At 44.3% G+C, this 121896-nt stretch overlaps 1 protein-coding gene across 1 annotated transcript; it reads right to left on the bottom strand.

Annotated features, from left to right (window-relative positions):
- Positions 1-377: 377 nt before the first annotated feature.
- PTCH1 (patched 1) lies at positions 378-66596 on the bottom strand. Its single transcript, XM_064290828.1, has 24 exons — positions 66393-66596; positions 64552-64744; positions 42656-42845; positions 38630-38699; positions 38429-38520; positions 36837-37035; positions 36408-36529; positions 35408-35555; positions 34399-34530; positions 33820-33975; positions 33042-33201; positions 32249-32403; positions 27195-27313; positions 25966-26368; positions 25034-25343; positions 20167-20309; positions 17544-17727; positions 15658-15938; positions 13672-13809; positions 10551-10693; positions 7134-7233; positions 6397-6651; positions 4223-4778; positions 378-3383 (listed from the first exon to the last, which is right to left on the bottom strand). Exons 1-23 carry the CDS (start codon positions 66594-66596, stop codon positions 4224-4226), a joined length of 4452 nt encoding a protein of 1483 aa, XP_064146898.1. The 3' UTR covers positions 378-3383; position 4223.
- Between the last annotated feature and the right edge of the window lie 55300 nt (positions 66597-121896).

Raw genomic sequence — 121896 nt, 5'->3', positions numbered from 1 at the left:
TCACCACCGCTCCTTGCTTACAGCTGTAAAATGAGGAGGAGGATCTTGGTTTTATCTTCACAGCCATGATGAAGATAAAACTACAGTATCTATAAACACTCATAAAAACAGTCTGTATTAGCTTCAATCAGACCCATACTATCAGCTCTGCTGTTTGGAAGTATGACAACTTCAATTATTATAATAATCATTGAATTTAACTTTATGTTTCTCCTCGTTATGAGGTATCACCTGAGAACGTTAAGAGGTGACAGAATGGGTAATTTAGGAACATTTTTGGTGTCAAAAAACATTAAACTCTTCTTATATCAACAATACCTCTATAAAGTGGACTAAAAAGCAAGTATTTAATAAGGTTAGCAAGATGAAGCAACAGAGTTTAGGATGGCCTGAAACATGAACGGCCTTCGTCAAGTATTTCCATTAAAAAACATTCTATAAACAAAGACATAACCAACAAGTTATATTATTTTTTATTCATGTTAGAATTTCTATCAGTGTTTGAACATCAATATTTAGAGAGTTTGTACATTTTTGCCTTCCCAGGGTTAAAAAGAACCACGCTAGGTCACAAATGGTAACTAACACACATTTCACAATTGCCCAGATAGTCACTTGTTCACTCTCTTAACACTGTTTAACGTTTTCTTTTTCTCACTGTAATTGACAATGAAAAGTGTGCCCCACTTATGTCTCAGCAAAGTTCCAGACATTATGGATTCATCACATATAAATTCTTTAAAAATATACTTCTGTCCAAAGACTTGATGACTACTATGTACACTACAAAAATAAATTTTCATATAAATAAATTATATGGCATACTTTTTATCTTTGTAACTGAAATGACACAAACCCATTTCCGCCCACCTTGGCAGACAATGAGACACAGTTTGAATATTTATTTCCTTTAAACTCCTTACACGAAAACCTACCGTGAGTTCCTTAACGTCAATGTTATATACTCTGAACTATTTAACATTAGTAAGCACTCTATACAAATAAAAATTCTGTTCAAAAGTAAAACACAGCTGTAATAGTGTTTCCAATAGAAATAAAATCCCTGCATTTTTTTTTGTTATAAACTGGCATGACAAATACTGTAGGAAAACATTCTTATGATACAAAATTATAAATATCAGCAAAGATTAAAAAAAAAATTAAAACATCCAAATGAACAAACAAGACAGACAAAATTAAAAAAAAAAAAAAAACAGAAATTCTAGTTGCCCGCCAGCCCAAGTTCTCCCTTTGCCAATGTGACTACAGGAGAAGAGTTCTACGCTGTGTAGAAAGCAAGGGCTGGGAGGGTCGCACGCACCACACAAGCTGTGCTCAGGAAAGGAGCGAGGACACACCAAGAACTAAGGAGAAGCCAATCTCAGAATTTTGCATCATCTCCCTCCTCAATGCAGAGGCAGGTGTTAGGTAGACCGACAGTGTGGCTGGTGGAGAGGTACCAAAAACAGTAACAACGGGGATGGCCAGGGCCCCTCACTCTCACTCTCACACTCGCACGTACACACACACTCCTGATAGCTGCAGGTGGCTTCCAATGAGTAGCTTGCAGTTTTGTTGGCGAGTTTCAGGGTCTGAGGTCACTATACTGCCAGTACTACTGGGCGCCTGTTGTCTTTCTATTAGGATTTTCCATGTAAAACAGGAGGAAATAACGGAGTTGCCATTAGTGCACTCCGAACAGTAGCTTAAGGTTCTTTCATGTGGGGAACTGGCCCTTCCCTTTGACTTCCCTCATGTCTGTAAACACGTGGCCAGCATGGATTTGCAAGGGGGCTGGTCTCTGGCCACGAGGTGAGAAGATCAAACCTCAGAGCAAGGGAACAGCACCCACACAGAAGCCAATCTTTAAAAATAAGTGATGCCTGGTTGAGAGACAGGCCTCCATATATGGTGCTTGAGTAGGGTTTATGCAATTAGCATCTTGCTGCTCTTCAATAAGTGTCACATGGAACCAGCGGTAATAACGGCAAGTGGAGTGAGCCCATGTTTCCCATTTCTTTAGGAAGTGTGCATTCCATAATTAACCAGCTGAGAAGGATCCTTCTGAAACTCACATCCTATACAATTTCTGACTCTGTATCAGTGTGTTGTTTATTTTCCAAGGAAGTTCCAACCAACTGCTTGATTTAGGAAGAGAGGAAGGTTCAATCTGAAGGACTCAAAATGCCATCTCTGGTTGAATTGTAGGCCCAGAATCAACAGATTTTCTACCTGTAGCAGGACCATGGGTTGCAAAGGATGTTCAGTCTACTGGTAACTTTGGGGGGTACGGGTGTGTGTTGGTCCTGATAAAGAGTATAACGAGGCTGCACAATTTGTTACAGCATGCACTCAGGACCTAGTCAGACACATCATTAGGCATGCTATCCAATTCTTTAATACCAACGAAGACGGACAGATGGTAGCTCTATGCATGGAGGTTCCAATGTCAATCACAACGACCCATGCGGAAAAAAAAAACAAAACTCATCTCCTTTGCAGCACCAGGTGGGGTATCTGGGTGACAACAATGACCTTATGAGATGCCACAGACTAGCAGCGAGTCCAGCTTTTCCTCTGCCATTTCCAAAGGATAAAGCCTGATGTTTAGGGCTGGCCCTCCACAAGCACTGAGCAATAAAGAGATCCTGACTCTTCCAGCCTGATTAGTTCAGAGACCACTAATGGTTACAGATGGTGAAAAAAACAAAAAAAGAAACAAACAAAAAATCACAGTACAGTACAAAAAAAAACCCAAAAACCACACGTGTTCACACTCACAGCCAAACAAAAGAACCGCATAGAACTACACCTAGAAAAGCCACCGAGATTAACGTGCTTTCTTCATATCTGCTCATTAAACAACAAAAAAAATTATCACGCATAGCGTGTTTGAAAGTTAACAGTAACGTTTCATACTACCACAGGGTTGTGATATGCAAACTTCAAATATTTTAAACAGAAACCTTTACAAAATAATCCTATTACACAAGCAATATTTGCATAGAATTATACAGGTAAATTATACAATATTTGAGCAGCAGCAACATATGCTGAAATTTAAGACTAAGTTAAGCTTGGTTGTGGCACAGAGATCAATGTACAAACGAGAGGGACCCACTATAGCCTCCCCACTCTGGGACAGGAGTGAAGAAACCCTCTACTTTACACGGTTCGTATATTACATGTGTACACCTCTTAAATATTTATAGGAATATTTAACAAAATAATACAATTGGTTACAGTAACAACGAACTGCTCTCCTGGGCAGTACACCTTTCCCATGTCTCCACGTTCTCTTCAAGCAGTTCTGGAAAGAGGTGGGGTGGGGTGGGGATGGGGGTTTCCAATCTTTGGCCTCTTTGCTTCAGATTTTACTCACCCTTTAAAAGAAGAAGAAGAAAAAAAAAAACAACAAAGTCATAATAGGTACAAGGTGCAGGAATCCATATTTATAAAGTACAAAAACCTAATCTATGGTGCTAGAAATCTGGATAGTGACTGCCCTTTGGAGGGAGCTGGGTGAAGGTACTGGAGGGGGCTTTTGGCGGCTGCTCATGTTCTGTTTCTTCCTCTGGGGTTTGGCTACCTGGATGTGTTCACTTTGTGACCATTTTTTGAGCTCTACATTTACGATACTTACATGAATGTTACACTTTACAATTTTTTTCTTTTTTGTTTCTTCTCACGTCTATAACCCTTTAATAAAGAATACATTGACAGGCAAATGGTTTCCCTCAACAGCTTAATAATGGTGAGAAAGAGACGCTATTTAGAACCCAACTGGTTTCCCAAGGATGACAATACTGGAACAGGTTAGATTAGCCTTGGCCTTGGGGTCCTTGGGTGTTGCATAAAGTTAACATGTTTGGCTTCTAATTGAAAGGCTGGAGGTTTGAGTCCACCCAAAAGTACCTCAGAAGAAAGGCCTGGCAATCTACTTCTGAAAAAATCAGCCACTGAAAACTCTGTGGAGCACACTTCTACCCTCACCTATGGGGTTGTCATGAGTCAGAGTTGGCTCGACGGGAAGTGGTTTGGGGATATGGCTTATTCTTCTAAAGGTTCACTCGGGTTTCATTTGGGCTATACCCTTGCCCAGGGCCCTCTAGAAAGTGCAGCCTAAGAAACCCCAAGGAGTTTTTCTGTCTCTGGTCCCTCAGTGGCTACTAAAGAGCAGAGACTCCCAAACCCTGCTCACCCGCCTGCCCAAGCCACACACCTCAGTTGGAGCTGGTTCCCCGGGGCCTCTCCTCACATTCCACATCTTGCAGCTCTATGACTTCCACTTTCGAATCCCTTCTCTCACACCGGACATTAAAAGGCACATGGGGGTCCTCAAACAGCCCGTGGTCAGTTTCGGGGTAGTCCTCATAGCCCGGGCAGAGCCCCCCCCGGGGGTTCCGGCTGTGCCCAGGCCCTGGTCCAGGTTGGGGGTGCACAGCAACTGTCACGGAGGCAGAAGCAGTCACAGTGGTGATGGGTTGGCAGTATCCGGGCACGGAGCTGCCCATGGCAGTGAATGCTGGGTTCCGAGGCTTGTGAGAACGGGCTCCTCGGGCGCCCATGCGGTCCCTATTGCTAGGACCAGAATGCCCTTCAGTAGGAATTTCAAAAGCGTCCCTGCGCGGTCTGTAGGGGGGCGGCCGCAGCCCTTCTCTGGGGGCGTCCCTGCGGGACTGCTGGCCTGGCCGTCCTGGTGGCAGGGTCCCCGAGTCCAGGTGGGACTGCTGGCGAGGGTTGGAGGGTGGGTGGTGTCTGGAATCGGGATGGACCACCTGTGGAGAGTGCGGGCAGGTTAAAACAGGCAAGGTGCTCACCCAGGCTGGGCACGGGCACCCCCAATCCTGCCTCTCCCACCTTGGCTCCCGCTCACACGTTGCCACCCACATGCAGCACTTTCTTAATCAAGATCTCAGTCGACCCAGCCAAAGCAAGAGTAGAAGGGAGGGGCTGGGGAGCCCAGGGGGACCTTCAACCCACGAAAGAAAAACCGGTTCTTTTAAGAACCTGCAGGATGTGGCAGAAAAGCCCTTCTTTCAGGTCCTATCTGTAGGCTTTCTCAAACACAGCCAGTTGGACACGTGTGGCAGCTGCCCATAAATACAGGGCAGCTTCCAAGCCGCCGCCCTGCCACAGTCCACCTCCCTGCCCTGTCCGGGCTAGCCAGAGCCCAAGCTCCTCTTCTCCTAGAACTGTGAAGTGTCTGGCCCTGGCTTGCCCAAACGCAGGACGCAAGCAGGACTGACAATACCTAAGCCGTCTAATAACGGAAGCCGTGAGGTACATGTGGCTATTTAAGTTTAGGTGAACTAAAATATAAAATTCTGTCCCTTGGTTGCACTAACCACATTTCACGCGCTCAGTAGCCACGTGTGGCCAGTGGCTACTGTACTGGAGAGCGTAGTCAGAGAACATTTCCATCCTCACAGAAAGTTCTATCGGGCAGCATGGCTCTATCTGATTGTTAGGAATCTGGTTTCTGGGTCTCTATACAAAGCGCAGAGCAGCACAGTGGCCACATCAATCAAAAGGACCGTGACCAACTTCAAAGTCGTTTAGCTTGTACCTATTTTTAGGCTCCCGCTGAACAAAACCAGATTCACACTGTAGCTCAGCAGGCATCGTCACGGGGGGTAAGAGGAGGAAAATTTAGGTTATTTGGTTGGCCTCTCATGCTTTCATGGACGGGCTGCTTTGGCCTGGGACTGGAATACCCATTTCCTAGAGGGACAGCAGGAGGGCTTCCCTTGGAGCAAAGTGAGCCTTAGAACCCTCCTTGGGGTTTTTTTAGCAGCCCCTGCCAGAGACCGCCGTGTGAGCACACGGCCTCTGTGAAGGGGCTGTTCCCAGCCTGCCTCTTAACACTTTCCTGAATTACTGGAGGCTAAGAACTCAGGGGTGCTTCTCAGCTTCTCTGCTCCCCTCAGCCACCTGGAATACGAGCTTAAAGCCATAAAAGCTTAGTCAAGTCTTCAACAATAATAATTAAGTTCTAAAGGCACTTCGAAATTGGTTATTTTTATAATTTAAGAAGCATCAAATATTGGCAATTTCATATGATCTGACCCAAGATATGCTTAGGAGTCCCTGAGTGGGACAAACTGTTAACGTGCTTGCTGCTAACCAAAAGGTTGGAGGTTCAAGTTTATCCAGAGGCTCTCCTGGGAAGAAAGCCACTAAAAAATCTGTGGTGCACCGTCTGCTCTGACACACATGGGGTTGCCATGAGTTGGAGCTGACTTGACGGCAACTGGTATACAGGGTATGGTATGTATCCTGCCTCTGGGACTGGCGGCTTGGAGCAGTAAGGGGCTGCCCTGGATACCCTGTGAGCACTGTGCCCATCGCCATGGGTGGTAATGACCCTTTCCCCCAGCCCTGAGGGGGACTCACAGTGGAGCGGGCGAAGACGGGGTTTTCTGTGGCTTCCACAATCACCTGGTGGGCAGGGCTGCCGCAGCCCTGCTGGGCCTCGTAGTGCCGCAGCTCCTCGCTGATGCCGGACACCGTCGTCTGAGAACTGTACTCCGAGTCAGAGGAATCGGACCCGTTGTTCGTGTGACTGGGGGGCACAGCAAACCTGACAACGCTGGGGGGCGGCTCAGGGGACGGAGTAGGTAGCCGGTTCAGTCCGCTGGCTGGAGACACCTATTAAGGGGATTGCGTATTAACAGAGTTCCTGGCCATTGTTGGCCACACTCAGAGTTCAAAGCACAGTATTTATCCACAGGCTCTGACGATACACTGTATCCACCTCCCCCTTTCTGCCACGTTGAGGACCATCAGGTGAAAAAATTACCCTTTGCTTTCAGACGCTGAAAAGGCAGGGTTTGCGCTTTTTACTTCCGCAAGCCCAACATCCTTCTGCAATAAAGTGTTTCATGTGTACTCGCCTACAAGATTCAGTCTGCCTATCGGTTGGTTTTAAAAAACAATGAAACAAAACCAGTGCTACATCCCTTGAAACTATTAAGTTGAAGATAAAAAGCCATACTTATTGAGACATTTACTGGAAACGTAAACGATCAGCAAATATGCATATACCCAAGTATCTACATGAAGAGTGACACCAGGAAAAATAACATTCAGGTGGCCCGTGGGTTTTACCTTACACGAGTGTAACCACTGACCTCAGGATATGGCCCAAAGAAGGACAAAAGGACTGGGAGCAAAACCAATCCGTTCAGAACACCCAGGATTGTTAAGATGGCCAGAACCGCAAAGAAATACCTGGAAGATAAAAGGGGCATGGGAATGTTGACTGAGATGAACGGGAATTATGCTACCCTTCATGCGACCAAATACATCTGCACGTCAAAACCAAAACTGAACAAAAACCACACCACTGAAAAGGCTGTTGCAAAAACTACAGTTCTAATTCAGCACAAGATTCTTTTTTTTTTTTTTTACCTTATGACTTTGAGGACTATATTCCACAACCCAAAGTGTGAGTTCAGGGAGGGAAGGAAAAAAAAACAAAAAACAATGAGTTTGTTAATTTGCTGAAATCTCCTGGCATGTAACGTTACTTATGAATGTGTAACACAAACACAAAAATATGGAATGCAGGCTGAATGCCGCACAGACCGAGAGCACAAACACAAAGCAGGGGGAGCCCCTCACACGAAAACCCAGCAGAAGCAAACAAATGAAGCAAAGCGCGTAGAATTTAAACAATTTAGCCCAGGAGGAAAAGAAGCCCACTTTTGCAGGCAGCTAATCCACTGTGAAATGCGTCTGCATCTCAGAGCAGAATCTCTAATTAAAGTCTCCGGCGTCTCAGGTAAGGCTTTCCCTGGGCTTTCATTAATCACAACGTGCTGCCTAGAATTCTGGGAGTTCCAGTTTTACCAAATAGCTCCAATTGCAACCTTTTTAGGACACAGGAACCAGCTTTCTGCAAAGAAAATGCTGCCCATTCTGTGGGAGCGCGGGCATTGTGCTGGGTGAGGGCGCTCCACAATGGCTGGGCTGCTCGGCGGGCTAATCTTTTGTTGAACAATTTAGCATCTCTGAATACGCTTGTTTTGCGTCAGCCAATTCAAACATAAAGGCCACAGCACCATGGAAGAAGAGGAAAGTGCACAAGTGGCCCCGCTTTCCCACCATTGAGGGCTAAGGTCTGGGATCCTTCATGAATACCAAGGTAAACCTGGCAGCCGGGCGAGCCTCTCGGGCAGACACTCTGCACAGCTGGAGTGAGCGGACTTCGAGCAAGAAGGCATTTCTGTAACTAATGATTTCTAGGGCCATTTGGATGGAAGTGGGCTGGGGTGGGGGAGAGGCTTCTGATGTTCTAGGAAGAAGAAGGGCATGATATCTATCTGCTAATAGTCCCACTGATGATAAAACGGAGCAGGCACCCAGCTTTGCCATGTCTATGTATGTTTCGCTGTTGGATTAAAGGGGAGAGGACCCCTATAAAAACACAAGTACTTTGCAGCTCTTGTAAACACCAGAGACTTCTGAGCTGCATTAGCAAAGACCAAGCAGCCAATGGCTTGCTCTAATGTAAACTGCTGAAACTTTCGGCTGAGACATATATCAGCAGCAGGCATTAAGACATTTTCATTCCATCCATCTCGCGGTAGGATAAACAGGGCAATTAGATTTCTGACGGCTTAGTGTATACAATGTCTGCTCATGGATTCGACCTCAGTGAGGACTTTATCAGGTTAATCTATCCAGTTCTAGAAAATGGGAAGTCCTTTTAAGTGCTTGAAACAGGAACCCTGATACCTCTGGGAGGAGAGGACAGTCACGGGTAAATGAGAAAACTGGAGTTCTGGCCTCCAGGTTCCTGGCCTGGTTGCTCTAATTCCACTGAAGTGTTCCTCTCTATGGCTCATGGAGCATCCTCCACAAGGCCAAGTGAGAACCTCCAAGATCCCATCAGCCCCTGTGTTTCCCACAGTTCTGGATTGCCTGTAAACTTGTCTCTCCCCTCACAGACCATAAGCTACATGAGTGGAATGCTGCGTCCCTGGTACTTGGTTGCACGAAATGGCACTTAAGAGGTGCTTAGTACATTTGTCTTGAATGAGAATGGAACTACACGAAAGAAATTCTATCTGACACACGGTTTTTATACCGTGAAGAAATAATACTAATGTCTGAAAAAAATGCAGACTTAGGAAATAAAGGAAAAGTCAAATTCAGAACTTAACAAAACCAAAACCTTTATCTAAATAGGCAAATACCTATTTGGCACTAGCAGCCAAGAATTACAAATTGGCTTGTTAATTTATCAGTGTAAGGGCACCATGCTGATTAAAATGTGGGTAGAAATGCAGACACTCTGCCCTACACCAGACCTACGGAATCCGGTCTGTATTGAGAGAGTGGGCCTCAGGTGGTATACTGAGAGCTTCATATTAAAGTTTGAGAAGCGATGGTCTACACTCAAAGCCATTTCACCTCTTCATTCCACCCTACACCAAACCACAGCGAGCAAACCCAGGTGCTTATTTTAGGAAGGCTGAGTCTCCATGATGCTGAATGGCCCAACTGGGTTTGCCATAAACCAATGAGTTGATCCTTGAAGCTTTGGCTAAACTTTGTAGCTCAAAGACACACACACACACAAATATATACCCTACCCAGGAAAATCTGTTTAGATGATCTCTCCAGATTCAAGTGTCCCAAACAATCCAGTCATTTCTCACATTTGGTTCTGCCCTACCATGGAGCTCTAATTCTGGGCAATCTTGTTAGCTACTCAGAGATTTTGGCCTTGCCCCTCCACAAAGTAGCAGTGTTTGTCCAAGATTAGCAACTTCAAAAACCACAAAGGCTATTTAGGAGTAGAAATGGTCTCTTTCCCTGCAGTTCTTAAATTCTTTTCAAAAGGAAAACTTGCTCTCCTTTTATACTTCACGAAGTTACTTTCTTAATTAAATTCACTAGCAACCCCTTGCCTTTAGATCCAAGAAGACTCTAAGACAGGCTTGGATTTCTAAAATCTATCACCAAAGTTGTGCATTCAGTGCTTCCTAAGTCTTAAAAAAAAAAAAAAAAAAGTCTTAGGGAGGATGTAATAGGTAAGCTGGGCATATTACTCTTCACTCCTTAAGAGAATAAGTAGGTATTCCTGAGTTTTTCTTTCTACAGTTTTGAAGGAGATGAAGCGAAGATCAAACTGAGTTAATTAATGGAACCATGGGCTACCTCTTCCTGTAGCTATTTCAAACCTGGCATATTAGGAACTGCAATACTGGGTGATTCTTTGGCCTCACCACGTGGCTTTGCTGCTAGCCGCAAGCCCTCCACCTTCTAAGACACTGTACACAACATCTCTAGAATAGAGCTCATCTTTATCTACCTCTCAGTGTATCTCTGAGTTAGTAAGTTCAAAAGAAAGTATAGTCATAAATGAAGACCTGACTCTACTTACCTACCAGATACCGAATGACATAAGCAATGTGGGATTTTCATACCATAAATAAATAACACTAATGTCTACCAAAGAGAGAAGCAAATACACAACAAAGGTTGCACGAGCAAATAATAGTAGTTTAAAAGAACAGTTCTCTCTCACATACACTTACCTGACAATGAAATCAAATTCAGACCCTGCAAGCATCAGGACCCCAAGGAGAGTGGACACAGCACCATCCAGAACGGGTGCAAACATGTGCTCCAGGGCGAGCACTGCCCTGCGGTTCTTATCACCAATGGCTGTGAGAAAGGCCTGTGGAAGGAGCAGAGTCATAGGATCAGAATCCTTCGCTTTGGTCAAATGTTCGGCTTCGTCTTAAGTGTGAAAATTGGGTGCCAAATACATACTTTCTGATGATTATGCTCAGGTGAGATTTTTTGTCACTGTGTTCAAACTAATGTGTTGGCATTACATCTAAACATCATAAAACTTTAACATCAAAAAATGCAGGACTGTATATTCGAAGTAAGCCTATTCTATGTATGGACATATCCCTGCCCCCTTCACATTTCTAGAGCTCTTCTAGGTCAAGAATGGTGTTGATACCAAATGGGAACTCTACTGAGTAAGTTCAGGTAGATCAGACAGTTGGTTTGAGAGTCTGACCCCCGACCATTTTAATGTGAGTCAGTTATTGCTATACCCTGTCTGGTCCTACAGTGGGACCCCAACAGGGAGAGTTGAGCCTGACAGGACTTCTTCCTTTACATGAAAGTTCACGCTGCTCTGGAATATGCTGGGAGGAGAGAGCCCAGAGCTTCTGCAGGTTGCAACTCCTGCTGTCTAGTATTTTACCCTTAAAAAAAAAAAGGTCTAAAATACATTGCAGGGTACAATCCTATCCCTTATCTACCTGCAGACAAACAGGAATCGTTATTCTAAAAGAAATAAATGAATACATAAATAAAAGATGAATAAATACATGTATACAAATGTGTGCCTCAAGTTTTCATACTTCTCTCTAGCACAGGTACCTCTTCTAAGACGGGTCCTACTTATATATTTACTGTGTCAACTGGGGAAGGACATTAAGGTCAATCTAGTAGTCATTTTCTCTTGAGATGAAAGCACCAAGATGGTTTGGAACCATATTATTCTGTGCCACATTCGGGCCATGAGGTTCAAGCTGTGTTTATCCTACTGCACACAACTTATACGTTGCTGAAACCCATCAAGCTGACAGGAACACACTGACTTCTTAAAACCTTTCAGGGAAGATTTCTTCACCAGCCATTTCCATCATTTGTAAGAGCAACGATTTCCTACTTTAAAGAGAATTTCCCATGTGGGATAGGGTAAGAATACTGTGTCCTGTATGTGGCAGTAGTCTTGATGAATGAAGACTTGGAACAGGGCACTAAGCTAAGGCTTCCACTTGCAAAGTAAAGTTGGTTCATGAGTGGATCATCAAACTCCTTAAATTCAAGGAATTCAATCTTGTATGAGCATAGAGGCAATCCTTAACTGTTCAGTAAACACCACTGTGTATTCACGTTCACACAAACTCAACCTTTGAGTGCACAGACCTGGATACACAGTTAGCATTCCCATTGTGAAAAACCTGTTCTAGGAGGCCCTTGTTTGCAATGCTAGCTACAAAAAAAAAAAAAAAAAAAAAGGTGGTTTTCATTCATATCAGATTGACTTGCACATTCTTAACAGATGTGCAAATTTTGTTCCTATTTGGTGAAAGGGTATGAGAACTATGTTTTTTCTAAGCTCTAGGCCAGGGGTCTCTTCTTTCTAAAAATGCATCTTCCTCCTCCCAGCTCAATGAAGGAAAATAATCTGAACAGGCTTAAACTTGAGAGGATACTTGTTTTTTTTTATGTTAAAAACTTTTCACACGCCTTCGACGTTTGTCAACTGCAGCCCCGACCAAGGTATTTTTGCAAACACGCTATGCTAATTTTTTTTTACAGTAACATGTAAAAAAAAAAAAAAAAATTGGCATGGGGTGCTTATGAAAATACCTCCTGCTGGGAGGGTGCAGCTGGCAGACACACGTAGAAGGTGTGCGTTCTTGGTGAAAAATATGGTATACGCTGGGGAAAATGAGATAACGTCAACAAAACAGATATTCCTTCTATAAACAAAAGTTAATAATCTCAACATTGCAGAATAATAGCCCTGAAAGAGCTCTTCATAAACCTGCTGAAGGATTACAGAGGGAACAGGCAGAAGCAAACACACAGATATGCATCTTCCCTGTGTTGAGTCCAAGGAAAATCAACGCTAGAGACTGAGAAAGCAAGGCTAAAAGTACCTTAGTCCAAGTTCGCTTTAAACCAATGCTAGGTTTCCTAGTGAGGGCATTCCAAGTATCAATATTCATTCAGTCAATAAATATTTATCAAATGCCTACTAACAAGCCCAAGGACTTAGACTATCAACTCAACTGTAGATAGAACATTAATTTATCCACTGCCATGAGGCTTAGAAGGAGGAAACCCCGCAAAGGAACTGATATTATATTCTCAACTATATGGATTTTTTTTTTTTTATGTCTAAATAATTACATCTATATAATAATAACTGCATGTAATGGACCCGTCTCTTGAATTAAAGGACTCGGCCTAAAGCTTAATTTCCTTCAACCATGTATTCATAGGACTGGGCACAGAAACAGAAAGGGAAACATTCTCTTATTGGAAACAACACCAGTTCTCTTACTTTCTGCTGTCCTGAACTCAGAGGCTGGGAGGCTGAAGGAGTCAGGTGAGCTTCCACGGAAACGCCAGTTCCTTGAGGCTGATCACCTGCACCTTCAGTCATGGGCCTGAAGGTACTGCTGTGGCTGCCAGCTAGCCTCATTCGCAAATATGCCATCCTTACCAGGCCTGGAGGTGTGGTCTCACACATGCCCCCACACACAGTCTGTTTTAGGAACAAATCTGACAATTTCAGAGCCTGGTGACACTAATGACACATTCAATACCAAACAAAGTCCTTCCTTCCTGGCTCACTTGCCAACAACACTGCCAACTGCTGACAAGGCCCAGCTACTTTTCCCTTCCATGTCCTTCTGTCTAGATTCCCCAAACAGAAAGGAATCCAGAAAAATTTCAGTGACTCCTAGGAAATTCCTGTGCTCTGAAGCCTTTACACTGTGACGTGTTAGGATTGCTTCTTGAAGTCGAAGAAAATTAAATGGTTCCTACATGGAGACTGAAGGAGCTACAGGAAGCGTTAATTTTCCATCAAGTTTTTGCTTAAAATGTCTTCCATACCAAAGCAACATGGACAGTGAATTCCACTCCTATGCCGACGGACGCAATCAAGATGACCACGGGCACAGCACTCAGCTTGATTCCAATGAGGCCCATCATGCCAAAGAGCTCCACTGTCATCAAAGCCAGGACCATCACCTGTGAGGACACACACAGCAATCAGTGACCAAGTACATCACACCCTAGGTGTTGAAGACAAGGGAAAGTGTCAAAGTACTAATGTGGTCTGCTCTGCAGATTAAGAGCAGAAAAATGCCAGTGACCCAAATAGAATCAAAGTACTGGTTTACCGTGACTTTGGATAACTTTCTTTCCTTCCCAATTCAACCTCTCCCTTTGGAAATGGAGACTTTGGGAAAGGCAAATCGTTTTTCCAATATACCTGCTCTAGAAAGCAAAAATTTTTTAATTACTCCCACCTTAAAAAAACAAAACAAAAAACCCAATAACCAATGAATCAACTCTGATTCACGGAGACCCCTTGTGTGTCAGAACTGTGTTCCAAGGGATTTTCAATGGCTGACTTTTCAGAAATAGATTGCCAGACCTTTCTTCTGAGATGTCTCTGGGTGGACTCAAACCTCCAACCTTTGGTTTAGCAGCCAAGCGCATTAATCATTTGCACCACCCTGGGCCTCCAGAGTAATCTATTAAGAGATTATGCAAACATGGACTCACTGCTAGCTACAACTTTAATATAGTTTAAAACGACATTTCCTTCTTGCTTTGATCTTAATCATGATGGACCATCCTTCAACTCACAACTGAGTTGAAACTTTGAAATTTTTGGTTGTTTCACCCACCATCCTGAAGAAAGCTGATAGAACAGGGTGATAAAAAGTTCTTTTAAGTAAAAGTACTTTTGCTTTTGTTTGGAGAGCCCATCAGCTAAGTGAAGATGACTTGGGAGCCAGTTAAGCGGGGGCGGGCAGGGGATGCTGTCATCAGCTGATACGTGTCAGGTTACAGGGGCCCCTTCACTTTGAAGAAATGTGGGGACCGGGGTGGACAAAGCAAACAGTTCAATCCAAGGAAAAGCTTTTCTTTGCCTTTCATCCTCCTTGTAAAAATTTGCAGGGAGAGGTAGACTTTGGAGTTTCTTGGGCAAAAGGGGGAAGAAAATACAAACAAAACAATAAACTTTGGAGAAACCAAGAGTTCTTTCTTGGGGGTGGGGTGGGGAATAGTGGCAGCGGTTCGGGGAAATGTCACAGAAGTGTCTTTTGCTTTCTTTTAATAAGCTAATGAAAGATGAACAACATCAATTACTTAAGTACCATGAGAACTCATGCAGACTAAACATTTACCTTTTAACATACCTGCTGCACACACTTTCGGTGCAGAAACAAGCCCTGGTCTATGTTTTTATAATTTTGGCATTTTGAAGGCTATACCACAGTACATGGAATTTAAACACTGCCATGAGTTTATGGACTTTCCACGAAACTGAATTCAAATCTGAGAGTATTCTGGAAAAAGGATGCAAGGGGGCGGGGGGGGGGGGAAGCTAGTAATCTTAGTTTATCATTTTCTTCCAGGAGTTAAAACCTTTTTTTTTTTTTCTGTATACTACCGTCCTGACTTCTCTAACTACCCTCCATGTTAAATAAAGAATAACCTTCTATAGGTTAGGTCTGTGATGAAGTCACAAAATGATACTTTTGAATTATAAAAAATAAAAAAAGAACTAGTTATGCTTTGATGGTTTTACTAAATGCTCAGTGCTATTATGGCAAGTGTGTTTAAAAAGCTCTCCTATCTTTACGCAGAAATTTTCAAGCTGTAGGAGAAAGGACCCAAGATTAAGGCCATTAAAGGCTCTACCTTAACCATGAACCTCACCACCTCAAGTAGAATAAATATATTATGAATGATGCAATCTATACCCTCCTCCAGAGGCCCAGACATAAACAAAACGTCCTGGCTGCAGAAAGAGCTATGCTGAAAGGAATTTGACTTCCACAAAGACCCTTATAATAAACTCACAATGATCCCGGCAGTCCAGGGGTTCAGGAGGAAGACGGCGCACACCAGAAATGTGCAGGCCAACACCACGCTGATGGACAGCAGGAGCCAGTGGCGAAGCCCGATGTACTGCTCCCAGAAGAGGAAGGGGTAGCCGTTGGGGTAGCTGGCGACCCCCAGGCTTGTGTAGTTGTTGCAGATTGTTCGTACTTTTTCAATCGCTTCCACAAAGTCCGAGGTGTCACGCAAGCCGTTGAGGTAGAAAGGGAACTGAGCGTATTCAATGGGTTCTGCTGCCGGGACTGCACCAAGGAGACAACAAGGGAGAAGGCCTGGGGTTAAGGCGCTCCTTGCAAAGCTCAGGTATTTAGCTAGGCAATACCAGTACCAGTTGCCATCAAGTTGATTCTGACTCATGGCAGGGTTTTCAGTGGCTGATTTTTCAGAAGTAGATGGCCAGATCTTTCTTCCACCTTTGGGTGGACTCGAATCACCAACCTTTCGATCAGCAGCCAAGCACATTCACCATTTTCATCACCCAGGTGTGAGATAGTTGTGACAAATTCCCATCGGAAGTCATACCAGATTTGTGTCCATTTTTATAAATAGTGTCCCAGATACTCCATAATCACAACAAAAGAGAAAGAACTCAGCAAGGAAGTTAACTTACTGAACTGGCAAAAAATACCAATAATAGTCTTTGGGTCTTTACAATTTTGTATTTGGTTTAAAACATTTTCAACAACAGCCAACCTCCGATTTTTCTTTTTTTTTCGGGGGGGTGGGACGTGGGAGCCTGTGAGTGACCTATTTTTCAATCTTTGACTTTAATCTCCTAGAAACAGTCACTCTTTGTAATGGGTCTAACAACTTAAAAATGAATTTGCAGAAACCTTTTTAATACAGTGGACACAAGTGAAAACACAAAGTCCAAACGGTTTTGCTCAATCACTTTTGGGAACAAAATAACTTAAAAGTCATGCTTTACTGGGGAAAACGCTTAACTTTCTTATCCTTTTAGTGATCTCACACACTTAAACCTTCCATGCTTCTTTATTTAATGCAATGCTAAGTCTTCAGCAACAGGAGAAGAAATCCTTATACAACAAGCGTTTAGTTACTGCCGTTGTGTGTTCCGACCCTTTGGGGTCATTCAGTTGACTTGCTAAACATGATTTGCCCTATTATAATCTCAACTATAAATTTTCATTAAGACAAGCCTTGGCTGCTTGCCACAAGGCTCTGGGGTTTAGATACAGTGGAGCACAACTCACTTGCTCTCCATGTTTATAAAAGGACCCGTCTCCTTTCTCACGTCTTCCCTTGGCCCAATATCCAAACTATAAGCTACAAATATCACTCACATAATTGCAAATGAAATGCACAAAGAATCACCTTTCAAACCCTGGGCTGAGAGGGGGAAGGAAGAGGACATTGCTGTATACAGACTTTTCTGTTCCCCTTTAAACAGTTCTGACAGAGTACAGGTGCTCAATGGCTTACAGGAATGACCCAACTTGCCAAAAATCCCTTCAACGCCAAGAGTTGACAAAGTTAAGATAAACATCTAATCCCCGGCGATAAAATTTTGTGATGGTAAAATAACACTCAACCTGGAGTCTTCCCCAACGTTCACACGGAACAGCTGGCATTCAAGAGCAATGCCTGACGAACGTCTTTGCGTTAAAGCTCCAGGCGGAAATTAGAGACGCTTATTTCTCAAAGTGATAGAGCACGGGGTTGTATTCCATTACACATCCTCATCTGTCTCCCCGAGTTTTAAACTAAAAGAAATATATTGTTCTGTTTATACTTTTGAACCCTGGAGAGCGTCAGTGAACTGTTGCTGGAGGACAGAGCGTGGCCACTCTGTGCGCTCCCAGCCCTGGAGACGGAGGGCTACTCACTTCGCAGCCTGGTTTCTGGCATGTAGTCAGCTTTGTCGTGGACCCATTCAGGCCGATGGGGCCGGATGTTGGCCTGGGAGGCGGCGTAAGCGACGGGGTCGTTGCTGACCCATGCAGTCAGGTAGATGTAGAAAGCACTTGGATTAATGATGCCATCTGCATCCACCAGACGCTGTTTAGTCAACTGCAAAACGAGAAGAACAGAGGCCTTTCAGAATGGGGTCTGGGAAGGGGGGGGGACCACACTCTTGCCCAGAGAAAAAGGCAGCAGAGCTTTGCACTAGCATTTATAACAAAGAAGAGAATACCCACTGTTGGAAAGTGTAGAAAATCCCATCAGAACACCTTCGATTTCTTTCAAAATGCACTTATCAGAGGATGCCATAATGGGTGTGTTTATAACAAACACACAGTTCTGCAGATGGCCCGGGAATTGACTGAACCAATTAAATCTGAATGCTAAAAAACTGTCTGCAGCCAAGGCGGAGAATGAACAATCTGGAGAAACATATTTATAGGAGGGGAAAAAAAAAAAAAAAACCTGGCAAGAATCCCCATACACGTCTGTGTGCAGTTAACCTCTGTTGTTAACACTGAGTGAAATGCCACCCAGTAAATGGAGGAGAGCTATAAAAATAAAACAACATCTGTATAAATTTTGCTAAAACTTGCCTCCTCTGACCTGTGTATTCAAAAAATACCCATTGCCAGAAAGTGGAAGAGACTGATGCCCGACCACGGTCACGCCAGAAACCTTATTTCTAAGAGAGGTGGTCATACCATGCGAACTGAAGGACCTCTAAAGTGGGCCTTGTGGACTGGATCTCTCTCTCTATATACATACACATACATATATATATATATATTTTTTTTTTTCCCTGTTTATTTTAGATTCAGGCCAGGCTCCAAAGCTTTGGGTCTTTTTTTAACAAAATGAAAAACACCAGTGACAGCAGTTAACAGAGAAAGAGTGAAGGAAGAAAGGGCGTGGAAGAGAGGGAGTGAAGTCGATTTCAGAGGTCTGGATTCAATTAATTCACAGGATGCTAAACAACTGTGTGTCTTCAAGCCGTCTCTGGAATTACATAGTACAGCTCACGGCCTCCGAGGATGTGGCGCGCTCTGCTCCTTCCCAGGCAGAGGGAAAGCTATCCGAAGGCCTGGCCCCATCACGTTTGTTCCATAGTGGATCTGGGCCCTAAGGCCTAATCCAGCTTCCTGGGCATCACCCCGCTATCTCTCGGATGGACTCCTCTGTCCTCGGCCTTGTCAAACCTGACAGCCAACTGCATGGTGCTATAAAGCACAGGCTTTCACACTCCATAATAACTCTGAACAATGTACTGTGTAAATCTGTCACCTTTCATGCCAGCAGAAGAGGGGAGACAATAAACAGAGCTGGGGAGAAGATCAGCGTGACGGGTTCTGCCTGAAGGTGATGCAAGGAAGCTACAAAGAGCAGAGGGAACAGGATCTGCGGAAACCAGTAGTAGCATGGGATTCATCTGAAGAGTCCAAACACACCCAGGAATCAAAAGGCATAGCTAGAATCCTTTGTCACAGAGAAGGTGCAATGAGAGTTAGAGAATGATGACCAAAGAGAAACAGCTTTTAGTTCTTAGCGGGCGGGGCAGTTAGATTGGTTAGTCTACTCAGGGTCCAAGGGTTTGCATTTCCTTTGGCTTCATTCATGACAGAGCAATTTGTCTACTCCTTGGGCCAGGGTGATACAAAGCCATCAAATACAAAAAAAAAAAAAAAATGATTAGTCCTTGCACCCTTCCAGTAACTTTTCCATCCAAACAAAAAATAAAAACCAAATCTGTTGCCGTCAAGTTGATTCTGACTCACAGCGACCCTATAGGACAAAGCAGAACTGCCCCATATGGTTTCCAAGGAGTGCCTGGTGGATTCGAACTGCCAACCTTTTGGTTAGCAGCCTTAGCTCTTAAATGCTATGCCACCGGGGTTTTAATTTTCACCCATCCACCCCCAAATGACTGCTATGTAATGAACCCATCTTTCCAAGTTTGAATACAAGCAAGACCAACATGGTACACATACCGGAATTTGAAAGGGAACAACAGAACACCGTGCTTCTAACATCTCAAAGAGCTTTCATTGTCTCCACTACATTTTATTCTGACAATCATTCTGGGAAGTCAGTGACATACTCATCCCTGTGACAGATGAGGAAACTGAGACTTACTCGATTCATCCCTGTGACAGATGAGGAAACTGAGACTTACTCGATTGCCTAAGGTCACACTACTAGCCAGTGGGAGGAGGTGAGGTAAAGCCAACTCAGTATTCTTTCCGGTGTAAGGTGCCATTGAGTCGGTTTCAACTCACAGCGACCTGATGTTCAACAGAATGAAACACTGGCCGGTCCTGTGCCATCCTCACAATCGTTGCTATGTGTGAGCCCATCGTTGCAGCCACTGCGTCAATCCATCACTTTGAGGGTCTTCATCTTTTTCACTTTCCACAAGACCCTAATGCCTCCCAGAACACTGGTAGGGATTGCGTGCCTTCAAAAGGATTCTTCAATATGGTGTCTGCTCCCCACACTCTGCCTGACAGCGCCCTCCGGAGTTCCCATGTGGTGGAGCAGTGAGATTACCTGACTGATGTCGATGGGTTTATCGCGGCTGCCGGTTTGCACCAGGAGTTTGTAGGCAAGGACTCCATCATCTGATCCATTTTTGTAATTGTTGGGCATGATTTTCCCAGTCTCCCAGTCACTGTCAAATGCATCCTGAAGTCCTAGAAAAGGCAAACGTGTGCAATACGTTACAGCCCTTAACTGGTATACTCCTGGTCCTAATGAGGTAGGCTGCGAATAGCCAGCAGGACATCAACCCAAACACTTGGTATTCTACCTCTGCTTTAAGTTCAAGTGATCCTACTACAGTTTTCATGAATGAACTGCAAGTTGCTAAAAATCACTGCTCAAAGAGGAGTGGGGGGCATGTTTATTTCTAGGAAACAAATAGACATACGTTACCTAAAACAAAACCTCTCCTTTTCTCTAATGACTATTCTGAAAGAGAGACAGAGAGAGAGAGCTCCGGAGCTCTGGCAAGAGGAATACCCACGCCGCACTCATTAACTGTTTCATGCCACCGCAGGGTGCTAAGCCACGGGTTCTTCAGTACAACCAGAAATTCCACTCAGATAGGGAAAAACACATTCAAACCTCCAGCTTCAAACAGCAACTCAGCTGCTTCTCGAGCCCAGGGTGAGTGAACAGGATTCTGTCAATTTGTTCCATCTGCTCAACTTGTGGAGCTAATACAAGCTGTGGGATCCGCTGCCAGGTTGTGTAAAGATCACAGCCAGCACCTATTCACTCTCGACTGTTCTCTTCCTCTTTGCCACCCTTCCTTAGGAGAGGGGCCGCGGAGGAGAGGGGAAGGGAAGGATACTTCGTGTGCCTGCGTGCGCACCGGGAAATACCTCACAGGGTAAATTTGGATCCGATTGAGAACAGGAAGCCACAGGCCAATACAAGGAGACTCTGTGAGAACAGATGACAAACCGCAAGCCCAGGGAGGGGAAGGGAAAGAGCCTTCTAGGCTTGGGGGATGGGCGAGCCCACAAGCCCACCACACACAGCTGCGCTTGGCCTCTGTAATCAAAACCATCATTACAGACCTGATGGTTTGGCTACAGCTGTAAAGAGATAAGCGTGTTGGAAGAGAAAACATGGCCTCGGTGACCCGGCCTTAGGGTCTGAGCGGTTGCTGGTTTGCACAGTCTGCTCTGGCACCACACCCCCTGCCCTCCCCCTGCTCCTCCCCAGCCACCTCCCAAGTAGAAATCCCAAGCCCCAGCAGCTCAGGAAACCACATCTTTCGAACAAAGCTGTACATGTATCGGTTAGACGTGTCTACTAAGAAGGGTTGATTTCATTCCAGGACGTGACTTCAAAGACCAAAAGAAAAAGGAAAAGAATAATCTGGTTAGGTTAGTGTGCTCGGAATGGTTAAGCTCTTGGGGTTTGAAGTGGGGGAGGGGAAGCACAGGCCCCTTTCTTTCTCATTCTCACTTTTTTTTTTTTAAACTAAACCCTCCTTCTGACATTGCTGTGGGCATTGTTTTTATATGAACAATTTGAGGATGAGGACCATGGGCTTGTGGTGAAAGAAGGCCCTGTTACAAGGCGAGTGGGGAGGGAGGAGACCACCAAAGGTGGCCAAGCCCCGAACTCTCAGACAGACTGTTTTTCATAGCAAGGCATGCACACAACAAGCTGTACTGAACAGATGTTATTTTATTACCTAAAGCCTTTTTTTTTTTTGCCTTCGTGAAAAAAGTAAATGGGAGTGGAAAAACACCCCCCCCCCCAAAAAAGAGGAGGTAGCCTGGTCTGTTTTCCTCACCATAAAAGAAATTTTCTTCCCTTTGTGACCAGTAAAAAAAAAAAAAAAAAAAACCCTACTGCCATCAAGTTGACTCATAGTGACTCTACAGGACAGAACAAAACTGCCCTGTAGAGTTTCCAAGGCAATCTTTAAGGAAGCAGACTGCCATTTGACTGGTGCAGGTACCTTAACCCTTTCCCTCTTGGCCTGGTAATCATAAAGAACAGCTCACCCTTATTGAGCACCTGGCTGGTTCTAAGCATTTACCTGGATTATCCTTCATTTAATCCTTACCACAACCTTGTTAGATAGGCCTATAAGTATTATTGTTCCCACTTTACAGATGAGGAAACTGAGGCTGGGAAAGGTTAAGAAACTGGAAGGAGGTCACCTACCATGTGTTAGAGCTAAGCTTTGAAGCCAGGCAGTCTGAGAGTCAGCTGAGCCACTCATTGCTCTGCACTGCCCTGAACTCACTGGCATGCCTATGAAGTATGTGTGGAAGGAATTAAAAAGATTAGCAGAGCTAACTTAGGTACCAATCACATCTGGAAGCAAATAGTGGGTCCAAAAATCTTGAGTACAGTTTTAAGATATATATACACTAAGAATTTTGGTGCACCCTAGTGTGAAAGAAAGGGAGAAAGATCAGATTTGGGGAGGTCAATCCTGCTGGAACTCAGTTCAACTCATCATCCACGCTGCCGGCTGCCACATGCCATTCACTCTACTGGGGGTTCAAAGATGAATGAGAAACACTAGCCACCTTTACAGATAAAGTTAAGTCTTTTCATAGTTAGTATAATATTTACTAATTACCAAAAACCTCAAGTAACAATGGTTGGTCTGAGTGGGTGCACAACATATAATCCTGGATGCAAAACAAAGACAAGGGTCTGCTTCCATTGCCCTTTGCCCAACTCTGACATTTTATATCGCAACACATGCATTTTAGATAGGACTTTGCTCACTATGAATAACTTGTACTAATAATTTTCTAGTGAAATGTTCTGAACTAAAGATAATAAACTATTCTCAAAATGTAAATTGTCTTCAGATATGGCACCTTAAAAAGAAAATGTCAGTCTAAATTTTAGTTGCGTGATTTAGTGTGAAATATAAACGAACACCATTTGTACATGATACACAGCATGGTTTTCATCTTCAACTTCATCATATGTGCACATTAATTCTTGTCTCCCACTATATAGTTCCATAAGTTAAAAAAAAAAAAGACAAAAATTATTGGAATGTTGGTATAGACCAAGAGGATGACATGGTTTTAAATGGCGATTCCATTAAAAAATGAATGAGGGTGCGATCACTTAAAAACCACACACACAAAAAAAATGGTTTAGAGGAACGCTGATTCAAGGATTAATTGCCTCTTCGGAGGAAATGTTCAAAGACCAAATCAACCACTCAATAGGCCCGAAAAACGCCTAGGCAGTGAATGGCCCCAGTATTTGGCCATTCTTTGTCAAGTGCTTCCCTGGACATGGTAATAGTTAGACGCAGTGTTCTAGGGCCAGCTGCAACCCTGCCTTGGTAGTGTAAATGGATCTAACTTGGTCTAGGTGGGTACTGTTCATTTAGTGATCAAAACATGATTTGAACATACCTTTTAAATAGAATCTCAAGTCCAGCTGCTTTAGAGATAATTTAGAACACCCTATAACTTCTGCACTGCCTAGAGTCAGACAGTACCTCTTTGCCCCTTCCCAGGCTCTGCCTGACATGCCATACTGAACATCCAAAGGAACGGCCTATGACACTGAAATAAATTCCACAATAAAATAAATTCCACAATAATCGTCCTCTGCTCAGATGCTGGCAGTGCACAGCAGATCTCTTTGTCATTGGTGGTAAGTTATTTGCATGTCTTTGGTCAATGCGGGGGGCGGGGAAAAAATGAAAAGCAGGGTATCTCTCAACTGTCTAGTCATTATCTGACAAGCACTGCTTTCAAAACTACCATATGAAATAAAACCCAAAGCAAAATGAAGTTAATCTCATGAGCATGTTACAAAACTAAAGTAATATTGTTCTCTTCACCTTCCTCCCAAACAAAGATCAAATCTGGTATACACGTATGAACAAAATTCTCGTAACACAAGTCAAGGCCTGCATTGAACGATTTTCAGTCAAACTCAAGTTGTTTACCATTTCATGCAAACTCACAGGGAAATTGGCTGTTTAATCTTTACATACAAATGTACTGACTTATGACCAAAGAAGGCATTTAAATCTGCATTTAAACAAGCCTAATTAAGGGGGAAATTAAGACAATCATTTGGATAACTTAAGCCAAAAACTTTTGGGGGACATAATTATTTGGGTATTTCAGTAAAAGTATCTTTGCTTAAATTGTCTGGGTAATTATCTTGATTCTCCACTTCACTTTGCATGTGTCAACACAGAATAAATGAACAGCTGTTCATGGAATCCCTGAATTCATTTGTATTCAGTCAGCTAACCAGAGCAAACTTAGACGATGTTTTTTCCTCCAGTTGACTGATATTTCCTAGAAATGCTTCTAAGAGCAAGGTAAGAAGCTAAAAAAGACATTTTAAAGCAGAATTGGATTATGTATGAAATAACGTGCAATGGGATTAAGCACTGAAAGGTTTACTTCACATGCCAAATGAAAAGATGGTCAAATATGGAATTTTAAATTATATCCACTGACAATCCAAAATCTACTGGTGTAGTTAGCTGTAATTTGGCAGTGAATCAGCCTAGACATTCCAACAACACTTTGATTTCACTTGGTCACCAAAGTGGCCACTACCCAAACGAGCACACTAGAAGCGTTGGCTCCACATCTCCTGAGATACTTTCCCATTTCCCAGTGTTTACTGGTAAATGCTTACAAAAGTGCCTAAGCTGCTTGCTAGAAGTGTTTGCATTGTTTTACAGGTAAAAGGTAGGTTTCTGAGGCTGCTGCAGAAATAGTCTACATAAAGATCCTGAGCAACCCTTAGAAGTCCATGCAACATGTCAGTGCTATATGATAACCTCACACTTTACCAAGGTGAACAAGGCAACTTGTAGAAGCTGAACACAGAAAAGACCGAAGAGTGGTTGTCTGAAAAGGATGTGAGCCCTCCAGCGGCACCTTACCTTGGAGCCAATCTCTGAAGTAGTGCAGCCACATCTTGGGCAGCTGTTTATTTTCTTCCAACATGACATACTTCACATTACTGAAACTCTTGTGCAAGTCATAAAGTAAGTGCTGGATGTTCGGGTAGTCTGCTTTCTGGGTGACTATATACATGTTGTAGAAAGAGAAGTATTTGAACTGTGCAGCAATAAAGTCATATTCTCTGGTTTCTCGGGGTACAATGTCTGTAAGGTCCAGCCCATCTCTCACTCGGGTGGTCCCATAAAGGCTGACCCCTAGCAAGCCTAAGAAAAGGAAGATCACCACAACCTGAAAGAGAGTAAGGCACAAGATCAGACCCAAAGGACATAATCGACTCTTCCTTGAGAAAGATAAGGTGTTTTGATTATACCTCACTTATTATCACTACACTGGAATCCTGGTGGCGCAGTGGTTAAGAGCTCGGCTGCTAACCAAAAGGTTGGCAGTTCGAATCCACCAGCCACTCCTTGGAAACCCTACGGGGCAGTTCTACTCTGTCCTATACGGTTGCTAGGAGTTGGAGTCAACCCAACAGCAACGGGTGTGGTTTGGTTTGGGCTCTGATTTAGCATATGGGGTGGTTGTCCTAGAGATAAAACAATAAAATCATAGTAATTGCATTTTTAAAGAAGCTCATGGAGAATAAAAATGTTTAAAATGGAAGGAGATGGCCTAAATTCACGGAAAGAATTGCTGCAGAGATTCACACCTGTGGAAGATGAACTCATTCAAACAGCCCCACGCTCTAAATGGATTGACTGTTTTGGAATCCTGAAATACATCATGCCTTAGTGTTTTTTTTTTTTTTAATGGAAAAAGGGAAGAAAAGTAGAAGCAATCCATTCAATTTTATAGAAATCTGCTCTGTTATTCTGTGAAGAAAAGAAGAATCTCTTGCTTTGGTAGTTACCTTGGCTTTGGGTCTCAAGAGGAAAGGAGCATAGTGCTTCTCAGCAAAAGAGGAAAGTGTCCACTTGGTACAGGGAGGCTCGAGGCAGTGGAGGCTGGAGTCAGAGAACTGGGACAGCAGGTCCCTTGTAGAGCTGGTGCTCTCGGGGCTCTGGCAGCTGAGGGTGTCCTGGGTCACGGTGACAGGCTGCACGGAGATCTCGGAGCGTGGCTCTGCAGTGGTATAGTACACGTGCGTGTGGGGGTCGTACTCTGTGCGCAGCTGGACTGTGGACTGCATGGTGATGTGTGTCTCGTGGGCAAAGCTATGGCTGCTGTATGGTGGCGGGGGGCTGTAGCGGGTGTTATCATGGGTCTCTAGGTAAGCCTGAGGCTCCACCTGAATCACTCTGCTGACACAGGGGCTGAAAAAGGAAAAATTCGTTGCCATGTTATACTGAAACAGGGAAACGATACTTTCATTTTTTTCTAATGGCCATTAATACCCGCTTTCCGTATCTCGGACGTAGGAGAAAAACATTACCATTGAACTCCACAGACATAATCTGGTTTATTTGGACATGGACATGAGTAAATCCGTGGAGGCCAAATCCCAAGTTTGGCCACCAAAACAAGTTACATGTTAATGAACCCTTTCAAAGCCTGATTCTTTAAAAAAAAAAAAAAAAGCCAACATTTTTTTTCTAGATGTTCTGGAAGGTATGACACACTCCCAACAATTAGCAATATTGTTTCCCAATAGAAAAAACGTGTCTCAGAACTTCAAGGGCTGTGAGATTATTCAGTTGAGGGAGGGGAGAACCCCAGTGAATCAGTTATTTCCCCCAGGGAAGCAGTGTCCATCTAATATCTCCCCAACCCCCATCAGACTAATGCAAACCCCGCTAACTACTGCATTTTTATGCAAGTAATGTGCACTTTCTACGCTTGTTTGTCAACTGCTGCCCCCCAAGGTATATTTCCTAAGGGTCGCTATGCCAATTTTTTTTTACCTGTTGCTGTTAAAAAAAAAAAAAGCATAGCATGCTTATAGAAATACCTGGGGCGGGGGGGAGCGGGGAGAGGGCAAGGTTGGCAAAAAAAAAAAAAAAAAAAAAAACATAGAAGGCACTTGTTATTTGTGTAAAAAAAAAAAATTTTTTCCGTTCTAAGTTCATAGACAGAAAGAGTTCTCTCAACACTACCACTCTGTACCCAATGAATAAAAGCCAGAGCTGCCTGATAATGTACCTTGTGAAACAGCAAAAAATATCCAGTCTCCTGTCCTCACGCCGATATAGATCCATGCTGAGAATTGCAGGAAAAATAAGCAGAACCATGGCAAAATTGAACACTACAACTACAGCCGCCTAAGAGAAGGAAAGAAAATTCACATCACCAATTCAACTCTTCCCAAACAGAGGACTGCCTTGAAAAGAAACATGTTTTTAAACAACTTTCTTTCACTTTACTATTGAAGTGTTTAAACCTGAAATAGATATTGGAGTTTCCCATCATTTTACCACAATTCCATCATTAAGACACCACTGGACTGGAGTTGTTGTGTGTCACTGAGTCAATTTCAACTCATAGCGCGACCCTACAGGATAGAGTAGAACTGGCCCATAGGGTCCCTCAGCTGTTATCTTTAAGAGTAGGTTGCCAAGCCTTTTCTCTTACAGAGCCACTGGTGGGTTCGAAACACTGACTTTCTAGTCCGTAGCTGAGCGCTTTACCATTACGCCACCAGGGCTCCTTATTGGACTGGAGTAACCTCCATCATTCCGATCCTCCAACCCCAATAATTCCATGAACCCATACGTTAGAATGGAACTAAACCACTAACATCTTGCCAGTAACCTAAGCAAGCCAGACCTACAAAGGCACATCAGAGAATTTACTTGAGATGTTTTAATTTAAAACAAAAAGAAACATTTCCCTTTCAGAATATTTCGACAAGTTTGTGCGGCCCTGACTTACCACTTAGAAAATCTGTATATAGAAATGGACTGAATATATCAAAATGTCACCTTTCAAACATGAAATAAAATTTCAAACATGTCCCCTGAGGCTTTTAATAGGCATACTCCAAATAGCCTCTGGGGTAGCCTGTGGTGTGCGTGAGCGCAGGAACATAAAAGGTCAAGGAGAGTTAAGCAGGAAAGAAATTCCTGAGCATGATTATAGTATGCAGAAAAAATAAGTACAGATTCAAAAGTCACTCCATAACCTAGAATAAACACGGGGCGAGATGCTGTAGTGCTTTGGCAAGACTCCTGCTGACCTAGTAAAAATTACAAAATTGGGCTGTTAATAGCAGAAAGTCAACAGAAGACAGGGAAAGGGCTCTCCCGTTCAGAAAACATAGAAAGAAAAAAAACACAATAGAAAACTAACACCAGATTGCTAAGTAATCAAGAAATATATATTTTATTAAATTAAAAACTCTTTTGACGTTTTCAAAGGATTGATTAGTTCTAAAATTTTCTCAATAGGATAAATGTCTCGGGGTGAGGAAAAAAAAATGTCAATCGGTGGTATGTAAGGAAGTCAAGAGAGAACCTCACAAACGGCTTTTGACGGTAATTGTGAATTTATGTTCAAGATGCAATAATAAACCCAAGTTCTACAGAGATGCCTTCAGTCATTAATTCCCTATGAAGCCTATAAATCCGTAGCAGTCAAGTTGATTCCGACTCATAGCGACCTTACAGCACAGGGCAGAACTGCCCCATATGGTTTCCAAGGAGCAACTGATGGATTTGAACCGCTGACCTTCTGGTTAGCAGCCGAGTTCTTAACCACTGCACCGCCAGGGCTCTGTGACACCTTATAGAACCATAAAATAACCAACAGTCTCCATCTCAAAATGACCTAGCCCCTATTTCTTAATCTGCCTTAAAAATTCCTTATCAATTCAAAATACGTGCAACATGTTCATTTGCTGCTGTAACGGATAAAAACCCTATGGATATCACAACAGAATATTGTACAATGTAGTGCTGGAAAATAAGGCCCCCAGGCTGGAAGGCACTCAGGATAATCGGAGGCTACAACAACAGACTCGAGTATAACAATGATTGTTAATGAATGAATGAATTAATAAATAAATAAATGAAAACCAGGTAAAATTTCTGATGGCTGCTCAAAAGGCCATTGCTTGCTTTTCCGGTTTTATTAAATTTTCTTTCCTTTCTTTTTTGGCCAGAGAATGAGCCTGAGTGTCACAGTCAGTCATTCTTTAATAAATGAGGACTTGTGGCAACTGGAGATAGTTTACAACAGTGACCCTCCAGGGGCCTGGAACAGGAATACAAACCCAACAGTACTCATTGAGCCCAGCCAGGTGCTCACCTTGGGAGAACTTAGTGGGCTGGATTTTCTACACACGTAGCTTTCCAGGCCACAACACCAGAGGATATCATTAAAGGAGAGTTGGTCTTGATGAATCACCAGTAGGTACTGAGGAAGGCAAAGAGAAAACAAGAGAGAGAGAAAGGAAGGAAAAAAGGCATGTGAGGCAGAAAAGATAAAAGACAAGGAGGAAAAAGGCAAGCAGAAAGGAAGGGAAAAAAGAAAAAGAGACAGGGAGGAGAGGGGGCTCCACTATTAAAAGGCTCTAGAATAACTTCTCAGTACCAAGATCTGCTATATATTGAACAAAAATGGGATAAAAAAGGGTGCTGAGAAGATGTGTGCTTGTGCAAAAAGACCACCCAAATTTTAGTCATAGCAATAATTAATCTTTCACTTTCTTTGATGTTACTCCTGGCCTTACATATATTTTTGCCTTCTTTGAGCTTAGATCCCAGTTTCAGCTGAATGAATAAATGAGAACTTTAGCTTTATTCATTTAGTCACTCACAATTCATGTTTCAATGTAAAATCTATAATAAATGAATATATGGAATAAATAAAAGATATAAAATCTAAAATAAGTTTACAATAAAAAGAAACCTTTTTTTAAAAGCATTTTTGGGTCTGGTGGTCACAGTGATTGGTACTGAATTTTTTTTTTTTTCCTGTTATAGGTACCTTACGCTAAATATTCAAGAAGTCTAGTGTCCCAAACACAGACGGATTGTTAATAACTTAGAGGTGTTTAGGCCTTTATCAGTAATTAGTGAAATGAAATACAAATACATCATTGAATTCCTTCTTATATGACAAATAAGGAGACTTTTAAAAAGCTACCATGTTAACAAATGTAAAACCAGCAACCTAATTCATGATTTGTCTGTTTGTCCTCCTGATCACTCTCCTTAGAACCCTTTTGGTGACTAAGAGAGTAAAGCAATATGAATCAGCTCGGTGAATAGAACAGTTTAAAAAGTAACAACAAAAGTAAACCAAAAACCAGCCTGTTGCCATCAAGTGGATTTTGACTCATAGCTACCCTATGGGACAGAGGAGAACTGCCCCATGGGGTTTCCAAGGAGTGGACGGTGGATTTGAACTGCTGACTTTTGGTTAGCAGCTGTTTTCTATAAAAACCAATGCTTTCGTGAATTACACACCATTCTGTAAAAAAAAAAAAAAGAGAAGAAGAAACAAAGCCAATGTTCTTTTCACCTGTCTTTGAAAATGTTGATTTATCGCACAACTTCAGTAATATCCTTGAGATACCAATACCCTGAACCACTTCGGGCTTAGGAAGGCCACGCTACAAATTGGTCAAGTAGCCTTCTCCCTCAGCTGCACTAATAATTTTAGGATTCCTATGAGTTTCAAGTTGGGGTCTCTGGGTGATACAAATGGTTACTGTACTCAGCTACTAACCAAAACGTTGGAGGTTCTAGTTCACCCAGAGGCACCTTGGAAGAAAGGCCTGGTGATCCATTTCCAAAAAATCAGCCGTTGAAAACCCTGTGGAGCACAGTTCTACTCTGACACACATGGGGTCTCCATGAGATGGAGTCGACTCCATCACAAATGGTTTTTGTGAGTTCTGAGTAGCTTAGGAGCAACGTCAGTAACTTACTCTAGGCCTACTGCTGACCGTAGCAGCATGCCCATTCTAGAGAATTCTCCATCCTTGTAAGTCATATAACTCTTTGTTTAGAAAAATATCTTGATGGGTAACTGGGCATGAGAGAGCCTGGTTTGGAAGGGGAGTGCAGAAGAGTGAGGGAACCAAATTGCTCTGCATAAGATAAGTGAGAGGAATTTTGAGCTTGCTGGGCAGCCTGAGAAGGAGGTGGGGGACTAAAAAGAAGCGGGACCAGGAGAGATGTGTGGAGGTTGAAATAAGGAAGGAGAGCTGGCAAGCACAGGCTGCCCACAGAGGAACACCACATGCAGACAATTGTCCCCGGCAGAAAACAGGCAATACACCTTCATACAGTGACATCTACGCTTCAATTTTAAGTCAACTGCCTCACCTGAGTTATACTGCAGTCTGAGCTTTAGACTTCGAAAAGTGTGCTATACACAACTGCCTTGTGTTTGGGATGCTTTGGGGAAATCAACAGGTAGGGTGTTATCTTTGGGTTGAGGTGGCCAGCAAGAGACGGGAGAAGCCAAAGAAAATGAGAGTGTGGTTTAGAAGTAGGTAGCAGCCAGAAAGCTGACTGCATCTCAAAGAATTCAGAGGACTCATGATCAACTGGAGTAGGAGCTTGCTGACTTTCCATACGGGGTGGCCTCTGCTACCATTTTAATTTAACTACAAAGGAACGGTCCACCACCCGTCTGTCAGTTTGTCGTACTGTGCTGGCTTCCATGTTGCTATGATGCTGGAAGCTATCTATGCCACTGGTATTTTACAAACCAGCAGGGTCGCCCATGGTGGACAGGTTTCAGTGGAGCTTCCAAACCAAGACAAAGAAGGAAGGCCTGGTGATCTACTTCAGAAAAGGTAGCCGATCAAAACTATACGGATCACGAAAGAATATTGTCTAATACAGTGCTGGAAGATGAGCCCCCTACGTAGGAAAGCCCAGGAGCCTCAACCAATGATCGCGAAGGCCGTGCAGGATTGTGCAATGTTTTGTTCTTTTTGTTTTAAGTGGGGTCTCTGTGAGTTAGAGCTGACTTGACTGCACCTAACAGCAGCATAAAGGGCAACTTCATATAGGCCCGAAGGGAAGAACCAAACCCTGGAAAAGTTTTTTTTTAGAGTGTGGGATCGGGTTATTGCTTAAAGCAGCCTCCGCCCATTTTAACAGAGCCCCAAACCCTGGGATGCTACGTTACTTCACGGCTGCAATAACTGAAGGACATTAGCAGGGAAAACTAGGCTCAGGCTGCCGAGCGTGTGAGTGCAGCGCTCACAATCAGTACACATTTCGTCCCTAGAAACTCACCTGGAGGGAAAATGCCCGCAGAGCCGGAATTGGGATCAAGGCAGCCATAAAGAAAGCCGTGACGTTGCTGATGGACGTGAGGGCCACACTGGCTCCTGTGCGCTTGAGGCACTCCCCGGTCCTGTCCTGAGGAGGGGAAACCATAGTGCTTAGAGCTGTACAGGGCAGGGTCTTCGCGGAGCACGGATCGTGTGAATAGTCCAAAAATGTGGTGAAATAACACAACTGGTATTTTATAATGCTGGTGTGTCAGGGGATAAGAAAGAAATATTTGGCTAAGCCTCTAACACCAGCATTATAAAAAAAATTCAGTAACTATCTACATAGTCATATACTCTTCATGGTTATAACCATCCAAGGCAGGAAGCCTCGAGATAATGATTTAAATACATTTTTAACATGATCAAAAACAAAAAAAAAAAACCAAAAAACCAGCTGCCATTGAGTTGATTCTGACTCATGGCCACCCCACATGTGTCAGAGTAAAACTGTGCTCCACAGTGTTTTCAATGGCTGTGATCTTTGGCAAGCAGATTGATAGGTCTTTCTCTGGAGGCACCTCAGGGTAGACTTGAACCTCCAACCTTTTGATTAGTATCCAGGTGTTTAACTGTTTGTGCCACCCAGGACTCCGTATTTCTGAAGATCCCAAATAGAGAAGCTCGTGGCACCTCTTATAGCGAATACGTGTCCTGAGGTTCTTCTAGTTTACTTTACAGCCAGTCATATGTCATTGGACATGGAACTGAAAATATTTACTGGAACACACTGAGGAAAATTTAAGGCCAAATACTCAGAGAACAAGAGGGAGCTTTGGCAGTCCCCAAATCTCTCTTCTTTTGTTTTTCTATTACCTCAAAAGGGATTCTTTTATTCTGTCCTGTTTCACTAAACGCATGAGCCAGGAGGAAAACGTCATCCACGCCAACACCCAGAGCAAGAAATGGCAAAACCTGGAACACAAACAGAGGACAGTGACATTAAACGTGTGAGACACCCAACTGCATTAATTCCAAAGCTATTACAAACATTGCCACCAGTGCGCCCCCAACAGCTACCCAAAAGGACAGCTTACATTAACGCACAGTGAAGATATATAATTTGAGAGTTTACATCCTCAAAGTCTAGTGGTTTCAGCTCACAGGAAGTCTTGTAGATTTTCATTTCCAATAATTTTTAAAGTTAATAGATGAAAAGAAATCTAACTCATCTAGGGCAGTGGTTCTCAGAGCACGGTCCCTGGGTTGCATCCCATTTGTTAGAAATGCAAATGCTCGGGCCCCACCAGACCTGCCAAATGACAAACACTGCAGTTGGGGCCCAGCGATCAGCTTTTGCAAGCCCTGCAGGTGGACTGCTACTCTAATAAAGGGTGAAGCATCTCGGCTAATAAACAGCCCATGCAGACCTTCTGTCCACTGCCCCAAGGGGTCCATTTAGAGACAGCATCCTCGACACATGGGACAACCAAGTGGCAAAGGCTGAGGACCCTTTGGGTAAGGTGGACGCATGTGAGGCCGGCTAAGAGGGGTGTTTGTAAACAAACAGCAAAGGAAGGGCTCCTTTAGTACCTGAGTTGTTGCAGCGTTAAAGGAAATCCCGATCAATGAGCACAGGCCCAATCCTGCAGCCACTGACAGTGCAACCAACAGGACGCCAGCCAGCCCCACGGCACCCTGGGACTTGGAGCAGTCCCAGCGCAGCATGGTTAAACAGGCATAGGCAAGCTGCAAGCAGAACAACGGGGCGGGGGGGCCGGGAGGGGATGAAGAAGGGGAGAAGGGGGAGAGGGGGGGTGGGGGGAAACACAAAACAAAAGCCAAACATTAGAATGTGTAATGATTCTAATGTTTTTCTCCCACCCATCCCCCCAACTCAAAAGTAGAATTCATCGAACCTCACCACAACAAAAATGTACATTACAGACGTCACACAACATGATGGGCAAACCGCGAACGGGAAAAAACGCTTTATAGGATCACTTTTGAAACCGTTATGAAGCTGATAGGGTCTATAAGCTTTCTCTGTCCCGAATGCATGTGTAAGTTAAGAGCAGTTAAAAAGCGGAGCGGTCACGGGAAAGTATAAACTTTTAAAAGGAAACGAAACAAACAAACAAATAACCCCAGGAGCAGGGAATTGATGGTTACCATCAGTAAGTAGCCACTGGCCACTCGGATGACGCTGACATCAGAGAAGGATTTTAGGATGTCATCCAGGGTCGTCGTAGTAAAGGAAAGCACCTTCTGAGTAGAGTTGTGAGAGACGCTTTGATGAACCACCTGTGGATACAACATGAGGGTGAATTCCCAAATAGAATGAAAGGTTCAATGAGTTTCTGGTGATGGAGATCCCACCCAACCCCCACTTGTTTATGATGCGTTAAAAAAAAAGCTTGGGGGTGGGAGGGTTTGAACTTGGGCTAACATTAAATCACCCTGGGCCTAGGACAATGAAGTCTATAGCTAATCAAGTGAGAATGTGGCGTTGTGGTGAGCAGGGTAATTGCGCGCTTCCTCAGAGGGGTTTATTTACTCAAGTCTAAGGCCACTATTCTCCTCTCCATAACTCCACCGACCATTTGCAGTTCCACGGGTTCTCCCCTAATCCAAAACAACTCATTCTTACAGGCACTCCTCCCCCCTCCATTTGCTGGCCACTTTTAAAAGGTCACATGCAGCTCGGTAGAGGTCACTGCTTGGGAAACAAAGGCCAGCTCCTGTCACATGACCTAACCAGGGGCCTGCAGCTGTGAACAGATTCTATGCTTTGCTAATGTTTTCCAGACACCTTTTCTTGTTAGCCCAGTGTTTTTAAAACACTGGTATGCCTTTACTCTGAAGTTCAGAATTGGTTACTCCAAGTGTTTTACTGCAACCCAATTAGAATTAGTGTCCTTAAAGACAGACTTCCATGACATAAATATTCTCCTAAGATTTTCAATACCAAGGAAAGGAAAAATTTCTTTTTCATCTCGCGAAGTTCCCAGAACTATCTGCTTTGAAAATAAATTCTAATGAGGAAAAAAAAAGTTGTTTTCAAATATTGTGAACAGGTAGTGCTTGGTTACTAACAGGTAGTGCTTGGTTACTAAGGTTACTAACAGGTAGTGCTTGGTAACTAGAGTTGGTGCCCAGATTCAAGGTGTTCAGAATTTACCTCCACGTAGGTCCTCTGCCAGGCTTCCAGGATGGCTGCTGCTTTGTCCTCATTCCAGTTGATGTGTGAGACATACTCATAGCCCTTGAAGTGTTCATACATTTGCTTGGGGGTCATTAACTGAAACATAGTCTGCAAGGCGTGGGCGCTGTGACGGAGTTGGCGGGGTGGGAAGGCACAGTATAAACATTCCCAGGAAGCAGTTTTCACTTTGGAAAAATCCCAAATGTATCCCCCCGACCCCCCGCCCCGCAACTCACTGGCAGAAATTCTTTTCCTCTATTTCAGCACATGTTTCCATTAAAACGGGACCTGGATGGTGATTTTGTTGACTAGATTGATGTACCATATTAAAGGTGTAACCTTACCAACCTTTTACAGATATACCCCCAAATTAAATTAATAGGCAATTTCCTTTCTCAGTTTTGATTCAATGAAACAGGAAGGGGAGAGCAGTAGATAGGTTGAGCAGATATACTGGGCTCTGCAAGGCACGGTTGCTTGTGCAGAAATCCCAGACGATGGCTTTCCCAAGGGAGACATCACAGACTAAACGCCTGACACTTGACCAGAGTCCGTCAGCGCACAAAGGATAATTCTTGCTTAGCGGTGAGTTCTTAGTCTTTCCCTCTAACAGAAGGTGACTGTACTTAGCACACGCAATTTAACTCTATAAGGCATGTTACGAGTAATGTCTCTTGCCTGCTTGACATGCAGGTTGCTTTACACTTGCCCCAGTTTTCTACGTAATGGGCCGATCTTCTAAAATCCAAGTCAGTAACTAGTCTTGCTGAAAACTACAAATCCATCCTTGAAAAAAGTCCCCCAAGATGCTTTTTCAAGCTGGTCTGGTCTCCTAATATGCTATTACACCAGACAGCTAGCTAGGATAACAGTTAAGTACTAATACAAAGATACTTGCAGATGTCAGAAGGGAAGTAGTTTCTGGGGAAAGCAGGAAAAATAGATGGCTTGGATTTTACTCTGTGTGTTAGATTACCTGACCAGTTTTCCAGTGCTGTTCTTGACTGTACCACCCACAATCAACTCCTCTTGCCAGTGCATATACTTTCTGGATAAGCCATGACATCCACCGTTCAAAACAAGAGCCACATCAAGAGGCTAAAATAAAAAGACAGCCACATAATTACAGGAATTAGTAGGCAGGTCACATGCCTTGTTAAAATCCAGTACATTAAGGGCTTGTTTGTTACAGAGAGAACATTAATAACAAGGCTAATGAGAGGCATATGGCAAATCTCGCAGCAAAATTTCATTCCATAAACAAACTGAGTTCCATCGACCAAAAAAAAGTTGCCGAGAACAAAATCTTAGAAATGAAAATAATCCACAGAACCAAAATTGGATTTAGAAAAACGAAAAGATTATGTCTCTGTCCCTTCTGAAAAGAATCAATGACTGTACTCACTTTGGTTGCATTTTTGTTGGGGGCGGTGACAGGGCAGTCTGGATCAGCCGGATTGAGGCAGGGGCGGTCCATGTAACCATGACCAACTTCAGCCTTATTCAGCATTTCCTCCCAGCTGTCCACTTGGTAGTTTATTTTCTTTAACTCTTCTAGGAATTCCAAAGGGTCAAAGTTGGTCCACCGCAAAGGAGGCTTACCTCTGTAAAAGAAATCAGGAGACAAAACAATGAAAAAAGGCTTCCAAACCCTCGGTACCATAGCAAGTTTGCACATATATCTGTATTGTGTGAGGCTTTTTGCTACAGTTCTGGGACTCCAGGACACAGAAAATAAATGCTGCTTTCTAGACACATCTGTCTCCCAGCCTAACACTAGGAAATACTCTTGAATGAAGATGGCAGAGAGCTTATAAATGAATGAGAGAATTAAAGAATCTTTGCTTGCATCTATTTATTTTACTTATTACTAATTATGGTATTAATTGTATTCAATATTCAAAAACAAAATTAGCCAATGGGTGTGTCTAAGCAGAAGACTGAGATCCAAAATGGAAAAAAAAAAAAAAAGAGGGACTCACAGTGTCAAATTAGCACTTGCCGGCCTAATAGATGCTTTGTAAATGTCATCAATCAAAATATTTGATCTCTATTACCTTTAATAATCCCATACTTATGAGCTCCTCTGACAGCCTGGCAATCACGCAGGCAAGCCCCCCGCTGCTTCTGCCATCACCACCATCAAGGCCACTTCCCCCCACACTCACTTTTGAATCTGTGCTGTTGACAGACCAGAAAGGCTTTTGGCTGCCTGTTATGTGGTTCAAACCACACTGTAGCTGCTTAACCAGGCTGAAGTCATTATTCAGAATCTCCCAACCAGAAAACACAAAACCCCTTATTTCCCATCTAAAACTGTACACTGAAGGCCAGGGCATGGCCACTGCAAATTGCTTTTGCAGATATGCGTAAGCCAGGACAGAAACAATAACCCAAGCACCAACTCTTGCATAATTAACTGAACACGTCTACACTGATTAACAATTACTCTTTTAAAGATGCAGCATATATAATATCCAACTGCTCCGCTGTGAAGCATCCCCAACCACTGCCTTCAGAGACAGCAGATTTCCCCCTTCGGTGTCATTAATGTGATCCATGGAAAGGTTAGCATTTTACTTCGCAGGAAGATCTTGAACTTTAACTTGAAATATTTAATTCCGATTATCTACGTCTGATAAATTCTTTCCTTCAAAAAACAAAAAGCTAACCCTACAGAAATGACCGGTCTGCAAAACTGCAAACATTTTAAAGAGTTAAAATCCCACATGCTCCTTGATAATTTGCATTTTATTTGCATATAAATAGGTTGGTAAAAGTGAATGAAATTTAATGATGCCTACAGAACTTTTCTTTTTTTTTTTTTTTGAAAAGAGGAAAAACATTCTGCCTCAGTACCCTCCCCCCACTATTCACCCCAAAAAAATGCACATGGAATTTCAATGTTTTTATTTCTTGTTCAAAACTGAAAGGATTAAACAATGATCAAACAACACCCAAAGCATTCTGTTCTGGAAAACCAGATCATACACTTACAGGAGATAAGCTGTCCCGGATTGTAATTTTGCCCCTTCCCAGAAGCAGTCCAAAGGTGTAATAATTAAACAAGGGTAAAGATACTCTATTATCTGTCAAAGGTAAGAAAAACACGCCATGCATTAGGCTAACACAGAACACTGGAGGTGGGTGGTTTGAGAATTTTTTTAAGAAATGTTTGTAAACAAAAAGAAAATATACCTGATCCATGTAACCTGTTTCTGTGATAAGCTCTCCTGATTTATAGCACAAATGTTCCAATTTCCACTGTCTAGAAAAAGAAAAGCAGAGAGAAAAAATTTCTCATGGTAGTAAATAAACTAAGGAAATCAGCTGCAAAATCAGAAGGCTAGTGTATGGAGAAAAAACCGCAATTTCTATCACTTTTAACCATCTGTCCAAACGAGCACAGCTTTTGCCAAGTAGAGACCCAGCAAGCTTGCTTTAATGAATAGATAATTCTTGATTGTAATTAACATGTGGGGTGTTTATGTAAATGAATGCTACCAAAGTACTTGAAAAGTCTTGTTTTCTTAAGTTGTTCCTCCAATAATCTTGTTTACACCATTAATTTGCTTTTCTACATACATTAAGGGACTTCAGGGCAGCCCAGTTGAATTATCACAAATTCAAAATAAGTGAGGACTCAATTAGTGAGGTTTTAATGTATAAACATATATTTAGGCGGGAAAACATTACTGACTTTTTTAATGGCAGCTATCGGGATAAAGTCCTTATTATATATAACAGGTAGTGTTCAAAATGAACTTTCTGGCTCTTAACCACAAATGCTGTAAAGGACACTTGCCAGGTAGACCAAATTCCCACATTATAATGAGATTAGAGAATTACTCTATCCCTTGTCCTATAAAAATGATATTAAATATACAAAAACAAAGAACAACCCACTGCCGTCGAGTCAATTCTGACTCACAGCAATCCTACAGGATAGAGGAGAATTGTCCCATAGGGTTTCCAAGGCTATAAATCTTTATGGAAGCAGACTGCCACATTAAATATACTGATCAACAATTAACTCAGAGTTCTGTTATCTCTAGAAGAGCACACTACACCCTTGCCTTTCTCAGTGTATTAGGGAGATAAACCTAACTTGAAAAAAAGAGAGATTTGAAAGGTGAGAGAGAGAATGGGAAATGGGGTGAATACAAGAGGGGGAAAAAAAAAACTCCCTCCAAACTGCTCTATTTTATTGGTCTCCTAAGGGAAGTCTGTTTTCAACCAAAGGAGCTATCCAGACTTTGTCCTCTCCCCTGTCCCTCTTCTCAGAACCTTCCCGTCCATCCATCCCTCAGAGTCCTACTGAAACACCACCTTCTTGCTAAGCTTTCTCTGGCCAGTGCTGCTGAAAATCACCCCTTTTTCTTGAACTGTAGACATTGGCTGGTGGGCTCTCCTGCTTGGAGACTGGAGCTCATGCAGTGGGGACTGCTTGTGTGTGGCTTTGCACATGCCTACCCGTATTGATGTCTTTCCTATTCCTAACTAGACTGTCAGCTCTTTGAAGGCAGAGACCAAGTTATCCATCTATCCGTCTGTCCATCCGTCCATCCATCCCCCATCAATTTACCCATCCACATATATGTTTATGTTTTAATTCTACATAGCATCAACACTGGGTACTGATGGCCATGTGAAGATATAGGCAGAGACTGGAGTGATCTGTAAGCCAAGGATCACCAGCTGTCACCGGAAACTAGGGATGAGGCATGAATAGATTTAGATTCTCCCTCAAAGCCTTCAGAAGGAATCAACACAGCCAATACCCTGATTTCAGACTCCCAGCCTCTAAAACTGTGAGACAATAAATTTCTGTTTTTATAAACCACCCAATTGTATGTATAAACATATACATACATGGATAGATTTGAGTAGGTTCTCAATAAATATCACTCGATCAATTAATGCTTACTTAGGCTTTCTTGAGAAGGACATGATTGTGCATTAGAAAAACCACAGGGCTTGGAGCCACAAGAACAGGTTGTAAACCTGGCTCTATCATTTAACAACAGCATGCACTTGGGGAAACGCTCGAATCAATGTAATTGCCAGCTTTCTCACCTAAAGAAATGGAATGGGTCGAACTAGGTGTTTTTTAGAGTTCGTTCCAATGCATAAAATTTTCTGCTTCCTTCTCAGCTTAAGAAGAATGTAGTTCTTGTGTAAACCCATCACATCTGCCATCAGCAATCTTTAGGTGTGTAAGTGACCAATCAGTTGCCTTCGAGTTGACTCTAACTCATGGCGACCCCATGTGTGTCAGAGTAGAACTGCTCCATAGAGTTTTCAATGGCCTTTTTTTTTGGGGGGGGGGAGATAGCCAGGACTTTCTTCCCAGGCACCTTTGGGTAAACCTGAACTGCCAATCTTTTGGCTAGCAGCAGAGCACATTAACTATCTGCACCACCCAGGGACTCCCACATGACAAGCCTCCTCAAACAGGGTCCAATGAACTATATTAAAAACATGTAGGGGTGCTTACAATGGCCTTGGGACACCCATTTCTAGCCTCTTCACAGGTCCTCTATTGCAAATTTTGTGAAGCTGCCCTTGGTAGTTGCTTCCCTTATAATACTCCTTAGAGGCTGGAGGGGTCATGCTATTAAGAGTTAGGATGTGCCCTTCAGCCAAGATGGCCTAACACTGGCACGAAACTACCTCTTGACATTTTCCAAAGCCTCTTCTTATCTAGATCTGATCTTCTCCTGGAACCACACGGCCATAAACCAAGTTTACAGTGACCCATCCAGGTGATGCCAGGCCCCTGGGATCGCACACCTCAGGCTAGAATGGGTCTTAGGGTCAATCTAGTCATATCCATGGGGAATTGGAGGCAAGCGCAGAAACAAGCATAAATCTTACTTGTACTCTCACCGCTTGTTGTCCTCTGGCCACTGAGGATGTCTATGCTGCCCCTCCTCACCTCTCCCAGGTAAAAAAAAAAATCATACTGTCAACAACTCAGTTAAGAGGAGTTTGAAACCGCAGGGAGTGGGATCGGGTTAGGTAAGTGCTGACTTAGCGGTCCCCTACAGATGGGGCTTGGTGATAGCAATCTCAACAGTTTAAACCAGCTTAAATGAATCAATCCAGGCAGTCAGTCTGCCAGTCAACAAAATGTCTACTGTTAAAAATGTTAGGGTGTGACAACGAATGAGATGGGATCCTTGCCCTGAAGTACCTTAGAGTTTAGACAGACAAGAAAAGGATTGTTGGTTTTGGTCTAGAGCTCTTCCTATGCTTTTACTATGCCCACAGCACTCTGACACTACCTATAGTTAGAGGGTGATATTTTTTAAAGGTACGTGTGTGGTGTGTATATGTGTTGATGTATGTGTGTATCCACTTATTCAACATATCTGTCAGCATGAATTCATACTGGCTCAATCCCCCTTTTGCTTTGTGGTACATCAAAAAAAAAAAACAACAACAACAAAAAAAACAAAACAAAACAAAAAAACCCACCGCTGTTGAGTTGATTCCAACTATAGTGATCCTATAGGATAGAGTCACTAGACAGCAGCGGGTTTTTTTTTTTTTTCAATAGGATAGAGTAGAACTTCCCCATAGGGTTTCCAAGGAGCGGCTGGTGGATTCAAACTGCCGACTTTTTGGTTAGCAGCCGAGCTCCTTGTGGATGTACAACTGCCAATATTTGAAGTGAAGACAAAGCAACGAGCCTTATTTTTCTCCTCCCTCCCTCCTTCCCCGACCTCCCTTTCTTTTTTTGGTTATGTCTATGAATTGACTAAACCAACCCGATTCCAACTCATAGTGACCCTATAGGACAGAGTAGAACTGCCCCACAGAATTTCCAAAGAGCACCTGGAGGATTTGAACTGCCGATCTCTTGGTTAGCAGCCATGGCACTTAACCACGACACTACCAGGGTTTCCAAATGGACTAAAGGCAATTCACAATGCAACTGCTGCAAACATATCTTAAACAATGGAAGTGTCTTTAGAATGGGTGTAGAGTTCCCAAGTGGCTGCTTGAAGGGTCATGCTCACTCGAGCATAAGTGCCAAAACATTTATTGAAAATATACTATAACATCATGCACTTGCTCTGTTGTCAATCCTCCAAAAAAAAAAAGAACCAAGATGGGAAGAAGGATATAATTGCATTAGAAAACTATCTGAAGTGATACTCCAGGTGTATCTCCAGGACACCCTTATCTAGTAAAGGGGCCCACACCTGCCCAACTTACCTGTTGTACATATATACATGGACTCGGCTGGCCTGGAGGGCTGAGTCCAGGTGTTGTCGGAGGGCTTCTGTGGTCAAGACATTAGCACCTTCTTCTTTCGGGGTCTGTATCATGAGTTGAGGATTAAACATGGCCTCTTCTCCAATCTTCTGACGAGTATAATTTAATTCACGACTTACTCGTCCACCAACTGACAAATATATACAGGTTTCCATTAGAAGGGTAAAACCATGGCAAATTCACGGTCTTTTATCTCACTAACAGCTTTGTGATGCACAAGGAATGAATCCTGTTTGTGAAAATGATGGTGGGTGAAGCAACATTCACTGTATTATCGTTGGCAATGCCAGCGTGACTAATAATACACACATGAAAAATACTCACCAGAAGCAATCAAGGTGTCCTTCAATAGGTATACTGTGGTACAACCATATAATGGAGTACTACTCAATGATAAAAAGAAATGAACTATTAAGCTGTGAGAAGACATGGAGGAACCTTAAATGCATATTGTTAAGTCAAAGAAGCCAGTCCAAAAAAAGCTACATACTGTATGATTCCAACCCTATGACATTCTGGAAAAGGTACACCTATAGGGACAGTAGTGGTGGTGCAGCAGTTAAGAGCTCGGCTGCTAACCAAGAGGCCGGCAGTTCAAATCCACCAGCCACTCCTTGGGAACCCTATGGAGCAGTTCTACCCTGTCTCATAGGGTTGCTATGAGTTGGAACTGACTTGAAGGCAATGGGTTAAGGCTTTTTTATGAGGACGGTAAGGAGCCCTGGTGCCGCAACAGTTAAGCACTCAGCTGCAAACCAAGAGGTCAGTGGTTCAAAACCCACCAGCAGGAGAAAAGACCTGGCGATCTGCTCCCATAGTAAAGATTTCACCCCATAGGGCACTATTAGCAGGAAAGATTTCACCCCATAGGGTCACTATTAGCAGGAATTGACTTGACAGTGCGTGGCAACAGCAACATAGGGACAGTACAAAGATGAGTGGGTACCAGAGAAGGGGCATGGGGAAAGAAAGGGTGGAGCACAGAGTGAAACTAAAAAAAAAAAAAAAAAGGTATTACAAAGGTGGATATGTTACATTATAAATGTGTCAAAACCCATAGGACTGGACAACACAAGGAGTGAACCCTACGTAAACTGTGGGCTTTGGTTGATAACGATGTATCAATATTGCTTCATCAGTGGTAACAAATGAACCATATGGATGCAAGATGTTAATAACTGTAGGAGAGAAAAAATACTCACTAAACCCATTAATGCCTGCCCGCCAGTCACATACACAAACCTAATAGACACGCGCTTTGTCCGCATTATAACGAATATACCATATGGATAAAGAAGGAGGGAAAACTTGAGACACCTTTTCCTTGCAGACCAGACCAAATACCCCTGTTACAATTTCTTTCACTTGTATAAACAATCTGCTCCTGCAGCACATTTCAAGATCAATGGCTTCAATTTACACTCCTCTCCTAAATAATCTGGCAAAGGTAACAGAAATGTTTCTCCTCCGTCCAAAAAGAAACAAGGAAAGTTGGCAAATATGTGTTCAGTGCAAAACTTGCCAGGAGAAGATAAATAATAAGATTCAAGTCAGATCCACGTGGGGAAGCCCCAGTGAAGAGGAACGAAACGTATGAGCCACATATCATCCCCGCCACCATGCATAGCCCCAGAACCTGGTTCTATCAGACGCACCTGGAAGCACCCAGAAAACACAGATGCCAGGTTCTGAGTCATCCCAGAAGCTCCCTAGGTGATTCCGAGCACGCAGCTCAGGCCGAGAACTGCAGTCCCAGAACCACACAGGCTCCACCCTGGTGGGCCAAAGCCAGGCATGCTCAAAGCCAACACAATTAGGCACAGGCGACCACACCAGCAAACTTCCGACACTGCTGCTGCAAAGTGCTTCCCTCCTAGCTTTTCTTCTTGTGAAATCCTCAGGATCAAGGCTGTATTTCAATTATGGCTTTGGACCAAACCTAGCTCGGAAAGCTGCACCTGGCTGGGGCTGACTGCAGCAAGGGAGTGGCATTTTTCTCTAGGGTGGTGTGATGTGTGTTGGATGGGAGGGAGATGCTGACACCTACAGAGAGTCCTCCTATCCAAGACTGTTCCAGAGCAAGGGGCTGTGTAAGAGTCCATGAGGGAAGGAGCAGCAAGACAAAGAGGATCCTAGAAGCACACCTTTCTCCACCACAAACACTCACACACACACACCCATATACACACTCACAGACCACACACATGCACACACACCACACACATGGACAGACACACACACCCCTCACCCCAAACACACAACACAAACACTCCAGGGCAAAGGAAGTGAGTGTGACTGGTTCCCTCAAGTCACTGTTTACGGAGAAGCCGGCCTCCAGCTATAGTTTAGAAAGAACCGTCAGTGATCTTAGCTTTCCCACGAAGGGGAATCCTTTCTCTTCAAGTTTAGTATTCAAGGACATAAACATTTGGTTTGGGCAAGTAAATAAGTACTGGGAACAGCGGGTTGTTTAGCCCTCTTGGCATATTTTATAAACAAGGGGCAGGCTAAAAAGCAACTAGTGCCCTCATTAGGAAAACTTGCCAGATTCACGGCCTGGCTGGCAAGTCGTCTGCGCAGGTCCGAGCGGACACGCATAGGCTCAGAGGAAGGCTGTGAGAAGATGTTTAGCGCCTGTGTGTGTGGTGTGTGGGAGGGGGCCTCTGGGTGGTGCAGTTAATGTAGTCGTTGCTAACTGAAGGATTGATGGTTTGCGTCCACATACAGGTGCCAAGGAAGAAAGGCCTGGTAGTCTACTTCCAAAAAAAAAAATCTGCCATTGCAGAAAACCCTATGGAGTACAGTTCGACTCTGACATATATGGGGGTGCCATGAGTCCAGGTCTGCCAATCAATTTGAAGTTAAGGAAAGAATGACCATAGGAAAACATTAGAAAACAACCTGCAGTAGAGGCTCTCGGTCCTAAAGCTGCCTGCAGACAGGGCCTTGCCCCTCCACAGGAATCACGGCACTATACCTTGCTGATTTTCAGGCAAGGAACTAGTGAACAGAAGTAAACTCAATCCCCCTCCTCTAGAGATGGACAAGCAGTTTGAGGCTAAAAAGCCAATTACTACGTCCAGAGGTCACATTGGAAAAGCTGCAGAGCTGCATACCAAGGGGCTCGAACAGCCTTTGCTCAGCACCTTCCTTTTTTCTGGCTATGTCACAACTCAGGCACCAGATCTATAAATCATCTATATTTCCAAACCGCCTCCTCAAGCCTGGGCATAAAAACAAACAAGCGAACAAAGCAAAAACCAGTCGTCATCCCGTTGACTCTGGCTCTTGGCTACCCCATGGGTGTCCAAGCAGCGCTGCGCTCCATGGGGCTTTCAATGGCTGATTTTTCAGAAGTAGATCACCAGGCCTGTCTTCCGAGGAGCCTCTGGGTGCTTCGAACTGCCAACTTTCCAGTTAGCAGCTGAATATAGTCAGTTGTACCATCCAGAGGCTCCCAGGCATTGGCGTAGCAGTTTCTTTTACCTTTGTTGAAGCTTAACAATCCAGGTGAATTAAAACCATAAGATTAAAAACAAATAAGCAGGACTAGAGAAACCCCTGTCTCCCCCTTTGCAAGGTAACTCAGGTGTTGTCCAGGTGAGGAGCCGCCCTGGTGCAGACAGGCAGCCTCAGCTCATCAGGATTCTACCCCCTTCAGGCCTATGAGGGCCTCCATAATGTAACCTTTTAAAGCCCTGGTGGCGCAGTGGTTAAGAGCTCCACTGCTAACCAAATGGCTGGCATTTTGAATCCACCAGTTGCTCCTTGGAAACCCTATGGGGCAGTCAGTTCCACTCTGTCCCGTAAGGTCACTATAAGTTGAAATTGGCTTGACGGCCAGCAGGTATGGTTTTTGGTTTTTTTTGTTTAATCATATATATTTGAATAAACACACATATATTTTTATAAAGGTGCATATTTGTCATGTCTCTGGAATCGAAAACTTCTTCCTCTTCTATCGCTTGCTCCAGTGAAAAATAAGAATATTTTGCTTCTGTGACAATCGGTTTCAACCAAGACAAGACCACCATAAGTAGACCGAGCAACTAGAGTTGAAAGACTGAATTCTTTTCAAGTTTCTTCAACCCCCATGCTATATCCTGCATTTCAGCACGGTTAAAGTCAACTGATTCTTATATATTATATGGCTATTATTTTACTGAACATATCATCTTATATTTTATCAAGTTGTGAACCTGTCTTTGCAAAGCTACTCAATAGCATTTTTTAAAAGTTGAGTTGGCATCCAGCATCCATCTTATCTGACACACACAGTCTTACCATGATTCCGTCATCGAGCAAATATTTGTGGTGCCTACTATGTGCTGGAGTCCCTGGGTAGTGCAAACACTTAAGGCGCTTGGATGCTAACCAAAAGGTTGGCCGTTTGAGCCCACCCAGAGACTCCTCAGAAGAAAATCCTGGTGAGCTACTTCTGAAAAATGAGCCACTGAAAACCCTGTGGAGCACAGTTCTACCCTGACACACAGGGCGTCGCCACAAGCCGAGCCAACTCTACATCAACTGGTACTATGTGTTAAGCAATGAGGATGCTGCAGTGGGTGAGATTGGCGTGTTCCTGCTCAAAGGGCCTCGTGAAGAGAACAGGCAACGGGCAAGCAAGCCAAATAAGATAATTTCACGGCATGACAAGGGCCATGAAAGAATGAAGGGTGGTGTGATTTATTGGGGTAGGGAAAGAGGAAGCCTACTTCAAACAGGGTAACCAGGGAAGGCCTAAACATTTAAGATGATTTTGCAAATAAGAAGGTACCAGCTAAGTGGAGAGTTGGAGGAATAGTGTCTTGGGCAGAGGAACCAGCACGTGCAAAGCCTCAGGTCTGGCTTGTTGCAAGAAAGGAGGCAAGTGTGGCTGGAGCCTGGTGAGGCCAGGATGATGTCACTCCCTTGCTTGCACCGGTCGACTTAGCTCCTTCTCGGGTATACTTGTGTCATAAACTGCACAACATTCATATGGTCTTACATCAGTATTCACTCAGGGAGCTCTGGAGCAAGCTACCAGAAACAGGCATCCCTCTGGACAGAGGAGCTTATACACTCGCCTGTCTTTTGCTGTCCTAGCGAACGCCTATCCTAAATCACAGCTGAATGACAGCCCAAAGCTGTTCACTACCTTGCCATCTCCCACATCATCTGGTGTGAAGCTCTGCTCTCAGGAAGTCCCAAAGAACCCGTGTCGAAGCACTGAACTTGGCGGGGGCGGGGGGGAGGGGAATGGTTTTCTCCTTTCCCTTCCCTTCCCTTTTTTTTCATTTTGAAGGTCAGTGCCCTTCTTATATACTTAAAAATTAATCTCATGAAATACTGCAGAGAAAAATAACCAATATCCAATTTTGGTTACACAGACCTAGACACAGGCCACCATGTTAACAGCTGCTATTGTTGTGCGATGGTTTTTTGGATAATATTTACCTGTGTCCCTTTTTTGCGTTTATCTCTATTTCCTAATTTTTCTGCAACAAACTCGTATAATTTAAAACTATGTGACAAAATGGAGCCCTGGTGGTGCAGTGGTTAAGAGCTTGGCTGCTAACCAAAAGGATGAAAGTTCGAATCCACCAGCTGCTCCTTAGAAACCCTATGGGGCAGTTCTACTCTGTCCTCTAGGGTCACTATGAATCGGATCGACTTGACAGCAACAGGTTTGGTTTTTGGTTTACGTGACAAAACAACAGCAAAAGCCCTATAAATGTGAAAGCTACTTGGTAAGGCTCTGAATTAAAAACAAGCTCAATGCAAAACTATGCATCTCCATCGTATCCTAAGTCCCTCTTATATTCTTCCTCTTCATCCCATGAATCCAACAACTTAATAAAGTTACACCAACCCCTTTGAACCAGACTCAGGATAAATGTTATGACAGGATCCTGGGACACAAAATAACCTTCTACATTTGTGTGGGGATCAGAAGACCTGGGTCTCATGTCCCAGCACTGCTTCATGTAGCAGGGAGAATTTAGTACAAGTACCTTCACTGCTCCTCAGGAGATTTCTCTGTAAAATGAGGATAACAACCTACTACTAATGTCATAGGATGGGATGAGGATTAACTGACAACATATGTGAAAATTCCCAAACCTTAACCAGAAGCTGAGCAGATGTCCGTTCATTTATTCATTCATTTGCATGGTGTGCTATCACTGCCCTTATTTTACAGAGGAGGAAAAGCTGTTGCAGAGTTTGGGTGACTTGCCCAAAGTTACCTGGCTAATAACTGGCAGAAGTGACCCTTTAACCCCAAGTTCAGCACTCTTTCCATCTGCCCTGCTGGCCTTGTGGCATCTGAGCGCCAGCCGAGGGGTCAAGTATGGCACTGGTAGATGGGCTTATTATTGTTCATTGCCTTTGAGTTTGCCACTGACTCGTGGCAACTCCATGCACAATGGAATCGGACCTTATCGTGATCAATAAGCTTTTTACTGACTGGTTTTCGAAGTAGATTGCCAGGCCTTTCTTCCTACTCCATCTTAAGCTAGAAGCTCTGCTGAAACCTCTTCAGCATCATAGCAACACACAAGCCTCCAGATTCAGATGAGTGGTGGCTGCCCATGAGGTGCCTTGGCTGAGAATTGAACCCAGGTCTCCAGCATGAGAGGCTAGAATTTTACCACTAAACCATCAATACCCTCTAGGAGGTGGGCTAGGAACACCAAATTCCATAGACCAGACCACATTAAGCTCACGTCTAGAGCTTTTGGAATGCATAAAATAATTACACAGGACAAACAATTGGGGGACAAGATTGCCTCACTGCCACTAAGGAGGTACAGCCTTTTCAATAGGGCACCATGGTGGCAGCGGACAGGTTCCAATTTCCTTGTTGTGCCCAGAGGGGTCTCTCAGAGGGAGCAGAGACAGGGACCAGAGAGGCAGGCACTAACCAAGTACAAGTAGCCCTGAGTCTCTTCGCCAACAAGTTCCACTATCTTGTCCTCTAGAAATCTGAGGCTTAAACCATTCATTAAAAGAGGCAGGATAAAAAGCATCACTCCTGAAAAAGAATTTCTTGAGCAAGCTCTGTTGATCCTCCCCTTCCCAAGTCCAGCCAAGTGTGGTTTTCCAAAGCAAAGAAGGGCCGGCACAGTTGGGCAACCAGTAGACCCAGGAGTCCATCCGCACCTCTGAGCCAGGACTATTCTAATCCATTCCAATCCATTGTGGACCAGAGGCTGCCTCCCTGAGATCTTCCCTGCTGGATGACTCTTTAGCTCAACCTTCAGCACACAGCTTAAATGTTTGTGGCATCCACGCAAAAAGCTTTCCCAAAAGCTTACTGAAAGCCACAGAAAGATGATTTGAGGGACCAACCAAAGTTTTTTTTTCCCCCAATACATTTCAAGTTATCTAAGGGGGGGGGTACCATCCCTGTCCACCCCCTCTGTATCTGCGGCACTTAGTGCTGCCCCATGCTAGGGGCCCATTCCCTGTCTGCTGACTGAATGAATGAATGAGTGGTCTCAGTACAGAGCCTTGGGAACAGGCAGGCATCTGTAAAACAGGATAGTAATTCCCCTCAAAGCCTCCAAAGGTCAATCAGTCCAAACAAATGGGACCCTTTCAGCCTGAAAAGTACCCACTCAGAGTCCAATTAGGAAAAAGGAGTCTGTGTGTATGCAAGTTTGGCATTTGTGTTTGATTAATCTGATGAATTATCTAACAACTTCTACAGAGATTTCCTCCCCCCTTTAGTTGCTTCTGGTCCTTCTTTCAGTGTTGTGATTGGTGATTGTGAGGGTGGAAAAGTGTAAATCTTTAAAAGGATGCAAATGCAAAATTATTGGCACCAGGCACTTTCTAAACTGAGGGAAGAAAAAAAATGAAGCTTCAGTGATTTGGCCAACTGGCTGAAAAACCCATGGGCTGTGAGTTTTTAGTCACCCCTCCACCCACCTCCCTTATCTGTAATGAGCAAAGGGCTGCCGAAGCTTCTGGGCTGTTTTTCTCCTTGGGAGATTGTGCCCTTGAGTCTTGGTGTGGGAAAGTACTAAAAACGATTGCCCAGAGAGAAGTTCCCTTCATGAAGTGAGCCCAATGAGATGAAAACCACAAACCTCTGACGAGAGCAGGACCAGTCAACTTCCCTCACCATGCACAGCACAGGCCAAGAGGAGGGATGCTGGAGGTCAGGAGCCTGAGCCCACATGCTGCTCCATTCCATGTCTGCCCTGCGGCAGGGTACCCATCCCAGCTGCTTGCTGTGCCAGCTGGGACTGCCAGCTCCCTCTGCATGGCTCTCCACTGAGTTGGCTGCTGGACACAGTCAGGCCAACACTCTGCCTGTACCGGATCTGCTGCCCATCAGAGCCCCCCACCCAGGTTGTCTTATGGGGCCCACCAGCTCCCAAGGCAACCCTACATCTGTCAGAGACCCATTCTTCATCAGACAGCAGACAGCTGTGGACCACCTCACCTATGGCAGGCTTAGCGAAGTCCCAGCCCCCAGAGCCAAGGATGCTCCAGCTTCCTGCCACCTGCAGAGTGGCAATGGCCGCCATCCCTAGCTACATACTCTGCAAGCTGCAAACAGCCCCAGCTTCTACCATGACTTAACCTGAGCCCTCAAGCACTACAAGCAAGCAGGTGCACACCTATCTCCCATCATTCTGCAGAAGGAGGGCAGACACGCAAAGGGTCTTCACTCTGAACAGATGGGAAAGCAAGCAACATGCTGACCTGGAGCCAAGGCTCGACCAGGCACCAGAACCCAGGTACCAAATGCTGCGTGCTTTCATCAAGCTCTTGGCAGAGGCCTGCTAAAGTCTCCATCAGGCCAGCAATGTCTGTCAGAACTGACTCAAGGCACCCAACAATAACAACAAAGTCTACACTAAAAAAATAAAAACAAAAAATAACCCGACAACAACAAAAACCCCAATTACTTGCATGGTGGGCTCTCTCCGATAGCATTCAGGCTGTTGCATAACATTAACCCCTGTTCCCTTCTCCCAACTTCAGTGGGGCTGACATCACCTCTTAGCTCTCAACAGTCTCCTCACCATTATCCTGGGCCTCTTCTGATTGGCCTCTGCCTGAGCACACATCGGAGAGAGGACAAAGGGCATCCCCACCTTGGCACGCAGGCTGCCGGGTGGAACCCCACGCTGGCCTGATTTATCTCCAGCACTGCCCCTTCCCTTGCGTCTGTGCAGGGAGACACACGTCACCGGGGACCACTTTCATGATTTTGTTGCCATCAGGATTAGCTGGATTAGGGGCCGATTCATAAGGACCCCCTGGTGCTATGAGGAAGTTTCATCACGAGGTCAGCGTAGTGTGAACTATATATTCTGTCAACACCATCACTCCTTACAGCGGACAAGCAAAAAGGGGGGGAGGGGAGTAGAGGGGTTCAGAAAACACCCCTGCAAACGCAAACTGTATGAACACGTTCCGGCAATCCACTCCCTCAGCGTGCATTTAAAAGGGCATGAGCTATTCAAGACTGCCCTCTCAAAACTTGAGGTCCATGTTATTATTATTATTATTATTTTTTTAATGCATGCAGTATTTAGTGGGTCTGGTAGTAGGGGCTGGAGCAAAGTCTATCTATACCCACAGACAAAACCACAAAGAATCTTCTAGCCCTTTTCTAAAAGGAGTCAGGTAGTGAGGGAAGACAGCCACGCTACTGAAATTGCCTATTTTGTTCAACGCTAAGTAACGTCTCCAAGATGGTGAAGTTTCTGTTCTTTTAAGGGCAAAACCCTATCCCATCCAGCAGAGTTTCTCTTCCCCCCATTAATTTGAAGAAAAACAATGTGGGCAGGAGAATAGCCTGGGGGGTAAGAAGATGGGGATGAAAAACAAAGGCAGAACTTCTAACTCCTTTTAAAAATCCAGGGGCTGACATTTTCCTCCCAGGAAATCATGTGGCCCATTCACCTACCCAAATCCCCCATATCCTGGCCGCAGCCTGCTTGGACCCTGCATGAAGTCGACACAATTTATAGGGAAAGTAATGGATTTCTGCCTGTGTGTGCAAGTGTGTGTGCAAGTGTGTGTGTGTGTGTGTCAGAGAACAGCCCCTCGTGCACAGAACTGAGCTGTTCCATCAAAGCCGTATCTGTTATATTTCTGTCTTTCTCTTCTGTTTGGCGTATTCACCAACAAGAAAAAGGAGGTAAGCTTTGGCGGCCCTGACCTGCAGCTGGAACACAATACTTTCGCACAGCCCTGCCGACCCCTGACATAAATTTTACACCGCAGCTGGCATTTACACACTCAGCATTACCATATGTATAGCTGCTCGGTGCTAATTATGCTAATCACCTGTCTAACTCGCTGCTGCGAAAAATGGTTGTATTTAGCAGTCCAGTGCTTACCAATGCAGCTTACTGTGTGGCTGAAATGTACATTCAGACGGCCCTGAATGGCAAGATTTTTCCACGTTGCTGGCTACATTCAGGCCTCAGAAAAATTTATTCAAGTCAACTGGTTTCGGTCCGCAACAAAAAAGTTACGAGAAAAAAGTGAGTGTGTTCTTGCCCTAACATTCTGGATCTGCTTGCAAGCAAAATGATAAATCAATTGGTGTGGGAAACAAAAAGGGAGAGAGAGCTCTTTTCGGAGCCATGTGAAACTGTAACCTATTTAAAAAAAAAGGGGGGGGGGAAGGGTCATCTTATTCCCCAAATCTCTAGAAAGAGCAGTTAATAGATATTTAGCCCTAATCCCAATTCTCTCAAATTGCAAGCTTTGTTTGCAATTAAGCAAGGTATTAAACATGTGCAACTTTTTTCTCTGGATCAAGGGCAGACTAAAACCATGGTATCATATGTACTCTTTCTTCTTCTTCTTTTTTTTTTAACACTTCTTATGACAACAATGCAGGAACTTCATTGGGGTTGGGGGGGAATCAGGTAAGAGGAAAGAAATAATTTCTCAGACAGCTGGGGGAAATGCTTTTGTTATTTCCTTTTAGAAAGCCCCAATTTAAAAAGACCCTGTGGGATGTTTACATTTATTCTGTGAAGAGGTTTCTGGTTTCCCCCAATGGAGCAAAGGCAGTCAGAGAATGGGGGAGGGGAAGAATTCAAAAAAGGGGGGAAAAAAGTTGGGGAGGGGGAGAGAGGCAGTCAAGAAGCCTATGTTTCCCTTCACCTCCAAGTTCCTGTTTTCACCAGCTCCCTTTTTTAAAACCATCTTCTTGGATCACTCTATACAACAGATATCTTAAATTGGGATGGTATTATTTGCTGGTATTTTAACAATTCCCTAAACTCAAATGAAACCCCATTTCCTCTTAATTCACAAAACATGTTCATATTGATTTTTAAGACCCTGAATTTGGACAGTGTTAGAACAGCTTAAAAACAAAGAAAAAAACAAAACCCACACCCACTGCCATCAAATCAATTCCAACTCATAGTGACCCTAGAGGACATGACAGAACTGCCCAATAGGATTTCCAAGGCTGTAATCTTTATTGGAAACCCTGGTGGCGTAGTGGTTAAGTGCTATGGCTGCTACCCAAGAAGTCAGCAGTTCGAATCCGCCAGGCGCTCCTTGGAAACTCTATGGGGCAGTTCTACTCTGTCCTGTAGGGTCGCTATGAGTCGGAATCAACTCGACGGCAGTGGGTTTAATCTTTATGGACGCAGACTGCCACAGCTTCTCCAGAGGAGCGGCTGGCTAGTGGGTTCGAACTGGCTAGTGGGTTCGAACTGGCTAGTGGGTTCGAACTCGCTGACCTTTGGAGTAGCAGCCGAGCACTTAACCACTCGCCACCAGGTTTCCTTAAGGGCAGTGTAGGATGAGATTATTTGGAAGTACAGATAATGTCTAGGAGTTCCAATTTCCTTTCATCACCCACTGCACCGTAAGACAAACACCTCTGTGGGGCACCTTCTGTCAACTGCAAGGCCCAGGTATTTCTCGCCTCCAAATGATCTTCATTAGTGGCCTCCTCACTTACGAACCAGGAGCAAACTGCAAGGCTATCTTGGGCCACCCTCCAGTGCTACAGAACACGACTGCAGCTTTCTGGTAAGCCTTAGGTTTATGCACAGAAGGTGAGCATGGGAGGTCACGAAGAAAGCTCTGCCCCCTTGCCTTGCTTCCTACTGCCTTTCAATGGAACAGCCAGCAGATGAAATGGATGACGTTCACAGTTCACTTAAAAAACGCTCCGGTAAGGATAACAGCTTTCTTCCTTATCTGCCGCTCCCCACCCGCCCGCCCCTACCCCATTCAGCTCAACATTTTTAAACTTATCTGACCCAATGAAGCAACATTATCCAAGCCACATCTTGCTCTCTTTGGCATCCCCATTTCAGCTGCTATTCTTTGGCAGTCCAAAGTATTATTTTATCTGGGGTTTTCTGCTTCCAAATCTTGACTGTGCAGCCAACAACAGAAATGACACTACCACTACTGTGTTCTCTGCAGAGCTGGTTCCTCTTTCTCTCTCCATCTCTCGCTCTTTTTAAATGGACCACCCTGCTTCGTGGCACACAGCAGTGTTGACATTGCAATGCTTGACTGTGTAATACATCTGGCATTTTTGGGCAGGATTCCTGAGCTCGGGGCCAGAAGCCCTTAAGCAATGATTTAAGGGGGAAAAAATCATGCACATTGATTTGACAAAGCTCATTTCCAGTTCCTTTTGCTTACTTTCTACATGTTTCATCAATAACTGAGAACTATCTTAGTTGCTCCATTGGGGAGGTCTGCCGTTTCTTTTCACTGATCCTAACCGTAATAAATAAAGCTGGGGTTGGGGCATGGGGATGGCTTCTCTCTGGCCTCACCTTCATGTCCAGTGTCGTTATGAAACCCACATGCCATGGGGACTACTTGGGCCAACTCACACCTGGGTTTCTGGATGAGAAATAAGGTGCTCCCTCCACATTATAAATCCCTCCAACAACAAACTTGTCATTCGTTAGGAGGTCTTTGACTGCCCACTGATGAGACAGCTTTCCTAACACAGGACAGCTGGTTTTCCAACTTTGCACCAAACCCCAAATACAACAAAACAGAGTCTTGAAAGGATGAAGGAAAGCATGTGTTTTTCTGTGCACCAAACTCCCAGAAGCCTCTACAATAGTCAAGTGAGGTTCTCAATGGCAACATTCTAATGTTTTGGAATGCTCATTATTTCTGTCAAACCCAGTTAAAATATACATGTATAAAAAATGAGATATCGTACTGTAAAGGAAAAAAAACCGGGAATATTTAAGGGTGATGGTTGAACAACATGATGAACCTAAATTCATGTCACTGAACCATATACGGGAAGGATGCTGAAATGGTAAATGTCCTTATATACATATTTACCATTACTGCATACACATATACACACAAACCACAAAGAAAAAAAAAATCCACCCTAAATCTACTTTAAGAGAAAATAAAATCTACTAAGTATTACCGTAAAGCACCCAAGCCCAGAGTTTGGAAGCAAAGAACATGTAATAAAAGTGTTTATATTTTGATGACCCTGATTATATCTGTGTAGTCAAGGAATTTTTCCCACTGAGAAAGGTCCCAAAGAGCTTTCCTCGTTCTGAACAGCCATAAATGCCTTCCCCAGCAAAGTCTGCCGCTCTCTGGGATGTCAGCTGAGAATTCCTCTGTGCTTACACTAGCTAAGGCCAAAATCTGTGCTCTTCAGATCTCTATCCAAGATCCATATTTCCATTGGCTTTGGTGGGACTTCCAGCCACAGAAAGTCTGAAGGAGGGTACCTAGGTTGGAATGTCATCATTCGCCACCTCTAAAGTGCCACTGGACCCAATTCCTCCATATTCCAAATGTTCATTAAGCAGAGGGGACCAAGACTTATTTCCCACTCGCTTGGATGATTTAGTGTAGATTGAAAGAACTTATCAAGGGTGTCTTCAGTTACCTTGGAAGTCCACAATACTGCCATGATTCTTCAACAGGGGAAGCATCTCTTTGGATGACAAGACCTCATCAAAGAGTATGGTCTTTGGGACAACCTGAAGCGAGATAAGAACCTCAAGGATGCAAATGGGAGCTCTGCACCTAACATCTCCCACAGTGGGCTGGAAATAATAAATTTTCTAATACCCTCCTGTCAGTTTGTGATTAAACAGATTTACTACCATTTTAGATTTCACGCTAGTAACTCCAGAGATCCACTTGGATGGAAAGAGTCTGGGCAGTTTAGGGGTAGGAAGGGCTGGAGGGAAGAGGGAGAGATGGAGAGAAGGGAAGAAGGAGAGGAAGAGGAGTTAAGGGCACTGAGAGAGGGAAAAGTAGAGATTGGAGGAGGGAGGAAGTAGAAGAGGTTCAGGGAGCCAGGGAGGGACAAGGGAAATAGCATTACAATCACAGAATCATACATGTATGGCGATTTTTAAGGGATGTCTTACACAGCTGGAAATTCCTCACCTTTTTTGCCCAAAATAGTGTCAAAATCATGCTAAGAGTAAAATACTCTATTTATGCAAAAATGGCCTTATTAAACCTGATCCCCTTTAAAATAATTTAAAAATATCTCCACACTTATTTTAAACATGGAAAAGACCTTTTAAAAATCAAAACCAAACCAAACCAAACCCATACCTACTGCCGTCGAGTCGATTCCGACTCACAGTGACCCTATAGGACAGATTAGAACTGCCCCATAGGGCCTGTGAGGCTGTAAGTCTTTACACAGAAGCGGACTGCCACATCTTTCTCCCATAAAAATCAAACACATCCCCCTAAATAGAAAAGAACAGAATACCCTTCAGCAACTAAATCTGGGTCGACCATAGACAAGGACAAAACAGGAGGTATCTGCGTAAGCAGCCCCTTCAATGCTGGATCACGGGCCCCACTCACATGAGAAGGCAAAGGCAGACAAGTCACAGCCTGCCCCAAGTGGACAGAGCTCCAGGGGGTCACAGGGAGGTCAGCTTTGAAGGAGAAATCCAAATAAAATATAAACATGGCATTGTGGAAACCAGACAAATCTCCCATAGCTTGTCCAGCCAGCATTAATCTCGGCATCAGCTGTGGTGCATAACCTAAACAAACGCATCGGGCGGTTCATACATCAGGAAGCTGTCATCTGGAGCCTCCAGGCGGCGGTGTGTAGATCTGAAACACCCCACTGCATGTCCCGGCTTTTCAACTTGTTGAAGGGTCAAGAATGGCAGGCAACGCAGAGACCCTGAGGGTTCACAGTTTCAACTGCCCTGTGTGGCGGGCACCTGAGGCTACTTGTGATTTCCAAAGCAACTGTTGTTGGGTTTTAATTGTTGAATCATTTTTCTCCAGATATGAAAGCAATACAGCTGCTTCCACCTAGACTACATGCGTGTGCATGTGCGCACTTTGGGAATCTAATAAACACTTCTCCATACAAGTATCCTTTATTTCTAAAAAAGGGATAGGGGACCAGGGAGCTGAAAGGAGCTACATTTCCTTCCACGTTTCTGTCCCTTGTAGAATGTAATGAAACTCACAGTCCCAGGATGCAAAAGTGGGGCTGACTTGCAGAGCAGGTAGCAACCTTGAGAATAGCAGTAAAAGCTGAGCCCACTCTGTCTTTTTGGCTAATATGCTTCCGTCCCTCGCTGTCCAGTTCGTCTCCGGTTGTATCCCGTAAGGGCACCTCCGGGAAACGTGGTTTGTGACGGGAACATCTGGAGGAGAATAAGCCCACCAAAGAGCTACCGTGCTATGCCAGCTTCTGAAAGGAACTGTTATTTCAATATGAAAAAACTGCAATGGCGTCTTTTATGGCTTTTTAAAACATCACCTTCATGACAAAAACTTTCAGCTGACTGTAGCTGAAGTGCAGCAAGGTCTTTCTGCAAAATTAGTTACCTGAGTTGGTAAATGTGGGGTAGGGTGGGAGGTTAACTTATTTAAGGAAAAATTTAACTCTTTTACATTTATGTATGGCAGAGCCCTGGTAGTGCAGTGGTTAAGAGCTTGGCTGCTAACCAAAAAGTCCACAGTTCAAATCCACCAGCTGCTCCTTGGAAACCCTATGGGGCAGTTCCACTCTGTCCTATAGGGTCACTATGAGTCAGAATGCACTTGATGGAAACGGGTTTGGATTTCTGTTTCTTTGTTCGGACACTTATGGCTATGCATTTGCAGCCACAGCGCCATCATAATGAAATCCTTCCATTTGCCCGAGACAGACCTTCCATCGAAACCAGTGGTTCCCGATTTCCCATTTGAGGTGATTGCGCCCCACTCCCATCCTACCCCTTGACCTCACCCCTACCCCTGCCCACCATTTGGCAATGTCTAGGGATATTTTTGGTTGTTACAACCTGGGGCAGGGCAGGAGAGGTGTTTTATTCTCAGTGCCAGAGAGTTCCAGAGAGACCCTGGGGCAGGGTGTTAGTGGCATCTAGTGGGTAGAGGCTAGGAATGCTGCTAAACATCCTACGATGCCTAGAACAGCCCCCCCCCCCACACCACAAGGAATTATCCAGCCCCAAACAGCAAGTGTGCTAAAGTTGAGGACACGCTGCTCTAAACGAAAAGGATGGCGAAACTCAATTATCTCCTAGGAATGCCTGGGTTCAAACCAGGACCACTGAAGTCGTAGTATCAGCAAGGTACAAGCTTGAGAGAACTTAGAGACACCAAGAATGCATTTAAAAAATAAACACACTTCTATTTCTCTTTTTTAAAAAATCAACTTCTGTCCTCCTCCCTTGATGCTGGCCTTGTGAGACGTTAATGACCAAACACAAAGGCGAGATGGGTTCATTTCAGGGCTGTTGCCTTTTTTCGGAAAAGGAGGGCAGGGGCTGGGCCAGCTTTTAGAAAAAACCAAAAAGCTCAAAGAGATAAATAAATGAACATTCTGTCACGGGAGAATCTGGACAACAAACTTGTGTCTGAGAAAAGGTTGGAGTGGGGTAAGTATGAAGGGAAATAGGTATTAAGGGAGATAGGAGAATAAAACTGCTGAACAAAAAGCAAATGCCAGCAGAGAAATGGGCAAGGTTAAAAATAAAGCATTTCTCTTCTCTGCCCAGCAGAACGAGACTCAGATGAAAGCACCTGAGGTACTAGGGAGGCCACCAACTAAAACTCACTGCCACTGAGTTGATTCCAACTCATAGAAACCCTATATGACAGAGTAGAACTGTCCCACAGGGTTTCCAAGGCTGTGATCTTTACAGATGCAGACTGCCACATCTGTCTCCCAAGGAAGGGCAGTGGCAAACCTGATGACCCAACCAAAGGAACCCACGGCAAGGCTTCCGGAGGCCACGCCCCTGTTCTCTGAGCCTCTGCCCATGCTGTTCCTTCTACCTGGAATGCAGCCCCACCCACCTCTCCAGTCTCTGTGCTTCCTCCTTCCAGGACATCCTGGAAGGCTTCCCTGCCATCTTTGCACTGCTGCACTGCATTCTAGCTGGTCTGTGTACGCCTCTGGATGGGGGTTCCTTGAGGGTAGGGATTACGGCTTTTCACCAACAACTCTCTGGAACTCTGGCACTCAGAATAGGTGACCAAGGAATGTTTTCTTCTGAAATGAAAATCAGTCTCTCCCCCACCTTGCTGCCACCACCATGTATTTAATTAGTAGCAGATGTCCTGATACACTACATCATTCCCCGTATTCTCTTACCAAGCCTCAATGACTCCATTCACAAATCAGCTCCATTTGGCATTTTCCACTTGCAAATATTATCACCCTAAAACCCCAGCTGGCACCCATCGTGTACTGACAACTCCTTAAAAGGCAATAATCATATAAATATTTTAACAACAGAATCAAAGAATTCTTATCACCAGTTACATAAAAAATATGTTCAAAGAGTCTTTCTTATGTAGCTCGTTTGGTCTGCACACTGTGGCTAATGTATTCAAAGGTCTTTATATAAAGTCCCATTCCCCAGGATGTTAAGCAAAGTGGGGAAGTCCAAGATATAGTCCAATAAGTGAATCCCTTTTATTTGCTGACTGTATTCAAAAGATAACACCATTTTGGCTGCTAGGAGCATATGTACAGTAAGCCTATGTGTACACATATGCACAATGGCAACTGGGTATTTTAATGTCATTTTTTTTAATCACAGGAGAACTAGCATTTTCCCAAACTGCCCCTCAGCATCTCTCTCCCCTTAAACTTACTCTTTCTATCTCCTGTTGCTTTTTAACTAGGGAAATATGCAATCCTTATTCATTTGCTTTATTTGTATAGTAAGCACCCTTGTTCATGCCCAAAATGTTCATAGTATTTAAGAAAACACCATCTAACAGACTTCTTTGCTGACAGTGACGAAGACATTATCTAAGGGATTGAAGCACAAAATTATCTACATTTGGAGCTGCTGCTTCATTTTAATCCATTGACCTCTACTGTAATCTCTACAACAGCAGGGAATTCTTGCTCCTGAAAATAAGTACTCACACTTCTTACTGTTGACACAATGTTCGCTATCAGAAACAAGGCCTCTGCATAGCTAATTCCATTTCAAAATCATGTTTAAATTATAAAATAGTATGATGGCCTCCTTGGTGAGGTTTACTTGGATTTATGAAAGTGTTGCTTCTATAGAAGAATCTAGCATTGAATGAATGAATGATAGCTAAATCGAGGTCAAGGGAAAAGGGGGCCAAGTGACTTAAGTCATTAATTAATAGGCAAAGTGGACAAGGACAGAGAAATAGATAAGCCATAGCTTCTCATTTATAAAATGGGACATTTTAAATATTCAAACAAACAAAAAAACCCAAACCCATTGTCATCGAGTTGATTCCAACTCATAGTGACCCCATAGGGTTTCCAAGGAGTTGCTGGTAGATTCAAACCGCTGATCTTTTTGTTAGCAGCCGAGCTCTTAACCACTGTGCCACCAGAGCTATTATTAGTGCATATAAAAAACGTTATACAAACTACTGTGTTAGAAAAAAAATAAAGATAACAATAGCTACTTCACTGACTGGTAAGTGATAATGTATAATAAATGCCAAGGACGTGGCACTTGCTCAACAAGTGGTACTGTTAATATTCATTAAATCATATTCGATCCAAGAACCAGTGCACCACAAGGAAAGTGCCAACGAAGAAATGAGAAAATGCCAGCTCAGAGGCCACAGTAGGCAGAGTGGGGCTCTGTCTCAGGTGTGTTCCACATCCTGTCTCACTGAAGAAAAATTCTGCTGCCCCCCCCCCGCCCCCCCAAACTCACTCTCACTAAGCCAGCTGGAGCACCACAAGACAGTGTAGCATGTTTCTCTTCCTCCCAGGAGCAAAATGAGTTGTGTAATGCAGAAACAGTTGTTTCTAAAATATGTAAGGTTATGAAAATAAATCACATTACCTCTGTTTAAAAGAAAGTCTACCGAAAATTCTTGCTCAGAACAACAAAACCATCTTTTCTCATCAGCATCTACACCTGACAAGGACCAGTTGGCCCAAGTGGCGGAAAGCGCACATATGGCCAACCAGGAAGCTCCCTCTGCTCATACCCTGCTCTGTTCTAAAGCCCATGGGAGCTTTAGACATCTAGCCAATCACACTGTGTCCAGACAACAGCCCTGCTGTCCAGGCCCCACCTGAGCTCCTAGCCCTATTCCCACTCCACGTGGGGCCTCAGGCTGCCGGCCTGCTCTGAAAACAGAGTCCCTGCTGGTGCCCCTGCCTAGAACAAGTGCCTTCCTCTTCTTTCTCCCCAGGTCTCCCCAATTTGCCTTACCACCTCCAGGAATTTTTTTAAACAGTATTTTTTTTCTTTCTCATTTCACTGTAACAGCCCATTTCAACGGTGAATTCAAATTTAGTGCAAGTCCATTCAACTCTAGTAGTTTTAAGGGCATGAATTATCCACACTCTCTTCCACTAGCCGCTCCTGCCCCTCACCCCTGGGCTGGGAGTGTCTCACACACTTCAGAGTCCCTTACAGGGCCTACTAACATAGTGCTAGGGGCATCACAAGTGCTCAGCAAGCTTGTTGCTAAGGGCATTAAAAAAAAAAAAAAAAAAGTTGCTATTGATTTTGACTCATGTGTTAACAGAGTCAAAGTGCTCCACAGAGTTTTTGCCTTGGGTATAATCTCTAAGGAAGCAGTCTGCCAAGCCTTTCTTCTCATGAGCTGCTGGGTGGGTTGGAATTGCCAAGCTTTAGGTTAGCAGCCAATCACAAACTGCTTGCACCACCCAGGGACCTAAGTGATACTATAAAAAACCAAAACCAAAGCCACTGAGGTCAGGTCGTTTCGGACTCATATCAACCCTATAGGACAGAGTAGAACTGCCCCATAGAGTTTCCAAGGAGCGCCTGGTGGATTCAAACTACCAACCTCTTGGTTAGCAGCCATGGCACTTAACCACTACACCACCAGGGTTTCCAGTGATACTATTAAGTGCTCAATAAAACTCTTTTTTTTAAATCTACCAATGACATTGACAGGCTGAACTGAGGTAAATTATCCCACGAATTCAATTCAAAGAACACTCTTGTATTTATTATCAGGCTACTTAAGGCAGGAATGTTTTCTGGTCTTAATTATTTGGGCTACTATTTTAATTGTCCCTTCTCAATTAAAGACTCTGTCATTGGTTCGCAGAACACTGCAATGAAGCTTTATAAACAAACCAAGATTAACAAAACATTCTCCAAGGTTAGGCCCCAATTGCACCTTGAAATAAGTAACTTTAGCAATTATGCGTATAGTTCTTCAGCTTCCCAATTCTCTTAGGTAGCTTTCACTAGCCATGTCCCAGATATTTTGGTTAGAAATAGCTACATAATTACCCCAATCCTGTCCTCCCACCCTCTTAAGAGATGCCTGAAGCAGTATTTAGGGGTTAAAATGTTTCCAAGCAAGACTAGTTACTTTCCAAAAAGATAATTAAGAAACAGCCAACTTAAAAAAAAAAAAAAAAGCTGTATTACTAAAGAAATGTAAAATGTTTCCATCTTCAGGACAAAAAAAAATCTAAGTTTACAACTGTTTATAAAAGCGGGGGCTCAAAAAACCCCAAATTATGGAATGTGGATAAAAGACTGGCAGAACCCCTTGGACAACTCCCGTGGCCCCTCCCTCCAAACACGCATCCTTAAAACACATTTCTTCTTTCTGCCCGTAAAACGCAGACTTCCCCCAGAATAATTCCATTAAAAAACCCCCACCCTCAAGGAAGCATTAATCTACTTTGCAAACATGCGTTCCAGTCTGTGCTTTACTATTTTTTTCCAACTCCTTCTCCCCCCCCCCCTTTTTTTTTGTATCTTGAGACAAATGTTTTTTTCCCCCAGAGTTGAAAGCTGTCCAAAAACAGGACCACACACGCGGCCGCCTCCGCAGGCCCGCGCTCCGCCCGCCCCTCCGCCCTCCCCCGCGCGGCGGCCGCGGCCGCCGGGGGCGCGCACACTCCCTCCTGCCGGAGGGGTGGCCTTCCCTCCTCCCCGCAACTCCTTTCTCTTTAGACGCGGTGGGTGGGGGTAGGGGAGGGAAGGAAGCCGCGGAGGGGAGCCAAGACCGGAGAGTCCTTCCTCTAGCCGCGTCTCGGGGCGCTGCAGAGCCGAGCCTGGGCGGCTGCAGGCCCCCCGGGCGCGCCGAGTGGTCCGTCCCGCGGAGGGGCCCCGCGCCCCCGCCAGCCCGCCCTCGCCACTCTCTCCCACAACACCTAGCAAAGCGCAGCGCCCCGAGTAGATTACAGCGCGGGCTTTGTCGGGCGGGCCTGGCTCCCGGCCAGGAGCCCAAACAATAAACAATTCCCCCTGGTGTGGGCAGGGGGGTTTCTCTCCTTACTGAAAGGCTCTAGGTGTATTCGGGTAAATATCTTTATCAATTGAAAGCAGGGGAAGGGGAACGGGGTGGGGGTGGGGGAGTGGAGGAAAACAGGGCGCAGCAGCCAGCGCTGGGTCTCTTACCTTCCACCCACAGCTCCTCCACGTTGGTCTCGAGATTAGCTGCCTTTAATCCTACAGCAAAGGCCCCAAATATGAGGAGGCCCACAACCAAAAACTTGCCGCAGTTTTTTTGAATGTAACAACCCAGTTTAAATAAGAGTCTCTGAAACTTCGCTCTCAGCCACAGCGGCGCTTTCCGGCCAGTAGCCTTACCCTGGGGACGAAGCAGAAGGAAGGAGTGAGTGCAGGGGAGGCGCGGCACACGCACCCACACCCACCCGCTCGCGGGCTCCCGCCGGAGGAGCCCCCGTCAGCCCCAGGGTGCTGCAGCCCGGTTCTGGGTGGCTGCAGGTCAGGGACTCTCCCTCGGGGCTGGAACCCATCCGGTCCGCAAGCGGCGTGGGGCGGGGGCTGATCATAAATCAAAGTCGGCCTGCACCGTGGGAGTGCATCGCGGCAACAGGCGGGCCGCCCCACGCACGTCCAGCGCAGCACCCCTGAGTGGCTTGAGGCGCTGGGGGAGGGGCTGCAAGGACAAGGGCAAAGACGAGGTAAGAGGAGGGAAATCACTCAACACTGGCAATATTTGCCAGGGACTTGGTAAGGGATGGGGTGCGTAATCTCTGCGGGTAGAGCCCAACATTTAAGAAAGAGCAAACCAAATTCCCCTTCGCCGTAAATCCTGCTATATCCTTCACCTGAGGGTGCCCTGGCGGGGACGGGTGCTAGGGGGCGAGCGCGCTTTGGGAACAATGTATTGTGGGTTTCCCTATCCGGACCCCGCCCGGCGTGGTAGTAAATGGGGATCCACGTGGTGAGCGCGGTCGCGGAAGCTCACTCGCGATGTATTTCCAGAGCGTTGGGAGACGCTGTGTGAGCTGAATTAGGAAGCGGGGGCAGCCATCTGCAACTTACGACAATATTTGTGATCGGAAGAGGGCAGCCACATAGATCTTTCCCTCCTCTCCCTTCCCTTCTGGTTAAACGTAAAAAACACCCGAATGCGTCGGGGAAGGGCCCAGGCCGGTGCAGGCGGGGGTCCCGGCTGGGCGCTGGTTGCTCCTGGCGGCGGCGTTTACCCGGCGCTGGCCGCGGCCCTAGCGGGCCCCCGTCTGGGTGTTCGCCTTCCCCGGATTCCACACATTTCAGCGAGCCTCGTAAACACAATGAACCCGGCCGCACCACGGATTTAAGGTGGCAATTTGTTTACAACTTTCCCTTTTCCCCCAGGCTCTGAGGATAGGCGGTTCAAAACCGTAAAAGAAATGAGGGTATGCCCTCGCCCGAAGATAATTTTTAAGGGAGCAGAAATTTCAGGCTCAACAAAAGCAAAACTGGCTGCCAAAAAAGGAAACCACCTTTATTTCGGTTCCCTCCCCCCCTCCTCTCTCCGCCTCCCTCCACTCCGCCTCCCCCTCCAAGATGTTAAGAAATGTGGCAGCATTATCCGGGTTTAAGCTGCAAATAGGGGCAAAGAGTGCAGGAGGAGGGGGCTCCGTGGCAGGGGGTACGGGGGCAGGGCAGTGTCGTGGACGCCCTCGAGGTGGTCCACTGGGGACCGCTTTCTAGGGCTCCAGAAAGGAAAGCCAGGGAGGGCGCGTGCACACACACACACACACAGACACACGCGCGCGCACACACACACACACACACACACACACACACACACACACCTCCACCCCCTGCGGACCTCAGACAGCCCTTTCCTCCCAGGACCGGAGGGAGGGTTTGAATTTTTCAATCCCCACTTGTCTACTTTTCCTGGAGGGGTGTGTGTGTGTGTGTGTGTGGCGGGGCTATCCCAAAGAGGAAGAGGAGGGAAGAGTGTGGGAGGAGAGGCGAGGAGAGAGTCTGAAATGCACCTTGGAAATCTGCTCCAGAGCGAAGGCGGCGTCGCAGTAGCTGGGCCGGTGCAGATAGTCCAGGTCCGGCGCCGCGGGGCGGCGCAACCCTGCGGTCCGTCTGCGCCTCCCGCCGCCACCGCCAGCCGGCCGCCCCACGGCCCCGCTGCAGCCGCTGCCGCCGCCGCGGTCCTGGGGCTCCGCGGCGTTACCAGCCGAAGCCATGTTGCCGCCGCCGCCGCCGCCGCCGCCGCTGCCGCGGGGACCGAGGCTTCCCCGGCGGCCCGGCGCGCTGCTGCCGCCGCTGCGGGCTCTCGGAGCGCCCGGGCGCTCGGCTCGCGAGGACGCTGCTGGCCGCGGGCTGCTCCGGCTCGGGCTCGGGCTCTGGCTGACAGATCTGCTGCTGCTGCTGCTGCTGCTGCTGCTCACACGGCGGGCGCTGCTGCCGCTGCTGCCGCGGCCGCTGCCGGGGAGTCAGACCCTGCGCCTTCCATTGCCACATTGCGCGGGGGTCCCGAGGTCTCTGCGGCCGCCGCTGCCCACATCCAGTTCCCGGGAGGGCGAGAGCCGGCGCGCGGGGCGAGCCTGTCCCTTCGGCGCTCCCTCGGCGGTTCCTCGCGACCCTCAAGTCCCCCTACCCGCCCCCCGCCCCGCGCTCCGACCCCTTCACTGCAGAAAGCGCGAGCAAATCCCCGCCGCTCCTGCCGGCCGCGCTGGCTCCCTCGGCGTCTCCCCGGTCGCCCGAGTTGCAGCACAGGGCAAGCGCAGAGCCGCCGCTGCGGGGTCCGAGGGTGCCCGGCGGGACTCAGCGCTGCCTGGCCGGGACAGCCGCCGTCGCCGCCGCCGCCTCTGCTGCTGCTCCGGCGGTCGCTGGGGCTGCTGCTGGCGGTGGCGGCTCCTGAAGCTGCTGCTGAGGCTCTGGCTGCTGGGTTCGCGGTGGCTGCTTGGTCCCGGACTCTGCTTTCTTGTACTCCTCACCGACCCGCTGGACCATTCTGCCCCCGTGCAGCGCGCCGCTCTCGCTCCCGGGACCTGGGGACTCCGCTCTGTGTGTGTGCAGCGGGCAGCGGCCGCAGCAGCTCCTTGATTCAATAGATGAGATGGAAGAAGAAAAAAAAGAACTCTCTCCATTTGGAGAAAGAGGAGGAGGAGGGGAGGGGGTGGAGGGGGAGAGAGCGAGCGAAAGAGAAAAAGGCTGGAGCTCCCGCCCCCGGGGCTGTCAGATGGCTTGGGTTTCTGCGACGCGATTGGCTCGCGGAGGGCAGAAATTACTCAGCAAACATGACTATTATTAGCTGCTTAGCAACAGCTCACCAAAGTAGAGAGACCACCCAGGTAGGCAACCCCAGTGTGTGCATCCCCGGCTTCGGGGGGAGCCTCCAAGAGCGCCAACCCTCTCGCATGCAATACTTCCATTAAGGAATGCTCCCCCCCCCTTTCTTTCTTATTCCTTTCCTTTTTAACAGTGTCTTCTTTTTGTGAGACGCCTTTTGCGCGCACAGACCCACACACACGCACACACACGAGCGTTCACTTCTCGATAGACACGTAAAAAATGTAATTTTTTTTAAAGCGCTTAAACAATTTCTGAAATTCCTCAAAGAAAACCCTTTCAGAGGCACCTTGGCCTCAAGCTGCAGCAAATACTGGGAGGTCCGGCTTGAATTCCCAGGCCTGCACCAATAATGACAGGGTGGTGGATAGTGCGCCAGTGTGTGCCAGATTTTTTTTTTTTTTTTTCTCCTCTCTTTTCTTTTCTAACTAAAGGGAAGAGTTAGGCTCTCGCAGGGAACAACGCCTCGCATTAAGATAAACAAAATGGAAAGTTAAAGAGGAAAGCAAGGGCGTCGGGAAAAGCCACCCCTTTTTAAAGTTCGCCCCCCCAACCTTCTCCCCCCCCCCAAAAAAAAACGACCGCACAACCAGTATGAAGGAGTCAGTGTTCTTTCTATAAACGCAGAATCCAGACACCGAAGCAGACTCGTGAAGGCAGAGGCGTTTTTATTTGAATCTTAGATGTGACACAAGTAAAAGAGAAACGACATAATCCTTTTAACAGCCCGGAGTAACAGACTTGTTCCTTGAGAAAAAGTTTTCCAGCTTATTTTTTTTTTCCTTTGAACGTCTCCCTTTTTTATTAACCACATATCCTTATTTATTTAAAGTCAGTTTTAACTTTTTTTTTTTTACAAAAACCGGTACGCATCCTGTTATATTTAATAGCAGCGTGACGTAGGGAGGAATACTTTGATGTTGGATTCTTTCGAAACAAACTGTGCTGATCCTGAGGACTTGTCCCAACAGTGCGGCCAGGGTCGCCAAGACATCCCGAGGATTCGCTTCCCCTTGGGGAAGAAAACCCGGGACCTTTTGGGGTGGATCCTGGGGCCCGAGACAAATTATACTGTCTATACAGCTGTGCTTTTTGGTTAAAAAAAACTGTGGAGAGTGGAATTTGCTTTTCTTACGTTTGCAAGTTAAGTTCCTCCCTGCAGTAGAGACCAGACTCACAAACCCTCGATTCTGCCTCATTTTTTTAAATATTTATATTTTTTCTAAAGCGGGGTTGAACTGCAAAAGGACCCGCGGCAGCGAAGAGCCGACTGAGGCCATGACATGGGGCGATGTAGCTTTAAGATGCACACGGTGTGTGTTCATTGAAAAAAAAAGAAGAAAGGAAAAAAAGAAACCCAGATGGAGGGAAAGGGGGAGGAGCGGGGTGAAGGCGGAGTCTCCGCGGCCACGTGATCCTGGGCCGGGCTAGGCGCGATCCGCGGCCAGGAGGCCTGTGCGCGCGCGCGCGCGTGTCCGGGTGCGTCCGGGTACGCGCGCGCCCGGGCTCCTGGGTTACCCACGTCCGCGCGGCCAGGCCAAGCAGGTAGGAAGAAAGGTTGGAAGGCAGAGCGCACCCGCCGGCTCCGCGCCACTAGTCGGCTCCCCCCGGGTCCTAGGCCAGGCGTACTCACCGCCGGCGCGGACGGACGTGCCGGACGCGCCGTAGTACATTCCTGAAGGCGGTCCGGCCCCCTTACGTTGCCCAATGTCCGCGCGGCCTCTCCGCAGCTGACCAATGTCTGCGCGCACGGGTCCCTTCCCATTCACCACCCCGCGTCGGTGGTGCAGGCCAGCGCCGTGCTGCGGCGGACGCTCGGGCCATCGGGGCAGTTCTTGCTGGGGGCTCGCCCGCCAACCCTCCCCGCCCCCTTTCTTCCTCTCCTCCCCCAGCCTGCGGTTCCCTCCTCCCCGCTTCCTTCCCTTTCCCCTTTCCCTTCATCCTTCCTCTCTAGCCCCTTTCTCTACCTCCCCCATCTTTCTCCTCCTTTCCTAGCCTCGCCACCTTCCCTAGAGCGTTTACTCCTTCCTGGTTTCAGTTGGGAGGCCCTGCCCCCTGAATCCCAAACCAGCAACATGTATGTAGTACCCCGGGAGTGGTAGGGTGTCCTGGAGAATAAGGAGAGACAAAGAGAATAGAAGTGTCTGAGGGTGTTTACGGGATCAGGAGGAGGACCCGAGTACCGGGCCAGCGCGGAGATTCAAAACTCCTAATTCGAAAGGAGCACGTGATTTGATGCGCCGGCTGTGGGAAGGGCTGCAAAAACCCAGAAGGGAAGACAATCACCGTGCAATTACAATTACACTACATTAGTAAATAGCATCACAGTAAGACTGGGCTCGACGCATAGCCAGTTTATTCTTTCAGCAAATCCTGATCCTTATTACGTTTGATAATAGCATAAAGCAGGAAGGGTGACTTCTGATTCTAGCTTTTCTTAATTGAAAGACTCTGCAAACATCTCCAGTCAGGCCATTTCCTGCTTGCTGTTGGAGATAGCTTTTTAGAGACTTGGGGGATGATACCCCTAATTTTAAATGTCAGCCTTTTTGTATTTGAGGCTAGCTGTATGGCTAAGGTAACCATATAGTCATAGACACGTTGCTATATTTCTCTTTTCAAATTTCTTTACAACATTTTAGACCAAAATACAAGTTTTTCCTCCCAATCTTTTATATGTTAGAATTTCAGTATAGCTACTCGGATTATGGAGTTCGAGAATGAAATTACAGGCTGTGTACCAATAATGGCTATGTATTCATCTACACTGGCAGCTGCCCTGTAAAAAAAAAAAAAAAACTCTCCTGTAGCACCATTTTAGTGGTAAAGCGTCTTCCACTCGGGCTCATTTCCCTCAGTTTGACTTAATTCCTAAACGTTCTGAAGATTGATCCTCAAGGTTTTCAGTGCCCCTCGCCCCCTTGCCTGCTGTTGGTTAGGCTAACTTTTCAGCATCTCAGACAATGGTCCGGGCCTGTAAATTCTACCCATTGGTTCCAGAGCTCAATTCCAAGCCTTGGCTCTAACAAGCGCTATCTTAATCTCCCCAGCCCCCACCGCCGCTTCCCCTGTGGTCTGCTTTTTTCATACACAGAGATGAATTACTTTGAGGATCTAATTGGCCTTGTTTCTGTAACGTTTTAAGAAAGGGAAGAGGAGATAGTGTAAAAGCCTGCTCGACTTGGGTGGTCAGAGCTGAGGCTGCCCCCAATTTGCCTCATTGCTGATGCATGCGAGTGTGACATTCCCAGCGATAATGTTGCCCCTAATCAATCTGCCCTTATTTACATTTGTAAGCATTGTTGGCTTTAATATGCATGCCCTGTGCAGGGGACCGCTGCACCACACCGGGCTTGTCAACTTCAACGAACCACAAGGATTCCATAGACCTGATATGGGGCTCTTCGGAGAAGCCAGGCCTGCTAAGGTGTCTGCTGGGAAGAAAGTTCTCTTTAATGGCTTTTCTGGGTTTAGCTCTTCTTATAAGTTACCAAATAAGTGAGAGCTTGAGGCCCGATCAGCCATCAGGAGTTGCTAGTCTCTATGACACAACTGATTTTTCCCATTTCCCCTTTCCTATTAAAGTTGTATGGATCGTCTTTTTTTTTTTTTTTCCTTCTCTTTCTGCCATGATCCAAGTCTTCATTGCAGCCTGTCATTTTCAAAATAGATTCCTTCAATTCTCTGGCTTCCCTTCTTTGTTCCAATACTTCAAATACCCATGGCCACACTACACACATCTCTAAAATGACATCTGATTATCCAGATGATAAGATGACATTGAAATAAAACATCTGCCCTTTGTGTTTGGATGTTCCAATGATAAGCGCTTGTGGGATCCAGACTTGGTGAGGTTTGGAAAAATCACAGGGAGATTTCACTTTTCACTGGCTTTGCAGACCAAACTAAATGAGTCTTTAAGATCCAATGTAATTTAGCTAATTTTTGCAGTGTGTAAATGCATAAAGAGGTAAATGTATTCTAGTAATTTGACCCTTGGGCCATGTTATAATTGTGTCTACTGAGTTTAATACTCTCTTCCAGAAATGCAAACCATTGCAAACATTACATCGAGTCTCACAGAATTCCTGTTGAGAGGGTGGATGCAGAGAAGAACTGGGGAATTGATGTAATATTCTATTTATGAATGGGGAGTCCAGGGTAGGGTACAGGATGTGAGTGATGGGCCAGGGCCTGAGCAGTTCAAAACAGATACCTTGGGTAAGAGTCGAGTCTTAACTCAAGCCAGTATGCCACCATCCACCACACTTTCTTGGCGCCCTAAGAATGCCTTATTATTTTCTCACTGGCAGCTTTTGTATTTACCTAAAAGGTGATAGTAGAAAATGAGTCTTACAGGTTTCAGGGGGGAGGAAAAAACAGATTCAGCAGCCACAATATAAAACGACTGGGCTTGACTCCCCTCCCCTTCTCCATTCCTCCTCTGTCTCCTCCCCTTAGCCCCCCTCCCCAGGACTGGAGTAAAGGGAACAGCTCAAGCCAACTTGTCAAAATAATGCTGCTAATTATTCCTGATCTCCTTTAATGGGAAGCTGCTCCCAACTCCACAAAGGAGTAAATGAGAGCACTGGCATTTTTGGAGTTTACAGTGAGCTTGGGGTGGGGGTGGGGGGATGTCCTGAGAAGGTCCCAGACATCTCCACATTTATTACTCTGGGTTCAAACACTAGCTTGAAAGAGGAATTAGACTTTATACAGTCCCAAAAGCTATGGGTACTCTCCTGCAGGGCAGAGGGAATATTCACAGCCTACAAGGAACTGGAAAGAAAACATAGCATTGGCCCTTGGATTGATTTTTCCCCTTTATCTAAATATCTGCTTAGCCACACTACTTAACTCTAATGGATAGAAATGTGCTCTGTAAAGACTCAGACTCTGAAGATTTTTTTCCTCCATCTCTTTCTCGCCTTTTCTCTATCTCCCCGTCTAATAGATCCCTATCAAGCTTTGCATTTGGCAGAAGGCATATCATTCATTTCAGTGATCTCTGCCATTGGGTCTTGCATGAAAAAGAAGCCGAGTAACATGATCCCTTTGACCCACTGCTGGAGCAACAAATTTATTAGAGATATAGGCATAAGAAATGAAAGGGAAGTAAAACAATTCCAGCTTATTGTGTGTCTTTCTTTCATACTGCTAATCCGGTTTACACATCACGCCTACATGTCTCAATAGGGCTTTATACACTGTGGCAGAGGCGGGAGAAAATAAAAGGTGTGTGTGTGAGAGAGAGAGAGAGAGAAGGATAAAAACTGGAAAGACAGATATTTTAATCCATACTGATATCCCTCACCAGTTTTTCTATCTGTAGAAAGTTGAGGACAATTTGTAAAACAGCCTTTTTTCTTTTCATAAAATAATTCCATTTGATGCTAACTCCTGTTCAATAGCTTGTCAGATTATGACTAGATTATAACCAGAAATTAGATACACCTCTCACTGTGAGTTTGAAATGAAGCTAATACCCCAAATTGAGAATGGGCATATTAGAGGACAGGCCTATTGGTATCCACCTTGATCCAACATTTTAATTTAAAAAGACCATAGACTCAAAGGCTTTTACAGCCCTGTTGTGGAAGGAAGCTGGGTGACAATTGGAACACCCACAAACTCACAGCTGAAAGCCCCTTGTTTTACAACATGAGTACACAATGCACCTGAGGCAAGCAATTTATCCTGAGGTGCCACCCAGAAACAATAAGTTACAGTAACAATGGATGACACCAAAAAGCATTGTCTTTCTTTGTGGAGGCAATTAATTGCATGTTGAACTACTGGAGCCAAAACAATAATAATAATAATAAATTTTTTTCCGAGCACACACAGAATGATGAAAAAAGGACTATTGTAGCGGTAAGACCTCGGTTACCCAATTATATATTTAGAGCCACCATTGTGGGTCTTTATTATTTGTGTCTAGTTCTTTTCTATTTCTCCTCCCCAGGGAGGAAGGATGAAAAGGGAGGAAGACAGAGGTCTCCGGTGTCTTTTACAGACAACAATCCATACGGTTCTTCTTTGGTGATGGGAAGAAGTTAAGATGAAAACACTTTGAATTTATTGCTTATCCACACACTAGGTGTCATTTTTCACATGAATTTAAAAGCGTGGAGACATGGCCTATATCACCCAGAGGTTCAGTCTGTGGGGCATCCTGGGGGACTTGGAACCTTGTCTCTAGGATTTAAAACACTTGGGCTCTGCTGAGGTCGCATTCACAGCCCCCTGAGCACTGGGTCAACCACTCACCTCTTCAATGGGTGGTAGGCATGAGAATGCCCGAATCCGTGGGTGCAAAAGTCACCGGATACATCTCCACCACCCCGGCGCCTTCCTGAACTCAGAAAGCCCCACGGGCACTTTTTTCCCACCATCGGTGTGGGCGAGGATACTAGACCTCTGGGTTTGGTGAGGTGGTTCTCCTAGCACTGGGTATCCCACCCAACCGAGCGTCCGGGCCCGGGCTACGAAAGCGCTGTGTGTGGATGCGAGAGGCGTGCGCCCGGCATCCCCGGGTGGTGCACCACGAAGCTCCACCGAGAGGACAGAACTTGCTTCTGTGCGCGCACGCTCTTCAAGCCCACCCCCTCCCCCTGGCGCTGTCATTCTCTCTGCACCAGCCCTTCCATCACCAGCTCTGCCTCCACTGGCGAGTCAGTAGCCACCACCAGGCTGATGAGCGGAAGCCAAGGTGGCGACCCTTTCAAGCGTGAAAATGGGACCCGAAACGACCCCCTCCATGAGAATTCCCCCTCCTGGAGCGCTTCCCCGGCCCCGACCGCCACAGCCAGCCCCCCTCCCCGCCCCGCGGGGCCACCCCGGGGGCGGGGGCCCCGCAGCGAGCGAGCGAGCGAGGGCCGAGACGCGGACCCGCGCTCTGGCGCCCCGGCGCAGCCCACCCCGGCCCGCCGGCCCGGCGCAGCCCGCCCCTCCTGCCCGGCGGCCGGTGCCCGCGCCCTCTGTCCCCGGCGCCCGACGTCCCCGGCCCGCGCCCCCGCGCCTCCCCGGGCGCACGCCGCGCGAGGGCGAGGTCGCGGAGCCCGACTGCACTCACCATCGCGGGCCGTCAACCCCTGCCCGGAGCGCGGGTGCCGATCGCGCGGACGCTTGGCTGCGGTTTCACATCAATTCCTTTTTTTCCTTTGCCCCCCCTTTCCTGGTCCTCCGCTCCTCTGTCTTCTCTCCGTCTTCCCTCGTCTTCCCCTTGCCTTGTCGCTGCGGGTCTCTTTGTCTCCCCTGTCGTCTCCTTTTTCTTCGTTTTCGTCTTCGTCTTCTCCTCCTCCTCCTCCTCCTCTGTCTTTACCAAAGGAACGGAAAGTGTAAAATCCCCGGCGCGCTGGGCCGCCGCAGGCTTTCGGCGGAGTGCAGCGCGGACTCACAATTACAAGGCAGTTTCTATTAAGCAGTTCCATGGCCCTCGGCGTGGGTGGTCTGCCGCGCCATAGGCAGGACCTGTCAGGGTCACGTGACGGATCCGAAAACTTTACCCCTTTACAATAAACTCAAGGAAAGCAAAGTAAACTCGAGGAACGTGCTATCAGCACAGCCCTCCTGGGTAAACAGGCGCTCCCCTCCCCAGCTTCCTGGGAGGCGCCGGGCACAGTGAGCTCCCGCGCGCCCCGGCCGCCCCCTCCCGCCCCCCGCGGCCCTGTCTGCGGGGGGCCGCGGGGCGGGAGCTCTCGGTGTGCTCCCTCGCCTTCCCCACCTTGTGCCCTACCCCACCACACACACATTATTTGCGAACATTTCGCCTTCGTGCCAGAGCCGTGGGGTGGGAGTGCAGGGGAGCTGGGAAGCTCATTTCAGCATCCCCAGCGCTCAGGGAAATGGGGGGTGGGGAGGAGGAGATGCCCAGAGGGTTACAGAAGAACACCACCTTTCTTGTCCTCAGTTTTCAAAGCCTTTCCTGCTGGTATTCCCACGGCAGGCCTGAGAAGCTGGGAGCATTCTGGTTGACAGGCCCACAGTCTGACAGGGAGGCAGAGAGCCAGGGAAGCCAGGCAGATAACAAGAGCTTCCCCGGGGAAATGTTCAATACAGTAAGATGTATGTGGCTCCGTGTCATTTCTGACGGAGGTCTCTGGGAAGCCGCTACTTCTAAGAGACCAAGGTGGAGTCCCTTGGAAACCAAGATTGGTAGCTGGCTGAGGAATCGCTAATTGATATTTGCTTCTTTTTCCCTTCCAATTACTGTGGTTTTTGGGGTATGCCACCCAAATGCTCCCACCCACGCTGCCTTCCCGGACGGGGCTAGTTTGGGTGGATGGGCTAGACTGAGATGCTTGTGGGTCCGAGGAGAACGGTCTGAGCCTCTAGCCCTGAATTGAAACGTCCTATTTTTTTTTTATTATTCAGGAGAGACCCCACCGCAATGTTTAACATTTTATCTGCTCAAGCCGGGCAGCTGGACCATGTTTCACACACGGCTGAGAGGGTGGTGTTTTCAATGGACCACTTTAGGAATAAAGATGAATTACAGACACAAGGATGGAAGCCCTGGTGGCGTAGTGGTTAAGTGCTCCGGCTGCTAACCAAAAAGTCAGCAGTTCGAATCCGCCATGCGCTCCTTGGAAACTCTATGGGGCAGTTCTACTCTGTCCTGTAGGGTCACTATGAGTCGGAATCTACTCGATGGCACTGGGTTTGGTTTTGGTTTTTGACAGACACAAGGAGAGGGAGGAAAATCCGTTGCCATTGAGTGGATTCCAACTCACAGTGACCCTATAGGACAGAGTAGAACTGCCCTGAAGGGTTTCCAAGGCTCTAAGTTTTTAGGGAAGCAGACTGCCACATCTTTCTCCTGGGGTGTGGCTAGTGGGTTCCTACCACTGACCTTTCATTTAGCAGCTGAGTGCTTGACCACTGTACTACTAGGGCTCCTCGGAGAGGGAGGAAGGAGGAGAAAATTTACCGAAACTTTCAAGAGTTAAGAAACTCTGGTGGTGCAGTGGTTAAGCACTGGGCTGCTAACCAAAAGGTTCGCGGTGGTTTGAACCCACCAGCCACTCCACGGGAATTGACTTGATGGCAGTGGGTTTTGATATCAAGAGTTAACTAGCTGGTCTTCAAATAAAGCCAGGCTTTCTCTTCTCACCAACTTCTGCGCTGACAATGTGATTAGGCATGTGTGCGTTGTTAAAAAAAACAAACAGCAACACAATCCTAGGTGTTATGATTCGTCCCCCTCCCCCAAAGATCATAGATGTTCTTCACTGTAGAGTTATTTGAGTTTCCAGAGTGTTTGTCTTTGAGACACGTTAAGCAATTAGACAGTGGAATGCCGGGCAGTCCTATGAATTAGGCTGAACCAGAAAGTCATTTCATACCAATTGGCTTTAGTAAAAAAAAAAAAATGGATTCAAGTGAGTCCTAAGAGTTATGATAATTATGAAGAAAAATTAGCATTTTCTCAGAAACATTTCCCCCTATATTTTGGTATCATATCAAAAGATCCTGTTTATACCCTGCTGTGAACTCGGGTGGATGAGGAGGAGGAAGGCATGATACACCTCCAAATAGAGTGGTTTAGGATGTGAAGGAGAAAGGGGGATAAGAAAAAAAGAAAAAACAGCTTAGCCCTTGGTGTTTAGGTCCTTCACAATAAAAAGTTGCTAGGTATGCTAGTTCTGTGGGGAAATTCCAGCGGCAACCTGTAGCGTTTGCTTTTTCTGAATCAAAGTGAAGACCCTTGGTGCAAGCACTCTAGCATACATGGCCACCATGCATCTTGAGTGGTGGCCGAGGCTGGTATTCGGGGGTGGACCCAGGTGCTGGGGGGCCTGAGGCTTATGTAGCTTGATGGTGCTTTCTTTAGGAATCCAAAATTATCATTACAAAATTACTATAGGGCCTTGGAAGTGGCCTGTGCGCCGAGGGGCCCTGAAGCTTCATGAGCTTCTTGGCAAATTTGCCTCTCTTGATAATGCAGCTGGTCCCTGGGTAGTGCAAATGGCTTATGCTCACCCACCAACCTAAAGGTTGGCAGTTGGGACCCACCCAGTAGCATCAAGGAAGAAAGGCCTGGTGATCTGCTTCTGTAAAGACTATGGCTAAGGAAATCCTATGGAGCAGTTTTACTCTGTAACATATGAGGTCGCCAAGAATCAGTGTCAACTTGACAGCGACAGGTTTGGTTGATAATGCAGAGCCAGGAGACTACAAAACTATCCAGTTTTTGTGGTCTTGCTGGTATACATGATCTGTTAGTTTGAACTTAGAGTTTTTGTAGGAATGTGTTAATATTAGTCATGTTTCAGTTAAAGGCTTTACAATTGGCAACAAAGACAAGCTTGGTTTGAGTATAAATAGCTGGAGTTGGGCAGGCGCCAGGTAGTTGGGTGGGGAGAGAAAACCTTTGGTATTGGAACCTAAAGGGTCAGCAAGAAGGGGAACTCACTGGAAATGCTCTCTCCCAGGAGCAACAGGACCACCTTTTCCTTCTTCTGGAATAAATTTTTGCAAATTATGTCAATTTCATGCCTCTCTTCCCATCCGCTCTCAGATGCTAGAAGAGTTAAATCATCAAGGTGATAGGTGTTCCCCCTTGGGATCCAGTGCCCTTAGGTTGTTACCTTCTGGTGTTTCTCTGAGACTTTCCACCAGGGTGGGCCCTCTCCCATCGAACAGCTGCCCTAACCTTTCTAAAATTGCCTGTGCCGCATTCCATCCTGCAGAACCAGCTCCAGGTCAGTTCAGTCTGACAAACCACTTGGCACCAAGGTGTTAATGGCTGTCTAAGCTACCGGATAGTAGAGCTCAGCTCTAGCCTGCCCTGTCTGATAAACCAGTTGGCATCAGGATGTTAACGGTTGACAAGACAACTAGACAATACTTCTGCAACTTAACTTGGAATTTTAGAGGCGAGTTAATTCCAAAATTGGGGGTTTCAGAGTACTAAGGCAGGACCAACCAAAAAACCAAACCTGTTGCAGTTGAGTACATTCTGACTCATAGTGACTCTACAGGACAGAGTAGAACTGCCCTACAGGGTTTCCAAGGCTGTAAACCTTTACAGAAACCGACTGCCACATCTTTTTCCAGAGGAGTGGCTGGTGGGTTCAAACTCCTGTCCTTTAGGTTAGCAGCTGAACGCCTAACCACTGTGCCATCCGGGCTCCCCAAGGCAGGACCAGATGGGGATGTTTGGGGCATTGGAAGAGGGAGCAATAGAGGGACCTTACGGAATACTTTAAAACAGAACACATGGGCATGAGCAACTCTGTTGATGGGCAAGGTCATCCTTGGCTCTGTCATTCTAAACTGTTTGTGGCTCCTTGAGACATAGTGTTACCCTTATACCACACATGCATACCACATACACACTCTCTCTTTCCATTCTACTGTATCTTCTTCTCTGGCTCCCACTAAAAGTCAGTGTCTAAGTGCTTCCATTCATCCCCTCCTCCATGCCAAAAACACAAAAAAAATCAAACAAGTTGCCGATGAATCGATTCCAACTCATGGCGACCGCGTATGTACAAATTAGAAGTGCACTCCACAGGGGTTTCAAGGCTGTGACCTATCAGAAAGATTCATCCAGTCTTTCTTCCAAGGCACCTCTGGGTGGGTTTGAAATGCTGATCTTTCACTTAGTAGCCGGTTAACCATGTGCACCTCCCAGGGATGCCTTTCTTGATGCCAACACCCAGCAATTGGAACACTTTCAGTCAAATAATCAAGGGTCAGAAAAAACATTTGTCCACATTTAAAAAGCTGTCCACATTCATCCTCAGGATGAATGCCACTTTTGCACATGGTCAGTGGCCTTGCCACACTGGCCATACCTTAAAGAAAAAAAAATACCTTAGCAGGGCAATTATTTTATATCATATCAAACAGATCTTCACACAAGCTTTCACATAAAGCCATTTTGCTTAATTTAGGAATTCCAAGTGCTAAAATGAAATTCCTCTGCCCTTTCCTGTCAGGAAGATACACACCAGAAAACCGAATTGTAGAATTAGGGCTTTGAGGACTGGAGGGGTAAAAAATACCTTAAGTCGTGTAGTTGTTCTAACAGGGAATTAGGAGGCCGAGTGAACAACTGAATTACAATGGTAAGATGCGCTGAAACAACAAAAGGAATTGTTGAAACGGCAAGCAGTAAAAAAGGATTGCAGAACAAGGGTCGAACATACTTCTCTGATAGATACAAAAGGTAAAGAGAGGTGGGAACAGAAAAACCTGAACAAATAGCTTGGAGACAAGAAGGGTGGAGGAAAACCTGGAAAGTCATAAACCAAAGGCTCCCAGGAAACCATGTACCAAGAAGGAGGGAAGCACACGGCAGTTCAAGAGACTGGATGACAATCTCAGGACAAGATGAAGCAGACAGAGAGAGAGAGATACCTGTGGACCTCCCCCACTACCAAAAAAATGGAAAGTTACTTCAGTTGCTTACTCCTGCAACCGATGTACACACAGGACTCCCACTGATGAGATTCCTGTATGTAGAAATGCAGGGTCAGGCCCGTAAACAAAGAATGTGCTAAGAAAATGAAATGGCAAATGAGCTTTGAAACTGTGGGAGGTAGGTGTAGCCAGGGTGGCTGATGGTGATGAGTGAGTACAGGGAGAAATGCTGTTGTTAGCTGCCGTCAAGTCACCCACAGAATGAAAAGGTGCCCAGCCCTGCATCATCCCCATGATCGGTTGCAGATTGAACTGTTGTGCTCCATAGGGTTTTCATTGGCTGATATTCAGAAGTAGATCGCCAGGCCTTTCTTCCTAGTCTGTCTTAGTCTGGAAGCTCTGCTGAAACCTGTTCAGCATCATAGCAACACGCAAGCCTCCACTGACAGATAGGTGGCAGCTGCTCTCGAGGTGCACTAGCTGGGAATTCAACCTGGGCCTCCCACAAATGTCGTGGTTAGCTGCCATGGAGTCATTCCAACTCACGACAACCCCATGAGTGTGGAGTAGAACTGCTCCACAGGATTTTCAAGGCTATGACCTTTCAGAAGCAGATCCCCGGGTTTATCTTCCGAGGCGCCTCTGGGTGGGTTCGAACTGCCAACCTCTCGGATAGTAGCCGTTTGTACCTCCCAGGGACTCCCTCCTGCAAATAGGTCAGAAAAATTATCATAAGGTTCTAATTGCGCCTAAGAGATAGTAGAGATACTACAGACGAAAACGGTTTGTACTCGGCTATCAACCTAAAGGTTGGTGGTTAGAACCCACCCAGTGTGCCGCGGAAGAAAGCCTGGCGATCTGCTTCTGTAAAGATTACAGCCAAGAAAACCCTATGGAGCAGTTCTACTCTGTAACACATGGGGTCACCATGAGTTGGAACTGACTCAATGGAAAGGTAAAAAACAGCTTCTGTTTAACAAAAAGCACTGTTTTGCACAACTGGCATTGTTGCTGTTTGAAATTCATCATTTGTCTCGACTAGGTTACATGGAAAATGTACAGAACCAAACTTCACTGTAGTTAAAATGAAGTTAAGTTAAATCAGTTATGCTACATGATTCAAAATTTGAAGTGGTGAGCCAAAATTCGTTTTCACCCTATGAGGAAGAGGTTGTATGAAGCCAAGTCTCCAAGTATTTGAGTTTTTTGGGGGAAGGTCTGAGCTATTTGGGGGAAACTGATGCCTTGACGAGTCTTTCCCTTCTGCCAAGCTGTGAAGGCCCCTCTGGAGTGCAGGACCTGTTGGTGGTTCTGAAGACCCCCCATGTACACAGACACCGCCACTCCTTGTGATTGTTGGCGGACCTGTCTCTGGAGAACAGGGGCCTGGAAAGGTGCATGTTTCTGTTTTCTACCAGGCCCCTTGAGGAAGGCACTGGGGACCATAACCACTTCCTCCAGCAACTCTTACCAGCTGTCAATAGAGGCCTGGTTTGAGGATGCAGAGGGGTGGGGGGTTTGGACCCAACTACTGACCCTGCCTAGTCTTCCTACCCCCAGGCTGGCAGTTGGAAGAAGCTGGCTTGGATCTGAAGGACTAGCTTATCTCTACCTGGGTGTTCTGAGGGAGGACACAGGGCAGATCGAAGTCCGGTCAGTCCCTCTTGGCATTTAGTCCAGAGAGGACCTGACCTGTCACCTCCTACGAACCCATCATGCCTCCACAAAATGATACTCGGTGACACATCTCCTAGGAATGCTGGTGGTCTGAGAAAATGGCTTTAGGCACCCAACAGAACTGCTCCCCCCCCCCACCAAAGAATGAGCACTGCTAAGCTAATTACAAACCTACTTTATTTATTGCAGTGAGTTCCTTAAGGTACTGGTTTCCAGGCCCAGCTGCTCATCAGAATCACTTGGGGAGTTTAGTAAACAAAAACAAAGAAACAAAAATAGATTCTTTGCCCTCTTCCTAAAGCTATAGGATCAAAACCTCAGCCCTGGGGAATCAGTAGTTTTAAAAAGAATCCCCCTAAAGTTAAGTATCGTAATGCTAATGAATGATAGGATACACATGGTGGGTATGCTGGTGTTCACTGCAAAACTCCAGCTTTGCTCTATGTTTGACATTTGTCATAATAAAATGGCAAAATAAATAAATAAAAGGATGTATAGGTGATTCTGATGTGCAGCTAGATTTGAAAATCTAAGGGACACTTGGTTACTTTGTGAGTATGTTTTTTATACTCTCCTCTATTAGGGTACTTGTCACGTTGAACTATTGCTCTTCATTCATCAAATAAAAATATTTGTGAGCTTCTACTATATGCACAGGAGCTCTGCTGGCACAAACAGTTAAGCGCTCAGCTGCTAATTGAAAGGTTGGCTTCCACGCAGCAGCTTTGCGGGAGGAAGATCTGGCAATCTGCTCCCGTAAAGATTACAGCCTAGAAAAGCCCTATCGGGCAGTTTCACTTTGTCATGTGGGGTTGCTATGAGTCAGAAATGATTTTATGGCACTTAACAACAACAATGACAAGAACTAAATGCCTCTGCCTGGTGCTGGGAGTTTGGGGGAGGGGGCGAAAAACCTGTATTCCTTTAAAAACACCAGGAGATACAATTTCATACCCATCAGATTGCCAATATTTCAAAGTCTACCCATAGCAAGTATGAGCAAAATGGTGAAAGAATGGAAATTTGGGGCACTGCTGGTTGGAGTACGGATTGGTTTGAACACTCTTGGAATATTTTGGTCTTATCTAGGAAGACTGAATCCTACTCCTAGGTATGTCTCCAGGAGAAACCCTGCTACATATGTCCCAGGAGATGCATACGAGAATGTTCATGACTGTTGTTTGTGGCGGCATAAAACTGGACACAACCGAGATGTCTATAGAACTAGAAAAGATAAATAAAGTGTGGAGCCTTTATACAACATTTTCAGAATGCTACGAAAGGGTGAAAATAAACAAGCTGCAGCTATCTTATAGCAACGGGGCAAATCTCACAAACATAATATTGGGTGAAAAATCTAGGTCAGAAGCAAGTCATATATAAGAATGCATATATAAATTCTATTTATATAAAGGTCAAGACTGGGCAATGGAAAAAATATATCAAGCAAACAACAATCAAAAAAGAGCAGGAGTGGCAATATTAATTTCTGACAAAATAGACTTTAAAGTTAAATCCACCACAAAGGAAAAGGAAGGACACAATATAATGATTAAAGGATCAATATACCAGGAGGATATAACCATATTAAATATTTACGCACCCAATGACAGGGCTGCAAGGTATATAAAACAAACTCTAACAGCATTGAAAAGTGAGATAGACAGCTCCAAAATAATAGCAGGAGAATTTAACACACCACTTTCAGTGAAGGACAGAACATCCACAAAGAAGCTCAATAAAGACACAGAAGATCTAAAGGTGATAATCAACCAATCTGACCTCATACATATACAGAACACTCCACCCAACTGCATCCAAGTATACTTTCTTTTCAAGCGCACATGGAACATTCTCTAGAATAGACCACATATTATGTCCTAAAACAAGCCTTGACAGAATCTGAAACCTGGAAATATTACAAAGCAACTTCTCTGACTGTAAGACCATAAAAGTAGAAATCAATAACAGAAAAAGCAGGGAAAAGAAATCAAACACTTGGAAACTGAACAATACCCTGCTCAAAAACGACTGGGTTATAGAAGACATTGAGGATGGAATGAACAAATTCATATAATCCAATGAGAGTGAAAACACTTCGTATTAGGACCTTTGGGACACAGCTAAAGCAGTGCTCAGAGGTCAATTTATATCAATAAATGCACACATACAAAAAAGAATAAAGGTCCAAAATCAAAGAATTTATCCCTACAACTTGAACAAATAGAAAGAGAGCAACAAAAGAAACCCTCAGGCACCAGAAGAAAGCAAATAATAAAAATTAAAGCAGAATTAAATGAAGTAGAGAAAAGAAAAACAATTGAAAGAATTAACAAGACCAAAGCTGGTTCTTTGAAAAAATAATTCACCATGACCAAGTGGGATTCATACCAGGTATGCAGGGATGGTTCAACATTAGAAAAACAATCAATGTAATCCATCATATAAATAAACAAAAGACAAGAATCACATGATCTTATCAATTGATACAGAAAAGGCATTTGACAAAGCTCAACACCCATTCATGATAAAAACTCTCAGCAAAATAGGAATAGAAGGAAAAGTCCTCAACATAATAAAGGGCATTTATACAAAGCCAACAGCCAACATCACCCCCTAAATGGAGAGAGCCTGAAAACATTCCCATTGAGATCGGGAACCAGACAAGGATGCCCTTTATCACCACTCTTATTCAACATTGTGCTGGAGGTCCTAGCCAGAGAAATTCGGCTAGATAAAGAAATAAAGGGCATCCAGATTGGTAAGGAAGAAGTAAAATTATCTCTATTTGCAGATGACATGATCTTATACAAAGAAAACGTTGACGAATCCTCAAGAAAACTACTGAAATTAATAGAAGAGTTCACCAGAGTATCAGGATACAAGATAAACATACAAAAATCAGTTGGATTCCTCCACACCAATAAAGAGAACATCAAAGAGGAAACAACAAATCAATGCCATTTACAGTAGCCCCCAAGAAGATAAAATACTTAGGAATAAATCTAACCAGAGACGTAAAAAACCTATACAAAGAAAACTACAAGACACCACTGCAAGAAACCAGAAGAGACCCACGTAAGTGGAAAAATATACCTTGCTCATGGATAGGAAGACTCAACATTGTAAAAATTCCTATTCTACCAACTGTAGATACAACGTATTGTACAGATACAATCCAATTCTGATCCAAATTCCAATGACTTTTTTTAATGAGATGGGAGAGATAAATCACCAACTTTATATAGAAGGGAAAGAGGCCCCGGATAAGTAAAGCATTACTGAAAAAGAAGAACAAAGTGGGAGGCCTCACACTACATAATTTTAGATCCTGTTATACCACCACAGTAGTCAAAACAGCCTTGTACTGGTACAACAGATACATAGACCAGTGGAGCAGAATTGAGAATCCAGACATAAATCCATCCACACATGAGCAGCTGATATTTGACAAAGGCCCAAAGTCAGTTAAATGGGGAAAAGACAGTCTGTTTAACAAATGTTGCTGGCATAACTGGATATCCATCCGCAAAAAATGAAACACCATGCAAAAAAACAAACTCAAAATGGATCACAGACCTCATTATAAAATCTAAAGCGATAAAGATCATGAAAGAAAAAATAGAGACAACGTTAAGAGCCCTAATACATGGCATAAACAGTATACAAAACATTACTACCAATGCACAAACACCAGAAGAGAAACTAGGTAACTGGGAGCTCCTGAAAATCAAACACCTATGCTCATCCAAACACTTCATCAAAAGAGTAAAAAGATTGCGTACAGACTGGGGAAAAGTTTTTAGCTATGACATTTCCGATCAGCGTCTGATCTCTAAAATCTACAAGATACAGCAAAAAGTCAACAACAAAAAGACAAATAACCCAATTAGAAATGGGCAAAGGATATGAACAGCCACTTCACTAAAGAAGACATTCAGGCAGGGATGGTTCAACATTAGAAAAACAATCAATGTAATCCATCAGGCAGCTAACAAATACATGAGGAAATGCTCATGATCATTAGCCATTAGAGAAATGCAAATCAAAACTGCAATGAGATTCGATCTCACTCCAACGAGGCTGGCATTAATCCAAAAAACACAAAGTAATAAATGTTGAAGAGGTTGTGGTGAGACTGGAACACTTATACACTGCTGGTAGGGATGTAAAATGGTACGACCACTTTGAAAATCGATTTGGCGCTTCCTTATAAAGCTAGAAATAGAACTGCCATACAATCCAGCAATCCCACTCCTTGGAATATATCCTAGAGAAATAAGAGCCTTTACACTAACAGATATTGCACACCCATGTTGGTTGCAGCACTGTTTACAATAGCAAAAAGATGGATGCAACCAAGGTGCCCATCAATGGATGAATGGGTAAATAAATTATGGTATATTCACACAATGAAATACTATACATTGATAAAGAACAGTGATGAATCTGTGAAACATTTCATAACATGGAGGAATCTGGAAGGCATTATGCTGAGTGAAATTAATCAGTTGCAAAAGGAAAGTTATTGTATGAGACCACTATTACAAGAACTCAAGAAGTAGTTGAAAGAGAGAAGAAAATATTCTTTGATGGTTACAAGAGTGGGGAGGGAGGACGGGAGAGGGGTATTCACTAACTAGATAGTAGACAAGAACTATTTTAGGTGAAGGGAAAGACAACACACAAATACAGGAGAGGACAGCACAACTGGACTAAACCAAAAGCAAAGGAGTTTCCTGAATAAACCATAATGCTTTGAAGTCCAGCATTGCAGGGGCAGGGTTTGGGGACCATGGCTTCAGGGAACATCTGGGTCAATTGGCATAATAAATTCTATTAAGAAAACATTCTGCATTCCCCTTTGGTGAGTGGCATCTGGGGTCTTAAACGCTAGCAAGTGGCCATCTAAGATGCATCAATTTGTCTCAACCCACCTACAGCAAAGCAGAATGAAGAACATCAAAGACACAAGGAAAATATGAGCAGAAAATAAAAAAGGGCCACATAAATCAGAGACTACATCAGCCTGAGACCAGAAGAACTAGGTGGTGCCCAGCTACAATCGACGACTGCCCTGACAGGGAACACTACAGAGAATCCATGATGGAGGAGTGGAGCAGTAGGATGCAGACTTCAAATTCTTATAAAAAGACCAGACTTAATGGTCTGACTGAGGCTAGAAGGACCCCAGAGGTCATAGTCCCCAGACCTTCTGTTGGCCCAAGACTGGAACCATTCCCAAAGCCAACCCTTCAGATAGGGATTGGACTGGACTATATGATAGAAAATGATACCTGTAAGGAATGAGTTCTTGGCTCAAGTAGACACATGAGACTATGTGGGTAGCTCCTGTCTGGAGGGGAAATGAGAAGGCAGAGGGGGCAGAAGCTGGCTGAATGGACACAGGAATACAGGGTGGAGAGAAGGAGTGTGCTGTCTCATTAGAGGGAGAGCAACTAGGAGTACATAGCAAGGTGTATATAAATTTTTGAATGAGAGACTGACTTGTTTTGTAAATTTTCATTTAAAGCACAATAAAAAAAATTTTTTTTTAAGTAAAGGAAGCAGACCCTGATGGCTTCAGCAAGCTCCCCAAACAAAGACTCAAGAAATCTTCCAGATGAAGAGAACTTCCTGGAATTAGAAGAGGAATACAAAAGAATAGTATACAGAACTCTTCAAGAGATCAGGAAGGAGATCAGGCAAAATGCAGAACAAGCAAGCAACACACAGACAAAACGATAGAGGAACTTAAGAAGATTATAGAAGAGCATAACGCCAAATTTAACAGGCTGCAAGAATCCTTAGAGAGACAGCAAACAGAAATCCAGAAGATTAACAATAAAATTTCAGAATTAGACAACTCAATAAGAAGTCATAGGGGTAGAATTGAGGCACTGGAAGTAAGAATTAGTGAGATTGAAGATAAAGCACTTGACACTAACATATTTGAGGAAAAATCAGATAAAAGAATTAAAAACAAATGAAGAAACCCTTTTCTATCAAGAGGAATAACCTACTCGTGATTGGAATACCAGAACAGAGAGGGATAACAGAAAATACGAAGGGAATTTTTGAAGTTTTATTGGCAGAAAACTTCCCTGATATTGTGAAAGACGAGAAGATATCTATCCAAGATGCTTATTGAATCCCACACAAGGTAGATCCCAAAAGAAAGTCTCTAAGACGTATTATAATCATGATTCGAAATAGCCTACCACCCTGCCCTCCAGTTAACAGTCTACTGATTACAAACCCCCCTCCTCATATGTGGTATTACCCCTCACCACCACTCACTTTTTTCAGAGATACAATTCTTTTACCTCTATTAGTCACTTCTTAAATGTCCCTGTGTGGCACAAATTGTTTGCACTTGACTACTAACCTAAAGGTTGACAGTTTGAACCCACGGCGCATTGTCTTGGAAGAAAGGCCTGTCAGTCTGCTTACATAAAGATTATAATCAACAAAACCCTAATGAGCAGTTCTATTCTGTAACACATGTGGTCGCTATGAGTCAGAATCAAGTCAATGGCTGAGGGTAATCTCTTCTTCGTATCCTCACTTCTAGTGCTTTCCAACTTTTGATGTCATGGTACACATAGAAAAGGGGGGCATTGGTGGTTCTGTGGTAGGATTCTTGCCTTCCATGTGTGAGACGTGGGTTGGATTCCTGGTGGATGCACTTCGTGCACAGCCACCACCTGTCTGTCAATGGAGGTTTGCATGTTGCTATGATGTTGAACAGGTTTCAGCAGGGTTTCCAGACTAAGGCAGACTAGGAAGAAAGGCCTATGATCTACTTCTGAAAATCAGCCAATGAAGACCCTCTGGATCACAAGGTCTGATCAGCAACCTATTATGGGGATGGCATAGGACCAGGCAGTGTTCGTCCCACTGTGCATGGAGTCACCATGAGTTGGGGACTGGTTGGACAGCAGCTAACAACAACACACACAGAAAGAATGATGATATTGGTACAGCACAGGGGAATGACCTGGAGGAGAGATGAAGGGGCATAAGTGGAAAATTTACATCTTTTTATATTATAAAATTATAATAAAAGTAAACACAAAGTATTATGAAAAATATAAAATACAAAATTTGTATAAAACTTCCAAATAAAACCTTCTGAAATTTTTGAAAAAAAAAAAATTATCACTGTAAAATATAGATAACAAAAAATGTGCTATTTTAACGATGAAACTCAGTGACATTAATTACATTTACCATGTTAAACAACCTTCCCTACTATATATTTCCAAGAGTTTTTATCACCTCAAACAGAAACTCAGTACCCCTTCAGCAATAATTCCCTTTCTCTTCTTCCCCCAGGCCCTGGAAACCACTAATCTAGTTTTATCTTTATGCGTTTGCCTAGTCTAGATACTTCACATAAGGCGTACTACACAATATTTGTCCTGTTGTGTCTGACTTATTTTACTCAGCATACTATTTTCAAGATTCGTCCATGTTGTAGCATGTATTAGAACTTCATTTCTCTTTTTGGCTGAATAATGTTACATTTTTGTGGACATACCACATTTTGTTTATCTGTTCATCTGTTGATGGACACTTGGTTTGTTTCTACCTTTTGGCTGCTGTGAACAATGTTGCAATGAACACTGGTGTACAAATATCTGTTTAAGTCTCTGATTTCAAGTCTTTTATGTATATACCCAGGAGTGGAATAGCTGGGTCATATGATCATTCTATGTTTAACTTTTTGAGGAGCTCTGAACAGTTTTCTGCTTTGGTTACACCATTTTACATTCCCACCAACAATGGATGAGGGTTCCTTTTGTACTGATAATAGCCATCCTAGTGGATGTGAAAGGAACCCTGGTGGTGCAGTGATTAAAATGCTCAGCTGCTAACTGAAAGTTCGCGGTTTGAACACACCAGCCACTCCATGAGAAAGATGTGGCAGTCTGCTTCTGAAAATACTTGCAGCCCTAGAAACTCTATAGGGCAGTTGTACTCTGCCCTACAGTATTGGAGAGTCAGAATCTACTTGATGGCAGTGGTATCTCATTGTATGCTGAATTTGCGTTTTCCTAATGACTAACAAATAATGGATAACATTGTGAAGAATGGGAATTTCAGAACACTTAAATGTGATCATGAGTAACCTGTACATAGATCAAGAGGGAGTCATTCCAACAGAACAAGAGAATACTGCGTGATTTAAAGTCAGGAAAGGTGTGGATCAGGGTTGTATTCTTTCACCATACTTATTCAATCTGTACGCTGAGCAAATAATCAGAGAAGCTGGCCTATATGAAGAATAACGGGGCATCAGGACTGGAGGAAGGCTCATTAATAGCCTGCGATATGCAGATGACACAACCTTGCTTGCTGAAAGTGGAGAGGAGTTGAAGTACCTACTGATGATGATCAAAGACCACAGACTTCACCTCAACATTAAGAAAACAAAAATATTCATAACGACCAATAAGCAACATCATGATAAATGCAGAAAATATTGAAGTTGTCAAGGATTTAATTTTACTTGGATCCACAATCAACAGCCATGGAAGCAGCAGTCAAGAAATCAAAAGATGCGTTGCATTAGGCAAATCTGCTGCAAAAAACCTCTTTAAAAGTGTTGAAATGCAAAGGTGTCACCTTGAAGACTAGGGTTTGCCTGACCAAAGCTATGGTGTTTTCAATCTCCTCACATGCATGTGAAAGCTGGATGATAAGTAAGGAAGGCTGAAGAAGAATTGACGCATTTGAATTACGGTGTTGGTGAAGAATATTGAATATACCATGGACTGCCAAAACAACTAACAAAGCTGCTTTGGAAGAAGTACAACCAGAATGCTCCTTGGAAGCAAGGATGGTGAGACTATGTCTCACATGCTTTGGACATGTTATCACGAGGAATCAGTCCCTAGAGAAGGTGAAGGGCCAGCGAAAAAGAGGAAGATCCTCAATGAGACGGATTGACACAGTGGCTGCAACAATGGGCTTAAGCATAACAATGATTGTAGGATGTCACAGGACTGGGCAGTATTTCACTCTCTTGTACGTAAGGTCCCTGTGAGTTGGAACTGACTTGACAGCACCTAACAACAGCAATGACTAATGATGTTGAGCATCTTTTAAAGTGCTTATTGTCAATTTGTGTACCTTCTTTGGAGAAATGCCTATTCAAGTCCTTTGCTCAAGTTTTTAACTGAGGAAACTGAACTTTCAATGTATATAAATTTTTATGTCATCTCTTATGCCTAGAATGGCTACACATCTCTTTAAGATATTTAAATGATAATCTCTTCAAATTCTTTTTAGTTATGATGTGTGATGACTAAGGTTTTGTGTCAACTTGGCTGGGCCGTGAGTCTCAGTGTTTTGGCAGTTATGTAAAAATGTAATTTGACAGTTATGTAATGATGTAGTTTGGCACTTATGTAATGATGTATTTTGACAGTTATGTAATGATGTAATTTGGCAGTTATGTAATGATATAGTTATCCTCCATTTTATGATAATGTAATCACCTCCACGATGTGATGTGAAGTGATAAGCCAATCAGTTGTAAAGGGAGTTCCCCCTGGGGTGTGACCTGCATTAAATATTTGTGGATGTTCTGGCAAAGCTCACTGGCTTTTGTTCACTCTGAATCCTACATTTGGCTTGTCATCATCTGACCTCTGATTCCGGGAACTTGAACCAGCAGCCTGCTGTATTGCCTACCGATCTTGGATTCATCAGCCTTTACAGTTCATGAACCAGCAGCCTGTTGACTAAACTGCCAATCTTGGGTTTGTCAGCCCTTACAGCTAAGTGAGTCAGGAAAAGCCTCCAGCCTCCAGCCGCACGTGGGAATTGCCAGCCTGTGCAATCACATATGCCATTTCCTTAAGATGAATCTCTCTCTCTCTCTCTCTCTATGCTTCACTGGTTTTACTTCTTTAGGGAATCTAGCCTAAGACATATAGTATTGAGAGTGGTTCTAGAGAAATAAAATTGTAAGGATGAATTTTCTAAATTGGTTCTCAAGTCTGCTTAGTCTTAAAAATGTTGATGACTCTGCTTCCGGTAGTAAAAAGGGCACAGCTAATCCATGGCATTTATTGACTATGCAAAGGCATTCGACTGTGTGGATCATAACAAACGATGGATAACATTGCAAAGAATGGGAATTCCAGAACACTTAATTGTGCTCATAAGGAACCTTTACATAGATCAAGAGGCAGTTGTTTGGACAGAACAAGGGGATACTGATTGGTTTAAAGTCAGGAAGGGTGTGCATCAGGGTTGTATTCTTTCACCATATCTATTTAATCTGTATGCTGAGCAAACAATACGAGAACCTGGACTATAAGAACAAGAACGGGGCGTCAGGATTGGAGGAAGACTCATTAACAACCTGTGTTATGCAGATGACACAACCTTGCTTGTGAAAGTGAAGAGGGCTTGAAGCACTTACTTACTAATGAAGATCAAAGACCACAGCCTTCAGTATGTATTACACCTCAACATAAAGAAAACAAAAATCCTCACAACTGGACCAATGAGCAACATCATGTTAAATGGAGAAAAGATTGAAGTTGTCAAGGATTTCATTTTACTTGGATCCACAATCAGCAGCCATGGAAGCAGTAGCCAAGAAATCAAAAGACACATTGCATTGGGCAAATCTGCTGCAAAGGACCTCTTTAAAGTGTTGAAGAGCAAAGATGTCACCTTGAAGATTAAGGTGCACCTGACCCAAGCCATGGCATTTTCAATCACGTCATATTCTTGTGAAAGCTGGACAATGAATAAGGAAGACGGAAGAATTGACACCTTTGAATTGTGGTGTTGGCGAAGAATATTGAATATACCACGGACTGCCAAAAGAACGAACGAATCTGTCTTAGAGGAAGTACAACCAGAATGCTCCTTAGAAGCAAGGATGGCGAGACTGCATCTTACATACTTTGGACATGTTGTCAGGAGGGATCAGTCCCCGGAGAACGACATCATGCATGGCAGAGTACAGGGTCAGAGGAAAAAAGGAAGACCCTCAACAAGGTGGACTGACACAGTGGCTGCAACAATGAGCTCAATCATAACAACGATTGTAAGGATGGCTCAGAACCGGACAGTGTTTTGTTCTGTTGTACACGGGGATGCTATGAGTCGGAACCGACTCGATGGCACCTAACAACAACACAACAATCCATGGCATGAGGTAGCAATAGAAATACACAAAATATCACCACCAATAGATCAATTATTGGTGACAGGCAAGGCTCTGGGTGATGCATGTTTGATACTTTACTACAGTATTCTCATAATGAGAAGTATAAGGAAGCTGGTTGGTTAGTGCTACTTTTGCTAGACGAAGTGATGAAAGAAAGAGATGAGCTCAGGGCTTCACAGTCAAAGCTCAAGCATCACATAAATGACCTCAAAGTTGCCACTTGTGTTCTGAAAGAAAGCCTTATTTCTTGTAGCAACAAAGCTGGTATTGCCAAAAACCAAACCCAGAGTCTTATTGTAAGAGCGCCTGAATTACAACACCAATAGAATTCCCAGCCTCAATGGTGTCTGAAGTTAAAATGTAGGCATTGATTGAGAAGAAATGGGATCCTGAATCTTGGGATGGGACATATGGGCAGATAATCAGGAAGCTGGTAATACTAAGCCCCTAAATTCCATTGAGTCACCCCTGCCAACAGAACCAGCCCTCTCACTCCTATCTGAAGAGATCAATCTATCTTTGTCTGCTAAGCCACCCTCTCCAGTAAAACCATTAGCCCTCCACCCCATCAGATGAGATTAACTCAGTTCTGTCTGAAGAGCCTTTGTTTGAGTTATTGCCTAGGGAAGTGCCTGAGTCATTGCCTAAGGCAGATGCCTTAAAAGACATTGCCGAATGTTCTCAGAACACATTCCCACTACCCACTTTTGCTTCTAGACCTATAGCTAGACTTAAGTCTCACTGAGGCCCAAAGGTGATAGGACAAAGTGCGACCCTGGAGGAGATATGCTACGCTCCAAAATAACTGCTTGAATTTTCAAATATGTACAAACAGGAACCTGAAGAATATGTGTGGGAGTGGTTATTAAGAGCATAGGATAATGGAGCAAGGAACTTAAAGTTGGATCAGCCTGCATTTATTGATATACACTAACGCTGATTCTTCATTCAATGCTTCAGCTTGAGAGGTTAGGAAAGGGTCTAATATTTTATTTGTTTGGTTGGCTGAAGCACTGATTATGCAGTGGCGTAGTGGTTACTAAACAAGTTGAAGTACTACACCTGACTTGGTGTACCATAGAACAAGGTATCCAAAGGCTTACAGAAATTGGCTCGTTAGAGTGGATTTATCAGGTTAGACCCACAGACCCATACCTGGAGTTCCCCGAGTACATACCTTTTACCACAACGGTGAGAAACACATTTGTGAAGGGAGCCCCAGCATAGTTGAAGACTGCTGTGGTTGCTATTTTATGTAAGTCGGATTTGACAGTGGTAACTGCCCTAACTGAATTAAGACACCTAACTACCATGGGGCTGATTGGACCCTGTGTGCTAAGAGCCAAGTGGCAGCAATCAATTGACAGAGTCAAGGAGTGGGGGGGGGGGGGGGGCATGGACAGCAGGATCAAAGCAGTAATCATAATAGCCTGACTCATAGACTTACGGTGTTGGTTACTTAGTCATGGTGTCCCTAGGAGTGAAATAGATGGGAAATTTACTAAATATTTACTTGATCTGTACAAGTGGAAGGATTCTAGGTCAAGTGAATGCCAGTCTAACTCGAATCATCAGAATAGTCACAGCCACTCAGTAAATTCTCAGACTTGAGCAGGTTTAAAAACCCACAACCCCTTGAATAAAGAGAGGACAGGTCCCCTTGAGGAAGGACCCCACTACACTGCCAAAAATTTGTATTATGAATCCTTCTCCCATCCTTCCCCAAATGGATCTACAGCTTTTTATGAGAGTGACTGTTCATTGGAGAAAAGGAAATAATCAGACTTTCAGGGGATTACTGGATACTGGGTCTGAACTGACACTAATTCCAGGAGACCCAAAGCATCACCATGGCCCACCAGTTAGAGTGGGGGCACATGGAGGTCAGGTTATTAATGGAGTCTTAGCTCAGTGTTGTCTCACAGTGGGCCCAGTAGGTACCTAAACCCATCCTGTAGTGATTTTTTCAGTTCCAGACTGCATAATTGGAATATGCTCAGGAAAAGGCAGAACCCTGCATTGGATCCTTGACAGGTGGAGTAAGGGCTATTATGGTAGGAAAAGCCAAGCGGAAGCCATTAGAACTTCCTGTCCCTAGGAAAATAGTCCACCAAAAGCAATACCGCATTCCTGGAGGGATTTCAGAGATTACTGCCCCCATCAAGGACTTGAAGAATGTACGGGTGGTGATTCCCACCACAACTCCAATCAACTCACCTACTTGGCATGTGAAAAAAACAGATGGATCTTGGAGAATGACAGTGGATTATGGAAAACTTAGCCAGGTGGTATCTCCAGTTGCAGCTGCTGTTCCAGATGTGATTTCACTGCTTGACCAAATTAATGCATCTCCTGGTCACGTGGTATGCAGCTATTGATCCGGCCAATGCCTCTTCCTTAATTCCAGTGTCAAAGGGACATCAAAAGTAGTTTGCCTTCATCTGGCAAGGCTAGAAATGCACCTTCAGTGTCCTACCTAGGGGTACATCAACTCTCCAAGCCTATGTCATAATTTAGTCTCCAAGGACCTTGATCACCTTTCCTTTCTGTAAGATGTCACACTGGTCCGTTACGTTGATGACATTATGCTGATTGGACCTAGTCAGAAAGAAGTGTCAATGACTTTGGACTTATTAGTAAAACATTTGTGTGCTAACCAAACCCAGACCAAACCCTTTGCCGTCGAGTTGACAGATGGTTCCATGCGATATGTAGATGCCACTTGAAAGTGAACAGTGGCAGCACTATAGCCCCTTGCTGGGACCTTCCTGAAGGACAGTGGTGAAGGGAGATACTTCTAATGGGCAGAACTTTGAGCAGCTCACCTGGTTGTTCACGTTGCTTAGAAGGAGAAATGGCCTGTTATGTGACCGTATAATGACTCACGGGCTATGGCCAACGATTTGTCTGGATAGTCAGGGACTTGGAAGGAAAATGATTAGAAAATTGGAGACAAGAATCTATGGGGAAGAGGTATGTGTATAGACCTCTCTGACTGGGAAAAAGAAGTGCAGATATTTGTGTCTCATGTAAATGCTCACCAGAGAGTGACCCCAGCATAGGGGGGTTTTAACAATCAAGTGGATACGTTGATATTTTCTGTGGTAACCAGTCATCTTCTTTTCCCAGTCACTCCTGTCATTGCCCAATAAGCTCATGAGCAAAGTGGCCATGGTGGCAGGAATGGAGGTTGTGCACGAGCTCAAGAACATGGACTTGCACTCACCAAGGCTGGCTTGGCTACAGCCACTGCTAAGTACTCAATATGCCAGCAGCAGAGACGAACACTGAGTCCCTGATGTGGCACCATTCTTTGATCAGCCAGCAATGTGGTTGCAATGATTGCAATGGACCACTTTCATCATGAAAAGGGCAGTGTTTTGTCCTTACTGGAATAGACACTTACTCTGGGTATGGATTTGCCTTCCCTGCACACAATGCTTCTGCCAAAACTACTATCATGGGCTTACAGAATGCCTTATTCACCATGATGATATCCCGCACAGCATTACCTCAAATCAAAGGACTCACTTTACAGAAAATGAAATATGGCAATGGGCCCATGCTCATAGTATTCACTGGTCTTATAATGTTCCCCATCATCCTGAAGCAGCTGGCTTGATAGAATGATGAAGTGGCCTTCTAAGGAAACAATTATGGCTCCAGCTGAACCTTGCAGCGTTCAGGCAATGTTCTCCAGGAGGCTGTATAGGCTCTAAACCAGTGTCCAATGTATGGTGCTCTTTCTCCTGTAGCCAGGATTCGTGGGACCAGGAATCAAGAGGTGAAAATGGGAGTGGCACCACTCACTATTACCCCTTGTAACCCACTCACAAAATGTTTTGCTCCCTGTACCTGAAGCCCTATGCTCTGTGGGTCTATAGGTTTTAGATCCTAAGGGAGGAATGTTCCCACCTGGAGACACATCACCGATTCCATTGATTCAGAAAGTAAGAATGCAACCCAGTCACTTGGGGCCCCTCATGCCTCTGGATCAACAGGTAAAGAAGAGAGTTCCTGTATTGACTGGTGTGGTTGATTCTGCTTACCAACAGGAAATTGGATTGACATTATGTAATGAAGGTAAAGAAGAATATGTCTGGAATACGGGAGATCCCTTAGGGTATCTCTTAGTGCTACCATGCCCTGTGATTAAAGCCAATGGAAAACTACAGCAACTCAATCCTGACATGACTATTAATGGCCAAGTCTCTTCAGGAATGAAGATGGGTCACTCCACTAGGAAAAGAACCATGAACAGGTGAGATGCTTGCTGAAGGCAAAGGGAATACGGAATGGGTGATGGAAGAAGGTAGTTCTAAATACGAGCTGTGACCACGTAGCCAGTTGCAGAAACAACTGTAATTGTTATGAGTATTCCTTCGTTGTATGTGTACATCAAATATTTTTGTTTTCTTCACTTATAAAATATAAGTGGTAAATGTGGCTGGTGCGTAGCATGTTAGGCACAAGTATAACTTTGTAGTTGTCTTTATTTAGAGAGAGTGTATGGCTTAAGGAGATGTGAACAAGTGCCTAGTTGACAAGGTGTAGATTCTGATGTTTAAGGTTCTCTGTCAACTTGGCTGGCAAACATGATTCTCAGTGGTTTGGCAGTTATGTAATGATGTAGTTTGGCAGTTATATAATGAGGTAATTTGTCAGCTATGTAGTGATGTAATTTGCCAGTTACATAAAGATGTAGTTATCCTCCATTTTGTGACATAATGTAATCAACTCCATGATATGATCTGATGTGATCAGCCAATTAGTTGTAAGAGGAGTTTCCTCAGGGGCGTGACCTGGATCCAATACATGTAGATGTTCAGCACAGCTTGATAGCTCTTGCTTGCTCTGGATCCTTCTTCTAGCTCATCATCATCTGTGCTCCAGTTCTTGGGACTTGAGCCAGTGGCTTGTCATATTGCCTGCCGACACTGGGATTTGTCAGCCACCGCACGCAGCCTGTGAGCCAGCAGCATGCCATCTGACCTGCCAATCCCCCGTCGCTATGTGACTCAGGAAGAGCTTTCAGCCTGATGCCTGACCCGTGTACTTGGGACTTGCCAGCCTGTACAACTGTATGAGCCATTTCCTTGAGGCAGATCTCTCCCTCTCTCTCTGTACATGTACGCTTCACTGGTTTTGCTTTTCTAGAGAACCCAGCCCCGGACTCTATGATTTAAAATATTGTGCTATGTTTTAAAACACTTGCATTATCAGGTGATAAAAATTTAAAGCCATTTTCAACCACTCAGATTTGCACATTACAAATTTGAAATTATATTCAAAGAATCTAATAGCTCTAACTTTTCATGCTTTGATAAATATCATATTGAAATGTCTTATGATAACATAAACATATTCCTAGTCTGATGGACTTTTTTTGTATCAAGTGTTTCAAAATAATAGTGATGCTTTAATTTGTAGAATATCATGCATGGTGAGTAGTCACCCTGAGCCAGCTTGAATATCATTGAAATGGTATACCATTTGCAAAGGACAGATGTATCCAATATGTGCGAAGACAGAAAATTGGAATCTCTGGAGTCATTTTCTGCCTACTGGCCCCATCACCAACCAGTCACACTTTGAGTACCTGAAAAATAACCTGGTCTAGCAGCCTCACTGAGCCTTCTTTATCGAGTGCATTGTAGTCAGGCACCCTTTGAGTGTGTTACACCTTCGTGAGGGAGCAGCAGGTGCTGGAGTCTGATAGATGCTCCAGGATCACTGCCTGTGGGGGCTTCTGTGGTCTGACCCCACTCCATGGTCTGACTCCTTTCAGGCCTCTTTTCAAGGAGTTTCAAATAAGGCTGCTTTGTGGATAGAGATTCCTGCCCCTGGGGCTTGAGCCACCTGAACCAGCAGGGTTGCCCTGAGGGTTGACAGAACTGTTATATTGAAGCATCCTTAACATTCACCTCTGACCCACTTATGTACTTTAGTACCTGGGGGCAAAGTTCTGTTCTGGTCCCTTGGCTTCTATTCTCCTTCTTCTCGGACTGTTCCTCCCCAGGTTCGTTTGCTGGTTCCTGTTCTTCCACTTGCTTCTGAAAGGTTGATGTTTCTAAGCGTCCATCTCTGACCTCACTTCCTCTTGCTGGCTTGTTCTTTTACTCCTGTGGGTTTGACAATAAGTTCACTGGTACCTAAACCTCCGTCATAGCTACCTGCTCTGAACTTTAGACTCTATATTCAGCTGCCACCTGGACATGGATGTTTCACAGGTACCTGAAGTTTAACATGTTCTCTGCCCTATGCTGTCAGCTGAATTCATGATTGCCTCCTCATTTGCCAAATCTGCTCTCCTGACCTCACTTAATGGATCTTCCATCCACATGAGTTAGCGAGAGATTCAGCATCACCTTTGATGGCTCTCTCTATTACCCAAAGAAGTTAGCTGGTCACCTTGTCCAGATTCCCTTGGCATGGTTTACAAGGCCCTTAATTTGCCCATCGCCTGCCTCTGCAGTCATATCTCCAACTGCTTAGCCAACTCTTCCTTAGCCAGACAGGATTATGTGTAGGTTTCTGATTCTCTCACTCCTCTACACCTCTGAGTCTGTCCTTCTATCTCCTTCCTAGGCCTTTTGCCTTTACACACATCCTTTAAACTACAACTGAAATGTCACTTCATCCACGTCCACAGAGGAGGTGAGCATCAACTCTGCATAAGGGGGGTCAGACAAGACTTCACAGAGGAAGATTTTTCTTACAAAATTTAAATCTCTCAAGTATTATTGGTCATTTTGGTGTTGAAGTGTAGAGCACTGATACTCAAAGTGTGTTCCTTGGACCAGCAGCATCAGCACTACCTGGGAACTTCTAAGAAATGCAAATTCTCAGGTCCTATCCCAGATCTACTGAACCACAACCCATCTGTCAGTTTTTCGTACTATGGTGACTGGTGTCTTGCTACGATGCTGGAAGCTATGCCAGCAGTATTTACCACCAGGGTTACCTATGATGGACAGGTTTCAGCAGAACTTCCAGACTAAGATAGGCTAGGAAGAGAGGCCTGATGATCTACTTCTGAAGATTAATTAATGAAAACCATATTGATCACAATAGGATATTGTCTGATATATTGCTGGAAGATGAGCCCCCTTGGTTGGAAGGCATTCAAAATACACAGTGGCCTCCAAAATGGATGTGAGCATACCAATGATCATGAACATGGCGCAGGACCAGGCAACATTTTGTTCTGCTCTACTTGGGTTAACAATGAGTCAGAGTCAACTGAATGGCAACTAACAAAGACGACCCAGATCTACTGAATCAGGAACTGTGGAGATGGGGCCCAGCAATCTGTGTTTTAACAAGCCCTCCAGGTGATTCTGGTGCCTGCTAACATTTGAGAGCCACTAGTCTGGATGTAAGGAGCCCTGGTGGTGCAGTGGTTAAGAGCTTGGCTATATTAACCAAAAAGTCGGCAGTTGAAACCCACCAGCCATTCTGCAGAAGGAAGATGTGGCAGTCTGCATCTGTACAGATTATAGGTTTGGAAACCTTATGGGGCAGTTCTACTCTGTCCTATAGGGTTGTTATGAGTTGGAATAGACTCAATGGCAATAGGGATATAGTCTGGATGTAGCACAAAGGGAAACAAAGATGAAGCTGCGTTGTGAATTTGGCTTCTGTAGGTAGCTCAGAGGGGCTTCCCCTGGTCAGAACATGCATGCACTTCTCTCTTGTCTCATTCTCTGCCAGGTACAATCATTCGTCTAACTGGCTCACACATATTGCAAGATTGGTTCATTACCTATTAGGAAGATAGTATAAGATGCTCCCTGAATGGGACAGAAATTGATCTCAGTATCAGAAGGTTGGTGTTTACGGACCAGACCCTTCATCTCTTCTTGTCTCACTGCTGGGGTTTTTCTTGTTTAAAAATATTGGCCTAGTCTTTGACTGACTGCTTTACCTAACTTCTCCTTCATGTCACACTAGCCAGTGCCAGACAACTGCTTCCCCAAGAATACAAAACTCAATGCCACCTAACTGCCTATATTTCCCCACCCCTAAACTCACTACTCACATGTGTCTGATCCTCTTCAGCCCTACTTATCTTCCTCTGGACCTAAAGACAGATTCTCTAGACATAACCTGACCTCACGCTTGCCCTCCAATTTGCTTTTACAGTTTTGTCTTGTTTCTTCTAGTCATGGAAAGAGTTAAATAGTTTAGTCAAATGGAATAGAGAACACAGGAATAGATCCCAGTAAAAGTGGAAACTGAATTTCTGACAAAGGAAGTAATTTAACTTAATTTAATTTAATGGGAAAGGGCAACTTATTTAATAAATGATGCTGGCCCACATGGATATCTTTCTGGAAGAAAATACAGTTGGATCCCTATCTCCATTTATTTGCGATAATAAATTCTAGATGGAATACATGTTTACAGGTTGTGTTGGTTTCCTAGGGCTTCCATAACAAATCTCCGTAAACAGAGTGGCTTAAGACAACAGAAATGTATTCTCTCACAGTTCTGGAGGCCAGATGTCTGCAATCAAGGTGCCAACAGGAAGACGCTCCCATTGAAACCTCCAGGGGAGAATCTGTTCCATGGCTTTCTTCTTAGCTTCTGGTGTTGTTGGCAGTCCTTGGTATTCCCCCGCTTGTAGATGCATCACTCCTCGTCTCCTCTGTTGTCACGTGGCATCCTCCCTGTGTCTCTTCTCCTCTTACACTGCCACTGGTCACATTGGAGTAAGGGCCCACCCTACTCCTGTATGGCTTCATCTTGACTAGTCACAACTGCAACAATCCTATCTCCAAACAAGGTCCCATTCTGAGGTTCCGGGAAGGAATGGATTTTGGGGGGATACTATCCAACCAGTACATATGTAGAAAGTAAAATGATAAAATTCATATAACTTAGAAGATATAAAAAGATAACCTAGGCATTGGGAAAAACCTTAAGAGATAGGAGATAGGAAATTCAAATCTATAAAGCAAAAGAAAGGCATATGTTAGCCAAAAATATTTAACATTTTTGAGCAGTAAAAGATATAATAAAGTAAACAGACAAAGACAAGCTTCACACAGGGAAACAATGGCGGTATTGTGTAGTGTGGCAAATGCAGAGCCTCATCCAGAGGGATCAGAAGCTACTTAGCTCCAGCAGATGGATTGGTGCCATACAGGGGTGGATGCCGTGTGGCCAGATGTTCTGTTCTTTAAATTTTCTTGTAACTCAGAAACTCTATAATTGCTACGCTAGCTGTCTACTTCTACCCCAACTCAAAATGTCAAAATGGAAACTATCATCTCGCCAAAATATCATTCCTTTTTCCTTTTTCTCTCTTTCACATACTCACACCGACAGGCATTCATACACACCCACACATACACACTTACATACACTGATACAAGCTTTCATAGACACACACTCATTCATATACTCACACTGATACAAACTCATGTACATGCACACACGATCACAGACATCCACACACACATGCATACACACATACTTTCTTGCACACAGGCATCAACATTCACCCGTACTTTTCACTTTATGTGTATTTTTTTCTCTTGCCCAGTTCACCCCCCTCCCCCATTAAAAGGTGTCATTAAGCTGTCTCCATCCCTCCTCTTCCCCCACGTTACTCATTTCCCTTGGCCCCAGGTATTCAGGACTTCTCACACGGATGATTATAACAGTCTCCAAACTGGTTGCCTGCTTTGAACCTCACCCATGTCAATGCACCTCATGCATGAGGCCAAAGCCCCTTTCCTAAAATACAGCTCTCTTCAACTCACTCCTGGGGCAGAAAAAAAACCTTCAGTACTTCCCCATCACTTATTGAATGAAGACTGAATCACTAGCCTGGCTGCCAATCCATGTCCTCTGGTCTTCTCTACCTCAGTTCCTTTTCATACACTGTGAAGCTCCAACCAAGCTGAGGCGCTCTCTGTCCCCCAATGTCCCCTCTTTCTCTCCTTTGCTTGTGCTATTTCTTTCATCTAGAACATTTTATTTCTCCACTCAGTTAAATGTCACTTACTCCAAGACTTCTCTAGTCCTTCATTTGAAAGAAGCTTCCCTGTCTCTTTAATACTCACAATACTCACCTTATCAAATTCTTTATTTTCCTTTAAACAGGCTATAGCGGACAGCTGTTATTTTTGACACCCAGCACCAGGGCACTCTGCTGTTTACACCGCTTCACTTGCCTCCTGGTAGACCACTTTCTCCCTCGCATTCCGTGGGCTTCAGGATGTGTTGACTTTACCCTACCGCTCTAGCACAGGTCATGAGACAGGTCTGCCCAATGAGACCGTCCATTCCCCTGGCCACAGTGATTGGTTCAGAAATGGACAGAACACGTAAGACTGGTGCTCACACCACTGAGAACCAGGCATCCTTTTTTCACTGAGATTACCTACTCGTTACCAGTTGCCCTAGAGTTGACTCTGACTCTTGATGACTCCATGTGTGTGTGAGAGTAGAACTGTGCTCCCCAGAATTTTCAGTGGTTGATTTTTTTTGGAAGTAGATCTCTAGGCCTTCAAGTGGACTCAAACCTTTCAGTTAGCAGCCTAACTCATTAATGGTTTGCACCACCCAGGAATTCTTCCCTAACTATAAAACTGACTAAATATGGAGCTGCTGGAAACACCAACTGGAACCTGATAACAAATGAAGCCAATGTTGTAGAAGAAAGAGCAGAGAAATGGAAAGAAATCCCATCCCGATTACGTTTCAGTCCAGGCTTGGATTTTTTCATTTAAAATGGCACATTACCTTCCTGTTTTTTTGAAAGCAGTTTGAAGTATATTTTTCTGACATTTGCAACCTAAAAAATCTTGGACAATATGAAATTATCTCTTCTATTAGTCTGTAAGTTTCTTGAAGATAGGGGCTATCTTACGTTTCTCTGTATCACTGGTAATAAAACACCTTGCTCGATAAATATTTTTTATTGAATTAATCAATGATTAATATCTTTCCAGGATTTCTCTCTCTCTCTCCTCTCTTTCCTTCTCTCTCTCTGCTTTCCTTGGCCCCATTTCACCTGCATTTAATCGATGTACAACAGAAGGACATAGCAGAAACCACTGTCTTAGGCTGGGTTCTCTAGAGAAGGAAAACTAGTAAAGCACATAAATACATACATATATAAAAAACAAAAAACCCAAACCCATTGCCATCGAGTCAATTCCGACTCATAGGGACCCTATAGGACAGTAGAACTGCCTCATAGAGTTTCCAAGGAGCGCTTTGTGGATTTGAACTGCTGACCTTTGGGTTAGCAGCCACAGCACTTAACCACTATGCCACCAGGGTTTCCATATACATATATAGAGAGATTTATATCAAGGAAATGGCTCACATGGTTGTAGAGGCTGGAACATCCCAAGTCCATGGGTCGGGATACAGGCTTCTCCTGATTCACACAGCCACGGGGGCTGGTGAACCCAAGAACGGCAGGTCAGAGGGCAGTGCTCTTGCTCACAGGCTGCGAAGTTCAATGAATCCCAAGATTGGCAGGCAAGACCACAGCTAAGTTGCTAGCTCAAGTCCCAGAAACCAGAGGTCAGATAAACAGGAGCCAGCTGCAGGACCCAGAGCAAGCAAAAGACCATGAGCCTTGCCAGAATGTCCACTTATATTCGATGCAGGCCACACACCCAAGGAAGCTCTCTTTCAGCTGACTGGCTACTCACAGCAGATCCCATCACTGAGGTGATCACATTATATCAAATCTCATCATGGAAGTGATCACAACATCACACGACTACCAAACTACATGATAACTGCCAAACCACTGAGAATTATGGCTCATCCAAGTTGACGCACAACATTAACCATCACACCAACAGTTACTGTGTGGACGTCAAATCTGAGCCTATAAACTAACAAAACCCTAGGACTTCTGGGGCTTTCTCAACTCCCTCTGTGTGAAGGACAAAGGAGGTAGTGTAGGGATGCTAATAGTAGTTTCTCTCCAGGTTGTTAAGCATTTGAAATGTATGTGAGTCTTGCTTTCTGGTTTCTGGGTTGCTGAAAAGTGACTCCTCGGGGGAAAGAAATTTCTTAACTGGTATGATAAACCTGCTATAGTTTTATGAAGAATTTTAAAAAGCCATTAGGCTTAAAGATACGTTATGTATTCATCGATGTTAGTTTTCATCAGTCCAGTGTTTGTCAGTGTGAGCCCCTCAATGTTAAATCTAATTTTAGAAGATAAATTCTGACTCCATCTACATATTCTTAGGAATTCTGTCTGCTCTGAACAATTAGGTGCCTCGAAGTTCCAGCCCTTGTATTTGGGAGTTAGTCTTCACAATGTATAGCTTCTGCCTAAGAATACTTCTGCCTAGGCACTCAGAAACAGCTTTGGTGGAAATTTTATGCCACAATATGAATGTCACAGAAGTCAAACTTCTCTGAGAAAAGAAAGTGTAGGTCCAGGCAGTGCCATCACTAGGGTTGGTCTCACCTAGTGTAGTAACTCATGGTGTCATGTCACCCCTCCCCTCGCCCCATGGGCCTCTTCCCATATCAGACAATACAGAACCCTTAACGTGATCCTTAAAGTTGTGTGTCAACTTGGCTAGGTGGTTACCACATAGTTTGGTAGTTGTATGATGTTGTGATCACTTTCATGATGACTTTTGATATAATGTGATCACCTCCCTGATGGGATCTGCTGTGAGTAGCCAATCAGCTGAAAGGGAGTTTCCTTGGGGGTGTGGCCTGCATCCAATATAAGTGGACTTTCTGGTGAGGCTTGTGGGCTTTTGCTCCCACTGGCTCCTGTAGCTGGCTCCTGTTCATCTGACCTCCAGTTCTTGGGACTTGAGTTAGCTGCTTACCTGCCGTCTTGCCTGCCGATTTTGGAGCTTGTCGGTGTTTGCAGCCTATGAGCCAGAGCCCTGCTGTCTGACTTGCTGATCTTGGGTTTGCCAGCTTCTGTGGCTACATAAATCAGGAAAAGCCTCCAGCCTGACCTTGGGATGTTCCAGCCTCTACAACTGCATGAGCCCTTTCCTTAATATAAATCTCTTTCTATATATATTTATATGCTTTACTGATTTTGCTTTTCTAGAGAGCCCAGCCTAAGACACTTAGTAATGTTTATCATAGAATAATACATGACGTAGTTGTAAATTACTTAAATATAATATTTCTTAGATTATATGAATACTAACAAAAATGGTTTTGTAAAATCTTTCTACATTGAATTACAAAATTACTAGTTATAACATTATTAGCAACTGAGCAGAAGCCTTTTTTAAATTTTTCTCATTCTTTTCCTTTAATTACTGCTTCATATTCAACAGAGTTATTGATATAGATTCACAAATACAAATTACCACAATATTATAGCTAAAAAAATCAGAAAATTTGACAATATCAGTGACAATAAAAACACCGGCAGCAATGAAAACAACAGCACGTGTTTGTAGCATGTGCAGAAGAAACCACGTGATTCAAAGCATCATTGTAATTGGGTAATAATGACAGCTCTGACCCTAGCGCATCAGAAGGTTCAAAAGTAAATTAGCATATAGTTTTAGCCTTGTATGTTTCTGATACATGTAAGCTGGGCTTCTGAAAAAAAATTTTGTTGTTATAACTAACTACAGGGATATTTTTATAAAAAAGAATAAATTTCTGCTAAAACACTGCACAAAATTTTTAGATAGTCATTTTGCTGTCACTCCCTCTGACGGTGTCACCTGGGACAGTCCACACCCCTCATATCCCCCTAGTGAAGCCACTGGGCCCAGGAAAGGCAAGGCCAAATGCAATCCGGTCTACTTTTGCAAATTTGAGGCAGAAAACTGGAAAAGTTGCCTGTGTTAGTTGTCTGTATAGAAATGCTCAAAAAAGTTCTTTGGCTTGAATCACTTAGATAAATTTATCTCTTTATTTGTTTTAGATAACATGGCACTGGTCTTAACTGAGTTTCTTTTAGTTTTTCTAAAGAAGTGGTTCCCCATTTCCATTTGCCCAGCTTCCGTGTCCCCTCCTGCCTTCTTGTCCTTGCCCCTGGGCTGGTGTGTCCATTTAGTCCTGTATACATGGTTGAACTACGTGTATTATTGTTTGTTTTATGGGCCTGTCTAATCTTTGGCTGAAGGGTGAACTGCAGGAGCGACCTCGGTACTGAATTAAAAGTGAGTCTGGGGGCCATACTCTCAGAGTTTCTCCAGTCTCTGTCAGACAGGTAAGTCTGATCTTTGTTTGTGGGTTGGAATTTTGTTCTACATTTTTCTCCAGCTCTGTCTGGGGACCCTTTACTGTGGTTTCTGTTCAAGTAGTCGGTGGTGGTAGCCAGGCACCACCTAGTTGTGCTGGACTCAGTCTGGTGGAGGTAACCTTAAAATTGCAAAAAAAACACAACCCAGTCTTTTATTTCTTAGAGTCTTTAACACAGCCCAGGGCTTTTATTACCATATCTATGCTAATTTGAACAGTTGGTGTAATTTGGTAGGCTCAATTCATAATCAAGATAATAACATAAACGACAGTTATGCTAATACTTCAGGATTTTTTCCTCACAGCACAAACACTCTTCACACATGTTTGTTTACTCTGACCAATTCTTCAGGAGTCAGGAGTTATTGTGTAACCTAAACACTATCTAGTTCATCTCACAGTTATAGCTATTCCATTGCTTTATTTCTGAGAATGCTTTAGAAAGAAAAAGGCCATCCTTTTAAAATGAACAGGAACCACGGCACCTTTGAGTCAGTCTTCAAAGAAGAATATTTCTAAGGTTGCCCACTAACACCTGGAGACAAGGAGGTGGCTGGTTGTTTACATGGGGAAGGTCCCTGCAGAAACCTCAGAAGTCCCGGCCACTGGGTTTATAAAACCATCGTTACCAAGGCTGCTTTTTGGTGGTTTCCTCTCAGGAGTACCTTAAATGTTCTTTCATGCTACTATAAATTGGCCCTTTTACAATGTCTGTGTTAAGGGCACAAGAAACCAAATTCCCTCCAGATGAGGCTACATCAGGGGACTCTTTATCTGCTGGACCACAGAAGAGCCTCAAGTTTCGTGTTCTCATGATTTTCAAGTTGTTCCAGGTGCCTGTCTCTAGCAACACGTCTTTTAATTAATTGTTGCAGACACTGGAGTTAGTTCACACATTTTTCTGTTGTTGTTGTTGCCTCCAGAGAATGTAAAACATGGCAGATAACTTCCACGATAATTAATAGACATGAGGGAGAACCTGGAGGATTTGTGTCAACTGAGATCCTAGCTCCTGCATCTCCTCCTAAATATTTGATCCGATTTGGTACAATTGCCTTTTGAGTATCTTTTAATATTTTTTATAGTTTTTAGAAAGATTAGGGGACTAATGATTTTGGCTTTCCGTAGAATCGAAGCAGGTAAGGGGATTCTTTGAAAAATTATAAAATAAAAAACGAGGACCTTAAGAAGCTGGGAGGTCCCTGAGTGATGCAAATGGTTTGCGCTTGACAGCTAACTGAACAGTTGACAGTTCAAATCTACCCAGAGGTACCTCAGAAGAAGGCCTGGTGATCTACTTTAGGAAGGTCACAGTCATTGAAAACGTATGAAATGCAGTTCTACTCTGAAACACACGGGGTCGCCTTGTGTTGGAACCACCACGTGCTGGAATCGACTGGACGACAAGTTTGTTCATTCTTTTTGAAAAAGCTAGGAACGTAGCCTTTAAAGATTTCAGGCGTTTTCATGACACAGCGAAAACGTTTTGACTCTAATGAATGAATATCTAGGAGATCATTACTTTCTCAGAGGATGGGTATTCGGTTGGTCCAAATTCACTGCGTTTACACAGCAAGTTCCATAAAATAAACCCTCATTAGTACAACGGTCTAGTCTAGTAAAGGGAGTTTTTCCTGGGAGGTGGATTTTTCTCTGTTGGAGGCAAGGTCTGGGAAAATAACTTCATGGTCTAGATCAATGCCCTAACTGGTCCAATTTTGTTCTCGTGATCAAGGACTAGGGGGTAGAAAGCAAGCTTTTATGATGTGCTTCATTGTACAATCACCAGCCATTCAGGAAATTCCTTCCAGCTTCAGATAACCATCACTTTGTGCCCCAAAAAGCACTGGGACGAAGCCCTTATAATTGTATTCAAGCTCGGGCAGTTCAGGCGCCTTCTTTTAGTCATAGACCATGGAGATTCATTAGACCTTCTTTCTCACTGAGCGCTTGGCCACACGGAATGTTCATTTGGAAGTTTCACTCAAAGGCCCCTAAAGCTCCGCTCCCCTGCACAAAGTTGTCCTGTATTTGGTCAACTGACTGTTGAATAATTGGCACAGCTCTCAGTGCCAACGTGAAAGAACCACTAAAGGCAGAGAATGTGATACCCAACAGTTAACAAGGACACGTTGCTCATGGTGAATTCCACTGCGTATGGAATGGATGGTATTTATGTATTTATTGAGGGGCAGAGCTAGTCCTTCCGACATAGGCTAGTGGTTGGGAACGTAGACTTTGGAGCCAGGCAGATTGTGTGATGCGCTAGTGTGTGACCTGGGAGAAGCTAAGGTCTCTTTTCAATTGTAATTGTAAACGGTCGAACAGCTACCTCACAGAGGTGTTGTGAGTTTGAAAATAAAATAAATGTAAAAGATTATGAAAAAAAGAAAACCAAACCCGTTGCCGTTGAGTTAATCCCGACTCATAATGACCCTACAGGACAGAGTAGAACTGCCCCGTAGGGTTCCTAAGAACAACTGGTTGATTCAAACTGCAGACCTTTGGGTTAGTAGCCAAGCCCTTAACCATTGTGTTACCAGGGCTCCTTTTGACTAGTAGTCTAAGCTCTTAAATGCATACAATAAGCACTCAGTAAATGAGTTATTTTTGTATAGGAGTCCCTGCATGGTGGAAACGGTTAATACAATCAGCTGCTCACCAAAAGGTTGGAGGTTCGAGTCCACCCCCAGGGTGCCCCAGAAGAAAGGCCTGGTGTTCTACTTCCAAAAAATTGCAGCCACTGAAAGCCTCTGGGACGGAGTTCTACTCTGACACAGATAGGGTCATCATGAGTCACAGCAGAGCCGACGGCAACCGCTGGTAATTTTTGTACGGCTTGTCACAGTTGCTGACACTCTTGGTGCCGCGGCTGGTCCCCTCTGCCTCTACTACTTCGGAACAGGCTGGCCCAGCGTCCTACTGGCAGCATCTGCATTTCCTTGCCTAAGGGCTCTCTGGCCACCAGAGCTGCTTAGGTGCCCTCACATAGCAGCCTGGAAGAGCTAGGAAATTAATTACTCTGAAAGCAGCCATCCAGCAAGGTCTGATGGGGTTGGTGTGTAAATACCCCAGCTTTTCTGCCTCTTGAGGGGAATAACTGAATCCCATGCTTTACGCTGGTTCCCAGAGTTTCCCTGTGGAATCAAGCTTTTTATCCCCAGGGTGACTTTCATAATGGACCTGTTACTGGCTGTCTTCTCTTCCCTTTCACCCTTTTTTTACTTCCCTACAGCACAATGGGATTAGATCATTGTGATCCGTAGAGATTTCACTGGCTGATTTTTGGAAGTAGATTGCCAGGGCTTTCTTCCTAGTTTGCCTTACTGGAAGCTCTGCTGATATTTGTTCAGTATCATAGCAACATGCAAGTCTCCACTGACAGATGGGTGGTTGCCCGCACAAGAGGTCTGCTGGCTGGGAATCAGACCCAGGTCTCCTGCATGGAAGGCGAGAATTCTACCACTGAATTACCACTGCTCGCTCCCAGATAAGCTAAAAATCAAAACCCAAACCTGCTGCTGTCGAGTCGATTCCAACTCATAACGACCCTATAGGATGGATTAGAACTGCCCCATAGGGTTTCCAAGGAGTACCTTGTGGATTTGAACTGCTGACCTTTTGGTTAGCAGCCGTAACTCTCAACCACTATGCCACCAGGGTTTCCCCCAAATAAACTACTTGCTCTCAAATCCTTCCTCAGGGTCGCTTCTGGGAAACTTATGTTAAGATAATCACCTTGAACATGAGGAAAGAATTTTCATCATGAATGTTGAACTTAGTCATGCCTATTGATATGGGCCCCCTCCCCAATAAAAACCATTGCCATTGAGTCAATTCTGACTCATAGCCACCCTGATATGGGCCCAGGTCCCAAAATTCCTATAAGGAATCTTCTTCAAAGCAAGATTTGAGGACTTTGAACCCACTGAATCAACCATAAATGGCTTCTTTCTTCATGGGCACAGCTGAGGCAAAAGATAATTCTCTAGGAGATGCTGGAATAAAGACTATGTATTTTAAAAATATTTATAAGTATTTTTTCCTTCTGTAGCGGTAATTCCTAGTGCTTGGTCTGCCATACTTTTCACCTTTCAACAGAGGATTGTGGTGTCATGCAAAAAAACCTAAGCTCTGTCTTGGACTAAAGGTAAGTATTTTGAGGCGAAAAAGAATAACGATACGTAAAAACATTGGAGACGGAATCTCTGGACAGTGTTTTGAACTGGATTCCTCCAGTTGAAAAAAGAGGAAATATTTAATGAGGGTTATGAAGCTGGCAGTTATTTACTCAAGGAGGATTCATTGCTATTGGATGGTAGGTACGTGGGCCTGAGCCCCGGCAAGAAAAGCATCGGAAGACTTTTTTCCTCTGTGGTTGGGGAAACGGAAAACATGTAAAACACTAGCTAAAATACAACAAACAAACTGAAATACCAGGACCGGCACCAGCACCGGTTGCAGTGGAGTAAGACCCAACTCAGGGGAACCCCATATGTGTCAGAGTAGATCTGTGCTCCGTAGGGTTTTGAAGGAGTAGATTGCCAGGCCTTTCTTCTGAGGTACCGCTGGGTGGACTTGAACCTCCAACCTTTTGGTTAGCAGCAGAGTGCATTAACAATTTGCACCAAAATACATTTACGAAGCTTGTCTAACCCTTTGGAAATCTATAATATTTAATCAGCAATATCCTGATTAACTTTCCATAATATATGGATTGTTCGAAATAGCATTTTAAAAATACTTTGGTTCAATTTTCAAAAAGTGTCTATATTATACGTAAAGGATAGAATGAAGCAGCATTGGGTTTGCTGTTTCTCATTGAGTCCTTCTTTTTCGTGGTAGTATTTCTAAGAGAGGGACTCAACTTAAATTTTTTTTTTTGTTTTTAGCTTCAAAAATGCAAATTTATTGTCTTACAGTTCTGAGACTGACTTTTTTGTTTTGTTTTGTGTGAGTATTGTTCTAGGTTTTCAGTTCAACTTGGCCATGTGAATCAGACAAGTCTTCAATAACTAAACGTTTTGTTAAGCAGTATGTACAGGCATATGATTTTTCATTGCCTCATTTTTTTTTTTTTTTTCATGTACTAGCTAGGAGTTTGGAGCAAAAAACACGTACTACTTATGTTTTAGGAGATGTTTTTTGGTTAACAATTCCAAAGCCTTTGGAAAGAGACTTTTCAGAGAAAAATGCACACACATATTCATGCATCAATAATTCATCATACATTTATTAAATACCTACTATGTGCCAGAGCCCTGGTGGTGTAGTGGTTAAGAGCTCGGCTGTTAACCAATGGTTGGCAGTTTGACTCCACCAGCCGCTCCTTGGAAACCCTATGGGGCAGTTCTACTCTGTTCTATAGGGTCGCTATGAGTCGGAGTCGACTCGATGGCAACAGGTTTGGTTTTTGGTTTACTTTGTGCCAGGCACAGAACTAGGTGCTGCGGAGACGATGGTGATCAAGAAGCAGATATAACTCCCGGGGCTTATGGCCCAGTGGAAAGGAAACAGATATTAAATACGTAACGATACAAATAAATGTATGGTGAAGAATGTATATGATTGCAAAGCGAGATTTTGCCCGCTGATGGAAAGGAGCGAAGTTCTGTGAAATCAGCTAACAGTGGAATCTGACCTCGGCTTGAGGAAGGAATGTTTGAGCTGAGATACGATGGATGAGTGGCATTACCTAAGCAAGGTGGGTTGGTTTGGAGTGTGGGGGCTGATGAGAAGAGCATTCCAGGTGGACAGAATAGCAAGTGCAAAGACCCTGTGGCTGATATGAGAGCCTGAAAGAAGGCCCGAGCACAGAGAGAGTGTTGGAGAGTGGGGCCAGAGGAGCCTGAAGAGAGAAGTAGAGGCCACCACATCATGAAGGATTTATAGACTATTTACAAACTTTATCTTTACACTGTGAGCCACAAGAAGCTAATGAGGGGCTTTATAGAGGAGGGAGGAGTCCCTGGATGACATAGATGGTTAGTGCCTTTCGTTGCTAACTGAAAGATTGGAAATTCAAGTCCACTCGGAGGCACCTCAGAAAAAAGGGCTGGCAATCTACTTCTGAAAAATCAGCCACTGAAAACGCTATGGGACACAATTCTACTCTGACACACGTGGGGTTGCCGTGAATTATATTCAACTGATGACAACTGTTTTATATAGAAGGGAAATATGGTCATATTTACACTTTGGAAATAAATACTAAGACTGGCATCAGAGTGCATTGCGGGCAGGGCCAGAAACGGTAGGAGAGTAGATCGCTGGTAGGCTACAGGAGAAGTACGAGAGAGATGGCAGTTCCTTGGACTAGAGTGTGGGTGATGGTAACAGAAAGTGACTAGATTCTAGAGGCGAGTAGTGTGTAAAATTGACGGGACTTGAGGGTGGTGTAGCTACGGAGGATGAGGGAGAGAGAGGTGACAGGGAGGGCCCCTGGTGTTCTCACTTGTGTTTCTGCATGGAGGGTGGTGCCATTCACCAAGAGATAGGGGAAGATCATAAATTTGCTCTTCAACATGTTAAACCTCAACATACTGAGTTTGAAGTGCCTAGGAAGCATCCAAATACAGATGTTGAGTGGGCACTAGAATTTGGATCTGGAGACCAAGGTGTGCCCCTTTATTTTTTTATAATCCATTCCTTCCAAGTTTTTAAAAATTAGATGAAATATACAAGGTTTCTGTTTGTATGTGCATATCTGTGTTTCTCATCCACTTTCAGTATCCATTTTAGCTCATAAAAATCAGTTTAAAATACATAAAATGGACTCATCCCACTCCTCCCCCTACCCCAGGAGATTAAGAAAATACTCTGCTTTTGCTCTATTACTCTGAAGATAATTGCATGAAGGTAAGTACTGAAATTACGATGTGGAACCAGCTCAGAACTCTTTTGTAATATAAATTATAATTGAAGTACAGATAGCTGGTGTTTGGTGTTGACAGCGACAGCAGTGGAAATGCCCGACAAACTATCTCTTTCTATGCGATTTTATGTCCTCTAACCACTTCTCTTTCTCATTCTACGCCTCTACCTGGGCAATTTCTTTCATTCCCATGATTTGAACTACTCTTCATCTAACGAATATTCTAGGTGCTGGATAAATAGCAGCGAATACAACAAACAAAAATCTGTACACTTGTAATGCTTGATTTTGCCGATGACTCCTGAGTCCATGTTTAGCTCAGAGTTTTCTTCTGAGATTTAGACTCACACCTCTACATTTAAATTTCCCTTGGGTCCTTCAAACTCTAGGTACCTAAAATCAAACTCCTTATCTGTTTGACCAAGACCTGCTCTCCTGAATTCTCTGTCTTATCCATCCATCCATCCATCCATCCATCCATCCATCCATCCATCCATCCATCCATCCATCCATCCACCCACCCACCCACCCAGCCAGCCAGCCACCCAGCCACTGCCCGATCCAAAGACCTAGGAACCATACTGCATTTCTTCTTCTCCCTCACTTATAAATCCCATTAGTAACCCAGTCCTTATTGCTTCTAAAACAGTCTTCAAATTTGTCCCCTCCTCTATCTCCCAAGTGGCCCTGCCTAATGAGATCAGCTCTCACCATCTCTTGCCTGGATTACTGTAAGAACCACCTTACTGATCTACCTGGTTCTGTCTTGTCTCCTTTAAATTCTTCCTCTGGGCAGCCACCAGACTAAGTAGTTTAAAATGCATATCAGGCCATGTCACTTTTCAATAACTCCAAGCTACTTGACTTGGTTACCCAGTGTTGCTGTAACAGAAATACCACAAGTGGGTGGCTTTAAATAATAGAAATTTATTTTCTCACAGTTCAGGAGGCTAGAAGTCTGAATTCAGGGTATGGCTCTCGGGAGAGATCTTTCCTTGTCTATTTCAGCTTCTAGTAGCTGCTGGCAAACCGTGGTTTTCCTGGGCATGTTGATGCATCTGCCTTCCCCCCGTATGTGTCTCTGAGTCTGGTTGGCTCTTTTTATAACTCAGAAGTGATTAGGTTTAGGACCCACCCTGCTCTGATATGATGTTGTTAACACAACAAAAGAAAACTCCTATTTCCAAATAGAGTCATATTTACAGGTACAGGTGTTAGGATTTCTGTACATATTTGGGGGGGACACAATTCAGTCTGTAACATTCCTTAATATGCTATTCAAAGGCCTCCATGGTTGTTTTCTGCCCACTGCTCCAGTTCATCTTCTTCCTCCCTGACCTTTCTTTTACATACAGCAACACAGAGTGGCCTGGAGTTACCTTTCCCCAAGCCTGGAAGGTCCTTCCCAGGACCCTTTACCCATCTAACTCTTGCTCATCCTTTAAGACTAGGCTTCTGCACCATTTCTTCCATGAAACCTTCCCTTAGGGTAGGATTAACCAGTAAGCAAGGTATGCACCGGCTTATAGTAAGCAAAGTACATACAGGCTTACTTGTGTTTACGGATTAGTCTGTAGTGCACAATTACACATGGGTTTTACCACATCTTTGATGTGATGAAAAACAGGTGCAATTGTGCACTACGGATTAGTAAGTAAGCACAAATAAGCCTGTGTATACCTTGCATGTTGGGTAATGAGTCCTGGCAAGTTTCCCTCATCCTCTAGCCCTTTCTCCAGGACTGGGGCAGTAGTTCCCAAAGCATTTGTATCATCAACCCTTTTACGTGCTGTCTTGGAATTTTCTGCTTAAGATTGAACTTTTGCAGCTCCCTCACACTTTAAAAGTAGGCAGTGCCTCCTAGGCATGTGTGCACTCTCACTGCCTGCCACGGAGGCACACGACGGTCAACGATAAATATATGTGGAACTCAGTTGCCAAAAGGAGTTCCTGGGTGGTGCAAACAGTTAACACGCTCTGCTGCTAATCCAAAGGTTGCAGTTTCAAGTCTACTTAGAGGTGCCTCAGAAGAAAGGCCTGGCGATCTACTGCAGACAAATTAGCCATTGAAAACCCTGTGGAGCACAGTTCTGCTCTAACACACATGGGGTTGCCATGAGGCAGAGTTGGCTCAATGGCAGCTGGTTTGGTTTTTCGTTTTGTGTTGCTGACTATGTACTATGTTGAAATACTTTTCAGCTGGGGACATTTTAAGAGCATAGCGTGTGATTTTTCTTTTCCTGTGAGCACTAGGATAATGTAGCGGGAGTCCTTTAATCTAACCATCACTTGAAAGAGAGTAGGAAAGAAGGCGAAGGAGGACTGCCTGTGGAGAGAAGCTCCTTCTGCAGAAAAAAATTGTGTGATATGTGAGACTCATCGGGAAAATGCTTTGGTATCTCTAAGTCAATTCAATGTGCTGTCGTTTTTCTTTAAAATAAAACTGTCTTTTACACGTCTCAGATGTAATAACAGCGAAAGATGTCTCAGGCAAGGGGGTGCCGATTATTTTAAATTCAAAAGCTTTGGCTTCACAGCGTGCTGAGTTTGGAGTCTTTCTCTTGACGATGGTATGTACACAATTGATTCTATCACCTAGTTCTTTCCTGTCCTCAACTTATTTTCCTACAACAAGGGACAGAAAATATTCACAACTCAGAACACATGTATATTTGGAATAGTCGGTTCTTTCTGGTTTTGTTTTCTTCTTTGAAAAACTGTTCTTTGATCTTCAGTGTGCTGCATGAAGGCCTTTTGAGTTCAGTACCTAATAGGGAAAATAAATAAGCTAAGAGCTGCTGTAACTTAAGATGTTCGCCTCGAAAATGATTGGTTTTTCTGTCAGTCTGTCAGCCTGCCTGTCTCTGGGTATGTGTGATTCTCCATTTTAAATGCTATTTTCTTGTATAAGTGCCTTGGAGGTTTTCTGTTCATATCTAAACATTAGCTCCTCAGTGTTCTTGCCAAATCGTTCATTCATCACTTAGCGAGGTCACTTTTTCTTTTTTGCTTCTTATATTCAGCTTCGCTTGCTAAAACTCCTTAATAGCTAGGGAGGGCCTCCTGTGTTGTGGTAGTAGGTCAGAACTTGTCTAGACTCCTTAGGGATAAGAACCAGGATCAGCCCAAACCTGGTTCCTATGAGGTGGGGGTTAGACATACGTCCGTCTCCAACTTTACCATTTCTGGTGATAAAGAGTAGAGCTGGCTGTCCCCGCCACGACACTTTCTACTTCCCTGCTGGGTTCGATAATTTGTTGCAATGACCACACAGAACTCATAGACCACACTTACAGTTAAGTGGTTTATTAAGGAAGTAACAGGGATCAGGATCAGGCCTGGGAATCATTTAGTCAAGATCTGGAAGACTCTCCCAAAGTGCAGAGCACATCACTCCCTTCTTCAGTGCAAGACAGCTCTCTCAGCTCCTCTCAGCCTTGCAAGCAAGCAGGCCCTTCCCTCTGCCGCGCACACTCCCTCTCAGCTGTGCAGGCCTCCTCTCGGCCCCTTCAGAACAGGCCTCTTTGCCATGCATGCCGCTTCTCAGCTGTGCAGGCCTCGCTGCCTTTGGCCTCCCAGCTTATAGCCAGTGTAGCAGCTTTGTTCAGTTCTCTTGGCTGCTTCCTGGCAGCAGCTTTCTGCTGTCACCAACCGACTTTGCTGCCAGGCCCCTTCTGGGCCTATTGCTGCCAACTCTGCCACAGGGTCTGTTCTAGGCCTCTCACTGTCTTCAGTGTTACAGTTCTTGACCCATGTTACAGTTTTTTAGGCGTTCCTTGCCTCATCTCTCTTTGCTTCTTCTCTCTTCTTTTGCCTTTCTTTTCTTTTTCTCCTTTCTGAAACCTCTGTGGAGTTGTCTACTTGTATAAACAAACTCCTTGTCAATTTCAAGGCACGGCCCTCCCAGTAGGGCCACAAACTGACTAATCCCCTCTGTGGACCATAGTAACTTCGTTTGCATACCACAGTCACTTCATTTGCATACCGCAGTCACTTCATTTGCATAGTATATTGACCAATCCACTCAAGGTGTGTATTAAGCACAGGGCAGGCTGCAGCCCAGGGCCAGACAAAATGTATTATCAACCCATCAAGTAAATTCTGATGCCGCTTTTGTTGTTGTGTGCCATTGCATTGATTCCGACTCATAGTGATCCTGTAGGACAGAGTGGGCTATAATCTTTACAGGAGCAGATCATCAGATCTTTTCTCCCACAGAGCTGTTGGTGGGTTCGAACCACCAACCTTAACCATTGCGCCACCAGGGCTCTCTGAAATTCTGATCCATGCTATGATATGGATGAACCTTGAAAACACTATGCTTAGTGAAAGAGCCAGACAGAAAATGCCACATATCATATGATTACATTTATGAGAAATGTCCAGAACAGGCAAATCCATAGAGACAGAAAGTAGTTAATGGTTGTCTGGGACTAGGGTAGAGGATGCGGAATCGGGAATCAGGAAGACTGCTAGTGTGTGCAGAGTTTCTTTATGGGGTGTTGAAAATATTTTAAAACTAAATTGTGGTGATCTTATTCAGTATATCTCAGAATACACTGAAAATCATTGAAAGGTACACTTAGGGTGACATTCATGGTATTGAAAATATATCACAATAATGTTGAAAAAAAAGAAAAGTTTGTGTCACATCCAACACAATGCTCTTTTTAGCTTAGTTTTTCAGAACGTCAAACACGAATAATGCCTTGGAAATCATCCGGTAGCTTTCTGACCAGGAAACCATGTATTGGGTGAGTGGTCAACTGTTGAAAGGCTGAGAAGATAAGGATTGAGAAATGACCATTGGGGTATCCTCAATTTTAAGGTCATTCACACACAAAAGCACTTTCAACTCTGAGTTTGCTCTAGCTTCTTCACCCCCCTAAGTGGTTACAGAGAGTACAGGTGGACATAGCCTGGCAGGAACAGCACAGAGCCTGTCAGTGTGAGAAGGTGCTATGGTTTCCAGTATCCTTCCAGATAGAATCTTTGACTTTGTTGGTCCTCTTAGCTGTAACAGCATATTGAACTAATATGTTCAAGGAGTAGTCTACTATAACACATGTCTTTTGATTACTTACTATGGGCCAGGCCTACTACCTATCTGTCAGTTTGTCGTACTGGGATGGTTTGTGTGTTGTTATGATGCTGGGAGCTATGCCACCAGTATTTCAAATTTTAGCAATGTCACCCATGGTGGATAGGTTACAGCAGAGCATCCAGACTAAGGCAGGCCAGGAAGAAAGGCCTGGCAATCTATTTCTGAACATTTGCCAATGAAAACCATGTGGATCACAACAGAACACTGTCTGATTCACTTGGTTTGGACACGTCATTAGGAGAGATCAGTCACTCGAGAAGGACATCATGTTTGGTAAATTAGAGGCCAGCATGGGCGAAAGAGACCCTCAGTAGGATGGACTGGCACAGTAGCCATAACAGAGGACTAGAACATGCCAGCAATCCTGAGGATGATGCTGAACCAGCAACTTTTTATTCTGTTGTATGTTAGGTTGCCATGCGTCGGAGCCGACCTGATGGCAGCTGTCTATCTCTATGTGCCAAGCACTACTCTAGGTGCTACAAACTTGTGGTAAACGAGTTTGATAATCAGTTTTGGATTCAACGTCCATTTATCCAAAAAGCGTGTATTGAGAACCAACCGCTTTAAAATATATATATTTTATTGTGTTTTAGAGCTGAAAGTTTACACAGCAAACTAGGTTCCCATTTAACAATTTTTGTACAAATTGTTCTATGAAATTGGTTACAATTTTGGCAGTGTGTCAGCATTTTCATTATTTCCATTCTGTTTGTTCTGTTTCCATTTAATTAGCTTCCCTGCCCCTCCTTGCCTTCTTTTCTTTGCTTTTAGGTTAATGTTGACTGTTGGGTCTTGTCGAGTTGATAGTTTAAGAGAACACATTCCACATGGTGATATTATTTATTTTATAAGCCAATCTATGGTTTGACTGAAAGGAGACCTCTGGAAATGGCTTCAATTCCAAGTTAAAAGTGTATCTTGAGGCTATATTCTTGAGGGTTTCTCTAGTATCTATCAGTCCAGTAAATCTGGTCTTTTTTTAGGAATTTTAGTTTTGTTTTATATTTTTCTTCCATTCTATCCAGGACCTTCTATCATGTCCCTGGTCAGAACAGTCAGTTGCAGTAGCCCGGCACCATCTAGTTCTTCTGGTCCCAGGCTAGAGAGGCTGTGGTTTGCATGGGCTGTTAGTCCCGTGGACTAGTTTCTTCTTTGAGTCTTTGGCTTCCTTCATTCTCTTTTGCTCCAGACAGTCAGTAGAGACCAATAGTTGTATCTTAGATGGCTGCTTGCAAGCTTTTAAGACCTCAGATGCCATTCACAAAACTAGGATGTAGAACGTTATTTTTATCAACTACAGACTTTATGGCAACCAACTGAGTTGTCCCACCAGACCGTGTTCGCAAGCCCTTTAACTCAGTAAACCAGTCCCTTGAAGTGTTTGAATATGTCTAGGAGGACTTCGTAACTGAGCAGCAACTGCTTTTCATGGCTTGTGCTAGGTCCCAACTAATGATAAAAACTCATAAAAAAATAAAATTGCAAGTATAGCGGAATCGTGTTTTTTTTTTTTAGAAATTTTATTGCAGTAACGTATATAACAAAACATTTGACATTTAAACCATTTTTTTTCATGCTCATTTGGTTTATTATTTTAATTTTATTGTGTTTTAGGTGAAAGTTTACAGCACAAATTAGCTGTCATTCAAAAATTTATCCATAAATTATTTTGTAACATTGATTGCAATCCCCACATTGTGTCAGCACTCTCCTCCTTTCCCTTTCCATTCCACCTCGGGCTCCCCATTCATCCAGTTTTCCTGTCCCTTCCTGCCTTCTCGTCTTTGCCTTGGGGCAGGTATTGCCCATTTGAACCTATATATTTTTTAAGAAGTCCATTCCTCACGTGTGTTAGTCATAAGTCTGCCTAATCTTTGGCTGAAAGGTGGTTTGGGAGTGGCTTTAGTTCTGAGTTGGCAGAATGTCCGGGGACCATAGCCTTGGTGTTCCCTCCAGTCTCTGTCAGACCAGTAATTCTATTCTTTTTTGTGTGTGTGTGTAAATTTGAAATTTGTTCTACATTTTTCTCCCACCCTGTCTGGGACCCTCTAATGTGATCCCTGTCAGGGTAGTTGGTGGTGGTAGCCAGGTACCATCTAGTTCTTCTGGGCTCAGGCTGGTGGAGGCTGTGGTTCATGCCGTCCATTAGTCCTTTTGACTAATATTTCCCTTGTGTCTTTGGTTTTCTTCATTCTCCTTTGCTCCGGATGAGATGGGACCAATAGATGTATCTTAGGTGACTCTTGCAAGCTTTTAAGACCCTAAACGCTACTTACCAAAGTAAGATGTAGAACATATCTCCTGAGATCATGGTCCCAGCCCTTAGCTCCAATAACTCAGTTCCTCTAGATGTTTGGACATGTCTAGGAAGTTTCTATGACTTGGTCTTGGTCAAGTTGTGCTGACTTCCCCTATATTGTGAGTTGTCTTTCCCGTCACCAAAATTAATGCTTGTCTATTTTCTAGTTAGTGATTTCCCTCCCCAGCCCCTTTCCTCCCTTGTAACTATCAAAGATTGTTTTTTTTTTCTGTGTGTAAACCTTTTCTTGGGTTTTTAAAATAGTGGTTTCATACAGTATTTTTCTTTTGTGATTTACTTATTTCCCTCAGCATAATGTCCTCTAGATTTATCCATGTTGTTACATGTTTCATGGATTCATCATTGTTCTTTATCATTGCATAGTATTTCATTGTACGTATATACCATAATTTGTTTATCCGTTCATCTGTTAATGGGCATTTGGG

This window comes from Loxodonta africana, chromosome 9 (genome assembly GCF_030014295.1).
Source record: "Loxodonta africana isolate mLoxAfr1 chromosome 9, mLoxAfr1.hap2, whole genome shotgun sequence".
Classification (NCBI taxonomy): domain Eukaryota; kingdom Metazoa; phylum Chordata; class Mammalia; order Proboscidea; family Elephantidae; genus Loxodonta; species Loxodonta africana.
Note: the sequence above shows the minus strand (reverse complement) of the source record. Positions and strands in the feature narration are given on the sequence as shown.

Bases quoted from the DNA above. Each gene is read 5' to 3' on its own strand.
- PTCH1 (XM_064290828.1), bottom strand. From the start codon at position 66,596: ATGGCTTCGGCTGGTAACGCCGCGGAGCCCCAGGACCGCGGCGGCGGC. The intron at 26,369-27,194 runs GTACATTATCAG...TTCCTTTTTCAG, and splicing joins ATTTTTTGCTGTTTCACAAG to CCCCTGTGTCAGCAGAGTGA. The intron at 13,810-15,657 runs GTGAGTTTATTA...GTGTCCTCACAG, and splicing joins CCTGGACTGCCGGGATCATT to GTGATGGTCCTGGCTTTGAT.